Genomic DNA, 144,179 nt, shown 5'->3' on the forward strand with positions numbered 1-144,179 from the left:
TGAACAGGATTTTTTACATTTTCATTGTAAGTGGGCTAAAGCAGTTAATTAAAAGTAGTCTAACATAAATGTAAATGCTGTAATTTGATTATTTTAATGAACCATGTAACTTGGATGGATTAGATGCTGGCGTGACCACAGTGCACACGTCTGATGTCGCTCACAGTGGTCCAAGGGACGCTCAGGGAGTTTGTGTGTTCGCTCAGACACATGAAACATTAGAGGGAACATTGATCTCAAATGAAAAAACTGAATATTTTCAGTTTTGTGTGTGTGTGTGTGTGTGTGTGTGTGGAGAAGGGGGGTATTACAAGCGTCAAGTGGAACAGGATATGACGCCATCTTCTCCGTGTACACCAGCTGATCGGAGACAGAAACAATAACGACCACAGCCGTCATTATTGGCGATTTCTAACACAGAGAATGTGAAGGACCGTGTTAGTAAGCAGGCTCATACGGGGCTGACTGTCAGTGGAAGCTGCTGCAGTGGCGACGAAGAGCTAAAGACGCTTAGTTTGTTACATCAGAGGCCTACCTGCGATGCTAAGCTAAGTACCGAGCTGTCACCGTTAGCACGGTAAACAGTTGGAGAAACAAGTGAGGGGAGATCTTCCCAGCTGTAATTAGAGACGTTTGTCTGGCAGTGTGTGCTGTAGATGTGTGGGACGTCTGTGTAAGCCTGTCTGCTGATCACAGCCTCTCACAGACCTTCTCTTTGCGCTTTCGCTCAGCCGTAAGATGTGGTTGAAACTGTTCTTCTTGCTCTTATATTTCATAGTGTTGTTTACGTTGGCGAGGATTTTTGAGGCAGTAGTTTGGTATGAGACTGGTATGTTCGCCACGCAGCTTGTCGATCCCGTTACTCTCAGTTACAAGAAGTTAAAGACCATCCTGGAATGCCGAGGGCTGGGATACTCCGGGCTGGTCGAGAAGAAGGATGTGAGCGAGCTGGTAGAGAAATCAGGTAAAGCCGAAGGCATCACACACAGTCTTCATCATTAGTAGGTTCATGTGCACGAGCTGCTCTCTTATTTTATGTGAACACGACTAAAATCTGAAAGCATAACAATTGTTTCTCAGTTGAATCTCCAAAAATGTCTGCTTTGTAGTTATTTTCTATTTGTGTGTGTGTGTGTGTGTGTGTGTGTGTGTGTGTGTGTGTTCCTCAAGTTCAGGACTTTGAAACTGTTAGCAAAGAAGCGAACGGTCAGGTTCTGATAGAAAGGGCAGGGCTCCCCGTGCAGGGTCCTCACAAGGCTACGACACCATCAAACTACTGACCGATTGCTTCTCCACAACATGGAAGCTTTTCTCAGGCACTGTAACAACCCAGCTGGGTAGGCAGACGAGTCAATACATTAAAACGGCTCTGAAAGACATTGTAAATGGCACCACAGGCCAAAGCATCAGCTCAGGGTTGATAGACAGGGGCTGTTAAGACAGGGTCAACCAACCTGAGCACTTTCTGGATTGACTACAAGAATTTAATGCCCCACACATGGATACTCGAGAGCCTGGCATTAAACAAGGGTAATAATGTACTAAAAACATTCATGAGGAAGTCAGGGGGACTGTGGACAACAACACTGAAGGCCAACTCCAAGAAAACCCCACAGATTACCATCAGCTGTGATGCATTGTCCCCACTCCTGTTCTGCATAAGCCTCGACCATTCAGTCAGCTCAGAGTGGACACAGATGCAGATTCAGCTGCTGAGTGACCATCAGCCACCTGCACTACATGGATGGCATCAATGCGTATGCCAGGAGTGAGCGAGATATCGACTCACCGGTCAGCATCACCAGGATCTACAGCAAGGATCCCGGGATGTCATTCAAACTGGATAAGTGTGGCCAAATGTTTGCAAAGAGAGGGAAAGTAATCCAGACTAAAGAGATGGAGTTGCACGAAGGCAGAATAGCATAGAGGACCGCTACCAGGGCCTGAGTATCCCATGGGCCAATGAGAACCATGAAGAAGATACACAAAGGTCAACCATAGTCAGATACGTCAAGTAGATGGGACAGGTGCTGAAAGGCATAAGATTCAGCTCATCAGTACATATTTCCCATCAGCCATCAGATACCCTGCTGGGATAATAAGCTGCCCGCAGGAGGAGATAAATGCCAGTGATGTGAAGACACTGAAACACCTCACAATACATGGAAGCGTGTGTGTGTGTGTGTGTGTGTGTGTGTGTGTGCGTGTGTGTGAACAAGTATCGAACATGTCACCAGTTTTCTAAGTAACTATATTTGTGAAGGTGCTATTGTCCGTCGTAACTCATCCACACGTGCGAAGAATCAAACCGTAGATGATCATGAATTATGTGTAATAATGAGAAATTAATTAGTTTTGAAATGTTTCTGTAACCAAATCAGTTATTATGTTTTCCACCAATAAGGTTGTGATTGTCCAGCGAGAGCTCATTGATCTGACCTGTCATAGATGTTTCTTGGACATCTTGGTATGGAAACAGGTTCTGATAGGAGGTCAATTAGGACTGAACCAGCTAATATGAGTTTGCACTAAGGGGCAGTTTTCTAATTGATTGGTTTCAGTTGGTGATGACTTTCCATGCCTGTAGCTATAGTTGATTTTCTTTGCTGGTGTGGACTGGATAGGTGGTTCCTGACATTTGGTAACAATTTGATGTGTTTGCTCTTTTAAAATCATAAAAACAGAAACTACCCAAATGACGTTTTTTCTTCGAGTCCTGCCTGTTTGCCAGCTGAAGTTATTTGTGTCATTTTTCAGGTCTTAGTTGGAACACTGCTGATACAGTCCCTTGGATAGATTTTGGTATCCCTTTTCCAGTTTTATAAAATTCAATCAGTCATTGGTAGCACAAACACTGACGAGGGGAAGCCAGGATGTCAGGTAGCCAACTATCAGAACCGGAGAAAGATGTGATGAAGAAAAGTGTGCCCATGTCTGAGGCTTTGGAAACTGCTAACCTCCTGAAGAGTCCAGTATACCAGAGATATAGAGTCCAGGAGAATAAACTGGATGACATCGAGCTGTATGCTAGGAGTGAATGAGAGATCAGCTCACTGATCCACTAAGATCAATAACAGCAATAACACTGGCCTGTCATTTGGACTGGAGACGTGTAGGAGGATGGTAACATATAGGGGAAAGGTCATCAGAACTGAGGGGATTGCACATTGCAGGCAGAGAATGTAGCTATAATACTTGGAGTCCCACAGTCAAATGGGAACCATGAAGAGGCTGTTAGGAAAGCTGCAACCACCAAATACCTGCAGAGACGAGTCCTGAGGAGTCGGCTGAACGGGAAGAACAAGATCCAACCAATCAACACCTGCCGGCTGTCAGATGCCCTGCTGGAATAATATACTTGTTTGAAGCCTCTGGCATCAGTACAAGAAAGACGTGGAAGCTGAAGGCAACAGTGAGTGACCTCCGTGGTAATCGGAGCACTCGGCAGTGTTCTCCATACCTGGGCAGGTGGCTCCAGCAGATCCCAGGAATGACATGAGAGATCAAGAGCACAGTCCTAGGAACAGCAAAGATCCGCACAGGACAAGCTCCTCTTCTGACAAAGCTTGAAGAATAAAGACGCAGGATGAAGAATTAGGGTTTGTTTTTTTATTTTTGTAAATGATATGAGAGGGACAAATCTATAGATGCTGTTCATTTCGTTATATGATTGGCTCAACACCGGTTCATCCTTTGATTTAGGTCCCTTATTTATGTTTGTTTGATTCGTTGGTCAGCGTTAAGTGGCTTAACAAAGGAGAAAAACCCAACTTCCTTTGAAAATGGTTACGTACAAAAACTGGACTGAAGAGTGAAAAATGTCTGTACTCAAGACCACTTTAACTGTCCTGGCCTTGGATGTAAAACAAAAACAAACGTGGTGGTTCAGGAACTTTGCACAGTATGTGTGTATATAGTCTCTGCCTGTACTTAGACCACTGCTGCATAGATTTCAAGTATCAGTGCTCTTTAAAACCTGCTACACTTTGTCCTGTCACAGGAGAGCTGACACAGGGGGAGCTGTACTCTGCCATAAAGAAGCAGGAGCAGACAGAGGCCGACGGCTCCAGCACCACACACTTCAGTGGAGAGATGCACTTCTATGAATTAGTAGAGGACACTAAAGATGGGATCTGGTTAGTTCAGGTAAAAGCACATTCTCTGTTAAAGCCTGTTAGTGGTGTATGATTAAGTGTCCATCCATCCCATTATGTTCTTAATCTCATGTCTAACTTGGTTGGGAAAAAAAGAAACTTACAAGCAGCAGCAGCCAGGTGTTGCTACTCAAATGCATTTGATGAATTAGTCTTTAGAAAGTGTGACCACCTCTATTAAAGCAAACATATGGGTAGTTTGTTGGTCTGGAGCTTTCAGGGGTATTAACGTAAAGGAGGAAATGCATTAGTAAAGAATTAACTGTTGCTGCCTATTAGAAAGGGTTCATTTATCTATTTATATATAAGGAACACCATTAGCTTCCACAGTAGTGGTTGCTAGTCTTCCAGGGGCCCGAGCCATCAAGTATAAGCTAATAAAACATTACACAATAAAGTAGATGCAAAAATATCCTCATGATTTAGCTCTTACATCCACAGTGAGGCTTTACAATTGTAAAAATATAAGCATGTAAATATCAATAACACTGAGGCACAATACACAGAATCAAAATCAGGTCACAACATTGGCCTCTTATGTTTACAATAATTAAAAACTGAAGAGGCTTTTAATTTTTTTAAATAGCAGCTAGTTCTATCATTATGTAAGGCTGTTTATTCCACTTTAAAGATGCTCTGAATACAACAGAGTTTTTCAAAACTGACTTTTGGCTCGAGGAGTTACTACGTTGCAGTTTGTTTAAAGTCGTGTAGCATAATTGTGTATTTTATCTGGAAGTAAAAGTAAGCCATAGTGTAATTTAGCTTCTGCTGGAAGCCACAAAAGTTTATTCTGCATTTGATCGATGCTGGTCATGAACATGAACATCTTAACACTAATGTGGAGATCTGTCTCATAAGCTGCTGACCAGATGATTGAACAATAATACTAGTGCATTAATAACATGTTTCATGACTGAAGAAGTGATGTAGAAAGATCATTTCCTAGCCACAGCGACGCCCTGCCCCATGTTCTTAATAACAGAGTCTTTATGCTGAGACCATGAAAGGTGCTGATTTATGGTGACAGCAGTAGTCTGATCTGGGTGACCTGTTCTAATATTGATCCAGCTATGGAAGGACTCAGGCTGTAGTTGGTGTAGTTATAGTTACTCACAAGTGGGAAACATCAAAGAAATCTTCTTTCAGGACCTGGGAGGAGGTGACTTCCACATAGCATACTGTAATTATTCTTTAGTCAGAGCTTCATAACCCAAAGTGTACTGCAAAAGCAACCCAAGACTTTCTGCAGGCAAAGAAATGTTCTTCAATGGACAAGTCAGTCACCCTGATGAAGAATAATGTTGAGTTACTGAAGACAAGATTGAAAGGAAAGATCCACAAACAAGCAGCAGCTGGAGATTATTTTGGTAGTCGACTAATCTGCCAGTTTTTCTTTCATTATTCGATTGGTCAACAATTATTTCAATAACTCTGATCTCCGCCTCTGGGCAGTCCTCCAGTTCTAGGCTCCAGTACTTCACCTGTTGTCCAGTTGTCTCAAAATAATGACCCAGGAAATGTATTAATTTGAAAATAATCAAATGTATTTAATATTTACTCAATAGGTCTATCAGAATGAAAAATGAAATGAATCAAAATATTAGGTGATACAAAATATGATTACCCGCTGCACCACCCCTCCACTGCAGCGGAGCCAGAGACCACGCCCCCCGCCACAAAATGCTTTCAAAATCTGGCAAAAACTTGTTTTAAAGCAAAAATATATGTTTGCAGTCAGTCTGAGTGTATATTAGTCAGCTAACAAACTGAATAAAAGTTTGTACATCCAAAGTAAAGCTGCATGCACGCTACACTGCTCTGAGAAGTTCAAGAGAAATCTGCCACTAAAACAGAGTCTCAACAATAAAACAACGTTTTTAAAAGGGGAAAAAGTTTATTCTATACCGAAGTAATTAAGTGAAAGATAAACATTTAAAGAGCAGTAAAACTTCTTAATTCTAGTAAATTTCCGTTTTTTACAACCTGTCTGCAGTTTTGAAATACTTCCATTAACAGTCAATGACTTACCAGAGCGACCAGTTTAAGCCCAAAGAGTAGAAGTTATTATGCAGACAAACTTTGATGTATTTTTGAAATTGCACCTTTTGTTTCCTGTATTAACATATCTCAGGGTTTAAATGTGTAGTTAACATTCATCAAAGTGTGCTGCTGGTGGATGTAAACGTTCACATCCCTGCACTAAAATTAATTTCTTTAGGAAATTCAAGTAAACAAGTATTATTTGGCATGTTAATCAAAAATAATGTGGTTTACTATTTTTCTGCTGCTTTTTTGGTAAAACGGGAAGTTTGAAATTTTAGCAATAACAATAATAATATTTTAGCATTAAAAATATTGTAATTATAGAACTGAACTTGTGCTTGCTGGTGTAAACTATTTTAGTAATTACCCATACTGGGAATTTAGGGCAGCTGTGGCTTAAATCAAAATAAATGCATGGAAAATGGCTGCACTGTCACAACAAAGCTGGTGCAAAAAGTCAAAAGAAGCGTGCACGACGTTGGTTCGCCCACAGTGACAGTCTCACTGGAACATGGAAGCCTTTTGTAACAAAGCGGGTTTAATCTGCAAATCATATTAAAAGCTGATTGTTCAGCAGCTTTATGTCCATGACAACCTTTGCACTACCAATGTGACCTTATTGTGTCCCTGTGTGTAACGGCAGGTCATTGCTCAGGACCGGGAAGCTCTGCTCAGTCAGTCCAACTGGGGGAAGATGGTACAGAAGGTGTCCCAGTTTGGTATCAGAACTGGAACCTTCAACTGCTCCAATGACTACAGGTGATACGCTCTTACTCCACAGAAAGAGACACTACTGAAGTTGAACAACAATTATACAATCTGACAGTCACACTAGGAAAAAACATGGTGGACGGCTGCACCGCGACCCTGTGCAGTGATCCTGCAGTCTTTGAAGTGGTTGCTTTGAAGATGGGGACCGAGTCTGTGACCAAGTCTGGGACCACTTGCAGTCAGTGACCATCTTCAAAGCAACTACCATGCCACAATAGTGACAATATGGCGATAAGACAGGGTGTTGAAAATCACAGAGTTTGAATTTCAGTGACCTCAACCTCAAGGTCAGAGGTCAGTTTAGTTTCATTCATTTTTATTCTTATAGTGCCACGTGGTGGGGTGGCTGTAGCTCAGGAGGTAGAGCAGGTCATCTACTGATGGTAAGGTTAGTGGTTCCTGGCTCCTCCAGTCTGCATGTCAAGTATCCTTGGGCAAGATACTAACCCCAAGTTGCTCTCGGATGCATCCATTGGAGTATCAATGTGTGAATGGTAGTTAGGAAGCACTAAGAAACTTAGAAGACAGTGCTTGTGTGAATGGGTGAATGTGGCATGTTGTATAGAGTCCTCCGGGAGAGTATAAAAGCGCTATATAAGAATCAGTCCATTTACCACGTCACAACAACAGTTGCCTCAGGGCACTTAGGTTTTCTGAAAGTGTTGTGAATGCGATAACTTGAGAACGAGGCAACAATGGATGTAGAAGTTGATGCCTCAGGTGTATCTACCAGGAGGCTGAGACAGTGTTTTTATCTGTTTGAGATAATGCAATGACTGCCTAAAATAAATAAAAACTGTTACTCTGTTGATGCAGGTTTACAAAAATTCACGTTAAACAAATACAAATTTATATAATTATTCATATAAACTACTAACTTTCAGAGTCCAGGCAGAACCTCACACATCTGAAACAGAAATTCCTCCACAGGACGGCGGTTTGACTGCAACAGGCGCTCAGCAGCTGTGGAATACAATCAGATGTTCACATGTTGACAACCAGTTGATGTGAGTCCTGCACTGCAGGAGGACATGTCGCAGAGTAGTTGTGCTCATTGGCACAGATGGATTCAGACTGATTGTAATATGTTGGAATGATTGTATGCTGGGAATCTGGTTTCCTCCCAGCAGACGTGGCAACACCGTGAAATCAGCAGTGTTTGCTCACCTTCAGTTGGAGATGTTATCCAACAGCAAAGATTCACTGTGCCTGGTCACGAGGAGGATTCGTTTTTATGTGGAACCACCTGACATGAAGAGCTGTTTTAGTTTCATTGACCTCTCAAAGCCACTTCATCCTTTTTTTGCACAAACCAGGACATGATCAATATCTCCTAGTTTGTAAGACAGGGTCTGATTGGACAGCTGAAGTTCTTTGCTGTCAGAAGAACCGCTCAGAGATGAAATGTTGCTGTCATGGTCTTTGCATTTGCTTCGTTAACAAGCTTGGGACAGACTGTTACAAGCAGTTTTGTGATGTGTGACATGTGCTGTTGGCAAACCCACTCTGACTACAGGGATGGATGCAGTCCACTACATGTTCAGACACACACCCTCTGCCACACAGCAGCACAACTGTCTTTATCAAACTACAACCTACTGTGTAATAGCACTGGTATGTCATGGAGCAGTAGTGGCTTTATATGGGGCTATAAACCTGAGCGGTTCCAGTGGGACAGATGGAACTGCATGTAGATTTGACGTGCTGTCGCGCTATCTTTACGTGGATTACTGTTGGTTATGTCTTCTGTCTGCTAGGTCATGCATCAAGCGTGGCTGGCAGCGTTCCACCCTGATCATGTCGGTTCCCCAGACTTCAGCATCAAAGGGCAAAGTCATGCTTAAAGAGTACAAGGGGATTCGGATTGAAACTGAGCAGATCTTCCGCTGGATGACCTCACATGTGGCTCATCGAATCAAAACCCTGCATCATTCTGAGCAGCTGGTGGAGGAGTGGCGTTCTGACCCAGCTCATCCACTGAAAATGTTTCTGTTTGCCCGCCTGTCCCAGCCGCCAGCCTTTTTCTCCTCGCTGTCTGTTAAGTTCACTGGCAGGATTGAGTTCATCTTTGTGGACGTGCGTCGTTGGGGTAACTATAGCAGCCTATCAGAGATTGGTGTGACACGCAGCCCCGCCTACATCCTTAAGATGCCTGAGGGCATATATCACTACGGCAACAGGTGATGACTGCTAATGAAAATGTCTGATTTTTTTAAAAACACATTTTTTTTATATAAAGAAATTAAACTGCAGTCTGTGTTTCGTTACCTGTTTGTCCTACAACCGTCCCCAAAGCACCGGGGAGTTCCTGTCCCTCGCTGCCATGGATACTTTCCTGCGGTCGGTCCAACCAGAGGTCAACGATCTGTTTGTCTTCAGTTTGGTCCTCATCAACTTGCTGGCCTGGATGGACCTCTTCATTACACAGGTCACTGTTTCAGGTTTCCTTATGCTGGGCTTACACTGTGCGATTTTTGGCCCATTTTGAGCCGATTTTTGAGTCGTGCGACCGTTTTGATGATCGGCCTGATTTTGGCCTTCATCGTGCATCATGTAGTATACGTGGGGTAACGAGAAGCGATTAACACCTCACGACCAGCTCCCGATCGTCAATCGCTTGGTCGGGAGGATTTCAAACCTGTTTGAAATCCTCCCGACCGTCGTGAGGGTGTCACCGCAGCCGCTCACACTGCGCACGCGCAAACACATAAACGTCGGTGAAAAAGACGGAGCAGCACAGCAGTGCAGCGTGTGATCTGGACACAAGCGATGGAGGCACTTGTAGAACTTTGGAAAGCTCATCTGAGTCTTTTCGATGTGGCTCACAAAATTATCACGACCACAACAACCGTGAAAATAGTTGGATCTACACTGCTGCTCAATCACAGCTGCCTGATCAATGTTTTTCATTAGCAATTTAGCAAAGTTGATGGTGGTGGTGTGAGTCGGTGTGAGTCTGTGTGAGTGAGAGACAGAGAGGGAGAGGGAGCGACAGATTTTCTGTTATAACCTTCATGTTATGGACGCACAGTGTGAGCACTCAGGTCGCATCAGAGCATCGGGCCGTATAGTGTGAGACCTGCATCGTGACCTACGGACTTCTAGCCCCTGCGAGTCAATCGTACAGTTTGAGCTGAAGCTGAATAACGCGACTGAAAAAATCGCACAGTGTCTGCCCAGCTTTAGGTGTAGAGGTGAAAGGGGGCAAAAAGCATCTACTCTCTACTTTGGTTTTTTTACTTTATATTTACTATGTTCTACTCGACTCGAAGTTTACTTGTTAGTGCGCTACATTTATCTGACAGCTTTGATACTATACAGTTACATTGCATTTATAGGCAAGCACAGCCTAACTACACATGCTGTCTGTGCTGCTTAATAGACTTGCACAGGAACGAGAAGTTTCTCCCAGAAATGCATCAGTTGTCATTTTCTTGGTAGATTTTCTTTCTTCTTCCTGCCAATATTATTGTTATTATTATTGTCAAGTCTGATTTTCTTCCTACAAATTATTTCAGACAGCATACATAATCAACTTTTCTTCAATCCACAATTTTATTTTCATAATAGAAGAAATTATTCAGCTTTACAATTTTCCCCACATTGCATTAAGTTACAGTTCTTCTCTCATTGAAACAAATAAAAATAAAGTTTTCTAGTACTACAGATTGGCCGATCCCTGGCCACTTGTCTGGTGCATCTTCAGTCCTGTTACAGATCTGTACATCACTATAAGATATCCTGATTGAACAGCTCTCTTTAGGTCTTACTGCAACATCTCCAAACCTGATGGAACTTTCTTTGGGTTTGGGTTTTGTTGCATTGTCTTTGGTCTTCTAGCTTCCAGGTCATGTAGTGCTGTTCTGAAATTCTGATATGAATTGTTAACATGCTTTCACTCTAATGCACAGGGAGCAACAGTGAAACGATTTGTAGTTCTGATCCGAACACTTGGGACCTACAACTCCATACTGCTGGTTTCCTGGCTGCCAGTTCTGGTAGGGAATCATCTGCACCACTCAGTCCTCACACCTGACGCTTTTCTTGTGTTAAGCATTTTACTTTCAAACTGTACCTTTCATTTGCTGCAGTAAAGAAAAAAAGACTAATCGAGAGCTAAACAATAACGATTTATTAACATAATTTTAAAAAAGTGATTTTTAGCAGTTATCTAGAATTAAGGCAAATCTTCTGTGATTTATTGAACATTTATTAAAAGTTATTAATAGAAAAATACTGAAAATCCATTTTAATACTGACTGAAATGAATATTTGGACGGGCACAGGGAGCGTGCTTCGTGTCTGCAGGAGGAGGGCTCTTACGGTGCGTTCACACCGAACGCGATAGGCGCGAGCGAAAACGCCCCAAACGCCCCTAATTTGATGCGTGCACATTCGCACCTCAACGCGTGTCCAAGAAAAATCCATCGCGCCTCAAAATTGCATCTTTCCACGCGCGTGGACCGGAAATGTGGGAGGAAGTTGTGCCAGATGTGTTGTGCTGCAGATGTCCTCTGAATAAACACATCATCTCGTTAGCGGAAAGGTATTTGTACATCAGTGGGAAAATAGCGGGACAGTAGGCGGGCTTGCTAGCTTTTGCACGGTTTCATCGGGTCAGTCTGAACATTAAAAAGCAGAATGAATGACCTTACCAGGTTGCCCAATCTCCTCACTAATGTGCCTCCAAGCTAGGTCCTTTTTATTCCTGTCTCGGTAGAAGTAGCAACCAGCGTCATTTAGCTCTGGATGATTAGCCACGGCACTGATGAGCTTTCCTCCATACTGAATGACGAATGAAGGGCTTTGGCTAGATCTGCCCCTTTGACCTAGTTACAGCCACGTCACCAGGCTCCTGATTGGTTGTCGCGGCGCGATTTGACGCCGGAATTCAGATTTTCCAACTCGAGCGGTTGGCGCGATACGCGCGTGTGCACAAAATGCAACACACAATCTGACACGCGTGGTTTTCTTCGCGAGTCAAACGCGCCCCACGCGCTACACTGACGCGCGTTTCAGGCGTTTTGGCGTTTTCGCGACGCAAATCTGCTTCCGAATTTTCGCCGGACGCGCAATCGCGTGTCATCGCGCTCTTTCCATTGACTTTACATGTGAACCTGACGCTCTGGCCGCCTCTATCGCGTTCGGTGTGAACGCACCGTTATTTCATACTTTATGGCAGAGGTTCCCAAAGTGTGGGGCCCGCCCCCTAGGGGGGGCACAGAGCCATTGCAGGGGGGGCGCGGTATGAAAAGAAAAAAAAAAAAAAAAGAGCGCTTGGACACCGTGGACAGGTTTTTGACGGTGAATCGCAACGCCGTTTACGTGTGGACGAAAGACCCAAACGCATAGAAACAGCTGTAATTTATTGCCGTTTACTTGTATTTGCTTAATTGTTTACTAAATGGAGTTTGTAAACAAAATATGGGTGTGTGTGTTTGGAGGATGTGTTTGTGCGGGGAGGGGGGGGCACGAACATTTCTCTTGTAAAACAAAGGGAACCACTGCTTTATGGTAACAGTTTATAAACATAGTAGTGTTTCCATTTTAGTGGAAAATGTTACACTAATATGTTTATAAACTTTCTTTTCTGATTTTCTTTTTTATAAATAGATTTATAAAGGTTTGGATTATTGTACTACAATATAATGTGCTGTGTCTGGACTAAATACACTTCAGGGGCATAATGATGACGTGAGTTTTCACTCACTGATGAAACCATCAGAGGGACCTGTTTGTTTCTAAAAATGAGGCGACATCTTTTAATGGTTAGCCAACTTAAACCTCTAAAACATCTGTTCCAGTGCATTTGCAGTTAAGCTGCATTCATTTGCACACATATTACTTACATAAATTTCAAAAATAGGAGGGACTTTCAAATTAAAAGCGACAAAATTACGACGTTCCACAAAATCACAAAAAACAGCCATCCACTGTGGGAGTTTCCTGGAGAATGTTGGTGGATGAACCGTACCTTTACCTGTCGTTCCAACCAAAGGACTGGATGTGCCTGCAGGCCTGCACGATGCCCAGTTTTGTTCGAATGTCTACACCCACCAGGACATCACGGAACATTTGCCATCGTTAGCCTTCATGGCAGTGAATCAAGTATAGTGCAGTTACTCCACATTAACCAGGGCTGTGCGTAGCACTTTACTGCATTCATATCAGATGTAACAAAGTAGCCCCAGACTGTATGTTCTGTTTTTACTGAGTAAAATTGTTAATAATTGTCTACTAATCACTGCCTGCTCACTCTCTCCAGGCTCTCCTTCAGCTGCCCTATCTGGACATTCTGCATGGCTACAGTCTGAAGCTGCTGCGTTATGCTGACACCACTACACTAGCCAGCCTAGTGAGAGCTGACTGGACCTTCTACTCATCCCACCCAGCTCTCTTCCTGTCTACCTATCTAGTCCACGGCCTGCTAGTCGACTACTTTGAGAAGAAACGGCGCTGTGGTACCAGGAGCCAAGAAGACAGCCGTACAAACCTGGAGTGGCTGGCCAGTCTGTGGGACTGGTACACTTCCTACCTGCTCCATCCAATTGCATCACTACAGCAGTTTCCGTCTGACCACTCAGAGTGGGAAGATGATCCTAACTTCTTATTTGAGCATTTGGCTTTTCCTGATCTGTGGCTTCGTCCATTAGTAAACATGGATTACATCAAAACACTGCCAACCTGGAGGCTCAGAGCAGTTGGTCAGTCCAGGTTGGAGGCCTCTTGTGAAAAGGCGGATGAAGAAACACATAGTCAACATTCAGACAAAAAGAGGAAGGAACCTCCACATGGTAGCAGCAGCCACAAGAGATCACTGTGTAGTGTGAACTTCAACTCACAGCTTCCTGCGTGCAGCGACGTGGATGCCAGCGGCGGCTGTCAGTGTGCGTGTGCTGTTGTATCATCCCGGAATGGAAGCTCGCTGTCAGCTGACAGGGCGGTGAAGGATAACTGCGTCGTATCTGACTGTGTTTCTAACCATCAACACTGTGATTGGTCAATGTGGCCCTGTGACATGCTTCAGTGTTCAGAATGTGTGGTTTGTCTGGAGACCTTTGTGAGCGAGGAGGTACTGATGGGTCTCCCCTGTGGCCACGCCTTCCACCAGCAGTGCATTGTGGTATGGTTGGCAGCGGGCAGACACTGCTGTCCAGTATGTCGCTGGCCCAGCTACAAAAAGAAACAGCAGAGGGCTGCTCAGAGTAGTTCTACTGACAACACAGTGCAGGACTGATGAGTCGATGGTGACACTTTCTCCTCTTCGTGTGTCTCTTCAGACTCTCTTACCATCAAGAATAATTAAGAAGGAAACGTGGTCAGTAAGCGTGATTAGGGCGGCGTTATTATGAGCCATTAGTAATCTTTGCTTCCATTCCTGTTGATGAGCTGCCGTGATGACAGCTATCAAAGCCCAGTTAATGCTTCTTATCTAGACAGGACGTTGACTCTCACAGTAACCATATGTGTAGCCACAATAAACAATGTAGTGCAGTGAAAACATTTTTAATTTTGCCTTTGTCATTCTTAAAGTTTGGATGTTGTCAGTCTGAGAGAAAATGTAATCGCCCCATAACGCTACCAGTTGGATTTCTTTCAGGACGATAAGCTGAATGCATCAGAAGACATTTGTACAAAAATCTATGTAGACTCTGTGCTTCATCCTGTGTCATGACCATCTGCACCTGCAGCAAAGAAGGCTTTTGCTTTGTGTTTGCATTTTGTTCTGAACTGTATGAAATGAAATGGCTTTGTCTCAGTGCACATTGGTCACCATAGGAGAGCAGTATAATTCAAATAAATTAATTGGATATAATTGCTGAGAAGCACTTTCCTATAACTCTGACAGTTTTTCCCAAGAAACATCTGGAATTATTCAGATTAAACTTTGTTTCCTGTCTGTAGCAATATTTCACCTGAGAAGTCATCAACTCAGATTATGGTCACAGGTCTCACACAGTGAGGGCGACAGGACTGACTGACTGGACTGTGTTGGTGGAGCACTTTGAAAACCTCACTGGTCACCAGAAAATGAGGCGTTGGTGTTTGTAAGCTGATTCAGAGTAACAGTAAAGTGTGACCAGTTATAGACTTCGTCATTATTGTTTAACTTGATTATCTTTGTGATGCTGAATTCTTTGTGGTCTCTAAAGACTAAATCAAAGCAAATGTCACAAAATTGGGGTTCATATGTGCGAGAGCTGAAATAAGGGTCACTGCATGCTTCAGAGACGAATCATCTTTGGAGTAAACTGTGTGGGTGATCAGCACCATCTTACATCCACTCGAAGAACACTCAAGCAACACCACTAACCTGGTGGCTGCGACTATGATCAGAGTAAGCAGTACCAGCTGTGCACAGTCGCACCCAGGACAGATTCAGCTTTTACCAGATAAGAGCAAGACGAGACCCCATTGTTATGGGACCACAACAGCTGCATTATCTGTGAGTTTTTAGACTGCCCGTCTTCAAAACTATTCTGTTTTGTATGATATAAATATGTTACCACAAATGTGCCCTAATCAACTGAACCCAAACCATCTGCCTAATATTTTTTTCCTGTTTTGCTCCAAAACATTCTGACGTTCCCACTTGCTGCGGTGCATCCTGTCAATGCTCCGTGGGGTTGGGATGTGTGAACATGCTCAGTGCTTCGACCTGAGCAGTTTTTCCCATCAAACAACATTTATTGTCCTGCTAGTTTAAGCTGCTGCACCACGGTGGGCGCTATAGGTCTGCAACAGTCTGTGGGTGGATGGTACGTGCATCCTCATGGATGGATGCAAGGTTTCCCTGGCAAATATTGCATTGTAATTAAAAGTTTAACATTATTCATCTCTCAATGGTTATTTGGTGTATTTAATTACAGTAGTTAACTTGCATGTGGTTGCAGAAGTGTGTGTGTGTGTGTGTGTGGTTAAAACAAAACCAGCTAAACTTTTTGCAGCTGGTAACAAAAACACAGGTGAAACTAACTGATCGTTAATGGTCACGTACATACCCCTGCTCTGGCTCACCTGCTCTAAGTGTGTCAAGTTTCATCTCAATCCACTGCAATATTCCGTTGATGTTAAAGTACAGTTATGCTCTAATTCATCCTGGTTAATTGAATATAATATGTATGAAGAGCACAGTGAATACATCACATTCAAAAATGATTTAAAAATCACTTTAGAAAGTAGTGAACAGTTCTGTGCAAATTCAACAAGGTTAATGTAATAAACAAAAATTTAGAAAAAGCTGCAATGAAATTAAATTCTACCATTCTGATCAAAAATCCATAAAAATATTCCTTATTATAACATTCCTTTCTCCTATTGAAGATCCATTTATTTTGCTCATTCCAGTCGTTCCTAAGTTCACTAATATTACTTTTGACTTAACACGTGACAATAAATAAACACTGGAAACAGGAGGAGAGACATGAGGTGGGACACACGGCTGGAAATGATGGACATGTCGAGGCAAAGAAAGTAAACGACACGAGTGACAGGAAGCAATGGCTACCACAATAAAAGAGGAAGACAACTGAATGGAGAACACACAGGGATAAATACTGACAATAATAATAATAATAATGGATTGCATTTATATAGCGCTTTTTGAGACCCTCAAAGTGTTTTACAATTCCACTATTCATTCACTCTCACATTCACACACTGGTGGAGGCAGCTACAGTTGTAGCCACAGCTGCCCTGGGACAGACTGACAGAAGCGAGGCTGCCATATCGCACCATCAATCAATCAATCAATCTTTATTTATAAAGCACTTTTCATACAAAAAAGAAAAATGTGGCACAAAGTGCTTTACATGGTTAAAAGCAGCCCACCCCACCCCACCTCCCACTCACTCCCCACACTCTCATTAACATAAACGATCATGAATACACACATTCCCCCCCCCACACACACACACACACTCACACACTCTTAAGGATTAAAATTGGGCTGGGTACGCATTAGCCAAGTGAGGAAACACTATCACAGGGAGCCGTCTGCACCGGGAGCCGGTCACAGACCGCAGCCTCCAGGCTGGGCACGCAGCAGGAGGGAGGCAAAGACGCCCCCCAGCCAGGCTGAGAGGACCCACAGAGCCCCAGCAGCCACGGTCGATCACAGCCCCGGTGCAGAGAGCCCCCTCCGAGGAAACACTGGAGATATGACCTAATAAGAATATATACAGGGTAAAAAGATAAAATAAATAAGAATGGGATACAATATGAATATAAATAGAGTAAGAAGATAAAAAATGAATAAGAATAAAATCAATAAATATTAGGTAAAACCTAAATTAATAATATAAATAGAATAACAGGATAGAATAAATAAGCATAAAATAAATAAATGTTAGGTAAAAGCTAAATTAAAAAGGTGGGTCTTGAGCCTGTTCTTAAAAACATGTACGTTCTCTGCGGCCCTGAGCTCCTCCGGCAGGCTGTTCCACAGACGAGGACCATACCACTGAAAAGCTGCCTCTCCATGAGTATGTGTCCTGACTTTAGGGACAATCAAAAGGCCAGTACCAGAGGACCTCAGGGTCCGCGAGGGTTCATATGGTAAAAGCAGATCTGAAAGATAAGAAGGCCCAAGACCATTAAGACATTTAAAAACCAATAAAAGAACTTTAAAATCGATCCTGAAACACACGGGGAGCCAATGCAGCGATTGTAAAACCGGTGTAATGTGGACCCACCCTCTGGTCTTCATCAGCACACGAGCTGCAGAGTTTTGCAAAAGTTGTAAGGGTGAAATATTCTTTTTGGGGAGACCAGAGAGCAGGGCATTACAGTAATCAATGCGACTGGTAATAAAAGCATGCATCAGCATCTCCGTGTTGGCCCGAGAGAGAGTAGGGCTGACTCTGGCTATATTTTTTAGATGATAAAATCCAATTTTGGTTACATGTTTAATATGTGGGATAAAACCAAGCTCAGTGTCAAGAATAACACCCAGGTTTTTCACTTGTAGCGAAAGACATAGTGAAAATGCCTGTAATGTAGACAGGAGTTTCTCTCTCTGAGCCTCAGGAGCGATGATTAAAACTTCAGTTTTGTCCTGGTTAAGCTGTAAAAAGTTTTCTGCCATCCAAGATTTTATATCTAGAATACAGTTAAAAAGGGCATCCATTGGTCTGGTGTCATCAGGAGACACGGAGATGTACAGCTGAGTGTCATCAGCGTAACTGTGGAAGTTCACTCCATGCCTCCTGATGACACCGCCAAGAGGGAGCATATACAAATTAAAAAGTACAGGGCCTAAAACCGACCCTTGAGGCACACCACATGTCATTTTATGGATCTTAGAGGAGCATGTATCCATACTCACCATAAAAGTTCTGTCTGAGAGATAGGAAGTGAACCAGTTGTGTACAGCACCAGAGAGGCCCACCATGTGTTTCAATCGGCCTTCCGATTACAAGACAAACTGCGAACTCTTGAGCCACGATTGCCACGATTGCCCTAACCACTATAGGACACCAAGGAAAACAGAAGGGAACAAGTCTGATGAGACAGGAGAAGTAATACTCGATACCAAGCACCCGAGACTATCAAACAGAACTTTTAAGACCAAGGAACCCATCTGAGATGTCGGGGATGAAAATGTGGAGAAGTTTAAAGCAGGGTCAGGTTATGAAAACATCTCACAGAGCACTGTTCAATCCATCACCCCAACACAGAAAGAGCTATTTTGTACAAAAATTACAGTGTCTACACTTTCCAAGGTGGTAGCAACATGCCCTAAAAGACTTAACGAGACTTACATTTTTTAATATTCACAACCTCATGCCTTTGCAGTCACCATATTGATTTTGTTTCTTGTTTGACCCCCAAAACTTTGCAGATTTGATAAACTAGCCTGCAGCTCCCACATTCCTCTTTTACACCAATGACATTAGAACAGATGCTTGTTATTTTACATCATGCAGGAAATAATGTTAATGGTCTCTGGTACTTTTGAACCTGCTGTACATCTGATAAAAGTAGCTACTGTAACTGGTACTTGTGCTGATGTTGATATCAATATAACCCTAACCTCCACTGCAGAGATTAAGGGATTGAAGAACTCACATAAAATAGCATACACAGGGCAGTTTTTAACCTTCAGAAAGCTTAAATATACATGATTTCCCTCAAAGCATTGAAAACACTTGTTTCCACATCTGAATAAAAAGACATAGAGAATATAAAGAATCTAAGCAGACTGTCAGCTGACCTGATCTTGGCTGCTTCTGTGCTTGCCCCATATCTAATTATACTTCTGGACAAATGTTGTGCATTTGTCATTCTTGGGGATCATCAAGATGTGTTCTGGCAAAACCGAGAAAATCTTTATTTCTTTTTTGCTTTTCATCTTGGAACTCTGCCATGCGAGCCATTTCCACCCATGAACTCTGACCTTAACTCTGACCTTAACTGAGGCCTGCAGTTCTTTACATGTTGTTCTGGGGTGACCTCTTGGATTAGTCTTCTCTTGGGTAATTTTGGTCTGCCGGCCACTCCTGTGAAGGTTCACCACTGTTCTATGTTTCTACCATTTGTGGATAATGTTAGGGATGGGAACAGACGTTTCGACACTGCTTCTGAAGCGTGGTTGCTTCGAAACACTGGTCAGAAGCGTGGTTTAAAACATCCAGATCACATGGCTACGACTGAACAAGGTTTTGGTGTGCTTCACACCAGCTGGGACAGGTGGCGTACCTGCTGCTTCGAGACATTGCGAGGTACCAGGATTCCTTTTTTTAATGAAGCAGAATCATTTGTAATTACTGAATTATATTTTTGATACCACCTCTGCTATTTCTTATACACACATTTGGAAAAAAAAAAAATAAGGTTGTCAACTTTCAACAAAAAATGTTATTTGCTGCATCACATCCTCACTCTAACATCCTGCCGGTGTTACAAGATAAAACATCCACGGGAGGATAAAGGAGCTTCTTCATGGTCCAGCGGTTGCTCAGCAACACGAATGTAAACAGAGGGATCAGTTTGTTGAAGCACACTGTTTATGACAATCAGAGCCTGCTGTCTTTAACAGTCTCAATATTTTTCTTGCATTGTTTGTACAAGGATTTAGCCAACAGATGTGCTGATCACCATTACTGACAGTCTGGTATTATAAGTTGCTTTGTTGTCTGCCTCATTTTTCCGCAGAATAGCATTATCGACATGTGGCAATAGCCAAATTGGCGAGCAGCAATGTTCCCTCTAAGCTGCGCACGTGCGCAATTGCGCACAGAAAATCTGCGTTGCGCACAAAAAAAATCTAACCTGAATTGAAATTAAAATTAAAACTTTAACAATTCTGTTTTGCAGTGTTAGTCAGTGAGTGACTGGCTGCTCCCGTATGGGATTAGAACGATGCCACCTTATCCTGTAGTCCAGCCAATAATGCGATTCACATTCGTATATACGCAGCCAATCAACGTCGCTGACAGGCTATGACAGCGTCCTTATGTGCCGACACCGGTGTTTTAGCTAGCAAAGCGGCGTGGCTGATGTGCAGTGAAGCCACGTTAATGACAACGTGTCCAACCATTGGAGATGTGAGCAGGACAGACGGAACAACTGACGGAGAAAGTGTGGACTTTATACCAGTTTTTAAATTGTGTTGATCGGCCACGTAAAACCAGAGTTATGATAAAAATATCTGCAATGTTTGGTTTTCTTCCTGAATACTGTCGTTGTTTATATTTACTGCGGGAAGAAACGGTAAAAACGGCGTTTTATAAGGAAAACGCTCGAAAGCCTGTGAGCAAAAACTAAACCAAACCCCCCACCCTTTCCTATTGGTCGAAAAAAGTACCGTGTCGACCAATCAAAAAATGATATGGCAACGTGGCATCTAGTTGTTAAGAAACGGGGGAAGTTTTAGGAGTGACGGCGGTGTTCTGAGATGTGAGAGATTTGAGACGTTTAGCGCAAATGGATGGACGGATGGATTTTGAGTAAAGAGTACTATTGTAAACTTGATTTATCTAATGCATAATTTAAGATTCTATGTTAATATAAATTAAAAATATAGTTTCACCTTGACTAAAAACGATTGATTTAGGCAGTTTAATGTCAACTAATTGTTGGTCAGAGTGTAGGTAACAGACATCTTTATTGCTGCCGCAATAAAACACAAAAATAAGACGAGAAAATAATTGGTTAAATGCTGAAAAGTGTTTGTATAATATTCAGAGTTGTGTGACACTATATTTTATGATGCATGAACCTTTTTTTTTTTTTTAAGAACTTTATTTACAGATAGTATAACATACAAGGCACAATCATTAATCTCAATATGTAACATCCTCGGTTGAGCAATATAGCAAGAAAAAAACAAAAAAACAAAAAAAAAACAATAAACCCAAAGCTACAAAAAGAGAGAACAATCAATGAAAGATTTGAACCAAAGGCAAAAAATACCATGAGCAAATAAGGGCAGTCATGATTATAACATAGGGAGGTTTCTTTTTTTTTTTTTTTTTTTTTTTAACATAGATCAAACTCGTTAAATAAAACAACAAGCTTATGAGCTTTCGTATTATTCACAAGTTTCAGCGATTTAGCCCAGAGTTTAAAGTCATTCAGCCATCTGTTTATACATGGTTTAGCTTTAAAATATCTACATTTATGAATAAAAAATTTTCCCATTAACAAAAACGTCCTAATCAACAAGTCAAAATCTGCATTCTCAGCAAGTATTCCAAATTTTATTACTGTCATCGTTAAATGTGGTAACTGAATTCTCCTGGACTGTAGCCAGCTCCACATGTCAGTCCAGAAGGAGTGCACTGACTCACAGTAGAAAAACAAGTGATCCAGACTTTCAATATCATTTTCACAAAATGTGCAGGCGTTCACATCTAAGTTAAATTTCCGTCTTAAGAATTCATTGGTTGGATAAACCTCATTAATGATTTTAAAGTGAACCTCTTTTACTTTAGGGGAAAGAGGAAGTGAAATATACTTTTTTCTTATCGCCTTAACCTCCATGGACTCAAATTCTTTAAGGATATAATTTCTTTTAACCGGATTAGGGCAAATTTCATTTATCAAAATATTCCTGATCACCTTGTTTGTAAACCTGCTGTCATCAAATTCAACTCCAGCTATGCAGAGCTGCCTCAGTCCAGGAGAAATTTTAGAGTGCACAATATCTTCTTTTATCATTGATCTCAAAGGGACTGGGATGGCTTTTATTAAGGATTTATATCTCTTAGCAGTACATCTTACATCAAATTTCTCACAAAACGTCTCATGTTTTAATAAGACCCCATTCTCATCCATAAAATGAGCTACAGCCCAAATCCCTTTAGATCTCCATTCATCCATGTACACAGATTTCCTACACAAACGGATATACCTGTTGTTCCATATAGGGGTATTGTGAGGAGTAAAGTTATGTTTATAGATTAATTTCCAGTACAGAAGGGCCTGCTGATGGAAAGCTGAGAGTTTAACAGGTAACGAACTGCAATCAAAGTCACAGCGTAACAAAAAGTCTATTCCACCCATTTTGCCAAAAATCAAATTGGGAATAATGTTCCAAAAGGAATTTTTGTTCCTAATGAAAGATCTTAACCATTTCAATTTTAGTACATCATTCATAACATCAAAGTCAATGGCATTAGCCCCACCCTCTTCATAATTCTTAATCATATCATTTTTCTTTATATAATGACATTTGTTCCTCCATATGAATCTAAAATTAAGATTATTTATAGATTTAATCAGTTTTGGAGATATGGGCAGAGAAAAGGCTGGATAGATTAGTCTGGATAGACTGTCCATTTTGGTTAGCAAGATTCTCCCAAACAGAGTTATGTCCCTTTGCAGCCACATGTTCAAAATTGACTTACACTTTTCTATATTGGTACAGATATTCTTATTTTCTGTTGATGTCTTATCCTTACAAATTACAATGCCCAGATACTTCACCTCTTTTTTGATCTGTATATTATTTATCGCTTGAAGGGGACATGACGCATGAACCTCTAATAATGATGTTGTTAGGCTTAACTTTCCGGGAGCTGCGACAGCTGGAACCGCTGCCGAAAACTGTGGCGGTGACAGGAAAACGGGACGCGGTGTCGTGAGTATACGCACCGGCGATAGAGTTAAGCCGAGCGGTGAAACTGAAGTTATGGGGAAGGTTGTGGATTGTCCCACGAACTGCAGTCTTTACCAAAGGCAACCGTATCCTAACTTTTGTACACACATTGCGTCACGTCTACAAAGTCGGCTAGCTAGCGAACGTTTGCAGAATATTTCCTATTCCCTATTATTGATTAGGTAACAGCACACTAAACTCGTCAGTGGATTACATCAGAAGTACGGAGAAATTCGTACGTAGGAATGCTGTTTTGAGGTATCCTTACTCCAGGTACTTCGCACTGCAGCACAGCTGTAGGTGGCGGCAATGTGCAGCTTGTTTCAAAACGGTTTTGAAACGAAGAAGAGAGAAACCAGAAGGAAGGACTGCTCTCTGTGTGATTGGCTGAGATGTGACCAATGGAAAGCTGACAGGATATTATCGCGTGTTCGCGAGCGCGCGCGCGTGTGTTTGGTAGTAGTGTGGATAGTGCAGCAAAATGTTAGGAAAAGTTTTGACTTCGCTGCTTCTTCTCGCTGTCTTCTTCTATGAACCCGCTGAGGCGCAGAAGAAGAAAGAGGTGATGTCTTCAGTGGTGTATAGCCAAGAAAGTTGTTAAACTTTGGAGGGAGTTTTTCCAACTTCGTCAAAGTTGCACGTCGTCTGTTTCCGCATCATTCTTGGTAGCTAGCTTAAGCTAACAGCTGCTAGAAAGAGCCCAGTTACTCATTATCTAAAGTAGTTTTAGCAGTTACAGCAGTAGCTTAAATAACATGCTAATTTCATCAGACAGCATTAGTTTGATCACAGTTGTTAGCTCCGACTAACCCAACTACTGGTTGTAAACTTGACTGGGCGTTATTAAACCGGAAATGAATTAAACATTAATTACCTTTATTCTAACGCCACAAGGGCGCGTTTAACTGAACGAAAATAAAATGCATAGACAATAGAAAGACGTTTGTTTTTGCTACTGGAGCTTTAGCAGTTGTTGGTGTCTTTGTGTGTGTGTGTAGACTCTGCTGTCAGAGAAGGTGACGCAGATGATGGAGTGGGCCTCCAAACGGTCAGTCATCAAAATGAATGGAGATAAGTTTCGTCGTTTTGTCAAGGCTCCCCCTAGAAACTACTCAGTGGTCATCATGTTTACAGCACTGCAGCCACAGAGACAATGTGGAGTGTGCAGGTAACAAGTAGCAACAGGAAGAGCACGCACTGCTTTTATTCCAGCTTGGATTTGTGACTTTAAAACATGTTTCCTTTTCAGGCAAGCTGACGAAGAGTTCCAGGTGTTGGCTAACTCCTGGCGTTTTTCTTCTGCCTTTACCAATAAAGTCTTTTTTGCGTCTGTTGACTTTGATGAAGGATCAGATGTATTTCAGATGGTGAGACATTTTATTCTGTTTTCATGCATTTAAAAACATCTCAGTCAGGCCAACTTCTGTATATATAATGAAGTAATCTTAGAGAGACTTTGTAATTTTATAATAATTTAATGCTGGCACTCATTTGGTTTAATGAAAACATGTTTTTTCTTCATAAAATCATTCAACAATAGCTGTACTGGAGCACCTTTTTATTAAAATGAATTGTTAGACCGCAGACTGCTTCTGTTATTTTAATATTATCACACTTTTGTTTTGTACAATACATTTGTTTAAACAAATTTAGTTGACCTAAAAATGTGTGCAGTGTTCAACCCCTGGGCTGTTTCCCTGTTGTGTTTGCATATTCACCCTGTACCTTTGTCTGTAGTCCAAAGTAAAAGATGATAAATATTAGAACATATTTGATTACATTTAATCAGACATCCCAGAGGAGTCTAACTTGTTAAATCCCATCACTACACATATCTAATCTTCTGATTGTCTCTGTATTTTCAGCTGAATATGAATTCTGCCCCAACATTCCTCCATTTCCCATCCAAAGGAAAACCTCGAAGGTCTGATACGTATGAGCTCCAGGTCCGAGGCTTCGCGGCTGAGCAGCTGGCTAGATGGGTGGCAGACAGAACTGATGTACAAGTAAGTGTCAAACGTTTCAATGAGATCAGTGAAGATGTTTGCAATAAAATAAATTCAGACTTCTAATTAAAACAAACGAACACAATCAAACACGGGCATGGTGAGAGCCTCTGAAGTCTACTCTCATGTTTGTGTGTTTCAGATCCGTGTCATTCGTCCTCCCAACTATGCAGGGCCTCTCCTGCTGGGATTCCTTCTGGCTGTGATTGGTGGACTTGCATATCTACGAAGACACAATTTAGAGTTTCTCTTTAACACAAATGTCTGGGCCTTCTCCGCACTGGTAAAAACTACCATCATATACACATACATGCTTAAATGCTTAGTGTTCAGCCAAGCTTATTTGTTTTTTCTCTGGTGATCCAAGTAAAAAAAAAAGAAGATCAAAATCTTCTGTCGTCCATCTCCACACCGTGTCCAAAAGCATGTCAGATAGCCTTATAGTGTTGTGAAATGTGACAGTATACATGGGTGTGCACATTATCTGTGGCTCAATACAAGTCACCCTACAAACTAGACAAAAACAAAGTAGATCTGCTGTAGCAGGTGTAGTTCCCCTGTGGGCGCTTTTCTCCACAGTTACTGTAAGAACTGTTTTCTACATTAGTGTGCAGAAGTCTTGACTTTGTTTTGCTTCCATAAAGCCAGACTTTCTTTTAATTGTTTTAAAGTGGCTTTCAGTTCTCCGAGCTGTCTTTTTTGTTTCAGGGTTTCTTTAGACACTGGCGGCTTTTTCAATCATTTTTGGTTCAGTACTTGTACCTGACAGTTTTCAGAGGACTTGTTGAGGCACTTGACACCGGCTTATGTATAAAAAATGGGCATCTAGCTCAAAAGATTAACCTCTGTTGTGTCTACACAGACGAATGATCCAATAATCCCAGCACTTCGCTGCTACCAGCCTGTTGCAATAATAATAATGGATTGCATTTATATAGTGCTTCTCGAGACCCTCAAAGCGCTTTACAATTCCACTATTCATTCACTCTCACATTCACACACTGGTGGAGGCAAGCTACAGTTGTAGCCACAGCTGCCCTGGGCAGACTGACAGAGGCGAGGCTACCATATCGCACCATCGGCCCCTCTGGCCAACACCAGTAGGCGGTAGGTGAAGTGTCTTGCCCAAAGACATAACGACAGAGACTGTCCGAGCCGGCCTCGAACCAGCAACCTTCCGATTACAAGACGAACTGCCAACTCTTGAACCACGATCGCCCCTACTAAATACATACATTTCCCCCAAAAGATGACTCCCAAAGAGCTATTAGCCAAACACTTAGAAATGTCAGCATCTTTTTCTAATTTCGTAGAACAAAATAATATTGTAAATGTTAAAGTACACATTGATCAGTGTGTAATTAATGCATTCTCATATACGTAGAATTCCTTCATTAAAATGAGATAGGAGCAGGCACCGGTTTGTTTCACAACATAACTCGCTCTACATGCTAATCAAGTCACAAACGTGTTTCTTAGTGAAGCACGAACAGGAATCCAATCAGCACGCGTGCAGGATAAAAAGGTTGATGTGGGGAAAACATGAGTGTTTCAATAAGAAACATGTTATGTTTGTGGTGTGATGTGCATGTAGTGCCTGTAACTGTGAACTGTTTAGTTTTAGGTGGGAAAAGAGAGACTGTATGATTGCATTCAGTAGTGTTGATTGCATTTTGTGATCTGCTCTGACAGCTGATTGTGTGCCTCTGCAGTGTGAACATGGACAGTGTGTCCTGAGTTTTAACATAAAACTCATTGTTGCAGCCAGTGACAGCACAAACTCGACCCCCTTAAACAGATTTTTAATTTTACTCTCCTTATAATCCACTGACTTATTGGTTCTGTTACTACTTAGCTAACATAAACTAATGTAGGTTGCTTAGCAACCAACCACCCCAGACGATGGCGTTAGACAAGTTTTAAAACTTTAAGCACTTAAATCCAGCTTCAGACGGTTAAATCTGTCTGTTTTTAAGAGCAGGCCTCCATGGTGCAAGTTTATACATTTAGTGTTTCATGTCCAACAAGAAATGCAAACATGCAAGTCACAACAACATAAAGAGTCTAGAAATGTTAAAGAAAGAGATGGAGCTTCAACAATTCATCGAGTAATTCAAACAGTTCCTTGTTTAACACACAGCATGTGTGCTTCACTGACATGTGTGACTAAACACAGACCTGTAATACAAACGTATTTAGGAACAACATGTGAGTAAAAAGTTTGATAACATTAAGCAAACACAGTCTCCAGTTTTCCAATAAAAAGGGCAAAAAGCACTGGGTATCATTAAAATTGTAACAGATTAGATGATTTTCATGACAGAGAACTGAACAACATGCAGCTAACGTACAAAGAAGGGCTTGATGTGTCCTGAAGATTACGCAAAGAAATCACACAAAGAGATCACACTGCGTTTAAAAATAAAGGTGGTTGTACAAAATATTGGCTTTCAGACTCGTTAGAATACTACAGACTTGTGTAAATGTACTATATACTGCATGACCTTGTGTTTACAATTCAATTTCAATATTCAATATTCTGGTTTTGTTAGCAAAAGATAAAGAAATGGCGGCGCTCAAGACTTTTGCACAGTACTATAGATGCATGTGATTCAGTGTAACTGGTACAGTAAATCAGATGAGCTGGGAAGGACCAGCTGTCAGTTAAATCTGTACATTTGATATATAGTGATCATAACACTCGCCTGGAATAATCTGGAGACGGTGGAAACAACCGAAGAGCTGTTTCCTTTGTTTTGTTTTTTTTGTGATAAAATGTGTGAACAAGTGAAACTCTTACAGTCAAGTTAGATGTTTTTGTTCACATAAAACACCCAACAGCTCATACGTCTTTGTGTTTTACACATTTTATTTGTGTTTCAGTGCTTTGTCCTGATCATGACTTCAGGGCAGATGTGGAACCACATCAGAGGACCACCTTATGCTCACAAAAACCCCAGCACAGGACAAGTTGTAAGACACATACACTTCATTCATGTCACTAATGTAACATGTTGGCTCCAACAGAGTTACTACAACTATTTAACAACGTGCTTAACTGACGTGTGCCACTGTAAGCTGACTGAAGAGGTCAGAAGATGACATCATCATGACCATGAATGTAATGCATGTTACCATGCTGAATGATTGGACGACACACATCTTTAATGAGTCGAGCTGAATTTATTTTGGAGTTTCTTTATTCCACACATGGCCACACACACACACACACACATATGTGTATGTATGTACGTATGTATGTACGTACGTGTGTGTATATATATATATATATATATATACACACACACACATACATATATATATATATATATATATATATATATATATATATATGTATGTGTGTGTGTGTGTGTGTGTATATATATATGTGTATATATAGATATATAGATATAGATATATACACGTGTATATGTACTAGTCAATAAAAATAAATAAAGGAAGTATAAAGTTGTAGTGAATAATGATCACTAATGAGAAATGAAACAGTGTTAAAAGATTAAAAGATGTGAGCCTGTGTGGAGAAAATGCAAAATAAATTCATATTCGTTAAAGAGCAGTGATGGGTTATTAAAGATGTGTGCTGGTAAAAGGAGGTTACCATGACACTCATGGCCACATTAAGTGTATGTAGTCTTTCGACCATAACTGTATTTTGACCAGTCTAAGAAAATATATTGATTTGAAAAGTGAGAGATGTGACTGTGTGTTTTCAGAGTTACATCCACGGCAGCAGTCAGGCACAGTTCGTGGCGGAGACACACATCGTCCTCCTCTTCAGTATCCTTCAGCTTTCTGCAGATTAACACTTGTATAGCCAGTGTCCACTAAACACACACATTTCTCTTTCAGCTCAACAAACCTCCATGGATAATAATGGCTTCCCTCTGCACCATTTAACCATTTACTAAACAGATGATCTTCTTTTTAACATATTGGACCATTTTTAAAAAAATTCTGTTTTCTGCCACTTGTGCGAGGCCAGATCGCGCAGGCAGCAGCCTAAGCTGCGAGTCCAAGACCTCCCTCTCCACAGCCACCGCAGCTTATCCAGGGACACGCCGAGGTGTTCCCAGGTCAGAGATAATCTCTCGGGCATGTCCTGGGTCTGCCCCGGGGCCTCCTTCCAGTGGGACACAGGGAATTTCAACCATGTCTTTTAGTTGTCTAACTTATCCATGTTTGACAGAATAGTAGGCTGTGATCAGCACGCCTGTCTCCACTGTTCACGGTCCACAGTGTAGCTGTGACACAAAGCACCTTTGTAGTTTTCTCATTTTTCTCAGTTTTATGTGCGATATTATTCTGAATTAGATTCTGAGCACATCAAACTGTGTGAGCACCACCTGTGTTATTCCAAAATCCAATACAGAAACTTTTTGCCTCAAAATTTTACACACAGAAAAAATGAAAGTTTGCTAGCAGCTCTTTCTTCTTAGCATTCTTCTTTCAAAACCTCTCGAGCACCATCAGATTTGAAGTGTTGGTGCACAGCCATTTTCAAAGCTCTCCAGAGGGATTCAGCCACGTTCAAATCTTGGCTCCTGCTCTGCCACTCAAGAATATTTTACAGAGTGGTCCTGCACCCACTCCTTGTTCTATTGGAAGCTCAGCCTACCCCCAGTCTGAGGTCCAGAGTGCTCTGGAGGTGGCTATCATCATCGTGTCTGTGGATACATCTTTCCTCGACCCTGACTAGTCTCCCAGTTTCTGTTGTCAAAGTTTATCCCCACACTGTGATGCTGCCACCACCAGGCTTCATTGTAGGGATAGCACCGTCCAGGTGGTGCCCGTTTTTCTCCACCTTTGGGATTCAGGCCAGGAGTTCAGTCTCTGTTTAATCAGAGAACTATGTTCCTGGTCTGAGAGTCCTTCCGGTGGCTTTGGTCAAACTCCTGACGGGCTGTCTTGTGCCTTTTACCCAGGGGTGTCGCTACTAAGGCCCTTCTGTCCCGATCAGTCAGCCAGCTGTGGGAAGAGTCCTTGTGGTTCCAAATTCTTCCATTTACTGATGATGGGGAAAACCTCACTCATTAAGACCTTCAGTGCTGTAGAGGTTTTTCTGTACACTCACCCAGAGCTAAGCCTCACTGCTGTCTACAGACAACTCCGTGGACTCGATGGTGCATGTCAGAGCACAAACCAAGCTCTCAGCTTTTGGACCTCACAGAGACGAGTGTATGCCTTACCTAATCACATCCACTCAGCTGAGTTTACCACAGGTGGACCTCAGTCACATAGTAAAGCAGCAGAAACAGGACACAGCTGCTTAACTTTGACTTTCATGGCAAATAAATATTTATCTACATGTGATAGTTTGGAGTTTTTAATTTTGCATACATTTGCAAGAATTTCCAGCCGACTTTCTTCACTTGGTCATTTTGGGCCACTGTGTGCAGAAGCTTTTTCAGGGACGAGCTCTGTCTGTGTGCAGCAGTGCTGTGTGAGGTTGTCACCTGCAGGAAGCCAGAATGCAGCACATTAGTTTAAATTAAATGATTCTCTTACATTTTAATATTGATTCATATCTGAGTATATATATTTTTTAATTAATTACATTTTTCTCCCGGAGGTACCAGTCTGGTGCTTTGACACAGAGCACAGCTGGGCCCTGTCTGAGTGACTCAGGCCTTTGTACCTGCTCAGGTTTCCAAAGCTGTTTACACTCCTGTTTCCCAGATTCTTCTGTAAATGCTGGCACAGTCTTGGTTCTTGTACCCATTGTCTGTGTTTATTTCTGGGGTGAATGGTGGCCTCGTTACCAATAAGGTAAAAGCTTAGCTGTGAGTAGACGGATGCTATAAACTCGTTGTTCAACCCTTGACCCAGCTGTCAGATGCGGCTGTTACCATGGGAATAGTTCTACTGTGTGAAGCTGCTACTTCAGACATGGATATTGGAAAGAGAAAGAGTACGTGTATACACACACACACACACACACACACACACACACACACACAGATCACTTCGTGTCTTCAGGTTTTCTAAGATCATTTTCCAACAGAGCAATAAGAATATCTAAATTGTACGTGCATTCCTGTGTATGATCCTGTTTACCAAGTTCTTCTGACCTTAGAGCATCTGTGTACTTATATGAATATAGAAAACACTCCAGAGTTTCCAGATAATAACTTTTGATAGAAATGTCTAACCTAACCTTGTCTAAACCTGATATTCCAGTCAGTGAATCATCATCCCTGAGTTTGTATACTTGTCTGCATCATGCATAACGAGGTATAATAGCAGAACCCTGCGTGTCAGTTATGTGTGTTGCAGGTATTGGTCTAGTTATGCTGTTCTTCAGTTGGTTGCTGTCGATCTTCCGAGCCAAGTACCATGGATATCCATACAGGTGCGAACACGTTAATATTGGATTCTCCTGTTTAATCCACTGTGACTGGCTCAGATGCTGCTTTGTATCGTATTGACTGAAAGTTGTCTCATCTCTGTTGCAGCTTCCTGATGACTTAGTGCTGATCAGCTCCTCCAGAGTCAAAGCAAGTATAGGTCAGAGGTCAGCCGTTCTGCAGGGTGCTGTCCACAGCATCTTTGATGAAAAACTGTTTGCCAAGCCATGGTTTGTCCTCTGATCTGTTTAATAAAAGTCAGTACATCATATACATACGGTGCCTTTTACAAAATCACAAGTGGTTCCTTTACCAACGACAGAGCTCTGATCGCTGCTGTGCAACATGAACAGTCATGTACCAAAAGGTGTCTTCTTGGTCCGAATTTTGGCCAAATTGTTTGTTTTTGATTAATTTCTAACCTGCAGGTTTCCCGCTGTGTTTTTGTCTTAAAGTACAGACATGAGTCAGGACTGTTTAGTTCTTGTTGCTAAGACCTCAGCAGACATTATAGTCTGTTGTTGCTGTGACTCTTAGGATCCAGCAGTAGTACTCTGTGTGCTATTTGTACTAAAAAGGTTTTGTTAAAACATCAGTTTAGCCCGTTTCTTTTTTATATACAAATACTTCCCTCCTTTAGTAATACTCTGCTTGATTTTTACTGAGTTTGTACACTTTTGTTGCAGTTAGGCTAACAGGAACAGAGATCGTGTTGGAGAAAGTAGTTCTTGTTAAACTTTCCCCATAAACTCTGAGCTCAGAAATACTGATACCAGGAGTCACTTTGGCAAACAGTAAATAGAGAGTATAGTCTTGATTTTAAACCCACATTTAAATTTAAATGTGATATTTAACATTGACACTCTATTTGCCCCAGGAACTGTTAAAGTTAGCTGTGTTTCCTGTGTTTGGGGTTAACAAACCGAGTTTTCACTAAACCTGTTTTCGGGATCACGGCCCTCACACATGTAAAATATGATCTGTAGAAACAGAAGTTATTTTCATTACATGGTTCAGTAAAATTCAATAATCAGGTAATCATTGGTGTCTTATTACTGTGATCACAGCCCTTTTGTTTTTAAATGAAAAATGTCAGATTGTATGAAAATATGTTGGTACTTTGTTGTCAAGCTAACTGTTCACATTTGGGAATTCTTTCCAAATGGGCCTTATTTGCAGAGCATGATGGTATTCATGTGTCTTTATGTGTGTATACATGAGGACTGGGAGAAGGTTGCATTGTGTGTGTTATGCTTTAAATGTGTGTTGTTGCTGCGTTATCAAGTTCAACAAAGAGGGAATATTTGATCAGAGCTGACTGTTGCTGATATTAAAGTGTCTTAACTGAGGATCTGTGTGTGTGTGTGTGTGTGTGTGTGTGTGTGTGTGTGTGTGTGTGTGTGTGTGTGTGTGTGTGTGTGTGTGTGTGTGTGTGTGTGTGTGTGTGTGTGTGTGGTGTCACCACCAGACTCTGCAGAGTGACTTTACTGAGACTCTCTTTTTTTTGTGATTAATATTTTTATTGTATTTTAGAACACTACAGTCCACTGTAAATACAGATCACATCACATTAAAGAGAAACAAAACATCAGCAGAACAGTAGAGAATACAAAACCAAACTGAGGGGGAAAAACAAAACAACACAAAAAACCCCAAAACCATAGCCAGCCTTGACTACGTGGGTCTTGCTGCGTGCCACACTCTGAATACTTGGTCAGAATTCCAATATCTATCTCACTCTAAGTTCTAGTCTGATCCTTTTATTCTGGACAGATATGGATCCCACTTCTGGTGGAAGCTCTCCGCTTTATTCAGAAGCCTGTATGAGAGTTGTTCTAGTGCAGCGAGTCTCCCTAGTTGAACATGGCATACAGAGACAGGTGGGGTGGAAGGGGGCTTCCAGTGGGAGATAATGAGTTTACGCCCAGCATCAGTGCAGTCTGTACCCACTCAGCAGCCTTAAGTGGAACATGTTTAAGGAGTGATGGGTCCCCCAAAACGAATAGTCTTGGTGAGAAAGGAATATCCCATCGTATAGTTGATGTGATAAAATCATGTATCTCAGTCCAAAAGATTTGGGTTTTAGGACAGCTCCAAACCATATGGGTCAATGTGCCCACCCCAGTCTGACATCTCCAACACTCAGGGGACTGTATGAGGTTCGCCCTGTACAGTCTGTGTGGCGACCAGTAAATTCGGTGCAATAATTTGAATTGGATTAGTCTCGTTCTAAGTTCCCTGGACACCTTTTTACTATTCTGCAAAATTGTAGTCCATTCCTGATCTGTAAAAACCACACCAAGGTCAGCTTCCCAAGCTAATCGGAGGGCGGGTACCACATGTGGTTACTCGTGCCCTTAACAAGCATTGAGTAATAATTAGAGGCTTCACGACCTCCCCCAAAGAGTTTTTTGATGTAGCTGAGATATTCGATGATTGGAGGTGACGTGGAGGAGGAACCAAAGGTTTTGAGCAGTAACTGCCGGAGCTGCAGGTACCTGCAAAACTGACTCTGTGGCAACTGAAACTGTGCTTTAAGGTCATTGAAGGACTTGAGAATTCTCCCCTGATACAGGTCTCCAAGAACAAGTATCCCTCTCTGGACCCACAGCCTCCAGAAGAACGGAGACTTATTAATGCAGAGTTTGGGATTGAGCCATATGGAGGCCTCAGTATGGAGGTGGGAGTTAAAATTTAATAGCACGGCCACCTTCTTCCATGTCGTCTGCAGGAATGAAAGAATGGGATGGGTTTGTATATCTGGTGAGAGCTTGGTGGTTAAAATGTGCATTGGGGGGGAGTGGTGAGCACAAAGCACTCTCAAGGCTAAACCATGGGGGGACTCGTTCTGGAGGGAGAGCCCAATGAACCATATGCTGAGACTTTCTTTTTGTAAGGAGGACTGTGCCTGAATCAGTCTCAAAGTGTTACTGGTTTAGTTTCTCAGATATGAGGCACATTTCTGCTGCAGTCGAACATAACACATGATTTTGACCAAGTTTCTGGTATTTTTACTGTATAATTCCACATATCACTTCAGAAAACAGATGTCAGTGTGACACTTTAATATTTTCATAATCATATTAATAAAGTACCTCCCCATACACACTATTAGACACTTACACAGAGAAACCTTATGAATACAAGCACATACACACAGGTATGCACAGACACACTATCTCGGTTGGCTGCTCCCTCTAAACATATCATACATTATTAGTACTGTATGCTGCTCAGTAACATTCAACATTTATTATTTACTGTTTCCAGTTCTGTACTTTTTTTTTTAGTTAAAATAAATAATAAACAGTCTTAATAAAAATCTAATCAACTATGACAGTTAAGTGGACAAAGTATAACAAAAAGTCCAGTTGGGGAAATAAATCCGTTTCTTGGCCTTTACACAGTAATTGCTACAGTGCTGAACAGGACAGGCAAAAAAACAAGACATATTAATAATTAATATTATGGGATTAATATATTTTATAATAGCGTTTTTCACCCTACGGGTCAGATTATAAGCAATTAATAGAGGAGAGACTATATTTCGTGTATCAAGTCTTACGTGTTATTTTAACGTTTGCCTGTAGGAGGCGGTAACACTTACTCAACTACACTAAGCCTCAAAAACAGAAGAAGAAGAACGAACCCGGAAAACATTGCAAGATGGCGGAATCGGAGAACAGCAACAGTGTTAGACAGCCATTAAATGTGGACGCAGAACCTCTTAAATTATCAGAGTTGTTAGATCGTGGTTGGAAAATATTCGAGGAGGTCGACAGCACAAACGAGCCTCTGGGCTCAAACAGTATTCAGGTGAAAGTTAAGCGCGGTGTTCAAATGTTAGAGGAAGCCTCCCGGATGGTCGCTCAGCTCGACTTGTTTAGTCGCAACGAAGAGCTCGAGGAGATCGCCACGGTAGACCTGAAGTACCTGCTGCTGCCCGCGTTGTTAGGAGCTCTCACCATGAAGCAGACCACCCGGGACAAACGGTTGGAAATAGTCCAGACGGCCCGCGCTTACTTTATGGATTTTTTAAGGAGATGCGAAGAGTATAAGGTGTCACAGTTTAAACTGCCAGACTCCACGGGTGAAAAAGCACGGCCTGACGGAGGGTCAGAAGATGGAAACGCTAAAGCTAATGTAAGTACCTAACAGAGAGCAAATAAATAGCAAATGAGCTAACCCTCCGGCTGTGTTCATAAACACTACCCACTCAGCTTGGGTGGGTGCGTGGGTTTGTTTCTCACTAACATCAGTTCTTGTCATAAGCCTGACATGAATACATTCCTGTATTCTCAGTGGGTTTTCTTGTAGAATGAATAATACTCTCTGGGATAAGTAACTGATTATTAAGCATTTGTTATTTTTGTGTTGGGATTCTGTTACCTGGACGTTTTCAGCGGGAGAAACGTTTCGTCATCATCCAGGTGACTTCTTCAGTCTCAGCTGACTGCAGGTTTCCAATCTTATAAACAGGACATTTGCATAATGACTGACACCAGCACCACTGTAGTGGGCTGAGAAAAAAGTCCCGCTCACTGTGCCAGTTAGATCACATCATCCTAATAATTTCGAAATGCAAAAGCATTTTTTTAATCACATTATTACAGCCTCATTTATTTTTAACCACCACTGCAGCTGAATGTATATCAGTGATTACGTTTAAATGACTTTTATGCATCATTACTTTGTGTGTGACAGAAAAACTCCCACTGAACGTGTTTGTGAACAAAGATGGCCACCTCCTGTTTCTATTCCCAGAATGCTACAAATTATTGTATATTAAAAAATATCACTTGATTTTTCAAGTTAGCACCAGCTGTTTTATGAAAACCCAAGTTTTATTCAAATTCAGATTATTTTTTTTTTTATCCTTTAAGTGCCAGTAAGATGACATACTGCCACCTACTTTTTAGGGGTGAAGGTAGATGGTTGCAGTTTGTTTTACCGTATAATTGATGAAACCTAATATTTTTTTCAACCATCATTGCAGATCAGTACCAGTAACTATGATTTTTTTTTTTTAATTTTATTTTGTGCATTGTTACTTCTTTTTAGGAATGCCAAAAACCCCTCCCACTTGGTGTTTTAGTGGCTTAATATGGCCATTTATTGGTTGATTTTACAAAAATGCTATATCAACGTGTATTTCAGTGTGTTTGTGTGTGTGTGCATCCTGGAGAGCAGCAGGATGTGCAAACACTGGTCCTAGCAGACACACTTTCCACAGCCTTTGGTTGCCGTTCTCCTGTAGGCGCACAGTTCGCACCTTGTTCTCATTTTGTTGGTGGGCTGTGGGTTACGCTCTGACCCACAGCCCACAGACTAATGTAACCAGGGATCAGTGGCAGCAGCTGCTGCTGAGCACGGGGGGCAAGGTTGTCACCAGCATGTGCCCCGAATCCAGGAACATCCTTCATTGGTAGCTTTTAGAGGACTCCCAGTCCTGTGCCTGATTTCCACAGGACAAAGGCATTGTGTGCGTCATTCTATGATTGTGCCAACCAAAGCCAGTTTTCTTCTGAGGAGTTCTCTCCTCTCTGTGTGGAGTTTGCATGTTCTCCCCTTGTTTGTGTGGGTCCTCTCCAGGTACTCCAGCTGATATATACAGCTGAACACTGGTGTGTTCAGCTGTATATATCAGCCAAAGGTGGCTACTTTGAAGAGTCAGAGGTTTTGAATACATTTTGTCTATAAATTGATTCCATGATTTCTTTTTTAACTCCAGTTGCTTATTTGTACTATGGTTTCATTTCAGCGTGCAATGAGACATTAAACTGCATCATTCTCAATAGAAAACTGCAAAAATTGTGGTGTTCTAAAACTTTTGACCCGTAGTGTATTTCAAAGTGTAAAGACTGTCTCCAGGTGGAAGACAGACGGACCAGATTGTTCTGTAAATAGTTACACAGAAAATGCCTGTATTTTTATGTAAATAGATTTATATAACTTTGAAAAATTTGCACACTTTTTTGACGTTTACAAGTTATATTTGCATTTCAAGCCACACTGAACATTATGGTGAGAGAGAGGAAAGGTTTCTTTGTTTTTAGTTTTTCTACAAAATTGACATTAAAGAAAAGCTGTTGGAGTGAAATCCCTCGAGCTACTGCTCACTTCATGTTAGCGACCAATGAGTTTTGAAGTAAACAACAATTGAATTGATTGGATCAGCCATAAATTGTCTTGTTGGTCTAATCACTCTTTTTCAGTTTGAATCCCACCGTTCTTTGATGGACTGCACTGGTGCATCCCTAATCACCTGTGCCTTTGTTTGTTTCTGTATGAACTAACACAGCACATTGAATACATTTACTTTGAACAAGCTGCAGTGTTCATATAATGTAATAACAACAGGTTCTTTTTATTAACTTCACTGCTAATGAAGGTTGTACATTTGGGTATTTATGTCACATAAGTGAGTCACAGAAAAGTGTGTCCAAAGCGCCACAGATTTAAGTCACACAACCAGAAAGTGATGGTTTCTTAGGAGTGTGTGTATTTACATGAAAGCTTCTAAATAACAGAGTTCACATAAGTGTGATTTGGAGGATGTGTAAATAATGACTCAGTGACGTGTGCTTTTTGTTTCAGTCTTTCCCCGGCCCATCCAACCTGGTTGCTATGGCAGCTCAGAGACAAGCTAAAATTGAGCGGTACCGTCAGAAGAAGGAGCTTGAGGCCAAACTGTCTGATGTTCGGAGAGCTGTGGAGAGTGGACAAGCTGATGATGAAGTCACCAGAGATTTTTACCTTCTGAATGTCCGAAGATGGGTCACTGTGTGTTTGGAGGAAGTAGAGAGCATTGACCAAGAGGTGGAGATACTCAAAAAGATGGATATGTTTAAGGAGAATCCTCCCAAGCAACCAAGTCACCCATCCAGGCCCCCCATGAAACCCTTCATCCTCACCAAGGATGCTGTACAGGTGAGCTGGTTTGTTGTAGTACTGATTAAGTGACATGCAGTCACAAGATTGCACATGCAGCCTGGACTCTCTTAATCAACCTCTATTGTAATTTCCTAAAGTGGTCTGCTCGTTAGTCATCTATATTTGGTAAAGGACCCGTGCCTGTGAGGATGATGCGTCACACAGCTTCAGTGATGTTGAGTCCATGTCTGATACTGTTTTAAGTCTTCAGTGTAATACGTTACTTTTTCTGAGTAATGACCCAACACTGATCAATGCAAAGCTCCAGCAGGCACAAACATGTGACCACACAACATGTAATGAATTTGCACAAATGTCTTTGATATGCTGCTTAGTGATGGTGTTCGTGAGAACCCCATGAGAATCAATAAGTAATATCGATAATGGAATCACTAAATTCTTATCAGTTCCCATCCCGACTCCATTTGACTGTAATCCGCTTTGACACGTCTCCATATTTCATCGGCACCCTGTTCATGTTTCATTCCTGCACTAACTGTTGTTTCAGCTAACTACAATCTGCTAGCCACTACACTGATGACATTATTAATGAGCAATAATAAATAATCAAAAGAGAAGTTCAGAATGTTCATTTTTATTGGCCTGTGGAACTTATGTTAATGCAGTTTTATTAATATAATACAGCTATACTCGCTATATCACGGTTCACCTTTGGCGACCTCGCTGTTTCGCAGATTTCTTTTGTTTTGTGCGATTTTGCATGTTTTTTTTCTTTGTTCTTTTTTTGTCTCTTTTTACAGCGTATTGTGTTCTGCGTCCTGATTGGCTGTAGACCATTATCAATCTCGTGCCGTGTCTCCTGTACAGTACATAATGCGTTCAGCTTGTCAAATTTACATAAATCTTCGATCCTAGCAGTGTGACTCTGAAGTGCTGAACTGTATGTTTGTACGTTTTCTCCCCAACAAACAACAAAGTCGACGAAACGTCATCACCTGCGAGTGACTTTGGTTTCATTCTGTAATACTGGACTTATTTTTCTACGAAGGTTTGAACTTTGTGTTTAAACAAGCGAGAAAAGTGTGAAAATGTTCATGCCTGTCTGAGAAAAGTGTATAAAGTGTGTAGAGAGGGGTTTTTAAAACATCTATAATAATTGTAAAAAATAAAGATGGCCACTTCGTGGATTTCACTTATCGCGGGTTATTTTTAGAACATAACTCCTGCGATAAACGAGGGACTGCTGTATTTAATTTCACTAATGTTACAAATCGTTGAAATAAAGACAGTCTGGTACACCTCAGCCCTGCTCTGTGGAGGAATCACAGCAACAGGCTGCCACCAGCATTCAGCAAGCTACCTAATTTAAACATGGTATCAAACTACGATAACAGTTCATCTGTATGTTCTATGTAGCATCTGAAGCTTTACTGTAAATGTTTGAATTATGCCTTCTGTTTGGATCAGGGGTGTCAAACTCACGGTGCAGTTATATCAGACCGGCAGGATCATTTCACAGGTTATTAATGTCAGTATGTGGGAACTGAATCTTCAGCCCTGCTGAGGATCCATGCAGACATGGATCCTTCTTTATTTTGATGGGCACACCATGCAGCCAATTACATGCAAAGACTGGGATGATGTGAGGATACCATTAGTGAAAGAAGAAAGGGGGGAAGACAGCAAGTATAGTGGTGCAGGCCAGGTGGACAGAGAGACGGGGAGATGGATTAAAATGATGTCCAGATAAAGTGAAGACACAAGTGAAAATGTAAAACGAGCAGCACCTGGCTGCATTTCAGTGATCCTGCAAAGCTGAGTGCAGAATTTATAACATCAGGAGCCGGCTGAAATGATCCCCGTTTTTATTTTTGAGCCATTTTTCATTGCGGAGGTTTAGGTTCAAACTTGTCCAGGCCTTAAACCGCACCTGTGTTCTCCCAGTGGTAGTAAATCTATACAAATAAGGCTTTTACGAAAACACTGAATAAAAATTTGCTTCCTTGAAAAAGACTAAAGTTACAGTTCAGTGTTGAATATTACATCAAATAAAGTAGATACGAAGTGTCTTTGAATGGCAGAGACAGAAATGTGTGCATGTACTACACAGAGTGTCGTAATGAGTCTCACAGGTCTGAGTTTGTGCTTGAAGTTATTTATAATTCCTGACTCGCTGATCACCACAAACAAGCACAAGCAGAAAGTTTTACAGCTTTTCCTACTGATAAAAACCCATTCATGGCCATTCATACTACACAAAGTCATGAAGGAACAGACGATTAAATGACAAAGATTTTTAACTACAGTTAAAAAAACAGAAATCTGAAATTGACCACTAAAAGCATAATAGTTGTTAATCTCTGAAATCGGCTCTGATATGTGGATCCACTGACTCATCACAGTGTCAGCGGACTAAACTGAACCAAAAACATTCAACCAAATATTGGAAATTTAATTCCAGTCTGCTTAAAAATAAGAATTACTGTTAAAAATGTAGTTGCTAGTCCCAGAGACCATTGCCTCTAAAGAACAATACCAGTAAAGAAATGGGAGTTCTGGAAATATGTTGATTCACTATATCATTCAGTAAGAAAGTAACCTAACCTCATTAGACAGTTAAATCTATATTGTAAATCTAACCCTACTTCCAAAGCTTTAACTTAAACTAGATGAATTATATATTCAGAAAGCACACAGAGCTTTTATTAAAGCTAAATGTAACAAATCCCTGATAGTTAACAGTGTAGAAATTACAGACAATGAATTCAATTCTGGAGAAATCTGTCAGTTTAACAGCTGCCTGTACAGCTTATAGATTCTCTTTAGAAGATGCTATTTCTACACTGGTCTGAATCTGGCTGCTCACCCTCTACGTGCTCTCTTTGGTACAGTGGGTGAGGATGATAAGTGTATTACTGGGACAAATCATCAGGTGCTGTCTTTTGGTTCCCTCCTGGCCAGGCGTACCATCTTAGTGAGGTGGAAAGCTGCTGCCCCGCCCACCCATGTCCAGTGGTTTGTTAATATTATGTCATGTCGCAGTCTTGAAATGATCCTCTGCTTTCCTCCTTTCCTGACATATTTCTCAAACCTTCAGTTTGAGGATGTTCCTGCTGACTGACACCTTGTTTATCACGTATAGGCCTGATGACCTGCTGGTGTGTAAGCTGTACTGTGTGAATGTGAAACTCAGTTGTGTTACAGCCCATTTCTGTGTGGTTGACATTATTTGGGTCGTGGTGTTCGTTTCCTTTCTTTATCGATGTATAAATGTGAGAGGTTTACTCTCCCCTCTGCAGCTCTCTGCTCTGGGCTGTAACCAGTCCTTGTATTCTTGTTTGTAAACTACATTTAGGTTGTAACAACATAGTCAAACGTATCTCCAAAGTAGATGTTTTAAAGATGTTTGTGAAAATCAGATAACAGCAGAACTTAATGCAGTGACTGGACGTCTCTGGGTTTGATGGCCCTAAGAAGACCTTTACAGGCATTTTGGGAAGATATAAAAGAGCTTTTACATCAAGAATTTTCAGAAATATTATAGACTTGTCCTCCCCTTCTTATTGCTCATCTTCAAACAGGTCATTTAAATCTCATTACAGAAACACATGAGCTTCTTAAAAGGAAGATTCATAATGACATCAGACTGCTGCTGGATATCACTGAATCAAGAAACCTAACAGAGGGATTCCTTTTCTTTCTGGATTTTTAATATGCCTTTGACTCAGTGGAGCATCAGTTTATCTCTTTGTTACTGTGACTCTGGGTTTAAATTCAGAAACTTAATTTGTGGTTTCTGTCGCAGTGTCAGCGGTCGTGTCAGTATACCACTCCTAGCTTTAAGGTTAATGTAGGAATTCCTCAGCGTTGCCCTCTCTGTCCATATTTACCTTCAGATGTAATGACATTAAGAAACTAAATGCTTTGGGTACAGATGTTATCATAAGTTGATGACAACATGTCCAGGGCTGGTAGATGAAGAGTAGAAATAATCTAGACCTGAGAGCTGTTGACTTTGACTGCCTAATGGGACTGTTTTTAAAAGATAACTGGTTAAAATCCTGGATCAAATACAGTGGCTCGTTTTGTTGCTATATTCATCTATTCAGTAAAGTTCTATTGTTAATGCAACGCTTATAACACTCATAACACTATACTGTGGAATAATAGATGCACTCTGTGAGCCTGGTTCTGTTGGAGGTTTCTTCCTGGGTTGCAATCAACATCCACACTCTAAAGATCTTTGGCACTTGGTGAATTGCTAAGTAATCCTTTAGAGGCCTGAAAAGCAGGCCTCATGGATCTGTTTTATGGGCCAGAATAACCTACTGCTGTAACACTCCTGCACAGGTGTAACCAATTTTTGTGAGCAAAGACCCAAAAATGGGTCAAGCAGTTTTAGCAAACAGCTCAACCACAAAATCTGATCAGTCTTTTACTTTGAATTCAATGAAATCGTTAACATTATCAGAAATGATCAAATAATACTGGTGCTAAATACCTGCTACTGGTCTTGCTGTGGTTTGAGGGGAAACGGTCCACAGATGTAGTCCCCTTCTCCTCTTCCTACCTGGCAGAAGGAAGTCCAGTTCAGTGGACACGGCGTTGACACTCGAAGAGGATGAAAAATTGATTGGGTTGCAATTTTTAACAGAGTTTAACTGAATAGCTTGAAAACGCTGATTAGCTGAAGTTTTCATGCAAGTGCTGTACTTGAAATGTGATGAGGGATCAACAATGTAACAAATGTCACTCTGCTCCTTGTACCTCAACATCATGCCACTCAAAAACATAAAAATGTGAAGGTACATTTTTGAATGTCTTCAAGTTCATATTAGATCAGTTATTTTCTGAGTGAATTTGTTTCGATTTGCTTGGATATGGATTAATGTCCTTAAATCCATGTGTTTACTTTGCACACAGGCTAAGGTGTTCGGGGCCGGTTATCCCAGTCTTCCTACCATGACAGTTGATGACTGGTATGAGCAGCACAAGAAACACGGAGTCCTGCCTGACCAGGGCGTACCCAGGAAGGCCACTGCGGAGGATCACGGGGATCCAAGCGAGACGGACGAAGAAGAAAAAGAGAAGAAGGTTGAAAACGATGACGATGAATCTCTGCTAAAAGCCAGAAACTGGGATGACTGGAAAGACACTCACCGTAGAGGTTATGGAAACCGCCAGAATATGGGCTAGCTCATACCAACAAGTGTGTTCAAACGGACTTGTCTCTCACTTCATTTCTATACCAAATGAAGAAAAACACCACTGCATCAATAAATATGTACATTCATTACTTTGTCTGCAGGTTAGTTGGTTTGGAGATGAACACTACTGCTGATTAACTCATGTTACCACTGCTCTTTTGATTGGATTACATTCTCCTATGTACCGTCGTGGTTTCCAATTACAATAAAAATGCACAATTTTACTGGAACCTTGAAACATTCGTGCTTATCCCTTTTATTATGTCATGGGGAGTGTGACTCCTCGTTTCTCCAAGGGTTAAGAATGACTTATCAAACAGCTGTATGGCTGTGAAACAGTTCATGATCTCTGACAGTTCATTGTCTCTGGTCTGCCTCATATGTGTGACCTAGAAATCTGTCTCCGTGTGTCATCTGCTCAGTTCCCAAAGCTGCGTACTGGAAGCGTTTTGCTCACATACTGATTTGAAGAGGATGGCTGGTTACTTGCAGACGCTGGACTCTGTTTGATTTTATATATAAAGACAGCAATAACAAACTTGCCCTACAACATCACAACATATTACACTGGTTCAAATTTGTTTGACAAAAGCTAATTCTGTGCTTACTGCTCCCATAGGAATGAAAAAGGTAAGTAGCAGCCAGGTGGGGCTAATGATACGCTCACTGATATCCTCCATGTGTGTTTTTTGCAGTTGGTGCTGATACAGCCTTAAGGAGAATCAGCTGTGGTCTTAATGAAGCAACTGCTGCTGCCCATGATTCTGGGTTATAAGAGCATTTTCAAATAATCTGAAGTCCATTATTGGATGTTCGGATCATTTTCTCGTTGACATAAATGGGTGTGCACGAATCGCCTGACGCACAGATCACGTGATTGCCCAGGTGGGGTTTTGAGACGGTGCCAGCAGCTCCCAGACTCCCACAAATGTAAGCCAGCATCTCCCTCTGCACACCCGAGCAGCCCTGGCATCTGTGGGCCGCACTTGGAGGGAGGAGCCTTCAATCTGGACAGCCTTCGCCGTCTCGCTGTGACGTCATCGGTGTTCAAGTGCATCCTTTGAAGGATGCAGCCACTAAATTGGGACACAGCTTGTATTGTGCATGCATTTTCTCTGTCAACAGACTCTAGCATCTGATTGGTTCCCCAGCACAGAACGTCAAGACAGGATTGATTGATATGATGGTGGTGTGGACTTGAGGCAGTCGGGTATCCCACAAATCCCTTCAAATCACAAGAGCAGGTGGAGGTGCTGTATACTGTAGGTAAAGTGTAGAGCAAAAACACCTTTCATATTTTTAAGATTCATCAAGTTTCATTACTGGATCGTTTTAGTGAACCTGATTGTCTCACTGGAGCACATGTTAAACTGAATTATTCATTTCTCTTTATTTCCTGGTGTTCATATGTGTTTAACTCGTTTTAAACGTTACTTTTAAATTAAAACTAAGACAGAATTTTACCAAGAGCAGAAACCTCTGAACCAGCATGTTGGTGCTGTTCGTGGATACGGAAGACTCCAGAAATGATTAGGATATCTGTTTTATTTTATACATATTCAACTGTTTTCTAAACACCAGCTGTCTTTTGTGAGTTTCGGGGGAAAAAAATCTAATTAACATCTAAAGTATATGTTTTTGTTCAGTTATCAGTCAGACCGGGCAGCACGGTGGCGCAGTGATTAGCCCTTTTGTCTCACAGCAAGGTGCTTAACTGCACCACCTGACCGGGGCCTGTGGGGAGTTTGCATGTTCTCCCCGTGTTTGCGTGGGTTCTCTCGCTTCCTCCCACGGTTTAAGGTCCATATGCAGTTAGCGGTGTTAGGTTAATAGGCTAATCTAAATTGCCCATAGGTGTGAATGTGAATGGTTGTCTGTCTCTGTGTTAGCCCTGTGTCGGGCTGCTGACCTGTCCAGGGTGTGAACCACGCCCCCTTTGCTTGACGCAGGCTTCGGGGCTTCAGTGCTATGTAAAATCAATACTCGTTGATGATGAAGATGAAGCCTAATAAAGCCTTGAAGCTTTCCATTCAGTTGCTTCAAACAAAGGCTCATTTCTCCAGCTTCATGTGCGCACAAAGCCCCCTGCTGGTCAAATGGTAACTTTAGTCATTTTTATTAAGAAATAAATATTTTTCTCACTGTGCTTGGACTCAGTTGATCGATGTTTTTAGAAATGGGCTTTCTGGCCCTGGAGAAAAGCCTTGCACATGGTGCCAGGAGGCAGGGTTATACAGGTTAGTTGTACTGCTACACTTGTGAAGGTTCCTCCACCTAACAAATCCCACTTTAAGACTCGGTGCCACTGCTGCCATCACAACATTCACAGCATAATCAGTTGTGCAATCCAATAAAACAGCAACCTGACCAGGTGCAGGCTCAGCCAGCATTTTCAGATTTTCATCTCTGAGAATTTCCAGATGTGATATGTTTAACCAGTTGTTTTGCCAACAACACCTTCAGTTTTCATTAGTATTTGACTTAGTATTTGATTTAAATCAAATCAAGGTCTGTGTTTCTGAACTCACAGTACACACACTAACATATGATTTATAAAATATGATACTGAAAGAGAATGTAAAGTATTCAAAATTAGGTCAACCTTAAACATAACAAAGTCCTGAAGGAAAGGAAGCTGAAAGATTACTGAAAGAGAAGTAAAGAAAAACACGGTGTAACGAAGGCAGCACGGTATTATATAAGATGTTTGATCATTTTGGTTTATCAAACATAGAGTACTTGCTAATTGTTCAGTTACTAATAGTTTTTATTGAACATTGCAACGAGCAAAGCTGCTGATATAAACAACAGAGAGCATCAGTTCAGGCTTACGTTTTTCTTTTACGATATTAATTCATTTAACATTTATTTTTTACTTCGCATAGTTTATGCACAGTTTTCCAGTACTACAGTTTTATGTGTAATGAAGTGTTTTGTTTTCATGCTGTTGTATAAATTTCTCCACCACATTAAAGAAAACTGATAAGCATGTTTCGATGGACTGCTGTGTTAGAGGCAGACCTTATGTCAGTGTCAATAATAACTGAAAACTTTGGAGAAAAACGTCAATTCTTTATTGTTTCTGCACAGCACTGACCTAAAGGGGGCAGCAACACGTGTTTAATGCGTATGGCCTGTCGAAACACCCAGAAGAAGAACAAGCTAACATTGGGTTGTGCTAACGTCTCTCTGGCTGTGTTTAGTACATTTTCTGTGGAGACAGAATGGCTGAGAAGAAGCTTCACGGAGACTTTAGTAGAAACATACTGGTAGGTTAGAACCACCGCGTCAGGCCTTGATAAAGGGGCCAGGTTGTGACTGCGAACCCGTTGTGTACGGTCTTAGCAGCGGCTGTGGTATCTGCTAAGCTAGCTTAAACGAAGGCTTCTTTTAACTTTAAAGTATAATTTAACGAACCTGCTAGTCGTAAAATAACCCGAGTGGTAGCCATCACATTTAAATGGAAGAAAATAAATAATGTGTTCTTTTATTTTTCTTAAAAGGTCTATTTGTCCTTCTTATGTTTACCATCAAACATGAATATTCGTGCATGTTGATGACGTAGCGTCCCTGAGTGCACAATAATTATTGGTTTGTTGTTACATCCTCACTTCAAACACGCAGCAGGTCTCGAACATAATTGGTATTAGCTTAAAATGTCCTCAAAGTAGGTCGTGTGGTATGAGTCTCTTACTCCAGTTTACCCATCTTCCCTTATAATGTGTCCAGAACTGAGGTTCCTGCTCGGGATATAGAAGCTCCAGACTTCACGAGGGAGGATATGATATAGCAGTAATGGGTCCGAGGAAGAAGTCTAATAAATTCCACGCTTTGGTGGGCAGCAGTGGAGACGATCTTGTCCAAAGACTCAGTGAGCCCAAGGACTACATCAATGAGCTGTCCCATGAAGTCCTCTGTCATATATTCAGGTATGGTGCCCTCAAGCTACACTTTTCATTTGTCGTATTTACTATGTGTTGTAGAGACTAGTATGTTGGCCCATTATACCAGTCAGTATTGACTGCCACACACCCACTGGAAAACAAGATAACGTTTTGTCCATGATGGTGACTGTATGTCAATTTTGAGCTCACCAGAAGCTCAAAATTGTGAATAACAGAACGAAATTAAACACATGCTTGATTCAGATTTGATACCATCATTGGAAGGTTGTTCATGGAACACCAAAGTTGTGTTGGGGTTGATGCATCTTTGCACACACAGGCTAGCAGACTTAGCACTGTTAGGCTGTATATGTGTCATTAAGACATGGAAGAATCTGATGGATCACAATTACATTTACACGTGTGTATACGTCAGTACAACATGCAGTGGTCAAGTCAGCGGGTAGTCTTTACACCTTGACTTTTGTCATCAAATATATGTGAAAAGGTGTCAGTGTTTACATGCATGCCCATATGTTGTGACCATGAGGACTCATCTGTGGAGAATTTACATAACAGCGCACAGCAATGCACATCCACGCATGCCACCTACAGAGAAAAGTATATCATGAATCACAGGTGGTCTGTCATGTTTCCTGCTGTCTTGTGTTTGCAACAGAGTAAATCAGTGTTCTCGTTAGCGCTGGTGGTGTATAACTGCCCGAGCATAAAGGGCAAACATGTACAGGAGTCATACGTAGGGTGGGGTGCCAGCATAGCTCACTGGGTTAAACAAGAGATTCATATGCTGTAAAATTACTGCACAGGGTTTGAATCTGCCCTTGTGCCACACTGAATTCAAACTGCAAGCTGAGCTTCACAGTTAATATAAGGTAGGGCTGCAGCTATCAGTCAGTTTAGTCAAATAATCTATTGATTATTCCATAGATTAATTAAGTAATCGGATAAGAAATACTTATCTTTAGTAATAATAATAATAGTAGTAGTAGTAGTAGTAGTAGTAGTAGTAGTAGTAAAAAAATGAAAAAACACAGGTCTTTCAGAATGAACTGCTCATTGGTTTCTATTTTAGAGATTCCAGTGTCTTAAAGTTTAGCTGAAATTTCTTAAATATATAAATAATCTCAAGTGCAGTCAAAGTCAAATAAAATAAGATGTATACACAATCTAAACATTAAAAAATGTACCTTTACTCTGTCTTCTTGGAAGGCTTTCTGATGTTATTAGGAGGCATGTTTTTGTGCTGCCAATAACAGACGTTATGATGGTGTAGAGATGAATTAATATTAATAATAATGTGTCCAGCCTAACAACCCTCAGGCTATTGGCTCTGAGTTTTACTGGCCTGTATAAATTGTTATTGGCTTGTGAAAAAAGCTTTTATGTTTTCAAATACTAATGCTGTTTAATTTATACAATATTTCATATTATTTTACTTTGAATCTGAAAAATATTACAGATTCAAAGTGAAGGAATATATTATAAAGCTTCAAAATAAATATGGGGTAGTACACCCCATACCCACCCTTTAGATTCACCCCTGTCTACTACTACTAATAATAGAATAGAATAGAATTCAACTTTATTGTCATTGCACATGCACAGGTACAGGGCAACGAAATGCAGTACAATAAATAAATACAATAATAAATTGTATTTATAAAGTGCCTTTCAGGACACCCAAGGACACTTCACAATAGGATAAAACACATAATAGAACAATGACACAATGAAGAACAATAAAACAAAAGCACAAGATAAAATGAACAAACAGTGGGTTCACAGTGAATATGCAGATTTGAACAGATGGGTTTTGAGTTGAGATTTAAACTGGTTGAGAACCAGTGTTTCTTATATGTGGGGGTAGAGAGTTCCACAGCCTGGGAGCAGAGCAGCTATAAGCTCTGCTTCCCATGGTGCTGAGGCGGAAGGAAGGCACAGCAAGCAGAAGAGATGGTGCTTAACAGGTCAGACAGGTAAGGAGGAGCAAGGTTATGAAGGTGAGCAGAGGTTTGTATATTAGAAGAACAGGGGTGATGTGCTGGTAGGAGGGGGTTCTGGTGATAATGGGAGCAGCAGAGTTCTGAACCAGTTGAAGCTGATGGAGGGATTTTGGGGGGAGACCATGCAAGAGAGAATTGCAGTAGTCAGTATGGGAGGTAACAAGACTGTGGACAAGAATGGACGTAGTCTGGGTGGAAAGAGAAGGACGTAATCTGTTAATGTTGCGTAGATGGAAATAGGCAGAACGGTACACCTATTGCTTCCATGTAAAGTAGGACGGCTGCCGTTAGGCTAAGTCAAGCTGTATAATTGAAGCATGGTCTCAGACTAAGTTAACGGCTCATGTTTTATTATAGCTCTTACTTCTGGAGCCTTACTGCAGATTTCTCGCTGTGTAAAACAAACAGCGGTGGCTGGAACAGCTACAAAGTTCGCTTTTCTTTTCTTCATGTCGAAGTTTGTTGATCAGAAGCTTTGATGAAGGACTCCCGCTCGCTTTTCCCAGTAAAAGTTTTAATGGTGATCACAGGAACAGGGCTGCTGTTTTCTGTCACTCTATCCGAGCTCAGCGTGTCGGTAAGGGCTGCGCCTCTTTGCTCTCCGCGGTGTGTAAACAGACTCCACGTTAAACTCTGCCAGCGTCATCATCACTGCTGCTGTTCTGTTATCAGTGTTTCTGTTGTTAAACTTTTTTATTCACACACTGCTCCTAAATGCATTTGCAGGTCTGTTTTTAGTCGCAGATGTGGCTGAAACGCTCGCGTTTACATCGTTTAATCCATCGTCGCACGATAGAGCCGTGCATTAAACGAGGCAAAGAATTTGTGTTGAGAATTTTTTATAATTGAATTATTTGAATTACTTGATGAATCATTGCAGCCCCAGTGTGTGTATATATATGGTCAACATGTTCGAATGGCGGCACGGTTCTTAAAAAATGTAATTTTATTACATTACAGGGTAAAAAGCTTCTGAGATTTTAAACATTGTTGTGTTTTTTTTGTAGGTACCTGCCCATGAAGGATATCATGTGTATGGAATGTTTATCTAGAAAGCTTCGAGAAGCAGTAACTCTGTACCTGCGAGTGGTCAAGGTGGTGGACCTGTGTGCTGGTCACTGGTGGGAGTATATGCCTTCAGGTACAGTACAACCCCAGGGCTCACAAAAATTCAGAATCCCTGGTAGCCCTTCGGGCAGGGACTCTTTAGTTTTTGGTAGCCCAAAATAAATTTAAGTAGCCCGAATAAAAAAATAGAGCAATTTTTTGATTGATGTTTTGTTTCCTGTTTTGTTTCTGTTACAATATTATACATTAACCCTTTAAAACCGGTCGGAGCGGGCACGCTCCGTTTTGCGTAACTGTTTTTAAATCCCAGTAGCTCTTCAACCACGTAAGCTAGAGCAATAATTTTTTTTTACATATGAAACCGGAGGAGTTGTACTTACATCTTATGCCATCAGCTTGTCCTAGGTCACGGTTTCCTTCCACATATAGCTTTGCAAAAACTGCATAAAAAGCGCTTGCAGCAACAAAAACATAATATTCCAGAAACACGTTTTGCCGATCCGATCAGCTGTTTGTAACACTTCCTACGTTGGAATAGACGTCAGCGCGAACTTTCGCATGTCCGCCATTACCTGCCCGAAACCGGAAGTGACGTCATTTTCGCGGAAATGTAGTTTTTTTACTATCAGGGCCTCATGAGCCTATACTGGTGTTTTTAAAAGTTATCTTTGACTTTATGACTTTCTGTGTCGTTTCTGGGATGCCTAGGACTCATATTGCACTGCTGGAAATAGTTTATTTTGATGCATATGCTGCTTTTTTGCAAATTTGCACTATAATATTTATTTTCGTTTTTCCTGCAGTATATAAAAATTGGTGTATTTCAAAAGTAAAACTATGAAGACACTTAAAATAAATTTCCTGTGGTGGGAAACTATTTTGTGCAACTTTTTTGTATTTACAGTTTTGAGGGATAAGCCTCTTAAATTTCTCTAACTAGAAATATATGTTAAAAAAACAAAAACGATTTTCAATTTTTTTGTAGTTTATTGCACTCTTTTGCAATTTATGTAATTACTATGCACTTAATGCATACATATTATTAAAATTTGGGCTATAATGGTTGTATTGATGTATATCAACTTGAAATGCTCCCAAAATTGGCACTACAGCATGTAAAAATATAATATAAGCTCTGGCGGACTTGGTTCTATGGTAGGTCTTAAAGGGTTAAAGTATAATATTGTAACGGAAACAAAACATTAATCAAAAATTTGTTGAAACACAAATTACAACATTGTATAAAAATTACAATCATCAACTCAAATACTTGGTTCTAATTGAACAGAAATTTCTATGAACTTGCAAGAACTGTGTAGAACATGAATCAGTCTGTGTCAGATCCTGAATCTGAAATTTCCACTGAAGTCACGGGTAAGAGGTAAGGGGAACCAAGATCGAGGCCATTTGCTTTTTGAAGTTTGCAAAGACTGCTAAATTTGGCCAATGGTGGTTCACTCTTTGCAACATAGTACGCTGTTCTAAACAGATTTTTCAGGTTTATTTTTAGTATGTTCTTTGCAATTGGTGTTTGTTCTGGGGACGATATTGCAGACTGAGCAATAATGCATTTCTTGCATTTCTCATGGGTTCTAATGGGGTCTTTCTTAAAATTACTGGTCCCAGTAACAAAGGCGCTTGTCGACTCAGAAATCGAGGGAAAAGCAACAACACACCCGGCAGAACATTATGTTATTTACAGGGGTGCACATAAGTGGTCCGCAGGTGCGCGTTCGCTGTCAAAATAAAAGACGCGCACAGATAAGAAGTTGCAACGCGCGTTTGCGTCCATATAAAAGGCACCGTTTTTGTCTGCTAGAGTGGGATTTTCACGGCATATTCTGCACCACATCTCTGTGCGTTCATCACTTGTTTGAAGCCAGCTCACCTCCTACAACCACTTTTCCGAGAATACGCGCTTCTTTTGTGGTTCGGACTCCTGAGATTTCTTTGGAGGTGGAGGAACACCAAAGTAATTGCTTAAAGGAGCTTCTTCGACATCTTTAAGAGTTCTAAACAAATGTCTGTCCTCCTCTAGAAAATCTTATGTACGCAAATGCGTGTTGCAACTTCTTATCTGGTGCGCGTCTTTTATTTTGACAGCGAACGCGCACCTGCGGACCACTTATGTGCACCCCTGGTTATTTAGCTCGTCATATTCCAGCCACATAAATTCTTTTGTCCATGAAACCAAAAAAGCTGAGCTTTCTTTTTGCCTCATAGTCTGATTTGTCATAACTTTTCCGTTTTGTGGTAGGCTTTTATTTGGCTGTGCCTTCTTCACCCTGACCTGTCTTATTTGGCTCAGCAGAACTAAAATTCCAGCGTAAATCCTGCTGCTTTTACACACGTACTTACATAACGGTCAGCGATTCTCTGCGCAATCAACCTCTCACGTGTTTAAGCTTGCTGTGGGAGATTTCACTTGTCACGTTTGAATAGTAAGCTAATGAGTGATAAGACGACGTCAGAGGAATTGGTGCGCAATTAATCGTCACTCACCAATCAGTGCTGCCGCTCTCTACACACAGTTCGCGCGATCGCAAAGTGAAAGTGAAAGCAAAAAAACAAGCGCAAATTCAAACGCGATTTCGATATGTCACATAATGACAGTGGCTCATCGATGCCAATAACATAATTACTCAGCTACATTTGCGAAAGAATGCAAAAGCATTGACACATTTTTTCTTCCTATGATAGCCCGACGGGCAGGGCTGAGATAGATTTTGGTAGCCCGACGTCCCGGGGCTAGCGATTTTGCGAGCCCTGAACCAGTCTGCCTTTCACCAACATACAACAAAGAGCATGCTATGGTACTGTTTTTTTTGGCATTGCCGTTCCCAAATATGAATTCTGATGTTGTCAGTTTTAATAATTACTGTATCGAGCCTAAGCTCCAGGTCAGGCTTAGAGTTTGGTTGTTTTTACTGGCCTGCAAAAATCTTTTATTTTTATATCTTGAAATTTTAAGAATTTTACTTAATAATAGTGACTCTACAAAATAATGTTACTGTTACAAACGGCCCATGTTTCCTTTTACATTCACTCCTGTTTTGCTGTGTAAATTTAGATTTTTGCTGTTAGTAACTTAGAGCAGCTACTAAGTTAATCTTATATATAATTTTGAAAATCTGGTGATGTTTTAGGTCATATTTATGCAGAGTGTATTTCACCTCCAACTGTCTAACCTGATAGAGCAGATTTCCTAATAGGTTTTCACACTGTGGAACCAAAACACAACGAGCTTTGGTTAGCAGGAGATCCTGGACGTGTCTAAGTCATACACTGACAGTGTAATAACACGTGGAGACCCTTAAACACAGAACAGGATAGAGATGCATGTTCAAGCCTTTCAACTTTAAAACAAAAATGAGTAAAAATATCTTTGCTCATTTTTAATATTTCTAATATTTTTAACTACTTAATTTTTTTTCACCTTAATTCTGTTTATATGTTTGTAAATGCGTCCATAGCAACCAGTTTACGCTGCAGCCCCTGGGCTTTTGAAACATTGAAAAAAAGGGATTTATTTATGTTTGTTGTGCTTTATCGTTTAGGCTTTACAGATAGCAGCTTTTTGCTCCTTTTGAAGAAGATGCCAGATCTGGAGCAGCTGTATGGTCTCCACCCACGATACCTGGAAAGGAGACGAATCCGTGGTTTTGAGGCGTTCAGTATTCCAGGAGTCCTGGAGGCTCTGCAAGCCTGCCCAAATCTGCTGGTCAGTAAACAGTATGTGACTGATGTGCTGTGTATACTACTTAATTAACATGTATTTTATGTTCTTTATTTGTTGCTGCATTCTCTGACCTGGTAGACTGATGATATGTGTAAAGGCCCTTTGCTGTAGCTAGTGCACGCCGCGTCCCATTTGAAAGGGCCTTAAGGTGTAATCGTTGAGTAACGTATGTAGTTACCTTCACTGATGTCATTTCAGGGCGTTGAGACTTCCCACCTGGAACTGGTGGAAGCCATTTGGAACTATATGCCCCAGGTTCACATTCTCGGAAAGTTCCGCAACCGTAACGGGGCTTTTCCCATTCCCGCTGAGAACAAACTCACCATCCCCATAAATGCCAAGATCCAGACCCTCCATCTGGTGGGTGAGTACAACATAATGACAGAGACCTTAGTCTAAATACATCAGAGCTACTATCCAAAAATTCAGCAATTCTGGATGTAAGTCAGCGTAGTGTCTGCTGTTGTGTAGATTTGTGGTTGTTAAAAAGAACAGAAGGTCTAAAATCAGCTTTGTCTGTTTATATTTACCAACCCAGGTGTGAATGTTCCCGAGATCCCCTGTGTGTCCATGCTGCGGCACCTTTACCTGAAGTGGGTCCGCCTTACCAAACCACAGCCTTTTAAGGACTTTCTGTGTGTGAGCCTAAGGACCTTTGTTATGCGCAACTGTGCAGGGCCGACCAACTCTCTCAAATACGTTCCCCTGATTACTGGCTTGGCTTCAGCCCGGAACCTCGAGCAGCTGGAGCTGGTACGAGTTCCCTTCTTGGGAGGGCTGATCCAGCACGTCGTGGAGGATAGCTGGAGATCAGGTGAGCAGCTGTTTGTAGACACTGCTGCACTTTTAATGCATCTTTAAATCACACTGTTGTTCTGTAGGATTGATTCATGCATGGCTTTGCTTTTGTTGTTGTTGTTTTTAATGCCTGTGTTTTAGAATTTAAATGTTCATAAGAAGTGTCACATGGAAATGAATCAAATTACCTGGAAACAATCGTTAACCCTTTAAAACCTGAACCATGACATTACTACCAGAAATCTTTAATTTTTGATGATGGAGTGTTTGTTGAACCTTTAGACAAAATATATATAAAAATATGTCAAATTTTAATCTGCATGTATGAGTTTTAATTTGCATCACATTTGCTCCATAAGCTATATTTTTGCAATGGAGTCATTAAAAATGTCTCATGCAATTTATATGAAAAAAAGTTACACTGATGCTGCAGAAGTCTCAAAAACTGACAAAAACACATGTATCACATATGATACGCTCGGCTTTAAAGGCTTAAACCCGCGGCCCACGTCATCCCTACATTGGCGTGAAGAAATGTAACGCAGTTTGGACCCTGAGGTGACTTTTGTTGTTGGATTTGTTGTTCTTTAAATGACTGAATATGAATGCAACATGAGCAGAGAGTACCAACATGCTGAGCCTGTGTTAGCTCAGACAAACTAATGTCTGCAGTTTTATTTTGTACAATACGAACACAGTGACAGCAGCAGTGCTGCCACGTGTCTGCACAGACACAGTGTGTTTATTTGGTAGTTCAATGAAAGGCTTCAGTTAAGAGGGAGGAAAAAAGATGTCTTGTTATACAATATTTGAAATTTAAAACAAAAACAAAACATTTTCAGAAATATTTGTTTGTTTTTTGTACTACTTGAACAGTAAAGTGACCGTGACCCCTGATGTAGCTTGTGTTCATCTGTGTTTTATAGTAAACAGTGTCTTTAAGGTATTTTGACTCGTTTATGTCAGAGCTGTTAAAGAGTAGTGTTGTGGATTTAAATGACGTGTCCCTACTTTTGTCTTTGGGACTTCAAATACTACTTCACTTCTGTATTGTAGCAATATTTTGTTTTTTGGCATATCCAGGAGGATTTCGGAACCTCCACACCATTGCATTTGGAGCCTGTAAGAATGCCCTGGAGGTGGACTTGGGCTACCTCATCATAACTGCTGCTCGCAGGTACCCGCTTACTAACTCCTCAGTGCTATGTGAGAGGGATTACAGAATCAGGACATTCTGCTCCATATTTTCATAGTTTCAGTGTTCAGATGTGGTTAAAATACAAACGGTAGAGTAAGACGCCAGAAATAACACAATAATATCTGCACCAGGAGAGTGAAATTAACAGGTTTGTGACACATTTGACACGATTGGATTATTTGGTGTTTGCATGAAGACGAAGGTGTTGCTGAAATTCTCACTTATTTCTGTATTTTTCATCAGGCTTCACGAGCTGCGTATCCAGCCTTCACTGACGAAAGATGGAGTCTTCTCAGCTCTCAAGATGGCTGAACTGGAGTTTCCCCAGTTTGAGACTCTTCATCTGGGTTATGTGGATGAGTTTCTGCTGCAGTGTTAGTGCTTTCTCTCAGATATCTTTTGGTTTGATGAACAGGCGAGAAACAGCTGACGAAGCCTTAAACCAAGAGGAGAATGAATAGTAACTCTGTAATAAAGACATATGTTTAGTATACTGATGGATGGAAACGAGGCATTTTCCTGTTTTTATTGAACTTCAGGTAAAATGAGCCATTCAGAGCTGGTGAAATACGGGCTGGCGGATGTTATCGAGAACCCGGGAATCATCACTGATATTGGGATAAAGGTGGTGAATGAGGTGTTCACCAATATTAAATACCTGCTAATCTACAACTGTCCTCACCTCCACAACCCTCACCACTGGATTACTGGTACGTTTCTGGTTTTGGTGAATAATAACAAAGCACCAGAGACAAATACAGCCTTTATTACGCTGCAGTGTTTTTTCCCTCTCACATCATTGGAAACGTGTAGTGTTATCATGCATTTGGACCATGTTGTCCCTGTTTGTGTCTGCAGATCAGTCCAGATGGAGTCGTCTGGTTGATCTCACTCTGGTTCGCTGTCACGCCATCAAACTGGAGTCTTTTTCCCAGTTTGTAGAGTTGCTGCCCAGTCTGGAGTTTATCTGTCTGGACCAAATGTTTCGAGAACCACCCAAGGTACGTTTGTTATGGTCGTTTTCTTGAAACGAATCATCCCAGTGCGAGATGCGTCGTCTTCAAAGGGAGCAGATTTCAAAAGAACTGCACGGCAAGTGTGTCAGGTTCTTTACAAAGGATCCTGCACTGGTTCATTCATGCAGTGCATCAGTGTGACTGCCATGCTCTTAATGAACCCGAGTAGCTGGATTCATTTGTACATGTTAGTCCTGTGCACACAGTGATTTAGTCGCTAACCCTCACAGCGACAACGTTCCCACTCCAAACCCTGGCTCTGTTGAGTTTACATTTCTGCTTCTGTGTGCGTTACTCCACCTTAGTCCCACAGTGGAAAATACTTCTGTTAGGTTAACTGGATAAAGTGCCTAAAAATGTGTAGAATGGACTAAGATATGGTTAAATCTTTGTGGTCTGTTTGACTACAAAAGTGTTCATTCAATCCAAAAATCTGCTGAATTTACTGTCAGGACTGTCGCAGAACATTAACTCAGGACAGCGTACTAGGATATACGTGAAGTATTGTAAAACTAATACAATAGTTGCTAAGTTTTGTGACAGGCAGTGGCGAGGACTGTCAGCTCACAGTGAGAACATTTTTGTACTTCCTGAAGAAGTTAAGATAGTATGAAAAATATGAATAAAAACAGAATGTAAATGTTTCATAAAGCCATACTTTACTCACAGCAGGACACAATAGAAACTTTGAACAATTAATGTCATATTGTTACAGGCAAGTTACCATGGTTACGAAAAAAACATTAAAGTTGACTGAAATGAATTAGGAAAACTACAATAAAATAAAAGATTATAGAGGGACTGATGTTAGTGTGTTTAAATTTGTAATCAAGTTACCCCATAATGCATGTATGGATTAACTGTCCAACACTGTGATGTGTGTTTGTAGTTTATTTTGGGCTGCCAGCAATAATTGCCTATTAAACTGGAGCAGAGGAAGAAGTTGCTGATTGCTCGTTGTACATGTGTGTGTTTGTGTGTGTGCACCTGTGTGTTAGGGCTGTGCCAGGGTGGGTCTGAGTGCAGGAACTGGGATCGGTGTTTCCTCAGCACTGGTCAGCAACCAGAACTCAAACAATGACAATGAAGACCACCATCACCACAATGAGGCAAACATGCCTCCCCCACCCATCAACAACATAAACAACCAACGGCGGCGGCAGCAGCAGCAACACAATGGCAAGTCTCACTGGCTTTAATTTTAAATACCAAGAATTGTATTAAAATAAACTTCATATCCTGTTTTTAATAATGCTGATGGCCCACAAGTTGGATGTCGGTTAGAAAATGAGGAGGAATTCTGGAGTAAGTTGGATGAAGCGGTGGAGTGTTCCCAGAGTCGACAGAGTCGTGATTGGAGCAGTTTTAAAGGACAGATGTGCTGGGTGGGGATGGCTATGAACACATACTTCAGAAGAGGAGGAACACTGAGTAACATAAGACTAGAGGAAGACGCGCATTGGTAGATTATATCTTATGCAGATGGAGGAACCTGAACGAGACTGGAGAGTACACAGTGGTGTCATGGGAGAATGCAGCTAGGCTCCATCGGGTCGTAGTCTAGAGGATTACTTTGGATATCGGGAAGAGGAAGTGAGTGAAAGAAAGAAGCAAGGAAGCTGGAAAAGGAAGAATGTTGCACAGATTTCAGGAAGAAGCTGAGACGGCTCTGCGTGGTAGGGAAGTGTTCCCAGATGACAGGGGATGTACAGCTGAAGTGGTAAAGGAAACTGTCAAGGAGGTGTTTGGTGTTTCCTCTGAGCAGAGGAAAGAGGACAAGGAGACTTGGTGGTGGATGATGGAATGAGAGAGTACAAGAAAGTATTTAAAAGAAGAGATTTGCAAAGAAAAAGTGTGATGGTTAAGAAGACCAAAGTAGACATGAGCACTAGGAAAAAGGGGTGAAAAAGGTGTATAGTTAGTGGTGTGTGAGGGTGAACACTAAGAAAGGAGAAAAGGACGTGCAGCAGATTTGGGTGATTAAGCATAAAGACGAAATGTTAAAATGAGGAAAGTGTGTGTGTTGAGAAGACAGGAGTACTTCTTATACAGAGCTTTTCTTCCTTGCCTGAGCGCTTAATGCGCTACAACATGACTTTTTCATCCATTCATACAAACTTTGTTTTCTATGCTTAAGTACTTTCTAGCTAACACGTTCATGTGTCGATGGATGAATCAGAGAGGAACTTGGGGTTGGTATCCTGCTTAAGGATATTTAGCATGCAGACTGGAGCAGACAGGGATCGAACCTTACAATCAAAAGTTTCATGGCTGTTCAATCAATAGTTTCATTTCTAACTTTAGAGATGTTGCACAAATGGAAGAAAGCAGTCTTACATATTTGTTTAATATGTGCGTTGAAGGACATGTCCTGGTCAAAAATGACTCCAAGGTTCCTCACAGCATTACTGGAGGCCAAGGTAATGCCATCCAGAGTAAGAATCTGCTTAGAGACCATATTTCTAAGATTTTCAGGGCCGAGTACAAAAACCTCAGTTTTGATCTGAGTTTAGAAGCAAATGCAAGCCCTTATATGAATCCTGTGACAGTTTGATTGTGTGCTTTATACTGATAAGTATAATGTCAGAACCTTTAAACCTGCCGTGCTGGGATAGTGCTTTGGACTGAATCATTCTTTGTTGCATTAATTTAACTCTGACTAGAGAAGTGGTTGAAATTCTCAGCGAGGGAGTGCTGTGAGTGGTTCATACATGCCTTTCCTGTGTTTACAGAGTCATGTTTATCATGTGTAAAAATGATTAGAAAAGTTACACCAATACTCACCATGACCTAAAAAAGTACTGAACCAGGCAGGCCACACCAGTCTGTTTAAACAGATGCTGTCTGGTTTCCGTCGCTGATCCCTTGTGGGTGAAAGTCTCAGTCTGCAGTCACTTAGTTGGAGCTGGGGGGACACTCATGCATTTTTCATCCCTCACTCTTTTTGTTCCAACGCAGCTGTAGTTTAAGAGGGCAGAGCACGTCATACACCCTTGTTGTCTTCCTCAGCGTCAGCGTGGAAATCTTTTTAAACCTTTGGGTTATTACTGTGGTTCTGGTATAGTGCGACCTTTAACCTTAGCTACTTCAGTTATATAAAGTATTTTACTTTACTTCATACCCTGACAGAGAAGATGATAGATGTAATGTTGCATGAAAGAACTAGCGCTTGTTTTTACAGCACCAGCAGAAGTAAATGGAATGGAGGAAGAAGATGAAGAGGATGAAGAGGAGGTAAAAATGTTCATTCTGTATTTAACCCTGTAAGACCCAACCCTTCAAAAAATAGCCAGAGATAACTGAGATGTTTATTAACCCTGATAACAAAGTCCACAAAAATGTTTTTGCTATATCATGTTGACTATGATATATTTATTATATATTTTTTCTATCATTGGGTGTTTTTGACAAATTTTTGTTAACAACAATGTTCATTTTAGACAAAAAAGAGTTTTGTCCATAACATTTTGAAATTATGACAAGTATTGATCATGTTGATGAGACAGAGATCTCAGAAACTCACGTGTCAAATAGGATACAAAGGCCATTATAGGGCTAATAGAGTCAGGTTTGGGGTTTTGATATGAATTTTAACTTTCTGAGGAGGAGAACATGGACGTTGAGCCTCAGATCGAGCTGAAAGAAGCCGAGGTTGAAGAAGGCGACGTGGCTCCGGGGCCCAGTCACCAGGCTACAGCATCACAGCCGCCTGATGAGGAACAAGCAGGTCTGAAGTTGGTCTTTCACTGATAATCAGTGTTTGGAAAAATTGAAGTATAAATTACATGTCTTGTATACATTTTACAATATTTCATTTTAATTCCAGGTCCCAGTGGTTTAGTCCAGCAGTGCAGATCAGCGTGTGCCAACGTGCCCAAACCTTCACAGGTCATCTCAGACTCAGACAGCGAGGAAGAGGAAGGCCTTGTTTCCAGGTTAATGCCACCTTCATGTTTGGAGCAGCCGGCCTCATGTACAAAAGGTGATGCACGATATAGATCACAACCAGAAGGCACAAGCAAGTGCTTGATGATTGGATAGTGAGATAGTGGACAGAAATTCAGGATGCGTTTTGATTCAAGCGTCTTTTCTTCGTGTATCAGTCCGATATACAAAATCTGATTGTAATTATGACAGCTTAAAAACTTGCTGCTGGTGTCAAGGTTTTCAAATGGTGTGTTTGGTTTCCAGGTAAAGGAAAGACTCCGCTGAGGAGGGGCAACAATGTGGCTATATCCATGGCAGTCTCTGATCAGCCAAAGGCTCATGCTGCAGAGAACAGCTGTGAGAAGAGCTGCCAGGTGACCAGTGAACAGATTAAGGCAGATATGAAGGCTGCTACTGACAGCAGCAGGAGGAGCAGCGGTAAAGGAGTTACTACTGAGGCTGCGGAGGCCACGACAAGGCCAGGAGCTAGTGGGACATCAGAGGATACTCCAGCATCAAGGACTGGAGTAAGGACAATGACCGGCTCATTGGTCAGAGTTGGACCTGCAGGAGCCACATCGGGCCATGCGGGTGGATGTAGGAGGGTGGTGATGGATGCCACCCATGGAACAGCCACTGACAGAGCTGCAGGAAGTGGCAGAGAGGGCGCAGAGCGACCCTCTGTCCCTCTGAGTTCTGGTCCTGCCAATGTGGACAGTGTGGAGCCCAGAGTTGGTGCTGTAAATAATGATCCTAGGATACCAGGACCTCAGACTGGTCAGGGGAAGAGGCAGCCTTCCTCTGCTGTGGCCTCAGGATCACAGCAGGAGAACTTTGTTCCGAGGCGACCCTTAACCCGATCTTGCACCCGCACGTCCTCTGTGTCGTTGGTCTCAGAGACAGGTAAGACTGGAACAACAGGAATACGTTCTCCAGCTTCTCAGGAGTGAAATTTAAAGCTTTTCTTTCTTTTATTCATGGATCCATGCATATATGTTAGTATACATGAGGCTCAGTACATCACTGTTTTTAAAACCTCTGTGAAGTTGTTCATGATTTGGTTGCTATTTCCTTTTGTTCACGCACTCAGAGCAAAACCTGTCACACATGTTAACATCCCCACCCTGATCCCGACATCAGGCAGCGTTAGTGTGAAAGGTAGATGAACATGTGCAAAGAATATGAAAGGAGTGCAGATGAGAAGGAGAATCTTTCTGCTTTAGTTGGGGGTGGCTGTAGGTCAGGCGGTAGAGCAGGTCATCTACTGATCAGAAGGTTGGTGGTTCGATCCCTGGCTCCCCCAGTCTGTGCGCTAAATATCCTTGGGCCAGATACTCACCCCAAGTTGCCCTCCAATGTGTCCATCAGAGTATGAATGTGTGTGAGTGTTAGCTGTTAAGTGCATGTTGTATAACATAGCTGATTATTAGAGATAGGTTGATCATATTTAAGATTGAAGCATTAATTAATGGCAGGACTTCTTTGAGCAGTTTTGTAGGAATGGGGTCTAAAAGACACGTTGATGGTTTGGAGGAATTAATTATTGAAGTTAACTCAGAAAGATCAATTGGAGAAAAAGAGTCTAACTTAACATCGATGGTACTAAAAGTAGCTGTAGATAATATTACATCTGTGGGATGATTATTGGTAAATTTTTCTCTAATGATTAAAAATGTTATTAGTGAAGAAGTTCATGAAGTCATTACTAGTTAAGGTTAAAGGAATAATTGGCTCAACAGAGCTCTGACTGTCAGCCTGGCTACAGTGCTGAAGAGAAACCTGGGGTGGTTCTGATTTTCACAGGAGCTACAGTATCGAACTTAATGAGGATGTAAAATTATTAACAAGATAATTCAGAAGCTATGCTGAGAAATTTGCCTCAAAAGTGATACGAATGTGTACGATATGATCCACCAGTTTCTACAGTGATTTGTGCTTTTGAGGAATTACATATCTGTGCTCCAGTCCACACAGATACAAAGAACCTTGATCAGACATACAGTGGCTTGCAAAAGTATTCGAGAATCTGTGGCAAGATCTGAAAACTGCTGTTCACAAACGCTGTCCATCTAATCTGACTGAGCTGGAGCTGTTTTGCAAAGAAGAATGGGCAAGGATTTCAGTCTGTAGATGTGCAAAGCTGGTAGAGACATACCCTGAAAGACTGGCAGCTGTAACTGCAGATAAAGGTGGTTCTACAAAGTATTGACTCAGGGGGCTGAATAATTACGCACACCCCACTTTGCAGTTATTCATTTGTAAAAAATGTTTGGAATCATGTATGATTTTCATTCCACTTCTCACATGTACACCACTTTGTATTGGTCTTTCACCTGGAATAAAATTGATTCATGTTTGTGGCTGTAATGTGACAAAATGTGGAAAGGTTAAAGGGGGCCGAATACTTTTGCAAGCCACTGTTAGTTTTCCACAAATCTCTACATTCAAACCAGAATTAATGGTGATTATTTAGACACAATCTATTAAGTTCAGCTTCACGACTCGGCTACTTTTCTCTTTTACAAATGTGTGTTCGTGCACAGATGTGACATCCCTCCTGCTCTCTTTCAAAACCTTAAGCGGGTGTCCATGACTCACACATGACCATGTGGGGTTTTAAAACAAGTTTTACTTTGATGCTTTAGCTCCATAAATGGAAGCTGTGTTCAGGTTCCTGTGTATAGCTGGGACATCTGGGCTTCCTCTTTGTTACAGAGCAGCTCATCACCGCTCTGCTAGGAAACAGATTTAGCAAATGTAGTGTTTTGTATAAGTTCAGATCTCAGTGATGTTGATCTCATGGTCAGAGGAAGTTTTCTTCTTTTAAATTGGTGCCATAGGTTTGTCTGCTGGGGGCTGAGGTACAAAGGAGTGTTACGGCCACGTTAGCAATAAAAATATTATTGAGCATTTCAAGAAAAAAAGTCTGAATACTGTTTTGAGAAAAAAGTGGAAAATCTACTTGGATGAAAAAGTAAAAATGTGGCAATTACAGTTGTTGTTTCACGATGAGCTGCCACAGCTGCTGCACCCTCAGAACATGCTCTGTGCAGAGGACACAAACTGATCGGCTTCCTTGTGATACAGCATCCATCCTCTTTATTGCAGCAGTGTGTAACTATCCAGCCTTTTCATGTTGTACAAGTCCACTCTTCCACGTTTGTGGGGCTTTTCCATCTGACCAGATACTTACACTTTTCACCACACTGTGACAAGTAAAAGAGAAATCACTGCCATGTTAATGACACAGATCTGAAGTACTAGTTCACCGTCTCACAGCAGAGTGTCTTTTCAGCCTGTTTAACAGGCAGGTACATTTAACCTTGGACTCTGTTATTTTGTGTAGATCTTTCCAGAGCCAGGCCTCGAATGGCAGTGAGGAGGAAACGAATGGCTGACAAATCAACCAGCACTTCAGACCCTGTCACTGAGGACGACCATGTGCAGGTACATGTGCACTCAGACACAAACACAGTGACTGATGGAGCACACTTTACTCTGTAATCCAAAGAAAAGCACACAGATGTATTTGTCTTTGGTTCCTTTTTGGTTAAAGTTTGGTAAAATGGTTCTACAGTATGTTTTATCAGAGATGTACTGAGATGGTTTTGCTTGTATAGATTTTGTCTCTGAAGAGCAAGAACCTGGTGGGAATCACTCTGACCAACTGTGGAATCACTGACCTGGTCCTTAAAGACTGCCCCAAAATGATGTTCATTCACGGTAACTGATATTTGATAACTTATATTAACTTACATTAATGTTTTGTTTTGCCAAATACTAAAAAAGTACATAAGCTGTGTGCTATCAGAGTGCTTGTAGTCTTTAATTACTTTTTAACATTTAAAATGAACTGCATTAGATGTTAATATTGCTACTTTTCTGAGTGTTTGTGCTGTACATGAGCTTGAATCTCCTGAGGTTCCTACATTCTGTGTTTGAGAAATTTCCCACAGGTCACTAATTTATCTGTAAATGAGTCACAAGTAGAGAGAGAAGGAAGACAGGATAAAACATGCAGTGGAAGAGAGCCAGAGATTAATAATAACTCATGATTAAATCCAGAGTGGTGTACCAGGCTCCTGGGTGTACTGTGAAGCACCCAGGAGCCTAGACCGATTGTGTGGAGGATTTAGGGCAGGGGTGGGCAATCTCAGTCCACGAGGGCCGGTGTCCTGCAGGTTTTAGATGTGTCCTCGAACCAACACAGCTGATTTAAATGGCTAAATTAGCTCCTCAACATGTCCTGAAGTTCTCCAGAGGCCTAGTAACGAACTAATCATGTGATTCAGGTGTGTTGACCCAAGGTGAGATCTAAAACCTGCAGGGACACCGGCCCTCGTGGACTGAGATTGCCCACCCCTGATTCAGGGTCACCTGGTCCAGCCCTAACTATATGCTTTAGCAAAAAGGAAAGTTTGAAGCCTAATCTTGAAAGTAGAGATAGTGTCTGTCTCCCGAATCCAAACTGGAAGCTGGTTCCACAGAAGAGGGGCCTGAAAACTGAAGGCTCTGCCTCCCATTACACTTTTAAATACTCTAGGAACAACAAGTCAACATCAACTAGTTTTTTAGCTTCACTCTGAGATGAATGTTTTAAGTTTTTGACAGATTGTGCAAATACAAGAAGTCATTACTAACTTCTGTACTTTTTTAAAATCAAATGGTCGTGTTTCAAACGCTCCAAAGTGCCTGCAATATATCTTCGGTTGTTATGCTGAGTTAGAAGGTCTTGAATAATTAAGAAGGTCGACGTCTTTGTGTGTTTCCACTCTCTACAGCTACCAGATGCCGCGTGTTAAAGCACCTGAGAGTAGAAAGTGCCCCCATAGTAAACAGATTTGACTACGCTCAGTGTAAGAAGCTAGACATGGAACAAGTCCTGGATCAGATCCTGAGAATGCCCCCTGAGAGGAATCGCATAATCTACATGCGTCCTATGCATCAGGTTGGTGACCTTTGGTCAGTAGAAATCTTGACTGGTGGTGTATAAAGAGATCTATGTTGTAATGTCACAATACTGCAACAAAAAGCATTTTTGCTATGGCTGGGGTGTCAAACTCACATTACATGGCGAGCCACATACAGCTTACTTTGAGCTTAGAAGAAGCTTCAACAAACACAGAAACTCTTTAACTGTAAAAAATAAAGCTGGAAAATTACAGAAAAAGATCCACTTTTTTACTGTAGTCGTAAAAAAGCAGAAATATTCTATAGTGGAAAGTGAAAAACAGAAACTTGTTAATTGCTTAATTACTTTGTGTCGTATGAAAGGCCACGAGGGAGGTTTGTATCTGTAGGAAAACTATAGAGATGCAGTCAGATTTCTGCTTGTGCTTGTTTGTGGTGAGCAGCAGATCAAACAAGTTAAGAATTCTTCATGCAGGCCTGCGATCATTCAGACCCTGAGCCATGGCTCTGTGCTACATGCACACGTCTCTGCCATTCACAGACACTTTGCATGTAGTTTATTTTGTAGAATAGAAGAAAGCCAGAAATGTATGCAAAAATAAAAGAAAGGTCCATATTGGACAACATGTGTTATCTAATATTACATTTTTTCATAAAGCCTACTACTACTATTACCAGAGAGAGCACAGGTGAGGTGTAAGGCCTGGAGAAGTTTGAAACCTTTTGTCCTCCACAATGGGAAATGGATCCAAATAAAAATGGGGATCACTTTAGCCGCCTCCTAATTTTACAAATTCTGCTGGCCGAATGTGGCCCGTGGGCTGTAAGTTTGACACCCAACTCTTCAGACCTTTCATTGTTGTGCCTGTAAAGCTGTTGATAGGACAGCAGATATAACTGTGCTTGTTGAAAACTACTGGAACATACTGGGTACATAAAAGAGAAGCTATCAGACTCAGACATGTTCTATCTGCAAACATCACGATAACTTTAAACAACCCAAAGATGTTCAAATATTTGCCTCATTTTCCAGATACTAATAAATCTATTTGAAACAGTGTAATTCTGTCTGTCTCGTGTTGTCAGATTGACTCAGTAGCATTGGAGCGCCAGCTGTTCCAGGGGCCGTATCCTTATCACATTGCTATAGTGCACGAATTCAGCAACCCGCCAAATATACGCAACAAAGTTCGCATTCGCAGTTGGATGGACACCATAGCCAACATCAGCCAGTGAGTAGTGTCACTGCAACATTACACAAGACAGCAGTGGGCTGCTGTGTGGGTGTGGGTGGATGTGGGTGGATGTGTCTGTGGGTGGATGTGGATGTGTCTGTGTGTGGGTGGATGTGGGTGTGTCTGTGTGTGGGTGGATGTGGGTGTGTCTGTGTGTGGGTGGATGTGGATGTGTCTGTGGGTGGGTGGATGTGTCTGTGGGTGGGTGGATGTGTCTGTGGGTGGATGTGGGTGTGTCTGTGTGTGGGTGGATGTGGATGTGTCTGTGGGTGGGTGGGTGGATGTGTCTGTGGGTGGATGTGGATGTGGATGTGTCTGTGTGTGGGTGGGTCTGTGTGTGGGTGGATGTGGATGTGTCTGTGTGTGGGTGGATGTGGGTGTGTCTGTGTGTGGGTGTGTGCGGATGTGTCTATGTGTGGGTGTGGGTGGATGTGTCTGTGTGGGTGTGGGTGTGTCTGCGTGGGTGGATGTGGGTGGATGTGTCTGTGGGTGGGTGTGGGTGGATGTGTCTGTGGGTGGGTGTGGGTGTGGGTGGATGTGTCTGTGGGTGGGTGTGGGTGGATGTGTCTGGGTGCGGGTGGGTATATGTGTCTGGGTGCGGGTGTGGATGTGTCGGTGTGGGTGTGTCTGTGTGGGTGGATGTGGATGTGTCTGGGTGTGGGTGGATGTGTCTGGGTGTGAGTGGATGTGGATGGGTGTGGGTGTGGGTGGATGTGTCTGGGTGCGGGTGTGGATGTGTCTGGGTGTGGATGTGGATGTGTCTGTGCGTGGGTGTGGATGTGTCTGGGTGTGGATGTGTGTGGGTGTGGGTGTGGATGTGTCTGTGCGTGGGTGGGTATGTGTGTGTGGGTGGATGTGTCTGGGTGTGGATGTGGATGTGTCTGTGTCTGGGTGTGGATGTGTCTGTGCGTGGGTGGGTATGTGTGTGGGGGTGTGGGTGGATGTGTCTGGGTGCGGGTGGGTATGTGTGTGGGGGTGTGTGTGGATGTGTCTGTGTGTGGATGTGTCTGTGTGCGTGGGGGTGTGGGTGGATGTGTCGGTGTGGATGTGTCTGTGCGTGGGTGTGGATGTGTCTGTGTGTGGGTGGATGCGTGGGTGGATGTGGGTGTGTCTGTGTGTGGGTGTGTCTGTGCGTGGGGGTGTGGGTGGATGTGTGGGTGTGGATGTGTGTGGGTGTGGGGCCTTTGATGGGCAGTGTTTTGTCAGCATAACAACTGCTTGGGACTTCAGTAATACATTTGCTTATAGGGCCAATGATCTGTTATATTCACGTGTCATATGAACAGGTTTGTGTTGTGCACTGAATTTGCTACTTTTATCTACCAAACTTCAGAAAACTGAAAGTGTTCTTGTACAGAAGGTAGATGAAGTAGGTACGAGCAGTCAGTAGCAGCTGGATAATGATCCGGGTGATCTGGATGCTGGGATCCTTCATGGGGCTGTAGCGGGACATGGTCTGAAAAGAGGGTGAACGGGCATCCAAGGAGGTAATAACGGAGAGAGATGACTGCCTGCCGGTTTGCCAGACACTCCTTCTCCAACGTGCTCTATCTGGCCTCTTTCTCAGACAGTTACTGTCTGATGTAGACGACAGGGTGGGCCGGTCTAGCCCTCTTGCCTGCTGGGACAAAATGTCCCTCAGCCCTCTGTTCGAGGCGTCCATCCGCATGAATGAAAAGGAGTCAAAAGTTATGTGTGTGGAGCAGGGGTTCCCCCCTTCTTTACCTGCACAAATGCTACCTGGCACTGCTCCATGCACAAGTTCAGCATGAATCTGCAGTGATAACTGTCCAGCCCCAAGAACTGCCTCACCTCTTTTCTTGGTCTTGGGATACAGGCTGTTGTTTTCTCCACCTGAGGACGCACCTACCCGTCTTCCAAGTGGTACCCCATACTGTACCTCCATCTGTCCAACTGCACACTTCCTCAGGTTGGCTATGAGCCCTGCCTGCTTCAGAGGTTTTAGAACAGTGGCCAATCACTGGAGGTGACGGGGCCTCACGAGAAGGCCCTCCCATCTCCTCCTCCCCAAAGCCAGCGTCGCACGACCTCATGTCACCACTGAGCACAGCTCAGACACTACGAGCCCCGTCCCCACAAGCTTCCACTAAAGGTTTTTAAAGCTCATCTGTCAATCCCAGTCTGTCCCTGGAATTAAGAGATGCTTCAGGCGTGAGCTGCAGCCTTTACTGCGTTTTGCCCTTGTATTTATTTGTAGTGGCACTATGGGATATTTGTGTATGTCCCCATGCACGCATCTAACCTCCACCTGCTCTGCCTCCACCAATGGCCCTGGCTGAACCAGGGTCTGCGTGCAGCCCAATTCCATCCCCCATATACCCTCTTGGCACCTTACCTGCACGCAGTACGTCCCTCCTGGACCGTGGAAGGTGTTGAAGGGCTGGTGGAGCACCTGTCCCACCTCCATCAGCAGGCTCTTGGTGCTGGTGTCCCAGCCGCCCACACCTCCAGCACTTCTGCTTCAGTATTTGTGAGGCTCCCTGCGAGTTAGGACATTGCCTTTAGTTGGTGGAACCTGTGGGGAGATGGTGGCGAGCGAGTTACAGGCTGGCAGTCGTGGCAGCTTCTCCACAGCCAGCTGACGTAGAGCCCCGACCAGCTGTGGCTGCTCCAAGGGCCCGGCCACTATGTCAGGTTTGCACTCGGCCTGGTCTCGTAGCCACTGAAGCTGATTTGGATCCACCACTGTCTGCTCCCGGTGCATGGTGGTTAGATCCACCAGCACTGTGGCCACTACCTCTACTGGCTGTACTGGTTGCAGGCCTGACACCACTGTAAGATGAAGGCCCAAGACATACAGTGTTGCAGTGTTATCTATGTTTTATTTTAAGCTTTTTTCCAAGTTTGCTCTGTGCAGGACTTGTTCCTGCCGCAGCGCTCTCCTCCGGGTCCAGCTGCTACTGAAATAGCAAGAAATGATCACAAATCATTCCCACCTGTGCTGCCAGCCTCCTGGCACTGCCCCCGAACCCTACTGCACTACCACCACTCTGCAGTGGAGCTGCAGACCACATCCCCACCACAGATGGCTGTGGCCTATACTGTGTTTACGTGATTAAAACAAGCATGACTGGTTATTGTCAGCATAGTCGTTAATGAGCAAGTTGGTAAATAAGTGGAAGTTTCAAACAAGAAAGAGCAAAATGAAACCAAAATGAAACAGTGGTCATTAATAAGGGAGTTATACTGTTGTACTGATTACAGAGTCACTGCACTTTATAAAGCCATGTTTCAGTTTGACCTTGAGGATTGTCTTGTAAGTTATAAATGCATCATATATGTGTGTTTGTCTCTAACAGAGAGCTAATAAAGTACGAGTTCTTCCCAGAAGCCACCAGGACAGAAGAGGATGTGAAAAAGTTTCCCAAATACCCATGGGGTCGAGACATCTACACACTGGAGGGTAAAGTGTTCACGTCAGATTTCTTGTTGAATTTTTTTTTTTCATCATGGAAAATTATTATAAGTGCTTGCTTATATTCTCCCTCCTCTGGGAATCGAGATTTTGTTTTTAGTCAGTGGCATTATGGAAGAAAGGATTTGTCATTCATGTGAGAGTTTCAGATCTGTGTACTTTCACACTGGGCGCGGCTAAGATGGGAGGAAAGGCTGGTGGTGTACTGCTCTAACATTAAGAAAAGCATCACTGTTCTATCATCTCTGATCTTGTTTATATGTTCATGTAAACTGTGAGAAAAGTGATGGCGAGTCTGTAGTGTATCTGTTGTTACTGGCCACTCACACTTACAGATACAGCAGTTTTTATTTTTGCATAGAGAACGTGTCACTCACGGACACCCACACACAGTCTGATGGATGGTTTTCACTGCCTCACCCAGCTGATCATTCATGGATCTTCAGATTAGCTGACTGCATGCTCTACTTTTTCAGCCACACTGATAAAATTCACCCTGTAGAAACATTTCTTCCTAGTTTGAAATGATAGTAGTGACCTATTTACTACACTGAAGTGAAGCAAGGCCCACTTTGTGGCTCACCTCTAAAGGAGTTACGCTACAGTTACAGTACCGCTCAAACGTTTTATGTCTCATTGTATTCTAAAATGAAAGCATAGTCCCGAGATCCTGTGATGAACCGAAGAGTTCATATTTTGATCCATCAGTCCATAATACCTTCTTCCAGTCTTCAGTAGTCCAGTGTCGGTGTTTCATGACCCAGACAAACCTCTTTGTCTTATTCTGACGTCTGGCTTTCTTGCTGCAACTCGTCCTGTCAAACCTGCAGCTTGAAGTCTTCTCTTCACAGCTGAAACTGAGACTTGCTACGACCACTATTAAGCTGCTTGAAGCTGTTGTCCTGTGAGCTGCCGATCACACAAGCTGTTAACTCTCAGAAACTTGTCCTCTGGTTCAGTCGTGTCTTTGGGTCTGCAGACCTCTTCCTGTCACAGTTTGTTTCTGAGCCTTTGATGCTGAAGGAAACTGTGCTCACTGACACCGTGACTTTCTTTGTAATTTCTCTGTGGACAGACCTACATTTATAAGTGTTATGATGGTGTGTGTCCCTTCCATTGTTAATATCCTTTTTCTTGCCATGTTTGTAGCAACACTCTACTTTCTGCAGTACAGCACTGTTCAACTGATGCTCACGGGGGTATGGTACCACAGTGTGTTCAACGCTGCTTTATGCAGACAGGGGGGGAAGTAATCCACCTGTTGATCAACAGGCTGATCGGCCTCCGTTGCTGCAGAACAGATTTTAAATTGTTAACCCATGTTGTGTTCCCTGAAAAAGGCCTTTTTGTGTAATTGTGAAATATACTTTATTTTACAGTTTTGGTAACCTTACCTTTGTTTAAACCTCTGGCAGTTCAACATGTTCATTGGACTTGAATGACTTGAACTGCAATAAATAACTGGACAAACTGGGCTGTTCTAAAACGTTTGACTGGTAGTGTATGTTCTCACCATCAACTCTTTGTATGTGATGTCACTTCTCAGGATTGGTGGATGGTGCGCCCTACAGCATGATAACAGATTTCCCTTGGCTCAGGACTCTGAGAGCAGCGGATCCTAACGGCTATTCCCGCTATGACTTTGAAGATGATGAAAGCAGTGAGTGCATCAATACATATATGTATGTATGTGCATGTATGTTTGCAGGCGTATGTATAACTTGTACATATCTTTCTTGTGTAAATGTAAATTTGTCTGTTATTGTGTAAATACTTACGCTATTGTGTACTTCACACACATGGAGAGATGCCAAACTGCCTTTCACTGTTCTTGTAACAGTGACAATAAAAAGCTATTCTGTTCCATCAGTCTGTCAGACGTTACTCCATGTGGCTGCTCTATGTACTCAAACTCATACGTACGTAAACTGTTTTCTCTCTCCTGTGTCACGTTGTGTTAGCCACCATCTACGCCCCACGGCGTAAAGGACAGCTGTCAGCTGACATCTGCATGGAGACCATTGGGGAAGAGATCTCGGAGCGCCGACAGAGCAAAAGAGGAGTGTTTCAGAGAGTAGTGGTCCTCTTCCTTCATCACTGTGATACTCCAGGCGAACCCGTGGATGACGACTACATCTAGAAACCAAAGACTGTGAACCAGAAGGATGTCAGCCTTGACACTCGAGCTTCTGACTGAAAACACTTGGTTTTATTAAAAAATGAGAAAGTTGGTTACCTGTTGAAAGCTGCAGGTCAGCACTGACATGCACATAATATTTAATGACTCTTCAGTAGCGTTACGGAGGAATACCAGAGTCTAAGGCTGCTCACAAGGGGGCGCTAATGAGCTGGAACTGGACAGCGAAACGGTCACGTGGACACTGTGGGGAGAGGGTGATGATGATGTTTCATTTGGCTCACAGTGAAGGCTGACTCTTTTTCAATTCTTTGAAAAAATACAAGAACATACCTTTAATCTTGAGTTTATTTGGGGGATTTGATAAGATCGATATCTCGTGCTGGTTTTCTCTTTTTTATCATACACTTAAGGCAAATCTGAACGTATGGTAGCTCATTAATTCTAAGAGTAAATAAAAAAGGGTCTAACATATAACATTGTTGATTTTGTTCCAAATAAAGGCTTGAGTCCTTCTGCCTTCGCTGACAGCATTGTCTGCACGACTGGAGTTTTCTGTCACACTGCAGTTAGGAACCGTTCCTGAGTGTCGCTCTGGGTGCTGGAGTGTTTGTCAGGAGTTTGTTTCAGCAGAACACAGAACAAACAGCGAACACAGAGCTGTTTGTTGCTGAAGGATATTTAAAACAACTATTAATGGTTGACCATCAGTCATCTTTGCATGCGAGGCCTTTTGAACTGAAAGCTCTTATGTCAGCGAGCTACAATAACTATCACATCGCCAGCCCGTGTGATTGAGTGAGAATATAGATATATAGCTCTGTAATCTATATTTTAATGTTGACCTGACGTATTCACATTGTACACTCGGAGCTAACAGCTCTGTTGCAGCTGATCATTTCTGTTTTGAGCAGTCAGAACCAATCAGAGGGCTTACCACAGCAGCTCGTCTACCTCCAGACTCTCCTAGCATCCTCCTGCGGCACATGACTCGGCACAGACAAAGAGTTGTGAAAAGTTGTGCTGATTTAAGCTGAGTGGCACATTTTTGTTACACAACAGCGGATGTTCTCAGGCCCAGCAGATACAGTCGTTCATTCATAATTCTTTTGCTTTGTGGATGCTGAACGTGGACTGAACGTGGACTCAGCTGTGGAGTCCAGAGACTCCACAGCTGAGTCTTTGTTAAAGGATTAAGGTCGTCTGGCCTCGTACGGTAGGGCCGCTTCTGTTTTCCTAGCCTGTGACTCTGCTCCACAGATCCTTGGTGTGTTTGTGGTCTTTCTGCTGTCTCTTTGTTTCTGTTTGTCTGTGACATACAGCCCTGTGCTTAATTTGTTACCAATAAGAGCCCCGTCCTCTGCTTTCATCTACTCAGTGAGAGTGATGAGGCAAAGCAGCAAAAACCCCAAACATAAAACAACGAGCATCGTCTCCCTGTGCTGATGTGGTTCAGTGAGTCATCTTCCCCTCGTCCTCTGCTGTACAGACTGTTTGTGTTCAGCTCATCTTTGCTGCATGTGAACTTTGAACTAACTTACTAATTTAACCACCAAACAAGTTTGTTTCATTGTCCATCCACCTTTCCACTGTCTGCTTCTTATCCAGTGTTGGGCTGCAGGAGCAGTAGTCTAAACAGAAAACCAGGACCTCCCTCTTCCAGCCACCTCCTCCGGGTCATCTGGGGAGACGCCAACGTGTTGGCAAGATGTGTCTTTCAGCTGACTTGGGAATCAGTGTATCCTAGATTTTTATTTTTACTTATTTTGAACCAGTTGCCCTAATCACCTCCCGCACCACCCTGATGATATCTACCTAAAAATAAGCCGGTTTGGTTTGACGTGTAAGTCTGGCCACATCTTTGGTGCAGAGCTGTCACGTTTCTACTCGAGTTTCAGAGACCAAGTCGTTTCAGTCTCTTGTTCAGTGGTGACACATTACGTATTAACACTGTTTTCCAGCTGTGGTGTTCAGTCTTCTGAGAACTGTTGGGCGTCTGTCTCTGACTGAATCTAAAGTGTATCTATAACGACTGGCTGCTCTTTGAGTTCTTTCTGAAACTGATCAAGTTACCACTAAAATACATTTATGAAATGCAGAATCATGATTCTTGGTAAATGGTAAATGGCCTGTATTTATATAGCGCCATTCTTGGTGAAATATCCATATTTACTGTGTTTCTAGTTATAAAGTTACAGAAAAGCCAGTGGGTAACACAAACCAGAGCTCTGGCAGCTGTGGAGACATGGCAGGTATACCTGTATATTTCATCCCATTTCTGGCTCCGCTAATCTAATCTCTTCCTGCTTTGACAAGTCAGAGTACAGCAAGATTGAGTCTTCCATCTTTCTAGTGAATGTGACTCCTCTGCTGCTTTTAGTCAGTGTAAACACAGGGACTGTCTCCCGCCTCCATCAAGCCTGCACAACCTCCCGCTGCTCTCGGCTTCTTGTGACATTGAACAGCGTCGATCCTGACTCTGATTCTGCAGCACAGGGACACTCGCTCCAGGTCAGGCCAGGCCGTGATGGCTGCATGCTGTACCTTACACTGGATCTGTCACTATCCATGTTTCCTCCTCATTTGTCTTTTATCAGGTACAAGGACGACTTTTGTAATTCTGACCCTTTGAAAAACTGATACAGAGTCTTTGTTTATAAATAAAACAGCCCTTTGGTGTCATTTTCCTTAAATTTCCAGGGAATTTTGCTGAATTAGGGCCGTCATTTTCAAGAGAAAAAGGGGTAACAATTACAAAGGACAGGAGGCCTGCATTAAGAAGAGATTTTAGGTAGTGAACAAATTCGGGGTATTTTTGACGAAAATGTTACATTACATTAACACAGCCCACATCCCTAAAGTGACTGCATTTATAATACAGCCCATCTCAGACTGTTACTCATACAGTGGCTTGCAAAAGTATTCGGCCCCCTTGAACTTTTCCACATTTTGTCACATTACAGCCACAAACATGAATCTATGTTATTGTAATTCCAGGTGAAAGACCAATACAAAGTGGTGTACACGTGAGAAGTGGAACGAAAATCATACATGATTCCAAACATTTTTTACAAATAAATAACTGCAAAGTGGGGTGTGCGTAATTATTCAGCCCCCTGAGTCAATACTTTGTAGAACCACCTTTATCTGCAATTACAGCTGCCAGTCTTTTAGGGTATGTCTCTACCAGCTTTGCACATCTACAGACTGAAATCCTTGCCCATTCTTCTTTGCAAAACAGCTCCAGCTCAGTCAGATTAGATGGACAGCATTTGTGAACAGCAGGTTTCAGATCTTGCCACAGATTCTCGATTGGATTTAGACACCAGACAGGTCAGGGATAAAGTTATTGAGAAATTTAAAGCAGGCTTAGGCTACAAAAAGATTTCCCAAGCCTTGAACATCCCACGGAGCACTGTTCAAGCCATCATTCAGAAATGGAAGGAGTATGGCACAACTGTAAACCTACCAAGACAAGGCCGTCCACCTAAACTCACAGGCCGAACAAGGAGAGCGCTGATCAGAAATGCAGCCAAGAGGCCCATGGTGACTCTGGACGAGCTGCAGAGATCTACAGCTCAGGTGGGGGAATCTGTCCATAGGACAACTATTAGTCGTGCACTGCACAAAGTTGGCCTTTATGGAAGAGTGGCAAGAAGAAAGCCATTGTTAACAGAAAACCATAAGAAGTCCCGTTTGCAGTTTGCCACAAGCCATGTGGGGGACACAGCAAACATGTGGAAGAAGGTGCTCTGGTCAGATGAGACCAAAATGGAACTTTTTGGCCAAAATGCAAAACGCTATGTGTGGCGGAAAACTAACACTGCACATCACTCTGAACACACCATCCCCACTGTCAAATATGGTGGTGGCAGCATCATGCTCTGGGGGTGCTTCTCTTCAGCAGGGACAGGGAAGCTGGTCAGAGTTGATGGGAAGATGGATGGAGCCAAATACAGGGCAATCTTGGAAGAAAACCTCTTGGAGTCTGCAAAAGACTTGAGACTGGGGCGGAGGTTCACCTTCCAGCAGGACAACGACCCTAAACATAAAGCCAGGGCAACAATGGAATGGTTTAAAACAAAACATATCCATGTGTTAGAATGGCCCAGTCAAAGTCCAGATCTAAATCCAATCCAGAATCTGTGGCAAGATCTGAAAACTGCTGTTCACAAACGCTGTCCATCTAATCTGACTGAGCTGGAGCTGTTTTGCAAAGAAGAATGGGCAAGGATTTCAGTCTGTAGATGTGCAAAGCTGGTAGAGACATACCCTAAAAGACTGGCAGCTGTAACTGCAGCAAAAGGTGGTTCTACAAAGTATTGACTCAGGGGGCTGAATAATTACGCACAGCCCACTTTGCAGTTATTTATTTGTAAAAAATGTTTGGAATCATGTATGATTTTCATTCCACTTCTCACGTGTACACCACTTTGTGTTGGTCTTTCACCTGGAATTCCAATAAAATTGATTCATGTTTGTGGCTGTAATGTGACAAAATGTGGAAAAGTTAAAGGGGCCGAATACTTTTGCAAGCCACTGTATGAGTGCTGTGAAATGTTATCTTTGTGTAGCAAATACTTTTCAAGATATATTTTTAAATTTTCTGTTGACTCACTTTCAGTGCATTGAAATCAATATTTGAACACGACTATGTTAAAAACTGCTAAAGATGAAGGCCTGTTCTCACCATCAGAGTCAGGACCTGTAGTTTGGGACGGCTACGGTAGAAAATGTCTAAGTCTCACGTTTGAACACACACTATAACAAACTTTAGATTGGAAAAGACAGATTTGATTGTAAATAATTATATGTGACAATAACGCAAAAAAGAAGCAAAAGTCGTTAGACAATGCAACAAGTCTCAAAAACAAACATATTAGTAGATATACTCATTTAAATGAAAACATTTCCAGATCGTAGAATAATTGAGTTGAATAGTTTTTGTTTCTGAAACCTGCTTCATTCTATTTTATCTCATTTCTGAAGCATTTTAGATGCTGTGGTTCAAAGTTTACATATATATGCTTCATTTCTTTTCACATTCCTGTGTTGATTCATGCAGGACACAACGCTGCTGGACTCATTCATAGTTCAATTCAGAGATGTTGCTTCTTGTTCTTTTCAGTTTGAATTAATATAGTTTTAAATAATGTAACTTGATCTGTTAAACAATCAGTTTATCTGTTCAGAAGTGGGTGTTGTTTTTTTTTATTATTTAACTGCAGACCAAGGATTGTGGTTTTTTTAAAGTCACAAATATATTTATATGTATAAATATGCAAAGTAGGAAAGATGGCAGAGTTTTTATACATCTCAGAATGTCAGCCGGAGCTCAGGCTGCTCGCTCGTACAGCCTGTGCAGCCAACATCACTGCGTAGGGACTGAATTTGTCTCCTCTCTTTAAAATTCTCTCAACGTACTGACTTCTTAAAACACTTGCAGTTTGTTTCATCCTTCTGCTAAAACCTTCACTTGGTACAAAGTCTATAAGGTCAAAGTATGAAATGAAGTCCAGCTGTACACTCTGAGGGTTTGCCTTTAAGCAGTGAGTTTTGTTCTACGCACAGACGCACAGGACGTGACGGTTTATCTTCCTACCATCAGTGTGTCGGCCCGTCACTGTAAAATAACTACAGTTACAACATCAGATTCCTTAAAAATGCCTTGAAGCTGGTCAGTCCTCTGGTACCGAATACTGACCACATGAGGACAGAAGATTAGAACACGTCTTTCTTCTTAAGCGTGAACATTGTTAAAATGTGTAGTATAAAATGTGAGACTTCCTGTTGTCTCCATGATTGAATACGATGTTCATGTATAAGAAACTTACAGCTCATGTGAAATACTGAAAGTCATCGTCTAACCTTTAAAGAATTATTTAATTCATTCCCTCTCTCACTGTGTGTGTGTGTGTGTGTGTGTGTGTGTGTGGGGCTCGTCTTGTCAGCTGCTTTAAACAGTGAATCGTCTTTAAACATTACCTTATTAAGACACAAGCAAAGGAACAGACAGGCAGGAAAGTCTGAAGTGGTTTATCTTCCTTCACTCTCTCACAGGCACTTCAACCAAATGTGTGTAAGGCTCGGATCTGTGTGTATGCAGTTTGGATCAAATAATTATACATTAATAATAAATAATTATTGATATTCAATCACATTATCACAGTTACATTATGTGCTGATTCACACAGTGAGCTGCTCCAGCCCACACAAACACTGCCTCAAGGTTCACATCACTTTTCTTTTGTCCCCCTCAAAAAACTACAAAAAATTAATGGAGAAATTTTTTTTGACACAAGTGGAGAAAATGTTTGAATTGGTTTCTGAGTGGCAACAGTTTTTTAGGAAATGGTAGATCAGGTCCGATGTGCTCACGGTGTTTTTAAGAACCTCAAACTTTACATTTAGATGAATAAATACAGTTTGATCCATACATATGGTGCGAGTGGTCTGCTTCAGATTATCCATACTGCTGCAGCCTGAAGCTCCCCACCGTCTCCAAAGTGCTCCCTCGTCTTTACCTTACAGTGTAAAGTACTTTGGAATGACTGTTGTTGTGATTTGGTGCTTTATAAAAATTAAAAAATTGTCAGTTAATTGTCCAAAGATTCCCAAACAGCTAATACTTTTGTAAACTGCTTGAATTAAAGGTAAATTACAGTCACTGTGTTACTTTCCAAAGACCTGGTTGTAGCTGGTTGGGGGAGGTGCAGTGTTGTTAGTCAGCCTGTCTCAGCCTCCTGCACTCAGCTGTAACAGTGAGGAGATGAACTCCTTGCTTTTAACCTCACTTCACTTTCTTTCTTCCTGCTTTTCCTTTTACGCTTCCCAGTTTTCCCTCCTCTCTTTGGCTTCACCCCCCCTTCTCTCTTCCAGTTGCATTGGTTTCTCAGCTTCCTTCTCCTTTCTCACCGTTTTTCCCACTTCCCATTCCACTCCTTTGTTTCTCACTGTCTTCTCTGCTATCTTCTGTCTCTCCATCTCCTCAGGTCCTAGCTGAGGATCCTTGGTTCCTCTAATATTATCCAATCAGTAATATCTTAAGGGGGCATTTCCTGGTGTGTGGCCCATCCTCTTACAACCATACAAGGTAACAGTGGAATGTCTCAGCTTCATAAGAGCGAGACGCCGGGAGGAGAGGGCGACCTATTCTGATGAGCAATCGTGCCATGAACTCCCACTTAATGTGAAAAAAACGTAACTTTAGGGAATTTTAAAGGAAGCCAGATACGTTTGTGATCTCATCACCAGCAGACTACCAAAGAAGAGTCTTCTAAGAGACAACCAAGGTAAAGGGCAGTGAATTCATTTCACCAGGCAACACTAAGCAACCGGTGAGTGAAGATAAAAAGCAGTGGAGTCCTCTCATCAGTCCAGAGGTGCCGCAGCTCGCCGACCTGCCGCAGAGAGTAAGGTATGATGTTGGCGATGTAATTAGGACTGTGATCTGGGACATGTTGGTGTCACAGCGATGTTTAACTGCCTGTAATCTTGTAGCGATGCACCTGAAAGTCTTCTGTTACACTCCGTACTGTTTTAAAAAGTCAACACATTTTTCTTTGCAGCCTTTAGGAAGTTATTTGTTACACTGTTGCATTCTTACCACTTAGCAACATTAGACGGAGTGTTACAGCAGCCCTGTATCTGCTATCGTAACAGGAGGACACACAGTAACTGTACCTGCACATTTCTGTTTCTAGATGTGAATGAATGCTCCTCCACTGTTATTCCACACAAGCTGAGGTCAGGTGATTTTTAGGGGCCACCAAGCAGAAACCTCTTACAGGACGTTTGTCATATCATCTGAAATCTGTGTACCAAGAAGCACTGATGTCTCAGCACAGCGTTTGCTTTCCCAGGCCACATTTCTCTAACCTTAATCGATGTTTGCGTGGCTTTTTCTGACACGCATCTGATCATTCATTTATTCAAGCTCACACCTCGTGATCCCCATGAAAGCGTAGCTGTACAAAGCAGTTTGATGAAAGAAAAGGTCACTGGAACAAAATACCCATGAATGCAAAGCACTTAATCTCTGCCTTTTTCCTCAGGATGCTGCTTTTTTATGGTAAGTGAGAAAAGATGGAAAAGGAGAATATGTGGAAGAAACATCCTGGGTAAGAGCATTCCTGATATATTCCCAGTCACAGTTTAGCTGTTGATGAAGTTTATGACGCAGTCCAAACGAGAACAACCTCGACTAAAGAGGATCTAACACCGAGAGCACGTTTCATTAAATCCATTATAGAAAAATTCATAAATTTAATGAAGTTCTATTTACTTTCACTCAGAGTTACTTTATGCTTTCATTATAAGGTGATGCTTTTGGAAAATCCTCCATTGTGGCTTTATAATAAATTCTCAGCCATAATAGAGGAGAACTATTGCTAGAATAAAACCCATTCATCTGCTTATTTACACTGACCGCTGCAGATGGACTTTATTAATTGCAGGTTGTGACTAACTTTGTTTGACTGGAATTCAGTTTGGTTTTCTTTGTAAAGCACAATCACAGCAGCAGCACCGTGGGCTCGCTGAGACCAGCGCACAGAAACGATGCTGCCGTCCCTTTGAGGTCCGTGATGGACGTGAGAAAGTGTACACAGAGAGAGAGAGGGAGGAAATGCTGTATTTATTTACCAAGGAGTCAAAATTCTTAAGGGTAATGCTTTAGGAGGACATTCACATAACCCCCTATACACACTCAGACTCTTACACAAGTTCCCTGTGGGACCACAGAGCAGAGATTCCCAGGACAGTTTTCACATGGAAGACGAGGGGGTTAGTGGTGATGCTGCTGGTGTGGGAGTGGGAAGACAGTCTGTTCACACAGATTTTGATGCTTTTCTGCATTTGTTACCTGTTTACCACGCAGCAATACATCCCATAATTATTAGACGGTTTGTGAGGCACCACTTTGTACTTTTGATACTTTTCACTCTTTATTCGTCTTCAGAGTTACTTTATGCTTTCATTATAAGGTGATGCTTTTGGAAAATCCTCCATTGTGGCTTTTTAATAAATTCTCAGCCATAATAGAGGAGAACTATTGCTAGAATAAAACCCATTCATCTGCTTGTTTACACTGACAGCTGCAGACTGACTTTATTAATTGCAGGTTGTGACCACTTTAAGTCTTTTGATCCTAATCTGTAAAAACCATTCTCAGCTCATCGCAGCGTGTACACCTCAGATATCTGTGGTACTTTTACTGCATCAGCTGCTGTAACATCTCTGCCTGCACACAAAACAGGAATTTCAAAGTCGGATGAGGTCATTTAACTCGGACTGCAAATCCCACACAACAGTTTAGATAAAATACTTGTAGATATTCACACAGTATTTAACATCCTGCAGTATTTTTAGCTGATATTTGTCCAAAGTGGTTTTGGTGGTTGTTTCTTCTCGTTCAGGTTCTGTGCCAGTGTTTGGAGCCTGTTTTCATTCTCAGGGTCAAAGGCTGAAGAAAGATGATTAGTTTGTATGTTTGCTTTTCCCTGTTAGACTCTTTCAGTGCTTTTTTCCTTTCTAATTCTTCCCTAATTATAGGCCACACTGTGTTAACTGGAGCAGTCAGCTGATCAGGATCCAGTGAGCCTCAGTGCTCACATGCACATTGCCATTTTTGGTAGTAATGATGATTTAAGTTCTTTTATGTTGACTTTTATGGCTCCTGCTGCTTTTTGCAGACTGTGTGACTTTGTTTATCATTTTATTGGATACATGAGGCTGTCCTGGAGCTTTGATTTGAAAAAAGATGAATTCCACAAACATAGGTGTCACTTGTCAGTGAGAGAGAGAGAGAGGGTATTTGAGTAAGGATGTGATAGATGGAGAGAGGGGCTTCCTGTGTGTGATTTAGGGAGCCAAGGGAAAGAGAAAGAAGACCATATTTGGCAATGTTTGTCTTAGCATAAGACACGGCTCTGACTGTTATCACACTCTGTCTAAACACACACATGCGCGCTCACACACACAGATTCCCACTCGCAGCAGCTAAACCGTCACAGGCTTTATTAACATGTCATGGATTAGTTTAGACTGGGTCGCTGATTTAAAGATGTTGTTTACAGTAACGTCATCATGCTGTTACATTCAGATATTATTAGGCTTTTTTTTAGCAATAGCAAACTGCAGATATGCATCTGATAAATGGCAAAAACCATCGCTCCTCCTGACAAGAGGAAATGTTCAGTATTTCTAGTTTATTAGGAGAAACTTTATTTTCTGTCATTTAAATGCAAAGTGCACCAAAATATATTTGAATCATGGGAGCTGCACAGGTTTTGTTTTCTATTAGAAACCCCCAGGACATGTGGGCAAACTGCTGTGCAGACTTCATAGATCATGTGAGCGCACACAAACTGTGCGTGGAAAAAATGTCTTTGCAACGTTGTTTTCATGTGAATCCATTTCTGGAGAACGTATCTTCAGATATGAGCCACTCTGGGACTGTGGCCTTTCTCACACACAGCCAGACACTGTGTGTGAGAAAGGCAGAAAGGCAAACAGCTGGGTTTTCTTCTTAATATGGTCGTGCTGAGCCCAAACGCAGACGGAGCAGGACTGAGTGAGATAAAGACCTCCTCTCTTTGCTGCCTTTTAAGTGAGTCTTTTACTGGTGTGACTAGAAAAGGGAATGTTGCTGCCGAAGGAGGAGGTGCGGGTGAAGGTTGGGGGGTGGGTAGTGGGGGTGGTGGGGGTCACATACTATCAGTGGGAGCGATCGCAGACTGGAAGAGGGAATGTTTATCCAAAGCGGTGATCCCATTTTCCATGATCCTCAAAATAAGAGACTTGCCCGGGCCTTATATGGTCAGACTGGGAGTTTCCAGCTGAGCAGAGTCAGAACATTTCTGGAAAACACCCGGCCTCTGCTTCTCCCATTGCCTTAAGTCTCTCCGTCTGCTGCACCTTCCTTTGATGGATGAACAGCTCGGAGCACAGAGCGTCTGTTTTCAGTTTTTGGAAAAAGGAATTCTATGAATAATTATTGCTTAGTAGTTTTCTCAGATGGATCCGGAGTAATGTGCTGGTCCGTCCCGAGCCTTTGGCAGAGTTTTAGCGCTCATCCAAACTGAAAACTGTGGGAGAGATGAACAGCTTTCTAAGACTGGCCCAAACAGCAACGACATGTTCCCGTGTCGCAGACAAACATGGACCAGGCCACAGCAGAGTCGATGTTTGAGAGCAGCCAGTTGATTTCCTCCTCACTGAGGCAGACGGCGGCCGTTGTAGAGCGCATGCATTTTCTGTTTCTACTTGTGTATGTTGCAGATGTCTTTCACGTGGACACTGGGATGGTGCCGTCTACTAAGAAATCAAATCATCTCTTGTTTGCTTATTCCTGCAAAAATGTTTGAACTCTGCACTTCATGCCAGTCACACACACACACACACACACACACACACACACACACACACACACACACATGCACGCATCGTGAAAGTGTGATTTCTTTTCTATGATGTGTTCTGAAGTCCACTCTTTTTATTCATATCTAAACTGGTTCCCTCTGTTTTTCTCCAGTTTACTTCCATCCCTGCGGCCCATGGTGCAGTGCTGCATCTCTGGTCAGTTGGTAGTCTGAGATGAAGCACTGTAGCTCGGGACGGAGGGCGCAAATACCAATTTAAACATATCCACCACCAGGACACGTAGTCCAGCAGTAGGTCTCCACAGACCTGCTGCTGGAACAGGAAAAAATCCTGGATCTTGTGAAAGGAGGCAGCTGCAGGCATGGTTGTGGATTTTAGGTGACTGGACTATTAAATTGAATTTATTCCAGTTATAAGAATGCTGGTTTGTCCCATTTCAAGGACAAACTAAATTGGAAACAAGCTGAGAACACATTGTACCTTCCTCTTCTCCTCTCTCCTGGGGTCCAGTTTTCCCAGGAATCCCTTGACCTATCAGAAAGGGGGATTCCTGGAAATACTGTTCTTGGGGGTGGGGCTTATCAGCAATTCTTTGTGCAGTACATTATCCTTTAACTGTAAATGACGTGTATAATATTATTTGCACTGAATGACTTTTGAATTCATTTATTTTTTAAACACAAGAGAAACCAAAGTGAGGAGCAGCTGTAATGTTATTGTGACGTAGAAATATTTACTGTATCACACGTAGTTAAGTGAAGATGGAAGGATTACTGGTTTTAACATTTTATTTAAATGGATTTCCTATTTCGATTCATCCAAAATATGAAGCATTTTTGTCTCTGTGCTGTTTTGGACTACGTCTCCTCTGTTCGTCCGTTCAGAAACAATAAAGAAAAAATCCTCATGACTATGTTCCAACTGTTGATGTCTACTGTGCTTCTTACTTCCTTAAACAGGTATTAAAGGACACAAAATACAGGAAGTTTAAAAATGCCTCGTGTGTAAAGCTGCTAGCACGTCACAGACATCAGTGATCCTGTAGCCTATCCCAGCTGCTGCGAGGTGAGAGACGGGATGAACCCCCGACAGGCTGCTGATCTACTGCAGTGCTAACACAGAAAGATAAAAAACTGTCTCAGTTACACATACGGCCAGTTTAGAAACACCTAACTGACCTAAATTACATGTGTTTGGACTGTGGGAGTGGCCACAGGAAAGAACTCATTCACACACAGAGAGATGGAGGCACAGTGTATCGTCTTTTATAGGTTTACAGTGTACATGTTAATTATGTCAGCTAGAAGATTTTTTAAATGTAGTACAATGAAACGTATTTCCATATAAATGGGAAGAAAAAGCAATAACAGAAAATATAAATTAAAGAAATACAAGTACAGTACCTCAAAACTGTGCTAAATATGAGTAGCAGTGAATATATACTTACATCACCTGTTCAATACGTAACTAACTGTACATATGACTACATGACAGACATGGTAATAAAGCTAAAAATGATCAACAACAGGAAGCACTATTTAAATTCCAGGAATATGAGTTGGTATCAACCAGACGGGAATCTGGCAGCAGTCAAATCCCCACAAACTGTGACACATTATTCACCTGGTGGTGGAGCAGGTACACAGAACAGTGGAGACTCACATTTCTTCACCACAGGAAGTACGGGGCTATTCTATTACTCCTGTCCAGGGGTGCTACCGGGGGGGTGGTAGCACACATTTCTTTTTTTGTTTTAATAAAGAGAACAGCTCGGACCAGTTAGAGACGCGACACATTAGCTACACAGTGAGATGTTCAGATTACTGAGAACCTGCAATAACATGTTCAGGATTATTAATGTAAGCCTGCAGTTATTAAAGAACAGTACGATTAACTTTTATTCCACATCACTTGGATTAAATATATATTGAAAATATACAGAGATTAGGTAACTTATACTCCAGAGGGTGATCCATGTACATCCATGTACATCCAGCACGTAACAGCTGTGTAGTGTCTGTTATTGGTGAATCACAATGTCCGTTTGGAAAGACATTGTGAAATGAAAAGAAATGTCTGTTTTATTTGTGGGGAAAAACCACAGCTACACAGTGGAAGCCCAGATGTCCCAGTTTCACAATGGAACTGGGAAGCAGCATACGTTTGTAAAATAGTTTTATAGGCTGTCAAATGTTGTTAATGTTGTTAAAGTGTTTGTTAATTTATTTCAATCATGTAAACAATATACAAAGTTCATTTAGCAAAGAAAAGAAGAGAAAAAATGGTATACAACATAAAGATAATACATTTCAATATTGCTTCAACTGCTCTGACTCAGTCACATACACTGGGAGGAAGTATACTCATATTTAACCCCAGCCCTTTGCCATATATGTGAGTTTGCTCTTGTGGATCATACGCAGCTGCAATCCTTCTGAGACGTATTTCTCTCCATAAAAATGTGCTGCACACGTCCGTCTGCTCAGCGGCCTTCTCAGTCACTGGTTACCATGACGTCTGCAGAAGCTCTGAGTTTTTAAAATGAGTGTTTACACTTTGTTTACACTTCTCATCGCTAAATTGTTTGAAGTATATCAGTAGAAGTCAGCTGAGGCGGTACAATGACTTTACTGGGCAGGTCTAAGAATTATTATAGAATTATCATATTATTATTTATTATAGATGCATCTGTAATGTTGACACTGGAGGTGGTCGTGTCTCTTTGTCTTCTCTCCTTTTTATTTATTTAAAAAAAAAAAACTAGACAAACCTGCTTGTGAAAAAGTCATTGCCCTCTAATCCTGATATCTCAGCAGCAAGAATATAAATCAGGCATTTGTTTCACGTCTCTGTGGAGGAATTCTGGTGTACTCTACTTCACTGAGTTGTGTCAAAGGACCTCAACTGGATTAAAGTCTTTTTGAGCCATTCAAAGGTGACTCGCTGATATGTCTGATAGATCATTTCCCGTAGGGATCTATAAAGTTTTCTGAAACGAATTGATAAGAACGGATGACTGAATATCATCCTTCAGGGTTTTCTGGTACAGAGCAGACTTCATGGCTCCATTAATTACAGCAACTCTACAAACATTTTAATGCACTGAACGTGGCCATGAAATCGTTTACAGGCTGAATGGTCATTAAACAGCTAAGAGCACAGCAGAGGAAACGGTGTGAGGGTGACTGTTTAAACCGAGGACTTGAACTGTTGTTATCACTGAGTGTGCACACAGATCCTGGCTCCCATTTACATTTTGTTTTCAGAAAAAGTATTTTTAATTGTGCTTTGCACATTTTTTTGCTCCTCATTGTCTTTGCAAAGCAAACACTAATAATCCACTAAATCCACTTTCATCTTAGCACACCACTGTAATACACACACCTGACCATCCATCATCATACAGTGGGAGGCAAAAGTTTGGGCAACCTTGTTAATAGTCATTATTTTCCTGTATAAATCGTTGGTTGTTACAATAAAACATGTCAGTTAAATATATCATATAGGAGACACACACAGTGATATTTGAGAAGTGAAATGAAGTTTATTGGATTTACAGAAAGTGTGCAATAATTGTTTAAACAAAATCAGGCAGGTGCATAAATTTGGGCACTGTTGTCATTTTACTGATTCCAAAACCTTTAGAACTAATTATTGGAACTCAAATTGTCTTGGTAAGCTCAGTGACCCCTGACCTACATACACAGGTGAATCCAATAATGAGAAAGAGTATTTAAGGGGGTCAATTGTAAGTTTCCCTCCTCTTTTAATTTCCTCTGAAGAGCAGCAACATGGGGTCTCAAAACAACTCTCAAATGAGCTGAAGACAAAGATTGTTCAGCATCGTGGTTTAGGGGAAGGACACAGAAAGCTGTCTCAGAGATTTAAGCTGTCTGTTTCCACAGTTAGGAACATATTGAGAAAATGGAAGACCACAGGCTCAGTTCAAGTTAAGGCTCGAAGTGGCAGACCAAGAAAAATCTGGGATAGACAGAAGCGACGAATGGTGAGAACAGTCAGAGTCAACTCACAGACCAGCACCAAAGACCTACAACATCATCTTGCAGCAGATGGAGTCACTGTGCATCGTTCAACCATTCGGCGCACTTTACACAAGGAGATGCTGTATGCGAGAGTGATGCAGAGGAAGCCTTTTCTCCGCCCACAGCACAAACAGAGCCGCTTGAGGTTTGCTAAAGCACATTTGGACAAGCCAGCTTCATTCTGGAATAAGGTGCTGTGGACTGATGAAATAAAATTGAGTTATTTGGGCATAACAAGGGGCGTTATGCATGGAGTAAAAAGAACACAGCATTCCAAGAAAAACACCTGCTACCTACAGTAAATATGGTGGTGGTTCCATCATGCTGTGGGGCTGTGTGGCCAGTGCAGGGACTGGGAATCTTGTCAAAGTTGAGGGACACATGGATTCCACTCAGTATCAGCAGATTCTGGAGACCAACGTCCAGGAATCAGTGACAAAGCTGAAGCTGCGCTGGGGCTGGATCTTTCAACAAGACAACGACCCGAAACACTGCTCAAAATCCACTAAGGCATTCATGCAGAGGAACAAGAACAACGTTCTGGAACGGCCATCTCAGTCCCAGACATGAATATTATTGAGAATCTGTGGTGTGAGTTAGAGAGAGCTGTCCATGCTCGGAGGCCATCAAACCTGAATGAAGTAGAGATGTTTTGTAAAGAGGAATGGTCCAAAATACCTTTAACCACAATCCAGACTCTCATTGGAAGCTACAGGAAGCGTTTAGAGCCTGTAATTTCTGCAAAAGGTGGATCTACTAAATACTGATTTCATCTCTTTTTTTGTGGTGCCCAAATTTATGCACCTGCCTGATTTTGTTTAAACAATTATTGCACACTTTCTGTGAATCCAATAAACTTCATTTCACTTCTCAAATATTACTGTGTGTCTCCTGTATGATGTATTTAACTGACATTTTTTATTGTAACAACCAACGATTTATACAGGGAAATAATGACTATTAACAAGGTTGCCCAAACTTTTGCATCCCACTGTATGTAGGACTGATTTCTTTTTGCACAATATCTCTAAAATTAGAAAAATCCTGTCTCAGAGTGAAAAACTAGTTCATGGTGGCACGGTGGTTAGCATTGTTCAAGGTTCTGGGAAATAACGCATCTACCACGTCTCTACCAAGCACCAGTTCTCCTCAGAGGTGCTGATGCAAAGTTTAGTACAACTCACATCATTAATTATGCAGACAACAGTGCAGATCTCACCTGGGACAGCGATGAGAGCAGGGAGGAGGTGGAGGAGGTGCAGATGGCTGCTTCTCCCAAAGCCTGCTTCTGCCAGAGGTTCTTCCTGTTAAAAGGGAATTTTGGCTCCGTCCTTGGACAAAATACTGACCCCAGGTTCTCTCCGATGTGTCCATCAGAGTATGAATGTGCGCGAGTGTTAGCTAGTAACTGCTTGGATGAATGAGGCCTGTTGCTGTGGTACATAGCCGATTATTAGAGAGAGGTTGATCATATTTAAGATTGAAGCATTAATTAATGGCAGGACTTCTTTGAGCAGTTTTGTAGGAATGGGGTCTAAAAGACACGTTGATGAGTCTGCCTACAGGAGGGAGGGTGGACGTCTGGTGTCCTGGTGCAGCCACAACAACCTGGTGCTGAACGCCCAGAAGACAGTGGAGGTTATTGTGGACTTCAGGACACACAGCCCCACTCCCCCCCATCATCCTGACTGACACCCCCATCACCTTTGTGGACTCATTCCGCTTCCTGGGTACCACCATCACCCAGGACCTCGAGTGGGAAGCCACCATCACCTCCGTCATAAAGAAAGCCCAGCAGAGGATGTACTTCCTGAGGCAGCTGAAGAAATTCAACCTGCCAACACGGACGATGATGCAATTCTACACTGCAATCATCGAGTCCATCCTCACCTCCTCCATCACCGTGTGGTACGCTGGAGCCACTATCAGGGACAAACAGAGACTGCAGCGTGTTGTGCGCTCTGCTGAGAAGGTGATTGGCTGCGGACTCCCATCTCTGCAGGACCTGTACACCTCCAGGACACTGGGGCGTGCAGCTCGGATCACAGCTGACCCTTCTCACCCTGGACACAGTCTGTTTGACCTGCTCCCCTCAGGCAGGAGGCTCCGGTCCATTCGCACCAGAACCTCTCGCCATAAGAACAGTTTCTTCCCCTCTGCTGTTGGACTCATGAACAATAACCATATGACTGTTCCCACCACTAACACATGACCCTACACTGTGTTCACTGCATCATTCCATGTTTGCACTGATCACCACCTGCACTCATGTATATATCTATCTACTTAGCACTTTTAATTCTTATTTTTATGTTTAAGCGTTGTCTGACAATATGTTTGCACTAAGTACAGCAGCAATTTCCTAATGTTGTAAACCTGCTCAACATTTGGCAATAAAACCCTTTCTGATTCTGATTCTGATTTTTAAACGGTAACTGTAACGGAATACAGTTACTCATATTTTGTATTTTAAATACGTAACGGCGGTACATGTATTCCGTTACTCCCCAACACTGCCTGCTGCTCAGCACAATGCACAAAAATGCTGCCCCGAGCACGAGGGAAGACAAAAACAACTCACACATGGTGCTGGACGTTAATGAGACAAAGGGAGGGGTGGACAACCTGGACAAGGTCACAGCCCGTCGGCCCCTCGTCATCATCTTCCACATTATTGATGTGAGTGTATACAATGCATTTGTTATATTGTGTGAAATTAACAAGGACTGGAGCAGGGGAAAACTTAGTCAGAGGAGGATTTTCCTGGAGCAGCTCAGGTGAGACCTCATATTGAGAGAAGAGGGTCCATCAACAGCTGCTACAGCCATCGCGTGGGACATACAGACAAAGACAACTTCTCCAGTGGTACAAACCGCAGGCAGGAAACGTGGCAGGTTTGTCCCACCAGAAATGATTCTAAGACTAGCATGAGCCGTGCACAATGCAAGAAATATGTGTGCAAGCAGCATGCACACACACTCTGCGCATCCTGTGTGCAGTACTGCATTCAAACCTGACTGCTGGACATGTTCATGTTCTGACTATTTGACTGATGTTCTCATTACCCCCCCCCCCAAATCACACACACACACACACACAAAATGTCCAACTCTGCCGTTGCCGGTCCAAAGCCCATTAAAAAAAAGAGAGGTGAGTGAAGGCGATGCTGTGGTGCTGAGTTTTCTGATGGTGTCCTGATGGTGGTGCTAGAGAAAAGGTTATGTCATCACCAAAAACCAGTAGTGTTCATCTACTTGTGGTCATTAATGTTGTCCATTATCAGTTGTGTATTCAAAAAATAAACAAAGTGTCTGACACAAACACTCGGCCAACCATTGTATGTAAACCATTTTCTGGAGGCAAATATCCTTTGGCTGAATACGAGGAGAAGAGGAGGGTTAATTAAAACTAATTCTTGGGAGTTTTATCATAAGCACTCTCCTCCTCTGCTTCCTCTGACGACACATTACTCACACATGGACGTGACTTTACTGGTTGTGCTGCGAGAACATCTGTTCCTCTTTTCACACTATAGTCATCACATCTCATTACCTGTCAGCATCTCAGGACCTTCAGGGGCGGGGCCTTGCTGCTGGAACTTATGTGGCTTCAGGGTACCTGACCCAGCCCACGTGGGCATGTGTGAGTCATGGACACGCATTTAAGGTTTTGCAAGAGAGCAGGAGGGATGTCACATCTGTGCACACACACACATTTATAAAAGAGAAAAGTAGCCGAGTCGTGAAGCTGAACTTAATATATTGTGTGTAAATAATCACCATTTATTCTGGTTTGAATGTAGAGATTTGTGGAAAACTTATGTCTGATCAAGGTTCTTTGTATCTGTGTGGACTGGAGCACAGATATGTAATTCCTCAAAAGCACAAATCACTGTAGAAACTGGTGGATCATATCGTACACATTCGTATCACTTTTGAGGCAAATTTCTCAGCATAGCTTCTGAATTATCTTGTTAATAATTTTACATCCTCATTAAGTTCGATACTGTAGCTCCTGTGAAAATCAGAACAACCCCAGGTTTCTCTTCAGCACTGTAGCCAGGCTGACAGTCAGAGCTCTGTTGAGCCAATTATTCCTTTAACCTTAACTAGTAATGACTTCATGAACTTCTTCACTAATAACATTTTTATCATTAGAGAAAAAAATGACTCATAATCATCCGACAGATGTAACATTATCTGCAGCTACTTTTAGTACCACTGATATTCATTTAGACTCTTTTTCTCCAACTGATCTTTCTGAGTTAACTTCAATAATTACTTTTATTGCCAAATGTTGAGCAGGTTTACAACATTAGGAAATTGCTGCGGTACTTAGTGCAAACATACTGTCAGACAACGCTTAAACATAAAAATAAGAATTAAAAGTGCTAAGTAGATAGATATATACATGAGTGCAGGTGGTGATCAGTGCAAACATGGAATGATGCAGTGAACACAGTGTAGGGTCATGTGTTAGTGGTGGGAACAGTCATATGGTTATTGTTCATGAGTCCAACAGCAGAGGGGAAGAAACTGTTCTTATGGCGAGAGGTTCTGGTGCGAATGGACCGGAGCCTCCTGCCTGAGGGGAGCAGGTCAAACAGACTGTGTCCAGGGTGAGAAGGGTCAGCTGTGATCCGAGCTGCACGCCCCAGTGTCCTGGAGGTGTACAGGTCCTGCAGAGATGGGAGTCTGCAGCCAATCACCTTCTCAGCAGAGCGCACAACACGCTGCAGTCTCTGTTTGTCCCTGATAGTGGCTCCAGCGTACCACACGGTGATGGAGGAGGTGAGGATGGACTCGATGATTGCAGTGTAGAATTGCATCATCGTCCGTGTTGGCAGGTTGAATTTCTTCAGCTGCCTCAGGAAGTACATCCTCTGCTGGGCTTTCTTTATGACGGAGGTGATGGTGGCTTCCCACTCGAGGTCCTGGGTGATGGTGGTACCCAGGAAGCGGAATGAGTCCACAAAGGTGATGGGGGTGTCAGTCAGGATGATGGGGGGGAGTGGGGCTGTGTGTCCTGAAGTCCACAATAACCTCCACTGTCTTCTGGGCGTTCAGCACCAGGTTGTTGTGGCTGCACCAGGACACCAGACGTTCATCCTCCCTTCTGTAGGCAGACTCATCCCCGTCTGAGATGAGTCCAATAACGGTGGACTTTAGGTGGTATTTAGAATACAGTTACTTTGCTGAAATAAATGGATTACACGGCGGTACTTCCCTGTTTCATATTGTCGCGGGTCAGGACTGTTTGGGTTTGTTTGACAGCTACGTAATGTTGTTCCAGGCGGCAGCGTTACGGTTGCCATGGTTACAGGGTGACGCTCTCTCTCTGCGTGTTTCCTGGGTGAGAGAGCGCTTTGTTGTTGTTGTTGTTGTGCTAAGCTAAAAGGCAGAATGCTACAGGTATAGCTCTAAAGAATGTAGCATCATGGGCAGTGTAGTCCGTGCTGCAGGGAGAATGGACTACCATACCCGTTATGTGTCTGTGAGCGAGGGAGGGAGAGAAAGGAAAAGTCCGAGCTGTCACGGAGCAAAAACGGGAGCTGGAAGCATGTAAATATAATAATAACCACTGCAGCCATGAAGAGTGCCTGACGAGCCCAGCTGTAAGTAAGCTATTAAGACTCAACTGTACACTGTGTTCGTGTTTTCCTCCGAAACAATAAGTTCCGTTGGAGCAGCCTTTCAACGCCTCTCTCTGTCTGAGTCTGTCTGTCAAAGTTGACCCAGACAACAAAGTAAAGCTAGTTTTCGGCTACCAGCCCGACACGAACCCACCGTATTAGCCAGAGGTCCCTTTACTACGGTTCGGAGCCGCGGACCTTCAGTAACAGTAATAAATCACAGCAATAGTACATTCACGTAGTTGTAAACAGCACGATAATATATTAAGTAATCCAAAGTATTCAGAATATGTTACTCTCATTGAGTAATGTAACGGAATACGTTACAGAATACATTTTGGGGCATGTAACCTGTAATCTGTAATGGAATACATTTTCAAAATAACCTTCCCAACACTGGCAGCAGGACATTTTCACCTTTATTGGGCCAATAAGAGACTAGAGATGCTCTTTCAGTGAACACAAACACTGAAAATGTTACCTTCCTGTTCCCGAGATCAAGAAGTTCAGAAGGAAGCTCGGGCTCGTTCTTTCTCACCGTCCCCAACATGGTAACCTTTCTTTTGAGCAATTCCTCACCAAATAAGACATTATTCCAGGGGCTTCACCAGCCTGTGTGAACGTGCATATTACAGGCATTACTGTTGCTTCACCTTTTGCCAAAATGAGCGCGCCAATGCAAGCTTTCATCAGTCACATCCAGATCTTTCCAACTGTTCCCATACACACGCATTCCTCTAAATTTGTCATTCAAAGTACAATATTTTCAATCGATGGTGTCATGAAGAGCTCAAACGATGACTTGATGTCCTCAAAATGGCTGACTGTATCTGGTGGGCCTGGAAGCATTTTGATAATGTTAGCAGCACTCAGTGTGCCCTGCTGTTGGAGTTGGGAAATGGATCATATTATTTTTCCATTTTTGGAGGGGATTTCGTCTGCTGACAACAGGAGGGTCAACACTCTCATTCACATCAGATGGAGAATTCCTCAAAATCAGGGTCCTCAACACAATCCTGTCTCTGACACGGTGTCCTCTGGGTCACTTTCACTGTCAAACAGCCTCATTGACAGTAAAGCTTTCCCAGAGGACATGTTTTTAAAAAGCATACAGACTGCAGAGTACACAGTGGACCGGGGGAATGATTTAGATGGAAGGCTGTCATGGAAACTTTAAGTTTGCTCCTCCCTCATTTTGCACGAGCTGTCCTTGGGGGAAATTCCCACCCACCGCTGCATGAGAAATAGCAGGTGAGAGTCGGTCACACACTTTCAATACTTGGATGTGAACAACTCAGAAGCCACATGGCAGGAAGTATCAAAGTTGTCATGGAAATGTGAACGTAGAATTTAGCTTCATCCGATCAAAGTTCAAGATCCCTACATGAATAACTCTTCTTTCCTCCTGACACTTGTTCATATTCTTCAGTCCACTGGAGTGAAATGGAGGCTGTGTTCCTTACCTGCCATCATGAAGCATATCAGGCTCCATCGCTCTTCCTCTGCTCATACTGAACATACAGGAAACTTGCCAAAGAGTTTGCTTTTAAACTCAGTTTTTTGAACATTCTCCCAAGAAAAGAAAGTGTTTTTGATGTAAGTGGAGAAAGATGCTCACCTTGAACGTAGATACCAAAAACCAAACAGTTCTAGTAATTGACCCTTAACGTTGAAATGTTAAAGATGATACGTTACATCTTCTGCTGTATTGGTGCCGTTTCAGCCCCATAATAAACAGAACTGATGTTGTTCCAGGAGCATAATTAGAACTGACCAATGTCCTGGTCAGTTCCAAAAGACAACAGTGGGGACGTTTCTTATAAAAACAAACAGAAAAGCTCACAGCAGTCACTATTTTAGTTTTTCAATATTCTTGTTACAGTTTGGTCAGGTTTAGGCAACAGAACTACTGTTAGATTTAGGTTAGCTTACTAAGGTTTGGAGTTACTTCGTGTTGGTATGTCAAGCCTACTTCAGGACAGCTGTGGGTGCGCAGTACACTAGACACACCCACAGTGTAATTATCATTTATTTCACGTCCAGGTTAAGTCACAAATTTCACATTGTTACAAAAACAGCCCAGGAACCACATCGACACCAACACAGGGATGTCAGACTGTTGCCGGGATTTCCATTCATGTGTTTATACTTTGTCCATCTTATTGGAGTTACCTGCCGAGTGCTCACATTGACCTCCAGGAATAATGTCTCATTAGAAACGTTACAGCTTGTTTAACTGTTGGGGGCTGATGGAGGTCGCCTGTAAAACACTGTATAAAATATGGAGCATGCAAAGGATGGAGACATTAGTATTTATGGATCTGTTGGTGCACCTGTCACTATGACTCCACATATTTGGTGTTGATTGTGCAGAAGTTCATGGTTTGTACTGCTGTGTTATGGTTGGTATTCAAAAATGTTTACTGCAAAGTTTGTGTTATCTGTTTTGTGCCAGCTGGACCCCCAACAGAGACATCAAGTCGACCCAACAGCTACAGTAGGATCTTACACACATCCAAATATTTAGTGGAAACAATTATTTGCACTAAATGATATAAGTATGTAAACTTGCACATCATTTGTGCTGGCTTTCCTGCCTGTTTTAGTAAAATAGCTGCCCAATGTGCAACAGCTCACATTCATATAATACAAACTACAGAGTGCTGTGTCTTGTGCAGACTGTTGCTTCGCAGCAGCTCTGCTGCCATCAGGCTAGGGTCTAACATTCATATTAGTTTGATCTTTATTCATAAGCTGATTCATGCTGCCAGTATACTTTACTGGTTTCATACAGCCAACATCTTCCTCTTGCATGTAAAATGAAGAGTCCCTTGAAGGCAGATGCGTGAACCCAGGGTCGATCTAGGTGCGAGCGTTTCCATCCTTAAAATGAACTTCGATAATTAGTGCTTGGCATCACAAGTTGCAGTTTAGGTCACCGTGTTTCTGTACATGTCACATTCCAACTACCAAGGTTGGTTTTTCCAAAGTCACATGCTAACAATAGCAAGGTGAGGCATAGATGATGAATTTACAGTTTGATGTAGTCAGATTGGACTTATTACTGTTAATAAATGCATAGTTCATACCTATAGTAACAGCACGACATGGTGAGACTGATGTATGTTTCAACCTTAGCTGGGTCAGCCAGTCTTATTAATCTAGATCATTCTCAAAAACAAAACCCCCCAAAAGCGTCTCAACGTTTATTTGGAAATAAGTTGTTTAGTGGTATATTGGTACGAGGCTACAGTGCTAACCTGTGTACAGTGTACAAGACTCAATGTTTGACGAGAAGTTTGACTGATGGAAACAAAAAAAAAAAGGAAAAAAGGGGGGAAAAAAAAAAAAAAAATCAAAGACAGCCATATATTTTATAATCACTGAATCTTTATAATAAAGGACATCTCTGAGCAAGAAAAACTTATCCCAGTGTACTTCATACACCTAACAAACGACTGGTATACGTGTGATAACTTGAGACAGAGCTTTAAACAGTGTGGTCTCATGATCCAGCACGCTCAATCTAAAGCCTTAAAAAGGGGGGGAAAGGAAAAGAAATAGTAAATTAAAAATTGACGTTTGTATACTCAGTGTAACGATGAGTGATCATTTTTGGAAGCCAGATTAAAAAACAGTGGAAGGGGGATTTTTAAATACCATGTGAATATCCCCAATATTCTGGTGAAGAGGATTTCTTTATAATGGTACCTGCTGGGAAAAAACACGAAAACCAAGCAACAGATGCACGCTCACAGATCATGCCCGACTGGTGCTTTCTACACAGTTTTCATGTGAAGGTGGCTGATAAGAACTTGTGCTTGCTCTGAGTTATGTAATATTTTTATTGGCATTTATGGAGAAGATTTAACAACAGATTTATCATTCAGAGCTCTAGAGAGGGAGAGAGCCAGAGTATCATTCTACCATTGACTGCCATCCACTGCTTATTAACAGGCAAACTCCTAATCACCATAGGAAAACAAAAAGAAAACCAGAAGAAGAAAAAAAAAATCAACATTTGATTTTTTTTTTTTTTAGTAAATAACATCCAGGGGTGTGTCATTCAATTATATAAGAAACAAAAGGGAGAACAGGTTTTAGGTTTACATGTTTAACATTTGCTTGGTAAAAGGAGGGAGTGAAATAACTGAATGGGAAGAGAAGAGATGCTTTGAGATGTTTCTACTAGGAGAGGAAAAACAGAAAAACGGTCAGCTGATCTCAACTTCAGTTTCCAAAGAAACAAAGTCAACACAGAGGAGAACAGAGACGGGGACAGAAGGGTGGATGGGGAAAGGGTATGTGTGTCTGGGGGGGGAGAGAAGGGGCTACAGCCTCCACATCCTAAAAACAAAAACAAAAAACAAACAAACAAAAAAAAAAAACTGATTTTCTTTCAGAGTGGAGGGTTTATTATATATACACATATATGAATATATAGATAACACAACTGACAAAGGTGTGTGTAAATCTATATATTTCCATTACATAGACAGTTATGATGGAAGGAAAGACTTTCTTGTTTGTCGCTTATCCAGGAAGGGAGACTTATTAGTCCTGGTCACCAACACTTCAGGAGCTCTGCTCAGAGCAGACCCCTCAAAAACCTAGAGACAGACAGAAGCATCATTACCACAGTTGTTTAGGAGCAGAGATGGTGCCACAGATATGGACAAACTCAGCACCCACACCAGCAAGTGTAAGCATGTAGCGCAGTGAAAGCAAAAGGTCAGCAGCAAAGAACTCCAAACAGCACACAGGTGTAAAACACAGGAGGACAACTACAGCAAGTCCCCAAACTTGGTATCAGTGTCCTACAACGCTAGTTCCCTAGAAGGTTCCCTACAAATGTCTTGATGCATGCTCGATCATCCAGGTAAGTGAATCTGAAAACGTTCAGATGAACAGCATCAACCTTTTGGGATTTACCAGATTCCTCATTCAAGCTACCTGCTGTCTGTTTCATTTCAAACTAGAGTTACTGAAACAACATCAATACTCTCAGCTAGTGTGAGCCTACACAGGCAACACGATGTTTTAGTAACCATATAGAACACATTAAGGTGTGTGGAATTTCAGTATCACCATTAGTGAACAAATGTTTACCAAAAGAACTACAAACCCATAGGTTGTAACTACATTACTACTTTGAGCATCACCATCATTCATTCAGCTAAATTTAATGTTGATATTTAGTAGCATTTTGTGAGCTCACCAATGTACACTACCCATCAAAGTTTTAGAAAACCCCAATGTTTCCAGTTTTTATTGAAAATGATGTTGATTAATGTCTCATTGTATTCTGAAATGAAAGGAATTGGAGTTTAAGAAGAAATCGTGGAATCAGTTAATTTTCCAACCGACAATCGTCAGTCCAATAACAGACGACAGGCAATATACTCACACAGGTACAGACTTTCTGATGGGCGGAGCAATGTAGTCACGCACGGACTGACTTGTGCATTCAGAATTTATACGTTTTGTTTGGAGGGAATATTTTACCTTCTTTTCCTGTTTCAGTATTAATACAGATACATTTTGGATTATTCATCTATTTATTTGAGATGTGCCAAATCACACAAAGGCTTAACATTACATCTGAGTTTTTTCTTTCATGATTGGCTGAGACATTTTGATTTTTAACTGACTTTGTTTAATTTTGTATTAGTTGTTTGGTCGAGTGTGTCAGACACAAACACTGTAAAGCTGTAAACACAGAGTGGAAAAAAGAAGCCAGTTTCTCTTTGCTTCCCGCTCCACCATCGTGTTTTTTTATTTAAATAAAATGTTTTTGTTTTTTTCTGAACATTTCTTTCTTTCTGTTATGAGTTTAAGTAAATGAATTGCTACATTTGCTTGCAGCTGGAAGAGGATGCTGTTAAAACAGCACTATTATTTTTTTCTGTTGACTGCTTCTCTTAGCTTCAACCAACATTATTAGCAAACTTCCGATCGGCAAAGGCTCAGCCTATCATCGACATATTCGTCCAATCGCCCAACCTTATTACAGACCAAAATATATTCTGACCTTCTGACTGATCAGAGTAGCCTCCTTTGGCAGATATAACAGCTGAACACAGCCGAGGCTTTCCTTCTACAATAGGAATCAAATATTCTCCCATATCTGTAGCAGAAGTTCCCATAAATGTGAACCTTGTAGGCTGCTTTGCTTTCACTCTTCTGTCCAGTTCATCCCAAACCAGCTGGATGGGGTTTAAGTCTGCAGACTGTGCCGGACACTCCATGTTTTCAAGCTCACCATCTTGTTCTTTTTTCCTGAGGTAGTTCTGACTAACTAGGTTCATGTAGTAATAGTAGTACCATGTTTTAAGGCTTGATCAGCCTTTGTACCATTTCGAGTTTTTCATTGGACTTGAATGACTTGAATTGCAATAAGTAACTGGAAAAATTGGGGTTCTTTAAAAACAACAACAAAAAAAAATGTATATACATTTCATTTGGCTTTTTCTGCTTTATTTGATGGCCTCATTGAAGAAAGGACAGGAAAGCGGGGGCAGATATGCGACAAAGGGCGGCAGGTTGGATTCAAACCCGGGCCAGCCGCTCTCAGCTGTATGGCACGTGGTCGCCCGCTGAGCTAAACCCCCCAAAATTGGAGTGTTCTAAAACCTTTGACGGTAGTGTGCATGCACAACATGTGGGTGCTAATGTTACATGGAACCATGCTGTATCACAACTGCAGTAAATAAACTACTTTAAATGGTGAAATATTTTAGAAGTGAGAAAAAGGTGATGATTAATGAGGCTGAGCTTCAGTATATGTAACAATGCATTTCATCTCACCTGAACCACAACATGTAACTATAAAACAGCAAACCATCATCCACAGACAGACATACAGGGTGTCAGTGGTAGTTTCTATACTACTGGCATACATGTACCACTTTGATGCAACAAACTGCATGTGGCTGTTCAAACTGGCTCTGTGTGGAGTTTGCATGTTCTTCCTGTGCCTGCCGGAGTTCTCATTGTGAACATGGCTGTGCAATAGACTGATGAAGCTAAACTAAACTAGCATCACAAACAGCACTGCATACGAGCAGTTGTTTTAACACTGCCCTCTGGTGACTGCAACCAACTATAACATGTAGATTATGGTGTGCAAAACTTTGTGCACAAGATCAAGAGACAAGCACGCTGATCACTTGACAGATATTAAATGATGTGAGTCTTCTAGACTGGTCTTATTCTCCAAGTCATGTGGCACAACAGAGCAACAAAAGTAACAAAGAACATGCTACTGGTCACGTGTGTGCTGCCATGAGGTTCTGCTACAGCAAGATAATCACAGCTCCAAGTCTTGTTGGGCCAAAATGGGTTCTAATGCAAACCTGGCCACGTAATGCCAGCTGTCACAATGATATGCATTTGAGAGTGATTTGGGTTTAGAAGAAATTAAAGAAAAAAGCCACATAATTTACAGTCAATATCGGACAGTATTTATTATAGCCTTATAATCAGTAAATAAATACAAAGAACTTTGGAATTATGTCAAGTTCTGACATCTTCAAACAGTACACACGTGTATGTGTGTATACATATATACACGTGTTCCTTTTGCATCTTTATGTAGATAGAAGAAAGAAGCAGAGAAATCCCTGTTAAACAGGGCGCTGCATCAAAAACATCTGATGCAGACACTTTTGAAATTCCTGATTTGTTGCTATTTGTTGATGTTATTCAATTTATCAAATGTGTACAAAATGTTTTTATACACAAACACAGCAGCAGTCTATAGCTGCCATTGCCATACAGCGCGTAACCATCTCAATCATGTAACATGGAACGGACAACATGTTCAGCATTTTCAAGTTTGGATAGGAAATGTTAGCAACTGCAGAAGAATCAAGAATGATAGTTGGTCAGTATTAAAACATTGCGACAGCAGAGAAAGGCTGTAGTCCAACCCCCGAAAAAGGACAGAATAGCATGACAGCAAAGTTAGTAGTCAAATTCCCCAAGGACGTCTTTGCTTCTAATTAAATATTTCTCTCTTTTCCAATATTATTATTAGCATTATTATTATTATTATTATTATCATCATTATTATTATTATTGTTGTGCCTCGGGCTTATAATGTGGCTTGACTTCATTTCAGCAACAATATCGTTTTGGCTTTATTTCCAATTTGGTGCTTGTTTGTTCTCCAGGGGCACTGGGGTATGGAATAGGGTATTCTAATAATAAAACAAAACAATAAAAAAACAAACAAAATAAACCCAGTAAGTCCTGAATATAATGCTGAATGACTATATGAGCTATTGGCGCCTGTAAAAAACGTCACTTGGCTGTTTGCTACTAACCTTTCATGTTAGGCTTGGGTTTGTCAGTTTGCTTGCCTGTGGGGGTTTGTGCCTGCTGGCCCTGGCCCCCGGAGGAGGCCCCCTGCTGAGCGGCTTTCTGTTTCAGCATGGTCCAGTCAAATGTGTAGTCATACTGGTGGTTCAGAGTCCTTAAAACACACAGAGAAATAGTATACCAACATTAACATTGAACAGTTTAAAATAATTTTGTAGGAAAGAAACAAAGAAATAAAAGATGTGAAAGGATGTACGATGGGAGCGGGCAGGGTGAAAGGAAGGAAACATTTCAGTTTATTCAAAAGCATACAAATCAGTCTTTACTAAAAGTTTGCAACTGCATACAAAATATTAGGTAATGGAATCAGCATTGAATTTCAGAATGTAGTAAAGACACGTGTTTGGGGTTAACTGCTGGTAATTGCATTTAGCTCTCAAAGCTCACCGACCCCAAACTGACAGCCATTTACAGAAAGTTGGACACGTGTGTTCACCTGAAGAGGATGCGAAACAGCTGGCGCAGATACATGTAGTCTGGAGCCTCCTCAAAGCGCAAGCCACGGCAGTAGTTTAGATACATGGCAAATTCTGCTGGGAAACCCTGCAAATATGCATTCATACAACTGAGTGTGCACCGCTTTGATCATTGTGCCTGTTTAACCCTGAACATGACATAACTGCAGGAAAACGCCATTTTTATTTGATTTTTTAAACTGAAGTTGACCTGGCTAATATTACATATAAAATTCAATGTGTTCATTTTGCTAGCTCTGGCATCTTTGTATGGTCTATTTAGGTTTTTCTCTGTGTGGGTGTGAGAACATTGAACATGTAGGTCTCAAAATCTTGCTGTTGTGGGGTTAGAGTGTTTTTACCTTACAGAGGACCTCAACTGGGGTGGACATCTTCTTTTCAGAAATCTTTTCATACTTCTGCTTCTTTGTGGCAGCCTGGACAACACAAAAATACAAACGGCATGTTTACGCCACAACCCACTGTTACACTAAATGCACTCAGGCTACAGGTGCACTCACTGAGTCTGAGCCAGAAAGAAGTTACAATCAGTGCATCTCTAACTCATACTAGGTGAGCGATACCACAAAATATCATTGTGTCCTGCGTCTTCAGTTTCTCTCTATCCACACGTCCAACACAAACAAAACTACTGTCTTTACCTGCTGCGTGTCAAAGTCAGCGACATACCTTTAATCCCTGCCATGGCAGACTGGTTCTGTTGAAGTACATCAGCACGTAGCCTAGTGACTCCATATCATCACGGCGACTGAGGACAAAAAAAGTGTTCATTGAGTACAGAAGGGGTGCATTAGTGTTTCCCTGGCACCGTCAAAATATTCATTATTATTTTTCATTCTCTTAGAAATTGTTGCTGTGGCAGTATTACTAAGATACAATGTAACCCAGGACTGCTTTGCTTAGCAAAAAGCCCATTTAGTCATTTTTTAAAAATTTCTTGATTCTTAACACACTGTTGGGAAAAAAGTAACCTATAATTTCCTTTGAAAGGCATTTTTGAAGACTGTCTATCAAATGTTTGCACAGACCTCTGCTCAATGCCCAGGTGCGCGTTGATGGAAGCATAGCGTGCCGTGCCAGTCAGGTTCTTGTCTTCTCTGTATGGGATGTGTTGTCGTGTTCGGTTGTCTCTGTACTTCTTTGCCAAACCAAAGTCAATAAGGAACAACTGATGGAGAGGGACAGAAGACTAGTTAGTTATCGGTTACCGATGAACAAAGAGTTTTTTCATTAAAATCATCCTTTTTGTCCTTCTGTAAAACAAATGGCAACATTACTCAACGATGAATGTAACCTTGTGATGATGTCAATATGCAAAAGCGTACGAGTTCATATCAGCTGCTCAGCGGAGTGTGCTTGGAGGGTGGGGGCACTGCACTCTTTATTATTTATTTATTTATTTATATGAACTGAGACTAGACTGAAGTGCAATGTCTTTTAAATGACTGTAAAAAGCCATTTTAATCATCGATCTATTACTCAACTACCGATTCTCTATTTTGCATTTACAGCACTGTGCAAAAGTCTGGCGAAAGCCGTCATTTATGCTTTGTTAAGTAAATGGGTGCAGTGATTTATAGACACATGCAAATAATACATAGAAATAAAAAAAGTTTAACAAGCTTCAGTCCGTATTTGGTATTGACCACCCTTAAGTAGCCTTCTGGGACGACTGCCCGAGCTTCATTTGGAGGTTAGCAGTCTTTTGTTCCACTCTGTCAACATGACACCACGGCTTCAATAATAATGCGGTCTGGGTTCACAGCTCCACTGTTTTATTTTGGTTTTGGGTCCCCCTCGCCCCGCCTCTATCCAGATACGCCTTTACCTGGAAGCTTATTTGAAATCACTGTCATTTTTAAAACTAAAGCTAGACACTTTCCAGTTGGCATTGCATGATGTACTCTTCTGCATTCATAATTTTACCAAGATCCAACGTTACTGGCTGAAATTCAGTCCCAAACCATGACAGAATGTCTACTGCCGCCATTGATTACTGTAATAATCTGGTATTTTCTTGATTATTCCATTGATTAATCGAGTAACTGGATAAAGAGTACTTTTGTCTTATTAAAAGAGCAATAATAAATATTTTAAAATAATAAAGTGAGCAACAAACTGCTCATTGGTCTCCATCATTGATGGTCAAGTTACTTGAAAAAAGTAGTCACTGGTTACTTCTTCAAGAAAGTAATCCCATTACTTTACTGATTATTTATTTTCAAAAGTAATCTGCACACGTCTGTGGCAGCCATGGACGTCACACACTTGTATGTCATTGTCATGACGCACTCTCACAAACAAAATCATACTTTAGTAACGCAGTGTGCTTACGGGAAAGTTACAGTAATCAAATTACTTTTTGCAATGTAATCCTTACTTTACTCATTACTTTAAAAAGTATTTGGACACTTCTGCCCAACTCTGGTCTCCATTTTAGAAATTGCAATATTTAATAGTTTACCTGCATAACATTTGTCACAAAAAACAAAACAACAACAAAACAACCCTCCGCCCCCCCCCCCAATTTTCTTGTTTAAAAGCACACACTTAAATGCTAAACCCCCCCCCAAAAAAAACCCCACTCCAAGTTCAAATAAAGGCTTGATGACGACACTTGAAAATAGAAATGGGCGACTTATCTAAAGTATAAGATAAAAGTTATTGAATTACTTATATGGGCAGAGCACCTTTATCACATCTCCAAAACGACCATTATAAACAGAAGCTCCAGGCTGGAAGGTGATTAGAACCACAGCCTTGTTATTTAACCCTCTGACAGGTGGTCTAGAGTTTTCTTGGGCTCTTTCTTGGTGTCTGCCTTTCCACACAAAAACAAAATGGTTGTGTACGAGTCTGGGACATACTTTTTCCCTAATTAAAACATGCCAATTCATTGTTGGGTATAATTTTAAAAGTGGTGTAGAATTCAAATGAATATCAAGTTTGTTAGGGATGGATGCCCCATGATGGCATGGTTCGCTTGCAAGCGTTGCTTACAGACGCCATTTTTGCTGAAGGCGGCAACACTTCAGTTTCCCACAATCTATATCAACTGCAGAAGGCTCTGTAACAAGCCCTAAAAACAAACAAACAAAACAAACAAAAAACAAAACAAAGACTACACCTCAACTAGCGATGTCAAAAATCTTAAATCGCCTTGTTCTCAAGTTAATCAGAAAACTTGACCTCTGATCTTCAAGTCAAGGTCAGTGAGATTCAAACTCGTCCAAGGTTTTTAGCAGAGGCACCTATGGTATCATTGTGAAAATCCTAGGTGACTTCTTTGAGTTATGGCATTCACAAAATGTTCAGAAAACTTGACCTCCGTCCTTGGCCTTGAGGTCAAAGTCACTGGTAAGGGGATTTTAAGTCGATACGCCTATGGTATCGATTTGAAGCTCCTATGTCACCTCACTCTCAAGCTGTCACAATTACAAACCGCCACTGACGACAGTACCCCCATCGACCTTTTATGGCTGAGGGGTAAAAACACATGTCCAGAGAACACACCTTTCCAACAATACGAGTTTTGCATAGTTTACCACATCAACTGGATAGACCATTACTGTGACCCCCTACAATATAGAGAAATGCTGGTCTGCCTTCAGCACTTCCTTAAACATTCAAACAGTACCTTTCAACACCTGGCATGCGCTCTACAATTCTTTTTTTGTGTAGAGAACCCCCCACTTTAAAACAAAAAAATTAAATAAAAATGCACACCCACAGCCAATATAATATTGCCATTTATGACTGAGGGGGGGGAAAATTAATAGCTCCCAAATGTGACTGGTCAAGGGACTGGGAGAAAAAAAAAAATTCAAATTAAGGTGTCTCATCTCTATAATTAAGGCATGCAGCCATAATTCAGTGTTCACACACACAAACACCCTGTTATAAAATGACCAAACCTCCTATCAAGACAGAAATCCTACTCACTCCAGTCTTTGAGTGAGCGCACCTAAAGTCTCCTAAAAAGTGCAGCCAAGTACAATTCACTGTACTGGCCCATGTTATTTTCACAACTGACAAATTAGTCATTATTTCATAGTTTTAAGCCCCAGATACACTGTTCAAAAAATAAAATACTGGTGACTGCCAGTGCTACCCCTCAGCCTCAAGCAGACACTTATTGCATCAATTTGAAAATTCAAGGCAACTTTCTTGATCGCATTCACAAGATTTTCAGAAAAACCTGACCTCTGCCATTGGTTGTGTTGGTGGTAATGAAATTAACTGATGCACTAGACGGGCAACAATGAGGCTTATTTTTTTTAAAGTAGTTTTTATATTTGGCTATGGTCAGAGTCACTAGCATGACATGATAACTGGACTCTACAGAGGTCGCACATGCAGTTCAACTTCACTGGGATGACATAAATAATGTCCCCCAGCACAGCCTCAGCTTAGTTTTAAGACTTTAAACGTCTCTTATTGAAAGATTTAATTTTAGGTTTAGATAACCAAAAACAGCAACTATAAGCAACCTTTAAAAAAGGGCATAAAGAACCAGGCAACTTCAATGCCTCAACATCGAGGCACTAAAGCAGGTCAAACAGTTTATCACTGCATGTCAGTCACGTTAAATGCGATTTGCTGCTGTCCTGCTGGTACATAAAGACAACAGTCTTATTGGTGAAAATGAAATAAACTTCCATTTTTCTGTGTGAAAAACTAGATCTACACAGTGCACACTGCTCTGTCAGTCCCACCACCCACCAGTACTGGTAAAGTATGAAACACTTCACAAGAATCAAGCAGAACATTAGATTCTATGATAAATTAATGTTTCTGCTGTTTCGCCAATTTTTGTTACTATTAGCTCACTGACTTCTTGTTATTAAGGTTCTGGTAAATACATTTCACCACTGCTTAAACCTACTTAGGTTTGATTCATCTGTAATAAAACTAATTGCAGTTTAAGTCATTTCACTTCCTCTTAGGCCAATGAGGACAGTCAGGCACTCGTGTATAATTTAGATGAATTCAGCGTCTTTGTTATATCACATGGCAATGACAACTACTTCTTAGCCAATACTAACAAGATTCACTCTGTTAGATGGAGTATATACGCTGGGCATTATGCAACTGCAAGATGGGTGCTGGTGGGCTAATTCATTTTAAACCAGTGTAGTAAAATATGATTGCAAAGCGACAACTGCAGTTGTGAGGCAGCTGGTGTTGTGGTAAAGGTCACACCTGGTTTAATCCTGAGAAAGATGGATCCTGAGAAGAGCTAACAGCCAAGCTTCTTTTCCTCTTCCCCACTGACGAGTCTAAACACTAGGGCAGACAGTAGAGGGGCAGGGGTCAAAATTACACAGCCTCCATCCACCTTCAGTTACAGTTAACATGAGTACAACAGGCAGTTCTGTTTGTACCCACATTTTTTTCTCCTTTTAACTACTAACACTGTCCTGTACAGCTAGGATATGCACTGGTTTTCGTACATGCGATACTGGATCTAAATAAGAAAGACACTTTAAATAACCGTGCTACAGATGTGATCATTCTGGCCACCTGTCTAGAAGAAATCATATTCTGGTTTTCTTCTGTCAGGACAACCATGGAAAGATCAGATCAAAAGTGTGTGTGTAATATGGGACACATGGATGCTTCATTATGATGTCTGACAAACACTTGGGGGAAATAGATAGCAAGTGCCATATCTCCAAAAAGACCTGGGCACAAGTGGGGTTTTGGTAAACTGGTAGTGACGAGTGGTGAAGAGTATTTTATATCAACATGAAGCATAAAGCATGTTAAAAATGCAAATTCATGGGTTAACGTCTTTTCTACAGTTGGGTTAGTACTGCCAAAAACAAAAAAAAGTGGTTAATAAGTCACTTGTAAAGTCTGAAAATAACACCCAAGATTTCCTCTGATACAGTGCAACCTTACCAAAGATTTAATGTTCTAAGGTAATGTGTGGTTTGTGATTTGGTGCGATTTAAAAATAACAAACCAAAAAATCTGGTTCTATTCAAGTTAGGCTACGTCCACACGTACACGGGTATCTTTGAAAATGGAGATTTTCCGTTTCCGTTTTAAAAAATAATCCCGTCCACACGTAAATGCAGAAATGAAGGAAAACGCTGCTAGGAACATGCCAACGCAACAGGTGGCGATATATTCCTAACCGTGTAGAAATGTTGGCCAATCAGAAGTCTAGAAGCCTCGGTGGGAAATAGTAAACAAAGATGGGGCATAGAAGCAGAACCGAGTCGTATGTGTGGAGGGACAGTAACTGTGTGTGTATATGTAAGCATTTAAACACTGCAGAGAGTACAATTAACAGTAACAGTATTGTAGAAATTCATTTCACCGAAACAATAACGTGGCGCACAGTGTGACGTCAAAAAAGGCGCACACCTTTGACACTGCGTTTTCTCAGTTTTCCTCGTCCACACGTAAATGCAAAAACGGAGTTTTCGAAAATATCCACCCTGGCAGGCGTTTTAAAAAATCTCCGTTTTCAGTGACCGAAAACGCCGTTTACGTGTGGATGAAAGGTGCAAACACATAGAAAGATCTGCATTTTCAAAAATACCCGGGTACATGTGGACGTAGCCTTAGACATTCTCAGCACATAAATAACAATAATACAAAAGTTGTTTTTTTATATGGTCAACACTGCTATGAAATATGACAGCTCTTATAACAAACTTGAAGTGTGATTTTAGCTCTTTAATAGGTGAGGTATAAGCCAGCGAAAGAGGAAGTCGAGTGTTACTGGCCTCGACTCTAGCATACTTGCATAAGTGAAGCGCAATATAGGCTACACAGTGCAATATTTACCCTGGGTATTCAAATAGCACAGCAAACACAGAGCAAAGCTAAAAATGAATCTCAGACAAAATATACCCAGCACACAGATAACTTGTTTTTACTGGACACTTTCCTTGTCACAAACGCACCAGCAACACAGGCATAAATGACCCATGTTGGGATTTTTGAGGCCATGACCAAGCAAAGGAAGCCTCAGTCTAACATTAGGTGTGCCTCATCAATATTATACTTCACATGCCAAGGTCTGTACAAGCATGCACAACACTATACTAATTCAGCACAGCTTTGTTCTCTGAAGTGGGCACAGATTGGACTACGAAAAAGCATTAAACAAATCCATGACTATAGTTTGCACATCCGAGTACAATCTGTGCCTAAATGAATACCAAACTGAATAATAACCTCTCTCTTTTGATGAAAACTTTTTATCCTGTTGGGACTTGTTGTTTCCATAATGACAGCACTCTTACTCACAGGGCCTGTGGGGTGGCTGCATATCAAGGAGTGGCCCAACGCCTTACTTTCCTTAAAATTGTCAGCCCAGCTTCTTACTCTCATTTCTTTAGCAATTATAATTCATCAGCATATTTCAATACTAGGAAGAACTTTCTGCATGTCAAGTACAAAAAAATATTCAAAAGCAAACTGTACACAAAGTTGTAATTTTTAGGTTAAAAGCCTCCAAGTAACTGAGCAAGGTTCTTAAAATGGGAAGCTGTTAGGATTTCCACTGGAAAGCTTTATAAATACAATGCCTGAATTCAATGAAAAGCTTTACTTTTACCACTATTAAAACCATCACCAAATGCTCCGTTTCACCTTAATTCTACTAAAACTGCAAAGCAAACATGATACTCATAATGTTGATTTATGGTAGTTTTTAACTTTTGCATGCAAGCAGTACAGAAAAAAAAATGAGTAAGACAGGGACAACTTGACAGGATTTAAAACTCTTAGAGGTTAAATGCTGGTAATACTGATTATATTAATAAGTACACATGAGGGTGGGACCCAAGGTTCATGTTTCTCAACTTCCAGGTGAGTCACTGAAGTGACTACCAGTGAGAATGAAAAATACTGTTGACTAACATCCCATCTGGTACTAAATGTATCAGAAGCCTGTAACGTCCACAAGTTAACAGCTGCCAATTCAAAGAACAGCAAACTGTTTCCAGTGTGGACACAGCTTTAGCAGATAGTCACTGTGATCTCTTCTGTGTTAAGTGCTCTACACCACTTGTGTCACACACCAGGCTGCGGGCCTAATCTGCCACGAGAGATTAAATATAAACATACATAAAGTGACGATAAACTACATATCCCAAAATTCAAGCCATCCCATGAAGAGACAGCAACCTGCCACTAGATTAAAGTATTTCTACAACATCATTGGGTTTTGTGACCATCTCAAAATGGTCTGAAGACCTTGCTTGTGCTTTAAAGAGTTTCTCAGAGCGTTTTTGTAGCGGTGCATGCCAAGGGTTTGTCAAAAAAGACAAAACACCATAGCAGAGTGAGGGAGGCAATCTTACATCCGAGGTCACAGAGGGAGCTATCTGGCTTTTTCATTAGCTGCTGATAAAAGCGCAGACAACACTGACACAGTGCAGATATCAATTTTCATATTAGGCGTGAAGGCTGACGTCTGTCTGTCCCGAGGAGCTTTTTCATGTAGCTTCAATGCATGGGACAACGACAGGGAGGGACTGATGTGGTGGAAAAGGCTATGAGTAAAATTTAGTTATCCTGGGAAAAATTGTTGGGTCTAACTGTGGAGGTGTGCTTGGTAGGATTAATGTAGGACAAAAATGGGAGGGGAAAAAAGCAACTGCCACAAACCTCTGATAACATTACTTCATCATCCATCAAGAAGCTCTGTGTGGATAAGTTGTATGGAGACATGCCATACCAGCCACAGAAGCTGAGCAGGAGCGCAGTTCTCAAACAAGACAACGGGGAGAGAATAAAAACTAGACTTTTTCTATGCAAACCCCCCCAAAAAACAAACAAACAAAAAAACAACAACCAACCAACCAAAGAAAAAAAAAAAAAAAAAAAGCACTGAATTTCGTGACCACAGGAAAACATCTGGATAGAATTTTTAACTCTTTTTAACTCAAATCTTCTAATCGTTTAATTTAATGGTGCTGTTTTCATCTTGCTTGTGTTCTTTTTAGAACATGACCTATGGATGAATATGTATGTAATATGGGGTCACACGTTCTCAGCAGTTGTTCATCACCCACTGTGACAAAGCTCGTCTGGACAAAGTTCACGTGATAAGAGGTTGTTTTTGCTGCTGTAATGTGGGTTTATTAAACTTATAACTTTAAATGTTTTTAAAGCAACGTGTCAACCTATGTTGACATGTTAAATGTTTGTGAATTATTTGTAACTTAATATCAGAAATCAGATACAGAGACAGTTTAACAGTATGGGAAAGTTCAACTATATTTATCCAGTTTAACATGGTCCTTTGAGGGAAACCATAATGCTGATCTGACCCTCGGTGAAAATGAGTTCCCCTGCTCTACACCACTGACCACCTCACTGAGGCATGGTGACATGCAGAGACTTAAATCTGGTAACAGAGAGAGATTATGAAAGAAACTAGCACTATTAAGTGGCCCAAAATGCATTAGATACCAACTCTGCCACAAAACAAGGTCACAAATTGGACAAAGTAAATGAAACTTACAACTATACTTTCAAGCCTTGTTATTTTTAACGGATTTCTGTGAGAAACTGGGGTTTAATATGAAAGCATTTAAGCAACGTTACCACACTGATTAACATCATTAACTGGTAGATAAGGACATCTGGGAAAACAGACCGGTATGTCCAGTAAACATGACACTAAGTTCAGGAAGCAGAATCGGAGAACTGATTCCCACCAGTCACAAAAGCTCCTTCAGCATGCTGACATTCAGTCCACGTTCATGTTGGACTTTACAGGTGTTCCCAATTTTGCGACTGCATCTTGCACAGTTGCGATACGCTCATGTTGACACTACTAAACGGTGTTAATCCCATGGAAAACTTTCCCCATCTGGACCTACAGTTGGCAACAGTAACCCTGGTTCTGCACTGCAGCTTTGGTGAGTGTAGTTATAAAATTAACCAGTTGTCCATCTTCTGTATTTTAATGTTAACATCAGTCCTCCAGATGACAGCAAATCCAGAGCAAAACAAGGATTACTGTAAAGAAATAAAACGGATGCGGGCAGGGCTGGCTGGTTAGTAGCGACTTTCAAAATAAGAGCTTTATTTAGTTATGTTCATGGATGACAATGTTGGGGATCAACGGTGGTTCAAGGTTAATGGCAATAGCTTTTATAAAGAGGTGTCAAATTTGTATCCAATTTTTCCCACAGATGCAGTAAATACCAGCATTTAGAGATTAAAGCCCATTTAAATCTACCTTCAACCAATATTCCCAACATGGGGACGGGGACTCATGAACATGTTCACAGATGCAGACTAGCGCATGCTAAGTCTAATTTGCGTGTGTTGGGAGAATTTTTCAGCCGTCATAATCCTAATGAAATAAGAGAAAACAGGAGGACTGACGTTTGAATCAGAAGCTGGAAATGGGAAATAAGGCATTGTGCTCTCTTGTAAAATACGATTCCAACTTGAGGCCAAGGCACCAAACCCTGCCGCTCAATAACACAGATTACATGTCAGTTTCCTTTTGTAGTAGACCAAAAAAATGTTGCTAATCTTTATAGTAATAGTCACATCTGATCTGCAGTCTTCCGAAACCAAAACAGAAAATACCAAGGTTTCTTTAGATTGTCCGTATAGCCACAGCTAACAGCAATTCTTTTAGTAATTGAATATTCCTCTGATTAATTGCATAAATGCAATGTATGTGTTAAAATTAAGTGTTCACTGGTTTCCATTTTAGAAACTTAAAGTGTTCCAACAGTGTTGTATCTCCTGGATGACAGACTGTGTGTTCAGGTATATGTGGTTTTGTGTGCAAGATAAGCCCTTAAAGATTTTGTGCTCTATAAATAAAATTACAATGAAAAAGAACATGTGATGGCTACAATGAAGAAAAGTGAGCATATCAGCATTTTGAAGTTGTCGCTGAGCTTTGATGCAACACTGTGCTGCTGAAAACAGCCTCTCTGCTGGTGTAGATGGTAATAATTCAGTTACCAAACAGCTCCAGGTCAGCGGCTCAGAGTTCAAATCATGTACATTTATTTATAACTGGCCTGAAAAAAACAAACATTTTTAAATATTATTACAAATTATTCCATGTTTAATTTTAAAAAATGTTATGAAGGGCTTGAAATCAATATGGTCTTGTAAAAATCCACACTGTTTAAACTGTGCCCTGCTTGGTGCAGGTTTCACTGCAACAGAAAGCGGGTCGGCTCTCTTCAGCTTAAACTCTGTATCTGACCAATATGCACATTTTAATGTAGCGTCTGTGGCTTTTGGTCTGTAGATTTTCACTGTGTGAAACAGCTGCAGACGGGAGCAGCTACAAAGTTCCGTTTAGTTTTTTCCTCCCAGCTTATTGAGCAGGTGGTTTAATGAGTGACTTCGAGGTTTTTCCCCTGTATGGGATTTATAATGTATACTTTACTTTATGGGATTTACTGTGATTACAGGAACAAGTGCTACTGTTTTGGATGCTTCCTTCCCCTAAGCTCACCGTCTTCTGCCTCTTTGCTTCAGTGTAATAATTAATTTTGACTTCTCTGTGAAATCTATTACTCTACACTGTGCATTTAAGTAGACAGACTGTGGCTCCACGTTAATATATGAAACCATCATCTTCACCGCTGCTGGTATCAGCAGTCTCTTTCTTTAAAAACTTGGGGCTGCATTGTTTTAATGTTGTCATTTATATGTTTTTTACATTCACAAGCACACTCCTAGACACACCACAGTTCTATTACAGACCTGTTTTTAGTGAAAGGTTCATGTTTGCATGGTGCCGACTGGAGTCATTAAACAAAGCATCAAAGCAGAAAATCATGATGACATCACCATCAGGAGATTACTAAAGCTATACTTTTATTACCAGAGGTGTCTATTACGAAGCAGGATTTCAGCTTATCCAGATCACTTCAGGGTTAGTCCTGGTTTTCTGTAGTACAAAAGGTGATTGACTACTTACAGAAGTGTAACCTATAGATGTTCCAGATTAGAGATCAACAGGTATGAAATCACCGCCCACTGACTGATTGTCCAGAATACAGCATCACCACTCCTGTAACCTCTGCATGGAGAGTTGGAGGGTGCTTCCCTGATGAGTATCAGTAATAGATATCATTCTTAGATGTTACTTTAACCCTGTGCCCCCCCGGCCCGTTGGCAGCAAGCGCTAACACTTTGGCTGTTCATTTACCATTAATTCATGATCCTAAAACACCACACTTCCTCGGTTTAAATTCTGTTTTTAAACTTTACTCTCAAACCCTTTAAAGACAACGGGGAAAGAATAAAAACTACAGGTGTCCAAAGCAGGTTATGTTGGGGGTTTCATTTTAAAACCACTGTTTCTTTTATTCACAGCATGTTTTAAGAGCAATATGGATTCTATGCTGGGGGCATACATCTGCTACTTATTAAGCTGTACCTAAAACCACTGAGTGAAGCACACACTGTGTTGCATTGTCACAGAAATGTGCATGTATAAATTTGGTGCTTTAGAAAATGCATAAAATGTTCCTATATTTCTCATTTACACTGCTGTAACTGCAGCTAGTAGAACACACACCAAGAACACCTGTTCAAATTCATTTAACTTTGATCTGCTGACAAATTAAAGTCATTTCCCATTCTTCCACTTTATTTGGAAGAAAAGTCATGTAACCCATGAAAAAGCCTCTTAGATGAATTAGATGCTGCCAACACCACCCCTTTCATGTGAACCTGGAGGTGAAACCCTGGATTAACTCAGCAAGTTGATTAACCAACTTCATGTTACCATATAGTCTAGTCGCCAATGTAAGTGATTCCATATAAGTGAAAGACACCCTGAGTATGTTGAAACTGCTTCATAATATCTGGCCCCTGTCATAAAGCTATTCTCTAACAGGTCTATACACAGTCCTTGAATATGACATACTGTACTGGTCCTGCACATCTTACCTTGTTACAGTGACGGCCGATGCCCATGAGAAAGTTATCTGGTTTGATGTCTCTGTGGATGAAGTTCTTTGTGTGTACATACTCGATTCTGCTGATCATCTGAAGATATAAAAATGTTTTAAATGTGACCAAATTACTACAATGGACAAACATTTCCAAATAATATATGAAGGCAGGATACAGATAATAAACCTGTGCCTAGTTCACTTTTTCAGAGGCCTGCAAAGAAGTGGGTGTGTGTATGAGCTGGATACCTGGTCTGCCAGCATAAGGACAGTTTTCATGGTGAAGCGCCGAGAACAGAAGTTAAACAGGTCCTCCAGACTGGGTCCAAGCAGGTCCATAACTAGGACGTTGTAGTCCTTCTCTTGGCCATACCACCTGATGACAACAGTTACATATAAAAGTGGGTTTTCACAGTTGATCTCAGTCACAATGCATTCTCTAAACCAACTCCACAGGCTGAATATAGACCCAAAGCAGGATGGCCTCTTATAAAAAGGTTCATTTTACTTGTGCTGTGTTCCATAATAGAAGGCTAAAATTAAAATGTGTTTTTGAGGTACAAAGAGGAGACATTAAAATGTCGTGAAAAATTAACCCCACACTGTTCCAAGGAAGCCCATCAGATGGAATTCTCTCTTAATACCAATGACATCATTCCCTAGTGGGATTCTGGTTTAATTTAGTTGTTCCAACTGACATCCTGATGCGTCAACAAGGAAACAAGAAAACATAAGCTACTGTGACGCAGTAATGGTTGAACTTTTAACCTTTTTAAATTGTTTTAAGACTTCTCTCATTTTCTCCTCTCCCCTCCAAAACACTGCTATGATGTGGAATCATGTGACTCTTGAAGAAACATCATTGAACACAATCTGTTCACTAAAGCCAAGAATGTGTCTTAAAACATCAAAAAGAACAAACCCAAAACTAGTTATCAACCAACCACGGTTCTTTGTATATTTATATTTTCAAAACTAATTGAGATTAAAATCCTACTAATCACTGAAAATTACAGAGCTCCCTCGCTATAACGCGGTTCACCTTTCGCAGCGTCGCTGTTTCGCAGATTTTTGTGTGCGCAATTTTGCATGCTTTTTTTTTTTACAACGCATTGTGTTCTGCGTCCTGATTGGCTGTAGACCATTATCAATCTCGTGCCGTGTCTCCTGTACAGTACATAATGCGTTCAGCTTGTCAAATTTACATAAATCTTCGATCCTAGCAGTGTGACTCTGAAGTGCTGAACTGTATTGTTTGTAAGTTTTCTCCCCAACAAAGTCGATGAAACGTCATCACCTGCGAGTGACTTTGGTTTCATTCTGTAATACTGGACTTATTTTTCTATGAAGGTTTGAACTTTGTGTTTAAACAAGCGAGAAAAGTGTGAAAATGTTCATGCCTGTCTGAGAAAAGTGTATAAAGTGTGTAGAGAGGGGTTTTTAAAACATCTATAATAACTGTAAAAAATAAAGATGGCTACTTTGCAGATTTCACCTATCGCGGGTTATTTTTGGAACGCAACTCCCACGATGAACAAGCGCCCACTGTATTCTTTTTTTATTTTGTTTCGTTTTGTATTTTCTTACAATATTTGGTTAGTAAATATTCTGTGACAAACGCCCCTTTGCTTTCACACCTCTCTAAAAGCTCAATTTTACTATTTACAGCTTGAACAGAGATTACTTATACAGGGATTATACTTCCTACGTCCACAGGTTGTGTGCTCACGTCCCAGTGACAAGTGGCCTCATCGTTTAGTTAACACTGTAACTGTTAGTTCTATTAAAAGGAAAAAGAATGAAATCACAGATATAAGTGCTGAAACAATACACCTGTTCTTAAACAGCTCCACTGGCTTCCAGTTCACCTAAGTATCAATTTCAAGATCTTGTTTATCACTTTCTAAGTCCTTTATAACCCTGCTCGTCTGTATTTATCGAATTTTCTCCATACGTACTCAGAGTACACTCTGCTCTTCTTCAGCTTCCCTTCTGTCTGCTCACCTGACTACCATGGGACTCAGAGCCTGTAGCTGCTGTGTCCCAAGACTCCAGACTAAACTCTTTGTACTTTTAAACCACGTCTCATACCCCATCTATTCAGAAAGGCATACCCTTCATTGTAACTTGGTCTAGTCTATTACCTTTATTAGTTTTATAGTTGTGGTTTGTTTTACCTTGTTTTTATTTATCTGTACTACTGCAAGGTGACCTTGGGGGGGTCTTTAAAGGCATCTATAATAAATCTTTAAAATGTAATAATAACAACAAAGACAAGCATTCTAAGCATTATATGGTAAATGGACTGATTCTTATATAGCACCTTTCTACTCTCCCAGAATACTCAAAGCGCTGTATACAACATGCCTCATTCACCCATTCATACAAGCACTTATAAACTCAAGTGCAAACTAATAAACATTCACACTCCGATGAACGCATCGGAGGGCAACCTGGGGTTAGTATCTTGCCCAAGGATATTTGGCTTGCAGACTGGGGAAGCCAAGGATCGAACCACCAACCTTCCAATCAGTAGCTGATCCGCTCTACCACCTGAGCCACAGCCTATATGACATGCCCATTCACACAAGCACTTCTTTTCTACACCTAAGTGCTTTCTAACTAACATTCACATCCCAATGGATGCATTGGAGAGCAACTTCGGGTTAGTATCTTGCCCAGGGATACTTTGGCATCCAAACTGGAGCAGTCAGGGATCGAAGCTACAGCTACCCTGTTGAAGAGAGGGGGGCTGAACAGGACAAACAAGGAGGGATGAAATATGTATGGCAACAAGTGGAGAATGATGAATTGAATGGACCTACAGACACATGTGGGTATGTTGATTCTTGCTGATGTGTACCTATTCAGTAAAGAAGCTACAGCTAGTTTCTGGCATGTAGAGTCTGGTAGGGCAGTTTTCATGCTACCATTATACAAAAGACATGTCACCAAATTTCAAGAGTGATATGATTTCATGATAAACATGCCATTACAGGACTCTAGACTAACTTTTTGACATGGGCGCACCGGTACGCCTAACGTACCGGCACAAAAGTTAGGCGCACTCAAATTTTTCAACCACATCGCTTAACACCGCAGTTTTACATGTGCACTTTCTTTGGGGGGAAGTCCATACAGACAATATTCATTTCTAAATTATTAACTAACAATCTTGTGCTTAAAGTGCTTTGTCAATATTGTAGAAAATGTTAAACTTAATCATCATCTCGGCTCCTCTGACGACCTGTTTGCTGCTGCCTGCTCCTGAAAGGCAGTGGGGAGAGGGGACACTTGGGCAGTGCATTTATTGCAGCATATAATGTGTTTCCTGGATACACTGCTGCTTTTTCAGCGTTCAAAGATTGATGGCACCGTGTCAGAGCTGGCTATGAATTTCAGACGGATCAGTCCTTAACTTAACACAAAAGTTATCAATAGTTCTTTTCATCTTTTCTTATTACCCACAGCTACATCCACTTCGGTCAGGCTTAGGCTGCTCACTAGGGCTGAGTATCATCACTGATTTCTATAATCCATTCGATTCTGGTTCTCAAAGTCCTGATTCGATTCAATTTAGCCTCAGACAGTCAGAAATATTATAATTCTGATCATTTATTAGCACTGATACATGTGAGACTTCATCAGAATTGTGAACATCACAGCAGGTGCCTTTGTGTCAAAGTAACTGAGAATAAAACACAGAAAAACATGAAGGAGATTTTCCTGGTCTGGCGTTTTATAGCAGATAACCTTAAAAATATTCTGCAATATTGCATAATTTTAAGAAGTTTAAATTTCTTCAGTATTGAACAGCAGAAATTAGGCTTTCTTGTCCGAGGTCATTTAAGTGAAAAAAAGAAAAGAAAAAGACAGCGGCCGACAGCGCTGTAAACAACAGTAGACTGGTGGGTAATAAGCCAGTGGATAATGCAGAAAACAGAGATTTGAGATGGGAAACTGTTCTTGAAGTACACAGAGAGAGAGAGAGAGAGAGAGAGAGAGAGAGAGAGAGAGAGAGAGAGAGAGAGGGAGAGAGAGAGAGAGAGAGGGAGCTGTGCATGAAGTGTGATTTTTATTGTGGTGGAAGCAAAACAGCAAAAGTCAGAGGGAATTCATGACGACATTGATCAAATGTGAAGCGTAGTTTGCTGCTTCTTTTGCTGCTGGCTCGGCGAATTTTGGTTGGAGAGACAAAACCTGCAGCTCAGAATCAGCGCAAAAAAGACGTAAACACAGCCCGGACCCGACGCATCAGAATCGCTGAGCTCCGACAGCGTGTCAGTGTTCGGGCCGTGGGGTGAGAAAGCCGAGAAAGACAAAGCTGATTCTGATGCGTCGGGTCCGCTCTGTGTTTACGTCTTTGTGTGGAATCCGTTAATGAATTGATATCGCTTTATTCAAGCTACTCACCTCTCTCTTCCACCTGCACTCTCAACTGGACCACGGCCAATCAGAGAGGTCCCGCCCCTGACTATCTCTGATTGGTTTAGTCCACGATAGGGGCTTAATGTGTGTGTTGTTGACCACACGGAGAGCTGCAGAGATTTTTTTTTTTCTTTTGTTACCCGAAAATATTTGGTCGCACCGGTGCAACCAAATATTTTTTTAGTCGCACGACTGAAAAATTGGTGGCACTCTAGAGCCCAGCGAAACATGCACCTATTCGATGCATATGGGCAGATGAACACCAATTCCCCTTCAGAGCTCACTGTACATTCAAGCACACTCCGAGTAAACCAGTAAATCTGTTGCAAAAATATGGGCAGTATGCAACACCAGGTCCAGCTACACATGGAGCGCATGGTGGCAACCCTGCTGGTGCACATTTAAAAAAAACTTGCTGAGTTGTCCATAACATTACAGAAGGTCTCCAAGGGGGAAAAATGATACCTGTGAGTATTTTACTTCATATGCCCTTGGCCTGCAAATGGTGGGAACCAAAGAAGGGCTCAGTTCTCATTAAAGTTTGTCTTCACTGAGGCCCAAGCTATGATGTCCCATGACTTGGCGAATCCAAATAGGTACTAATAGAAAAGGGGGTTTTGGCCTTAAATTAGAAACAGAATAACAAAATTTTAGTGTTTGAATAAACTTTTAATTAAAAGTAACAGAATTTGGTGACATATCCACTTTATATTACTTAAATTACTAAACACTTGGGGGAAATTTGGACCCCAGAGGGAAACAGGCATAATTATGTGCTGCCATTGAAAAAATTCAATTGATTTAAAAAAAATGTCTCACTAAAGTTAATTTCATCGTTTCATTTTATTTTCACTCAAAACAGGCTATACTTTTATGCCAACGAGGTCTGGCATAAAACCAGGCGGGGTCATTCTTGACCCCAGAGGACAAAAGGTGTATGGCAATGAGGGTCCAGCCTCATGATTCCTTGTTAGGGAATATAATTAATGGTTTCAAATGTCTTAGTTTTTGACATTGACCATTAAAACAGGGACTCAAATGTAATTACATATCAGTTTCTTAGTTTTAGACTAGCTGGTTAGTCAACTAAACGAGACAAAAAACAAACAAAAAAAGAGACTAAGAAATTAGTTCCCAGGAACAACCCTACTTGTAACTGGCATAATCATCTTATGGCACGATATATTTTCAATCCAGAAGTCTGGTGGGAATCAACTATATTCACACTATGCACACAATTTGACAGCTTTGCCATGATGTTTAAGTCTGTAACATTATCAGGTCATAATCATGATCCCAACACAAGGCTTGAGTCACTTCTTTACAGAGAGAGAAAAAAAAAAAAAAGCAGCCAGAATGAGGAAGTTGCAGAAACTGGTATAGGTGGGGCCTGAATAAAAGCCAAGTCAGACTGTAGCAGGAATGTAGGAGAGGCAGCAAGATCAGCAGGTTGCGCAGGCTGTAGGCAAGACTGTTTCAACATGAAAACAGAATTATGAGCACCAAGATTCACTGAACAGAGCTTGTTTGCAATACAGTTAAAGTGGAAACTCTTACTTTAGACAAAAATTACAAGAAAGCCAAACGGCAACAACCCCAAACTGGGATTTAGGGTTTACAACCATTTTAATAACCCATACTAGTGGCTATTAAGGCTTTTATAGGATCTTCAGCCTACATGACCTTAGAAAACATATCACAGCATTACAATGCAACTATTGACATGAAATTCTCACCAGATGTTGGTAACAATCCACATATGCAAATTCAAACCATGGATGTCCATAAATGGTGTGTGATAATGAGTGACTATTTGGGATCATTGCCCTGCTACTGTCCCCCCTCAGTAGGTGGCAGCAGATTTTTATCAAGAACGTCTCAGTACATTTATCCATTCATCCTTCCATCAATGAAGCATGCCAGTGCCGTGTGAAAAATAGCCCCACACTATAACGTTCCCACCTGCAAACTTCACTGTTGGTATGGTCTTTTTGGGGTAATATGCAGTCTCTTTTGGCCTCTAAACACTGTGTGTATTCAGGCATCCAAAGTTTAATTTCAGTATCATCTGACCGGAGTATATTCTCCCAGTTGACTTCGTCCTTATACTCTGACGACACGTTATATGAAATGAATAAATTACTACCAAAATGTAAACACATCAGAAAAGTTGGTGTATGAACAGTTTAGCACACTGTTGAACACCAAACTCAGTCGTTTAACTGAAAAAAAGCAAATATAGTACCCCTAAATATACACTGATTACTGTGTAATTATGTCTTCCAACAAACGGATGGAGTCTCAACAATTTAGATTTAGTCTATTAAATAAACCCATACACTACAGAGATGGACATCGCTGTTCAGCCTAATCATAGTTCATAATGTTGCTAGAGACCGGTCATTTACGCAATTGATGTGAGGGATCATAATCTCATTTACTTAGCGCTAAATCACAACAGTTGTCTCAAGGCACTTTACATTGTAAGGTACAGACCCTACAATAATACAAAGAAAACAGGTAAAACACCATCAATCACATCACACCTATGAGCAAGCCCTTTGGTGACAGTGGGAAGGAACAACTCCCTTTTAACAGGCTCGGGGAGGGGGCGGGGCCATCTGCCACCACTGGTCGGGGGGGGGGGGGGAGCATACTTGGATTCTACGTTTGACAATATAGTCCAAGTAGGAAAAAGTTTACATTTTGTTGGTTTTTTTAAATGTGAGAAGCACAAACATGTTTAAAGAAAGCTTTTCATTACTGGAAATACAAATAAGGTGGAAAACAAAGTTCTGTCCAACCATTTATATAAAACTGCAGCAAATTCCTTTATTTTGTTCTACTTACAGAACAATCAGGTGTGACAAGATGCCACATTGTTATTGTTGCTACCCTACCATTCATAGTTTTATTCCAAGCACAGTGGGTGCAGAGTATCCTCAACTTCGTTCTACATGTACAATGACAGAAGGCTTTGGTGGATTTTTAGGCAGTGGCATTCATTAGTCGTCTCACTGTTTTAACACACAAAACAATTGACTACACTACACACCGACTACACACTCAGTGTCAAATCTCTCACATTTCAAACTCACCATGACTCCCAAAACTTTCCTCTCTTTCTAAGCAACCAAATGCCACGTGTTGCCATATCGCTTTTTGATTGGCTCGTGTGGTACATTTTGTAACCAATAAAAAAAAGTGGTTGTTATAGGTGGGGGGGGGCATCCCCTCGCAAGAAACCTGCTTGCGAGCGCTGTCCTTAGAAAATCCAGCTACAAGACTTAGAAACAAAATCAAAAACGAATTCTTTTATTTTTTGATAGAACACTTAAAAAACGCTGAAACAAGTGGCATTAGTAAACGGTACACGTGCGCATGTGCAGCTTGTTCTGATGGTCAAATATGAGTATTATCACCTGGCTTCTTTGGCTAGTTTGATGCATGAAGTGCCAAAGACAAGTTAATCTTTGATTTTTTTAAATTAAACTATTGACTATCATGCTTTGTCACATTTGGGGACAATGTGAATATCTAAGTGAAGATGAAATGACTAAATGTTAACTAAATATATTTTAGTGACTTTTGGCTCTATGAGAAATGGCTGCTGCACTGTGACATGCTTGAAATCACCTGGAACAGCTCCCATTAGAAGACAGGTGTTAATAATGGATAACACACTGGGTCCAATAGTGTCAAAGACTTCTTTAATATGACGAGTGGAGATAATGTCGAGGTGACACAGAAACTGGCTCAAAGGGAAAACAGCTGATAAAAACAAAGGGATCATAAGCTGGAGGAGTGATATGGAGGACCTGATAGCAGCGACCTTATTGACGAAAAACTAGAGTGTTCACGGGTGGCTGGAGACCCTGGAAAGTGTGTGGTGGGTGGTTGATAACAGAACTAATGGTGTTAATAAGACACAGGGTGTGTGACAGTTATTAGAGATGATATCTGATAAATACTTCTGTACTAAAATACTTCTTCTAAAGCCATCCTGGTAACCAAACAGGGCTTCCCTTAACATGTCAAAGGAGAGCTGAAGTTTGTTTTGTTTTTTATTTCTGAGAGCACATTGAGTCACATTGTTTAGCCAGGGATCTTTTTTAGGTTTAACACGCTCAGTTTTAAAAGGAGCAACAGTATCAAGAGCATTTGAACAAAGCGAGCAGATGAGGCTCTCATCTTAAGGGAGCGACTGCCCAGTGGAGGGACACCAATAATCTGTTCTTCAGCAGTAGCAGGAGTGACGATGCAGAGACTGTATGCAGGTAAAGGTTTACATGTTCATTTTAAAATGCAGTCTGTTTTTATAAAATATTTCTTGTTGACATTTGTTCCCGGGTATTCAGTGATTCAATTGTGTGAAACAACATTCTAAGGTACATTTAAGAGTCTGAACCTCAGCTCAACCGGTCTCTGTGGGTTTACCCAGAGAGCAGTGACTCCGAACTAGATCTGCCAAAAGGCAGGCATATCCAGTATGGGTCAGAGTCCACCTGCACGGCAGGGTGGACTCAAAACCAATAAGGATGAGGCTGAGGTCCAGTTCAGCTCTGCTCATTTCCCAGCTCATCCTGTCTTGATGCCTTTTGAATTAAAGTCTTATTTTGTTTATTTCTGTCACCTACATTTTGTCCCTGTCCAATTACACATGAATCTTTAAAAACAAAAAAAATTAGCATTCCAGCTTCTAATTAAAACTCTAGTTCAACGGCTACCACAAACAAAACAATACACACGTTATCCAACTTTTATACTGTGTGCCATGATGACAAAGTGACCCAAGCTAATAAAATGACTCGTCCCTCCTCTCAAGAAAAAAAGAAGAGAAAAAAGAAATAGAAGAAATATGATGGTCAGTAGTGAAGCGCGTTTATATTCTTCAGCACACTGGATTAAAGTTTGTGTGCTCTGTAGTTACCCATGTCTAAGAATGGTCTTTCAAATGTGTTCGTCTGTGGACACGAGTGGATGTGGTGTTAAACCAGAAACCAAAAAAATAACCAGAAATGAGGAAATCCTCATCTGTCTGAAGTTTTCCCTTCCAGTACACTAAAGATAAATCCAGTTATACTGCAGACTGCCCTACATTTAACATGGGTCACATCATTAATAGCAACTACCCAGTTACCCATTACTTACTTATTATTGTGATGTCACATCTGTGCTAAATAAACATAAACAAAAAGCTAATTAAATGCTTATTCTTTAATCAAAACAACCGGTCCAACTCACAGCTAATGAAAAACAAAACCCGTCATCATAAGCAGTCTTTCTGGCAAGTATGATATGAACAAAGAGGTGACACTGATGCTCGGACTAAAGTGTACACACTGTATAGTTAAAATATACAGTGTGGAAGTGGGACGCAGCTACCGTACTTTAAGATTACCGCTCACCCTAAATGGTTATTATTAGCAGTTACTGCAACTAATATTACGTGTCCCCGCTGACAGGTCCTGTAAAGGCTTCATTTACGCGGTGCAAACACACACACTGCTGGGCTTGGTCCGCTGTTTTCGCTTCGTTCGCCGCCATTTTCTAACAAGGGAGCGGAGGACATGTTGGAAGCTAGCACAACAAAAGAGCGGCCATTTCCAATCACACAGTCCCTATTCCGCTCCGTAACAGCTGTAATTCAGGATACAAGTACACACCTAGGGTCTAAAAACAGCTGTCACCACGCAGCCAAAAATGTCAAACGGAACCGAGAGGAACGGCGTTTGAAAGCGGTGCTGGAAATACATAATACACAGTGTGTTCTCGTAGCTGTTGGGCTGATTAGCAGGCCTAATGCCAGCAGGGTTCACAATCACTGTTAGCCGTCTTTTTCCCAGAGCAGACGGGACGACATGTATTGACTGAAATTATTTTTTCCATATTAGTATCGACACAGACGCTAAACCATGTCTCCTTACCTGATGTGTGGAATCCCGACACCGCCTTGTAGGATTTTGTATAGCTTGCTTTCGTATAACAACTGCGGATGTCTGGCCTTTTGTGATTCCAATTTAACAGCTACTTCCTGAAAAATAGAGAAACACGACAACAAATACACTTCAATATTTAACATTCTTTTTACTACTAACATCTAAGGATTCATAAACTGAATACAGCTAAAAGTATTGTGTAACCTTAGCAGATAAATAGAACTACTTAGAAGCTGTGCACTTTCCAACCTATAAAGTTATCGCACACACAGGACAAAGCTACCGTCATATTCGGTGAAATTATTTAGCAACTTCCAAAAGACAGCTAAACAATCCAAGATGTAGAAAGATGCACCATATTACCTCTCCATTTGTGATGTTAATGGCCAGATATATGTCGCCGAAAGATCCTGATCCGATTTTTCTGACGAGTTTGTATTTTCCACCGACTATGAACTCAGCTTTAGAGCCGCTGCTGCTCGCCATATCCACCAGATATCAAATTCCACCTGATTTGCTTTAGGAAATTCTGTGGCAATTTAGCCCGATTGTCAGCAGAACATACGGCGTCCCGTATATCCACTTGGTGTTACAGGGGGCAATGTGGGCTAGCTGTTACTACAAAATATTTTCGACAACCAATGAACCAGGCTTCGACAGATCTCATATATAGTTTTCTGGCTTTCGTCTGGCTACAATAATCTTAGTTAAAACACAAACTGGTCAGGTAAACGCTCAATGGCGTGTTAGTATCGACGTACAAACATCCAGAACTAAATTAGAACAAGCCTAAGGCCTTAAACACCCAACCAGCTACCTCGAAGTAGCAACTAATGTCCGTCAAATCTAACGTTAGCTAACGTTAGCATCAAGCTAACGTCGTCGTAACGAACGCAACGAAAAAACTGTCCAGGTTTCCTCTGCAGTGAAGGGCGAAAGTTAATCTTTATACTCTCGCGGGTGCCGTTGCTTCTTCGATCTTTTAAAGACGTTTTCGGAAAACTTTAAGGGTCGAAACCGTCTGTACAAAGTACAACCCACTCACTCCGCCATCTTGTCTTCTCTACCCTTTCTCTCAGCTGGTTGCCGTTGGAGGCGATTAGCTAAGGTACCTCATGGCCCCTTCAGTTGCTATCGGAAATAATAGAAACAGAAAAAACGACACAAAAGTTACTCTACATAGTGCTAAGAAAAGCAAATGTGCTTTCTGTATGCCCGCAATAGCGCAAATGCGTTATAACGCAACATCCTTAGTTTGAATGGACTTAGAATTTTGTATATTTTGTTTCTTTTTTTATTTAGTTTTTTTTTGTCCTATCACACTTACTTTGTGTCGACGTATGTTAAAGACCAGTTAAGTCACCGGGAAAAGTTCTTTTTTTACGGGGTAATTATTGTTTGTTTAATAATTTTCGAGCACACGCATTCTGTAGACAAAGATATATACATGAAAACTTGATGATTTTTAAGTTTTTTTTTCTGTTGTTATTTCAATTATATTTGCATGTTCGAAATAAAATTATATCTATCTATCTATCTATCTATCTATTTTATCAGGTTCCACCACAGAGCTCTTGAATGCACCAGCAGGTGATGTTTTCGAACAGGCTACGTCATGTGACTGTAAAAGAGGTGAAATATTTGGCAGAAATTCTATATGGTCATTCAGAAAACGAGTATGACAAGGATAGATATTTTCTTTTTAGTGGGCAGTCTGAAGGCCAAAAAACAGATTTATGTTCCCAAGTGGACCATTATGCCTTCTGCTATAATGGTCCACTTGATAATAATATTTTATTATGATTTTTTTATTTTGAGATATTAAAATCACAACAGACACAGACAGAAAAGCAAAAGAAGAAAGTAAGACAAGTTGGACAGGGAGAGAAAAAACACTGAAAATCTGCTTGAATACCTGCCGAAAAAAACCCACACAGCAGGGAAACCACAGCAACAACCAGCATATGTATAACTAACAGTAACATATATATAATAAATGTTACTGAGCAGCACACAGTATTAATATTACATGACATGTTTAGAGGCAGCTGCCGACCAAGATGGTGTGTGAGTACCTGTGTGCACACCTGTGTGTGTGAGCGCGCTGTATTCACAAGGTTTCTGTTTAAGTATCTGAGAGTGTGTGTGGGGAGCCACAGGCCTGCCCCCCAGGACATGTTGCAGCGCTGGGTGCTGTGGCACAGAATTCACTGTGATATGGATCCTCTCTGCAAAGATCTCCAAAACAGACTAATCACATTCTCTTCCAGATCCCAGAGGCAAGTGAAAGGAAGGATACAGTCAGATTTGTGAAAGAGCTGCTCAGCAGACACTGAAACTACCACCAAAAATGAACATCCAGACATTATCCCAAACTAGACCTAAAGGTTCATCAGCACCTCCCAGGTCGATAATAGTGAGATTCCTCAGCACAGCAAAAACAAACAACAAAACAAGCATGGAGCCAGAAATGTCTTTTTTCAAGATAAATGGACATTTCTGATCTACAAAATAAGATCAGGACAGTTCATGAAAATGTGTCAAAATGTTCACGAGATCACCAAAGAAAGGATGTACAGGCCAAATGTCTGCATCCAGCAAAAGTGAAAATATAACTGGACACCAGAGAGGAGACCTCGGTACACTAACGGAGGCCACACTGCTGCTGAAGGAGCTCAGAGTCGAGATGTGCTGCGGGGAAACGGAGCATTTTAAGGACAGCTGGGGGAAGGCTGGAGGAGCAGCGTTAAGAGAAAAGGGCAGTGGTCTGTTGACTGTAAGAAAGAAAACAAGAGGGGAGTTGAACCTACATGAGGAACGATGAACGCCATAAATGCAGATGTGAAGACGGTTTAGACAGTTACATGTCACGGTAATAGAAGTGATGTGGACTTTGGTTCAATATGAGCAGATTACACTCATTTGGACCTCTTTTACACTGTACTGAGCCTTTTTTCCTACAGACAGGGAAGGTCTCACCCCTCTGACCAGTACAAACGGAGTTCCAACACAGCTAAATCACTGTGGCTGACTGTAGGGGTGGAAGTCCTGCTCTGTGTTATTAATGCTGTTTCTTTGTTTTTCCTGACATATGTCATGAACCAAAGTCTTCATATCCATCTACAAGTGAAGCATCTCTATGGGAAACACTTGTTTAAACAAAAAGGGGAACATATCATAACATCATACAGATATCAGGACCTATATGAATTTTGTTAGTTATAATGTAGCAGAATCAATAACCCAATCAAGAGAAATGGGCAATGATTCAGGGTTTCTTGATTCAGAGCATCTCAAACTAAAAGGAGAACGGGTTTGAGCAAGTCTGCAGTGCATCATGTAGGAAGGGCAAGAAAAAGGGAGTTGCTATCCTGTTTAGGAAATATGTGTACTAATAATGAGAACGTTTTTTCATGATGATGAAAATCATTTTCTCATCTTAACTGGAACAATAGGAGTCATGAAAATAACAATGTGAAATGTGTATTGCCCAAATGAAGACTGCCCAAACTTCTTTATGGGATCGCGTCCGTCCTGGCAGAAAAAGGTGAAGGAATTACACAATACAGAAAAAAGTTACAATTTAAAACACTAAAAGAAACTAACAACAATTACATGGGTTACTAACTTATAAGGCAGAAGGATGTGTTAGATATATGAATAAAACATATTATGAAATGGGGAATAAAGCTGACAGGTTAACGGCCTTTCAGCCCAATCAGCTTAGGAACTAAGCAGAGATGGCAAAAGTACACACATTCTGTACTGAAGTATTAGTACAAATACTTCTGTTAAAAACTACTCCAGTAAAAGCAATGATTCAACTTCTTTACTCAAGTAAAAGTAAAAAGTACAGGCTCTGAAACGAGTACGTAAGAAAGTAAAAACGATGTTTCTATATAAGGTTTTTGAACCTTCTGCTACATTAACATAATATATTAGATTAGATTATATTACATTAACATAATAATAAAATAATATCAGTAGATATTCTAACTACACTCAGCTTGAATCTGAAGAAACAGCAGGGGGATATATATACTGTATATATACTATATACACACTGTTGCCTACATTGTAGAGGGTGACTTTGCCTCTTAAGAGTAAAATGTGCAGAGTCAGGGGTTAAAGTGGATCCAGTGGGGGGGGGATCCTAAACATGGTTGTAATGGAGCCTCTGAATAGCAGTTAGTCTACCTCACCTTGATTTGTAGCACATTTCATGATATTAAAAAACACAATGTCTCGTGCACAAACCCAACATCTGATTTAAAAACATGAGGATTTACATGTAAGCTTGAAATGTCCAGTTTATGAAATCCCACTGAGCAGCCCACACCTTTAAATCTAACCTCTCCTCTTCCTCTCCTGTCTTTCTTATCTTTCTCCAACTCTGAGTGAAGTGAGCTCTTTCTGTTTTCTCCCTGTGAAATACAGCAGCTGGACCTTTAGCCAGCAGATACACTGTGCAACACACTGCACACAAACAGTGTGTGTGTGTGCTGATGTTTGTTGAGCTGATTGAAACGTAGCATTTGAAATTTTACCAGCTCCAGCTAGTTAGAAGTACTGCAACTGTAACTTATTAAAGAAACCCGCAGTCGTTCTGGTGTTGTGGCAAAAACAAAATAAAAACAAATAACAAACAACAAACAACAAACAAACAAACAAACAAAAACCCCACCGTCCCACTTTAACCCCTGACTTTGGCACAGGTCATCTCTTTTTATGCGACATCCTCTGGTGATTAATAAAAGAAAAGGACTGCCTGTCATGTGCTACTGTTTAGGCTCAAACTGTAAAAATGTAGGGAGTAAGTAAAAAGTAGTACAATACTAGTAAAGTACTACTACTAAGTAAAGTACAGATACCTGAAAATTGTACTTAAGTACAGAAACAAAGTATTTCATTACTTCCCACCTCTGATCCTAAGTAGGGCTGCTCGATTATGGCAAAAATGATAATCACGATTATTTTCACTGAAATTGAGATCTCGATTATTTGACGATATTTATTTAACAATAACAATGTATTGAATAATGGCTTTAAAGATGTCAAAAAATAATATAAAATAGTGTGCAAACACTGATTACAGTGCAAATGTTTGCAATATAAAAAATAAATGAAAAATGTAAACATCTATGTTTAGTGAACTTCAAAATACTGCACAATATTTGATCCACGTCTGACTCCGCGAACCCATAATGTTTCCTCCAATGTTCCCTCTAATGTTTCATGTGTCTGAGTGAACACACAAACTCCCTGAGTGTCCCTTGGACCACTGTGAGCGACATCAGACGTGCGCACTGTGGTCACGCCAGCATCTAATCCATCCAAGTTACATGGTTCATTAAAATAATCAAATTACAGCATTTACATTTATGTTAGACTACTTTTAATTAACTGCTTTAGCCCACTTACAATGTTAATTAAAAAAAAAAATCCTGTTCATGACCTGTGTAGTATGTTAACACTATTGGAAGTAAAAATAACTTGAACTCCAATTTTGAAAACACAACTTTCTTTCTTTCTTTCTTTTTTCCATAAAGCTCTGACTTGTATTATGAGTCTGTGGTCTGGGAGAGAGTCTGTAACTCTCTGTCTGCAAATACAGCATATAATGACCAATGTTGGGCAATTAATTATATAGTTACTACTTCAAAAAAGTAACTCAGTTTGGCAAACAACAAAGTTTTTTGCAGCTGTTTTTTTAATGCAGCCAAGGCGTTTTTAAATAAACATTTCAAACTATTTACAGAACAATCAGCTGTTCTGCATCAAATCTGATGCCACACAAATTATTTGTGCCACTCCAAAAATAATTTCTGTCCACTATGAGATAAAGGAGAACAACAGCCTGATACCTGCAGGCCTGACAACAGGAGATGTATCACTGCTGTAACACCTGTAACATTCAGCAGCCGCCTCATTCTTCTGACACACACAACAACACTATTGACTACACTACACACTAACTACACACTAACTACACACTAACTACACACCAACTACACACTAACTACACACTAACTACACACTAACTACACAAGATTTGCGCTAAACGTCTCAAATCTCTCACATCTCAGAACACCGCCGTCACTCCTAAAACTTCCCCCCGTTTCTTAACAACTAGATGCCACGTTGCCATATCATTTTTTGATTGGTCGACACGGTACTTTTTTCGACCAATAGGAAAGGGTGGGGGGGTTTGGTTTAGTTTTTGCTCACAGGCTTTCGAGCGTTTTCCTTATAAAACGCCGTTTTTACCGTTTCTTCCCGCAGTAAATATAAACAACGACAGTATTCAGGAAGAAAACCAAACATTGCAGATATTTTTACCATAACTCTGGTTTTACGTGGCCGATCAACACAATTTAAAAACTGGTATAAAGTCCACACTTTCTCCGTCAGTTGTTCCGTCTGTCCTGCTCACATCTCCAATGGTTGGACACGTTGTCATTAACGTGGCTTCACTGCACATCAGCCACGCTGCTTTGCTAGCTAAAACACCGGTGTCGGCACATAAGGACGCTGTCATAGCCTGTCAGCGACGTTGATTGGCTGCGTATATACGAATGTGAATCGCATTATTGGCTGGACTACAGGATAAGGTGGCATCGTTCTAATCCCATACAGGAGCAGCCAGTCACTCACTGACTAACACTGCAAAACAGAATTGTTAAAGTTTTAATTTTAATTTCAATTCAGGTTAGATTTTTTTTGTGCGCAACGCAGATTTTCTGTGCGCAGAGACCGTGCCAGCAGTGCGCAATTGCGCAGGTGCGCAGCTTAGAGGGAACATTGGTTCCCACACCACTGAAGTCGTTTTACCTCTCTTTTCAACCAACGGCATTCTTTCTTCAGCAGCCATTATCCTCTCCTCTCCAAATAACTTCTGCTTAGCTTTCCGAGTTTCCCTCGGGTCCTCTTAATTGTTGTGACGCGTGTTCGAAACGCAAAGAGGTGCGCTCGATTTGCCACACGGAGCAGCGCGAGAGTAAAGCACGAGGGAGGTGCTAATAATCGTCTCAGTCATTTTTAATGATCGTTGAAAACCCAGATCATAATCGAGATTAAAATTCGATTAATTGATTTTTTATGTGCTGGAATGTGCAGAAAATAGGTTTAAATGTTAAACAAATTTCTTCCAGTCAGAGAATGTTGCATATAATTTAATTTTTGCTTGATGCATAAAGTTAAAAGATTTAACGCTTTAAAAAGAGACGTTTCCATTCGATTACATTTTGTATGATGGATTATGCAGAAAAAGTAGAATTGGGCTGAAAGATCTATCGCTTTATCACCTATTCAGGTTGTAAATCGTGTTTTTAAAAAGTAACTAAGTAACTAAGTAATTAATTACTTTTGAAAATAAGTAATCAGTAAAGTAACGGGATTACTTTTTGGGGGAAGTAATCAGTAATTAGTAACTGATTACTTTTTTCAAGTAACTTGACCAACACTGGTCTCAGGATATAAAATCAATGAAAACAAACAAAGCAAACAACGGGAAGTGATGATACTTGAGATTTGGCCTGTACAACCCAGTGACAGTTTCTCCTTCTGCTGCCCCACACAAGGATTTAGATACTTGGGAATTATTTTCTCTGCACATCCCAAGCAACTATATGATGTTATAAGCTAATTAGAGAAATAAAAATAACACAATGGGATGTTGTTCCCTTCTCTCTGCTGGGAAGGGTCGAGGTGGTAAGGATGAACCTCCTACCTGGACTGTTGTTGTTATTTTAATCTTTATCTGTAAGACTTCCCATGTGTACCTTTAATATGTTAAATCAACTGATTTTTAAATTCATTTGGCAGAAAAAAAGACCCAGGATAAGACTCCAAACTCTCTTTGACCCAAAAGAAAAAAATATTCCTGGACTGCAGAGATAAATGCCGTAGTGTCATGGATCACAAACGATCAGGAACATGTGTGGGCCCACATAAAGCACAGCAAAGACTATACCTTTATTAACACCTTTTATTAATGTAAAATCTGTTAATGACAAAAATTCAAAATGAATGGATTAAACATACTTTGAAGGTTTGGACAACAATCACAAAAAAGCTTAGGGGTCCATTAAGGGCAGTGCCAATGATGGGCAATAATATCCTAGCACAGTGGGAGCAGAGGGTGGGTGAGTAAAGGTCTTAGCACAACTCACCTGCTATTTAAGGGAGAATGGCCATTTACCCAGCGTCAGGAACAATTTGGGCTTCCATCTAATGATCTCTGTAGATCAAATAAGACATTATATTACAAGTGATAAAGAAAAGAAACAGTAAAATCCCAAACAGTATAGAAGATTACTTTATTCCAATTGAACATCCTATTTCTCACATGTATAATAGACTCATAAATGAAAACATGCAAAACATTACATTCTTTCTTGGCAGTCTTTTACTGATTGCCAAGAAAATGATAACTGTGAACTGGAAGAAAACAGAACCATCATCTCTGTGGTTCCCCAGATGATGGTGTCACCCCCGCTTTCTTCAAAAAGTATTTCCTACCGTTAGACCGTACATTCTGAAAATTATCAATACTAGTTTGTTGACTGGTCAAGTTCCTAGTGGGTTTAAACATGCAGTCATACATCCTTTACTGAAGAAACCCTGCCTAGATAGCTCTGTTATGTCAAATTTTAGACCTATCTCTAAGCTTCCCTTCCTAAGTAAGATCCTGGAGAGGACTGTACATACCCAGCTGATGGACTACCTGATTGACTCACAGCTGTCTGAGGTCTTTCAATCTGATTTTAAGCCCTTTCACAGTACGGAGACAGCTCTTGTCAAAGTTATGAATGACATTCTTGTTGCGACTGATTGTGGTAAATATGCTGTGCTTGTCTTATTGGACGTGACAGCTGCATTTGACACAGTTGATCACGATCTCCTGATTTCCCACTTACACCACTGTGTGGGAATTTCAAATTTGGCACTGTCATGGATAAAGTACCTTTCTGACAGGAGTTTTTGTGTTAAGCTGGGGTTGGCCGCATCTTCTGTGGCCCCTCTGTGTTGGGGTGTGCCCCAGGGATCTATCCTTGGGCCGTTACTCTTTTCACTGTATTTACTCCCTCTTGGTGCAATATTTTGAAAACATGTAGTATCTTTTCACTTGTATGCTGATGATTGTCAGCTTTATGTACCTTTTAGCCACCTGGATACTTCTCCCTGTCAATCTTTACTTGACTGTCTCAGTGACGTTAAACTGTGGATGATAAATAACTTTTTAATTTTTAATGATCATAAAACGCAAGAAATTTTATTTGGCCCGTATCGCTTTATTGTTTCTCCAGTTGCTGATTTCGGTGTTTTGACCTCCCATCTGAAAAGTTCAATCATAAATCTTGGTGTGAATTTTGATTCCACACTTGATGGTCATGTAAATGGGGTGGTAAAATTGGCTTTTTATCACCTCAGACGCCTATCGAAGGTCAAGCCTTTCCTTTCCAAACGCAATTTGGAAACTGTTATTCATGCTTTTATTACCTCACGTTTGGACTATTGCAATTCCCTTTTAATTGGGGTTGGGTTGGGCACTTTGTCACGCTTGCAATTAGTGCAAAATGTGGCGGGACATTTTTTAACTGGTAGAAGGAAATTTGACTGTATCAGTCCGGTTCTGGCTTCACTACATTGGCTCCCTATTGTTTTTAGGATGCGTTTTAAAGTCCTTTTATTGGTTTTTAAATCTTTAAACGGTCTGGCCGCTGTTTATTTATCCGATTTGTTGAAGCCTCATGTTCCTACTCGCTCGCTCCGTTCAGCTGATCAATTGCTGTTGTCAGTCCCTAAGTCGTGGCTGAAACTCAGAGGAGATCGAGCTTTCTCAATTGCGGCTCCGATGCTTTGGAATAACCTTCCTCTTTATATTAGACAAGCGTCTTCAGTGCAGGTCTTTAAGTCCAGATTGGAAACCTATTTTTATTCCCTGACTTTTAACTCGGCGGGAAACTGACATCCCTCCTTATTATTGTTGTATTAGTGTGTATTGTTCAGCACTTTGGTCTGCCTGGTGCGTTTTTTAAAGTGCTATATAATTAAATGATGATGATGACAATGAGGATGATGATGATGATGATGATGATCTCTAACTGGGTGGGTATAGAGAATGGCAGCGGCCATGCACTGACCCATATTTCTGATGATATAAGAGCAACTTTGGTGGACCATGTCATCAACCATGGCCTGACCATGAGGGAAGCTGGGCAGAGAGTCCACCCACATCTAAGCCGCTTCACAGTGGCATCTGTAATAAGAACATTCCGACTAGAAAACAGGTATGTCGTCACCTCTCTACCTTCTACTCTACTCAGATGGTTCTTATAGCACTGTTCTACAGTATATCACATGACCATATCAAGTGTACAGGATATTGCAGGGTGCTAATGCTCCTTCTGCAGCCAAAGTGGTAGTTTTTGTGAAACATACCATGATTACTTATATTGAAGTACAGTGTTGTACAGTGGATGATACAGTATATACAGTAAAGTACTGTAAGAAAAATAAGCAAACCGATGACAATATGTGGTTGTATTTCTCTAGAATGACTCGAAGACCTTCTGGGGGAGGACGCCAACGCCTGTTCACACAACAGCAGGAACTTGCCGTTGTGGACCTAGTGAGGGCAGACAATGCCATCCGTCTCCACCAGCTACGAAAGACAATACTTGCAGACAGGCAAGTGTTCAACAACATAAACCATGTGAGCATCACCACCATCAGACGCATCTTGGGAAAACACAGCATCACCATGAAGCAGCTCTACAGAGTCCCATTTGAGAGGAACAGTGACAGGGTCAAAGGACGTCGAGCTGAATATGTACAGGTAAGTGTAACTGTCCTTTACATTTACAGTACAGTATTGGTGAAATCCAGTAGCAGCTGAATATGTACCATATCAGCACCACATGGATCCATTCTGAGAGCTGCACAGGTACCTGTGTGATGGGGTGAGGGTTCTGTATGTGTAGTACAGTAATATGGTCTCTTTTTTTTACAGAGAATCTTGGCCATGGATGGAGCTGCACAGCCTCATGAATTCATTTTCATTGATGAAGCTGGATTCGACCTGTGCAAAACAAGACGACGGGGTCGTAATGTAATTGGCCAAAGGGCAATTGTGCACGTCCCAGGGCAGCCCGGGGGAAATATCACATTGTGTGCCGCCATAAGCCTTCGAGGGCTTCTGCATCATCATGCAAAACTAGGTCCATACAATAGCCAACATATACTCACATTTCTAGATGCTCTCCATAATATAGTTGTACAGAACAGACCAGATCAGCCCAGGTTTGTGGTGATATGGGATAATGTCAGTTTCCATCGGGCTGCTCTAGTCCAGGCCTGGTTCTCCAGCCACAATCAACTTGAAGTGGTATACTTGCCTCCTTACTCACCATTTTTAAACCCTATAGAGGAATTTTTTTCGGCTTGGAGATGGCGTGTATATGACTGCCAACCACATGCCCGCATGCCTCTTCTGCAGGCAATGGAACAGGCCTGCAGCGACATTCAGGTAACAGCAATCCATGGATGGTTTCGACATGCAAGGGGATATTTTCCCCGGTGCCTAGCGGGAGAAGACATTGCTTGCGATGTCGATGAGGTCCTGTGGCCAGACCCCAACAGACGGCGGGATCCATGAGCCCACGTATGCACAATTGTCATGATTTTTTGTGTTTACAGTATAGTGTTTTTTCTATTACTGTATTATGGTTTTTGCTTTATCTGACTTCATGGTACTGCAATGTACAATATTGAGTAGGCCTATTTGCTTTTTTGGTTGTTTGAAAATGTGTCTCCTGCAAATATGCCTTCTGAATAAACAATGACAATCACAGACTGCAGTGTTTTATATAAAGTAGACTAGTGTGTTCCCCCTGATATGAAAGTGTTTGCATATGATGCAAGTATGTGTCATTTTGTCAACAGAGTTGCATTTTGACAAAGGAATGTTGGGTTTTGATAGCAGAGTTTAGGTTTTGAGAGTAGAGTTTCAATTTGGCACAGATGTGAATGGTATATTTCCCAGTGTTGTGTCATGTTTACTTGTGTTTAGAGTTTTGGCACAATGAGCGAAGTTTTGCAAAATGTGTTCAAGCAACGGGCAAAAACTGTAATGTGATGGCTTGTGTTAACTGTTTGATATGAAAATACCATTTTTACAAAGGTGTGGAGAGTTAAGCAAGGGTTATTCGCACAAGGAAATTACAATGTTTTGCTGATTTGGTGAAGGGTTTTCTTATTTGTGTGTAGAGTTTTGCAAAAATAGCCAATAGTTACAAAAAATGTGCTTAAGCCATCATAAAAAACTGTAAACAAATATGTAAGACTGCTTTCTTCCATTTGTGCAGCATCTCTAAAATTAGAAATATCCTGTCTCAGAGTGACGCTGAAAAACTAGTTCATGCATTTATTACTTCTGATTGTATGAATCAATGTATTTGAGGTGGGTGTAACTCAGAAGATAGAGCAGGTCATTTCCCTGTGTGTGTGTGTGTGCGTGTGTGTGTGTGCATATGTGTGTGTGTGTGTGTGTGCGTGTGCGTGTGCGTGCGTGCGTGTGTGTGTGTGTGTGCATATGTGTGTGTGTGTTTGTGCGTGTGTGTGTGTGTGTGCGTGTGTGTGTGCGTGTGTGTGCGTGCGCGTGTGCGTTTGTGTGTGTGTGTGTGTGCATGCGTTCCTTCTATCCAGTGACGTATTCTTGTGGGAGTATCTCCTTTCCTTTACAACGAAGCCAATCAAAGGACGGCTTCAGTCAGCACCACAGTGTGTGTATAAGGATAACATGTGAAACACACACCTGCTGCCCAGAGAAACACGTCTACCAACTGGAAGCTATGAAGCTGACTGTGCTGTTCTGGGCTGTTCTGCTGTTTTCTGTCTCTGGTGAGTTCATTCACAGCAACTGATGATCTTAAGAACATCTTTAGTCTCAGGTTCTTCTTTAAATAACTTTTAACAGAGGTTTTTGGTGCATATAAAATATGTTAGCAAGACTCATTTAAAAGAATGATTACAATTTTTGAAAACAAAGAATTCTAACAAAGACATAACTGCTTTTCAGTCCATTTCAATACATACATAAATGAATTAATTAAACGATACAAAAATGCCCAAGTTATCATTCACTGTGTGTTTTCATGATTGAAGGATCGTTACATACACAATAAAAAAACAAACAAACATGTTTTCATGGTAGATTATATTTTTAGTTGCAGTTTTCTGATGAGATGACCTCTCTGTGGTTTGAAATGACATTAACAACTGAACTGCAGATTATTATTAAGCCTTATTTTACAAGATAAGACCTGCTGTCAGTCGTGGCACCTTTGTGATTAGGAATATATTTAAACTGGAAGAGTTTTTGAAAGTTTCATGTTTTCTTTGATGTTCTAAGAAACCAAAACATGTTTTTCAACCAAAAGTAGCGTATTCACATGTAAAGACCCAGAGTGGAGCAAAGTAACAGGATGACATTCTCTTATTATGCTTACCTGGATTATAACCTGCTGGACAAACTGCTGGTTACACTCATGGGACATATCAGATATTAAATTGTGATGGTTAAAACAGGGTCGATCACAAGGGGGAGTTCTTGCATATATACAAACACACACATAATATATGTGTGTATGTTTGTACAGTCCTTTCCCAGGAGGATGAGACAGCATCTCTGTTTCCAAACAACCACAAGGTGAGGACATCTGGAGGACCGAGATCAGAAGCTCTTGTTGATCTCACAGAGGTAAGACTCTGGGAGTTGGTCTTATTCAGTATTTTTATTTCTACCGTCTTAATTGATTTCCAGGATCTTCTTAGTAGTCACTTCAAATTAATACAACATTGTTTTAACTAATTACCTTTATCTACAATGCATTTCTCCTTACATGGGAGTCGTCCCTTTCAAGATATTCCCGTTAATAGTGATCAAATCATCAAGTATAAACATGTATTTGATTTCTGAGAGCCTCAAGGAACTTTTCTTCTTGAGAAACCTTTAACAGCTTTAGGTTACAGGATAAAAGTATTGGGGAAAGTTATGGTTCAGTAAGGGTTCTTGCTGGAACCTCTATTAAAAGTGTTGAGATCATCCTTCAGTGTCTAACTGACAAGGTAAAACTTGTGTTTTATCAGTTTTGTTAATCATAAAATGCTTAAGAAACACTTTTCTTCAGCGTAGCGTCAAGTCACTAAAATGATGTTGATCTGGTCGGTTAGGTAGCACGTTTTCTGTCTGCTTTTTCACTAGTTTTGCATTTGGCTATGGTCAGTGTGGACACAGGTAGTCCAGCTCCTCAATATGTGCAGAGCTGGGAAGTAACAAAGTACTAATACTTTGTTACTGTACTTAAGTAGAATTTTCAAGTATCTGTAATTTACTTGAATATTTATTTTTCTTATTTTTACACAAATTCCTGTATTTTATACTCCTTAGATTTTCAAAACAGACTTGTTACTTTTGTTTCAGTGGTCACATTTATAGAGTTTATAAGGGGCTGAAAGGAGTGCAGGTGTCCGAAAGAGGATAAGGAAGCTTGAAGCACATTATTTTAAGTGGCAGGTAGAATTAAAAATCTTATCAGCTCAACAAACATCAGCAAACAAAGAAACTGTCTGAGTGCAGTTTGTCACACAGTGTGTTGTAGCTAAAGGTCCAGCTGCTGTGTTTTCATGGAGAGAAAAGAGTGAGAGAAACTTCCCTCAGAGATGGAGAAAGATGTAGGAGGGCAAACAGGACACGAGAGGAAAAAGAGAGGTTAGATTTAAAGGGAAGTCCAAGTCCCCGCTGCTTCACCAACCCGGCCATGTCTGATTTAGCCTAATAAACTATTCATTACTATTTATCACTGATTAAAAAAATAAGAACAACCCTAGGTTTGTCTTCAGCACTGTAGCCAGGCTGACAAACAGTCAGAAAAGGTTCCTCTGTTGAGCCAACCATCCCTTTAACATTAACTAGTAATGACTTTGATCATACCCAAATGTATCTATTGGTGAAGCCAGATAACACACACCAGTTAGTTTAAACTGCAAGAATGTCTTTCAGACATGGAAGAAGACATAAACACATAGGTGATCTTTAATTTTCTGTTTTGAAATTTAGAAAAAAATGAGTTTATTGTGGAGATTTACAAGTATTTAGGTGTTCTTCTTGGTCATAAACTGTGTTTTGAACTTCATGCTGATATTACCACCCAAAAAGTTCAGCAAAAACTTTACTGAGGTTATTGTACTCGGCCCTGAAAATCTTAGAAATATGGTATCTAAGCAGATTCTTACTCTGGATGGCATTACCTTGGCCTCCAGTAATGCTGTGAGGAACCTTGGAGTCATTTTTGACCAGGTGTTACGACCCGGCTCAAAAGCCGCAACATAAAAAAGGAGATGAATACCAGAGTGAGTGTGAGAAGAGGTTTTATCTTAAAATGGCATAGCAGGTTGGCTAAAACGGCTGGTGCCACCAAGGCAAAGACAAGTGAGCTCCCCGGAAGCTTGCCTCAGGTATGGTTTTATCCACACCTGACTAGGTGTGGCCAATTAGCACCAGCGGAACACATTAAGATGATTAGGGGCTGCAGAGGGACGTAACACCAGGACATGTCCTTCAACGCACATATTAAACAAATATGTAAGACTGCTTTCTTCCATTTGTGCAACATCTCTAAAGTTAGAAATATCCTGTCTCAGAGTGATGCTGAAAAACTAGTTCATGCATTTATTACTTCCAGGCTGGACTACTGTAATTCATTATTATCAGGATGTCCTAAAAACTCGCTGAAAAGCCTTCAGCTGATCCAAAATGCTGCAGCAAGAGTCCTGACAGGGACTAGAAAGAGAGAGCAGATTTCTCCTGTTTTGGCTTCTCTTCATTGGCTTCCTGTTAAATCCAGAATTGAATTCAAAATCCTGCTCCTCACATACAAGGTCTTAAATAATCAGGCCCCATCTTATCTTAATGACCTTGTAGTACCATATCACCCTATTAGAGCACTTCGCTCTCACACTGCAGGCCTACTTGTTGTTCCTAGAGTATTTAAAAGTAGAATGGGAGGCAGAGCCTTCAGTTTTCAGGCCCCTCTTCTGTGGAACCAGCTTCCAGTTTGGATTCAGGAGACAGACACTATCTCTACTTTCAAGATTAGGCTTCAAACTTTCCTTTTTGCTAAAGCATATAGTTAGGGCTGGACCAGGTGACCCTGAATCCTCCCTTAGTTATGCTGCAATAGACGTAGGCTGCTGGGGATTCCCATGATGCACTGGGTGTTTCTTCTTCTCTCACCTCTTTCTTTTGTACAGCTGACTCACATCAGCAATTAAAGGTATTTGAGCCCAGAGAAAGGTGAGCTCTGGTGCCAGAGTGCCATATGAGCGGTTGCAGCTAGTGAGCCGTATTTTGTGATTGCTTGCTCCTGCTCGGTGGAGAGGAGTGTTTGGTCACTAAAATCTTCTTTACTTTTCAGTTTACTGACCGACGCATGAGTTTTGTTTTGTTTCTTTAAATGGTGATGGCGGCTTGTCCGTCTTTTTTAGTTGAGTTATTAACAGGGACTTTAATAAAACTCTTTAATTTAACCATTTTGCCTCTGTCTCCTTTTTCTGACCCAGACACATTTTGTTACTTCCCCCACATCGCCTGGACCCCTTTCAGGGGAACGTAACACAAGAGAAAGCACCATGGCACTCATATCAGTGTTATTAATTCAATTCAATTCAATTCAATTTTATTTATATAGCGCCAAATCACAACAAAAGTCGCCTCAAGGCGCTTTATATTGTACAGTAGATAGCACAATAATAAATACAGAGAAAAACCCAACAATCATACGACCCCCTATGAGCAAGCACTTTGGCGACAGTGGGAAGGAAAAACTCCCTTTTAACAGGAAGAAACCTCCGGCAGAACCAGGCTCAGGGAGGGGCGGGGCCATCTGCTGTGATTGGTTGGGGTGAAAGAAGGAAAACAGGATAAAGACATGCTGTGGAAGAGAGACAGAGATTAATAACAGATATGATTCGATGCAGAGAGGTCTATTAGCACATAGTGAGTGAGAAAGGTGACTGTTATTAAACATTGATTGTTATAGTAATGTACTCTACATGTTTCAGGGGAACTGACTGACAAATACTGTCAAAGAAACATGAGTCACAAAAATGATGAAAAAAAGCCATTTTTATTTAACTTCCATGCAAATTTGTTTACAAAGAACAATTTGTGATAAAGTAGATAAAATGAGAAACATGCAAAATATTGTTTCACTCTCTTAAGCACATGCAGGCAGTCTAAATCATCAAGCACTCAGAGTACAATAAATATTCAGTACAATCAAAAATGGTCTCATTTAATGTTCTGCTGATTTTTTTCTTCACGTAAACATCCTCATTTTGTCATTTTAGCCGGTTGTCTCGTCTGTATGTTCAGCCTGACATGTCTCCCTTATGTCTGATTTGTTCCTCCTGTGTTTCCCAGCAGCCTCCACTTCCCTGATCATCCTGTTGTGTATATATTATGTGAGTTTCCCTTTGTCCTGGTTCGGCTGTTCACTCCACTCAGGTTTCTGGTCTTGGATTCCGTGTCTTCGGTTTTCACGGTCCATGTCTCTAGTGTTTGTTTTTGTTATGTTAATCTTAATCTCCCTTCGCCTTTTGTTTGTATTTTTGTGCAGCAAAAAGTAAACACGCTATTTATGAAATCCTGTTCCATTTCCATTGCCTGTATTTGGGTCCACTCGGTCTCCACTTCACACGGTCTGCAGACGTGACATGACCGGAAGTCCCAGCCGGTTCTTCAGAGTCATATTACCAAAGAAAGCAATGACAAAAGAAAACCACAGATTCAATAAAAATTCTGTAAAACAAAAACATTTCAGATGAGACTTTAAATTTCTCATTTTCTTTAAAAATTCTTGTTCCTTCTTCCTGATATTGCTGTCATTTGGAACCGCTACATCGATCACTACAGCCGTCTTCTTCTGTTTGTCTACCACCACTATGTCCGGTTGGTTAGCCACCACCATTTTGTCCGTCTGTATCTGGAAGTCCCACAGGAT

The 144,179-nt window shown here is 41.2% G+C and overlaps 6 protein-coding genes and 2 long non-coding RNA genes across 14 annotated transcripts in view; 7 read left to right on the top strand and 1 right to left on the bottom strand.

Moving 5' to 3' along the window:
* The first annotated feature begins 313 nt into the window (after window positions 1–313).
* rnf103 (ring finger protein 103) lies at window positions 314–15,810 on the top strand. 2 transcript variants are annotated; one of them, XM_005463125.3, is made up of 8 exons: window positions 315–577; window positions 779–964; window positions 4,001–4,146; window positions 6,844–6,959; window positions 8,729–9,151; window positions 9,267–9,399; window positions 10,883–10,969; window positions 13,237–15,810. In XM_005463125.3, exons 2-8 carry the CDS (start codon window positions 832–834, stop codon window positions 14,206–14,208), a joined length of 2,010 nt encoding a protein of 669 aa, XP_005463182.1. In that variant the 5' UTR covers window positions 315–577; window positions 779–831; the 3' UTR covers window positions 14,209–15,810. The 2 variants fall into 2 exon arrangements, with proteins under 2 accessions (XP_003458160.1, XP_005463182.1); XM_003458112.4 differs by having other exon boundaries at window positions 314–964.
* A 7,665-nt stretch (window positions 15,811–23,475) lies between these two features.
* Window positions 23,476–32,793, top strand: LOC102078729 (magnesium transporter protein 1). Its single transcript, XR_002063176.2, has 10 exons — window positions 23,476–23,635; window positions 24,072–24,241; window positions 24,323–24,440; window positions 24,939–25,079; window positions 25,222–25,362; window positions 27,963–28,052; window positions 28,814–28,877; window positions 30,934–31,008; window positions 31,359–31,449; window positions 31,553–32,793. It is a non-coding gene; the product is annotated as a magnesium transporter protein 1 (long non-coding RNA).
* Window positions 32,794–35,073: 2,280 nt separating this feature from the next.
* igbp1 (immunoglobulin (CD79A) binding protein 1) lies at window positions 35,074–43,783 on the top strand. Its single transcript, XM_003454306.5, has 3 exons — window positions 35,074–35,587; window positions 38,042–38,374; window positions 43,262–43,783. The coding sequence occupies exons 1-3, from the start codon at window positions 35,111–35,113 to the stop codon at window positions 43,532–43,534; spliced, it is 1,083 nt and encodes a 360-aa protein (XP_003454354.1). The 5' UTR covers window positions 35,074–35,110; the 3' UTR covers window positions 43,535–43,783.
* Window positions 43,784–46,657: 2,874 nt separating this feature from the next.
* Window positions 46,658–73,448, top strand: fbxo38 (F-box protein 38). Of its 2 annotated transcripts, none has more exons than XM_005458831.4 (22): window positions 46,658–46,814; window positions 47,275–47,474; window positions 50,461–50,594; window positions 54,079–54,242; window positions 54,459–54,624; window positions 54,799–55,074; window positions 56,142–56,235; window positions 56,500–56,630; window positions 56,796–56,966; window positions 57,115–57,257; window positions 58,271–58,451; window positions 60,454–60,506; window positions 60,876–60,999; window positions 61,099–61,254; window positions 61,464–62,102; window positions 64,546–64,646; window positions 64,820–64,922; window positions 65,981–66,147; window positions 67,197–67,342; window positions 70,666–70,769; window positions 72,328–72,441; window positions 72,743–73,448. In XM_005458831.4, exons 2-22 carry the CDS (start codon window positions 47,341–47,343, stop codon window positions 72,919–72,921), a joined length of 3,480 nt encoding a protein of 1,159 aa, XP_005458888.1. In that variant the 5' UTR covers window positions 46,658–46,814; window positions 47,275–47,340; the 3' UTR covers window positions 72,922–73,448. The 2 variants fall into 2 exon arrangements, with proteins under 2 accessions (XP_005458888.1, XP_005458890.1); XM_005458833.4 differs by having other exon boundaries at window positions 60,879–60,999.
* A 6,608-nt stretch (window positions 73,449–80,056) lies between these two features.
* LOC109203265 (uncharacterized) lies at window positions 80,057–85,221 on the top strand. Its single transcript, XR_002063179.2, has 2 exons — window positions 80,057–80,335; window positions 80,973–85,221. It is a non-coding gene; the product is annotated as an uncharacterized LOC109203265 (long non-coding RNA).
* Window positions 85,222–97,800: 12,579 nt separating this feature from the next.
* Window positions 97,801–127,259, bottom strand: csnk1a1 (casein kinase 1, alpha 1). 5 transcript variants are annotated; one of them, XM_019362711.2, is made up of 11 exons: window positions 127,160–127,259; window positions 126,103–126,209; window positions 115,997–116,123; window positions 115,743–115,841; window positions 108,036–108,119; window positions 103,862–104,001; window positions 103,503–103,581; window positions 103,175–103,249; window positions 102,794–102,900; window positions 102,303–102,451; window positions 97,801–98,585 (listed from the first exon to the last, which is right to left on the bottom strand). In XM_019362711.2, exons 3-11 carry the CDS (start codon window positions 116,084–116,086, stop codon window positions 98,578–98,580), a joined length of 831 nt encoding a protein of 276 aa, XP_019218256.1. In that variant the 5' UTR covers window positions 116,087–116,123; window positions 126,103–126,209; window positions 127,160–127,259; the 3' UTR covers window positions 97,801–98,577. The 5 variants fall into 5 exon arrangements, with proteins under 5 accessions (XP_019218256.1, XP_005458892.1, XP_003454355.1 ...); XM_005458835.4 differs by having other exon boundaries at window positions 102,339–102,451; window positions 126,478–127,208; XM_003454307.5 differs by having other exon boundaries at window positions 126,478–127,208.
* Window positions 127,260–136,191: 8,932 nt separating this feature from the next.
* On the top strand, window positions 136,192–137,773 carry LOC109202962 (uncharacterized). Its single transcript, XM_019361963.1, has 4 exons — window positions 136,192–136,406; window positions 136,672–136,954; window positions 137,129–137,503; window positions 137,615–137,773. Exons 1-4 carry the CDS (start codon window positions 136,192–136,194, stop codon window positions 137,771–137,773), a joined length of 1,032 nt encoding a protein of 343 aa, XP_019217508.1.
* A 1,086-nt stretch (window positions 137,774–138,859) lies between these two features.
* LOC102079469 (serine protease inhibitor Kazal-type 2) overlaps window positions 138,860–144,179 on the top strand; it is a 7,748-nt gene continuing 2,428 nt past the window's right edge. Inside the window, exons 1-2 of the mRNA XM_005458838.3 lie at window positions 138,860–139,017; window positions 139,776–139,876. Of these exons, the coding sequence (XP_005458895.1) occupies window positions 138,969–139,017; window positions 139,776–139,876 (150 nt within the window). The 5' untranslated portion in view covers window positions 138,860–138,968. The remainder of the gene's footprint in view (window positions 139,018–139,775; window positions 139,877–144,179) is intronic.

The sequence above is a fragment of the Oreochromis niloticus genome, linkage group LG2 (assembly GCF_001858045.2).
Source record: "Oreochromis niloticus isolate F11D_XX linkage group LG2, O_niloticus_UMD_NMBU, whole genome shotgun sequence".
Taxonomy (NCBI): Eukaryota; Metazoa; Chordata; class Actinopteri; order Cichliformes; family Cichlidae; genus Oreochromis; species Oreochromis niloticus.

Bases quoted from the DNA above. Each gene is read 5' to 3' on its own strand.
- csnk1a1 (XM_003454307.5), bottom strand. From the start codon at position 126,600: ATGGCGAGCAGCAGCGGCTCTAAAGCTGAGTTCATAGTCGGTGGAAAA. The intron at 103,582-103,861 runs GTCTGTGCAAAC...TTTTGTCCTCAG, and splicing joins CACCTGGGCATTGAGCAGAG to TCGCCGTGATGATATGGAGT. The intron at 103,250-103,502 runs GTATGTCGCTGA...TGTGTTGTCCAG, and splicing joins TGCCATGGCAGGGATTAAAG to GCTGCCACAAAGAAGCAGAA.
- rnf103 (XM_003458112.4), top strand. From the start codon at position 739: ATGTGGTTGAAACTGTTCTTCTTGCTCTTATATTTCATAGTGTTGTTT. The intron at 965-4,000 runs GTAAAGCCGAAG...GTCCTGTCACAG, and splicing joins CGAGCTGGTAGAGAAATCAG to GAGAGCTGACACAGGGGGAG. The intron at 6,960-8,728 runs GTGATACGCTCT...TCTGTCTGCTAG, and splicing joins AACTGCTCCAATGACTACAG to GTCATGCATCAAGCGTGGCT.
- LOC109202962 (XM_019361963.1), top strand. From the start codon at position 136,192: ATGATGATGATGATGATGATGATCTCTAACTGGGTGGGTATAGAGAAT. The intron at 136,407-136,671 runs GTATGTCGTCAC...GTATTTCTCTAG, and splicing joins ACATTCCGACTAGAAAACAG to AATGACTCGAAGACCTTCTG. The intron at 137,504-137,614 runs GTATACTTGCCT...CCTCTTCTGCAG, and splicing joins GCCACAATCAACTTGAAGTG to GCAATGGAACAGGCCTGCAG.
- igbp1 (XM_003454306.5), top strand. From the start codon at position 35,111: ATGGCGGAATCGGAGAACAGCAACAGTGTTAGACAGCCATTAAATGTG. The intron at 35,588-38,041 runs GTAAGTACCTAA...TTTTTGTTTCAG, and splicing joins ATGGAAACGCTAAAGCTAAT to TCTTTCCCCGGCCCATCCAA. The intron at 38,375-43,261 runs GTGAGCTGGTTT...CTTTGCACACAG, and splicing joins TCACCAAGGATGCTGTACAG to GCTAAGGTGTTCGGGGCCGG.
- fbxo38 (XM_005458831.4), top strand. From the start codon at position 47,341: ATGGGTCCGAGGAAGAAGTCTAATAAATTCCACGCTTTGGTGGGCAGC. The intron at 54,625-54,798 runs GTGAGTACAACA...TTACCAACCCAG, and splicing joins CCAGACCCTCCATCTGGTGG to GTGTGAATGTTCCCGAGATC. The intron at 61,255-61,463 runs GTGATGCACGAT...TTTGGTTTCCAG, and splicing joins GCCGGCCTCATGTACAAAAG to GTAAAGGAAAGACTCCGCTG.